Below are 131,448 nucleotides of genomic sequence, written 5' to 3' on the forward strand. Positions count from 1 at the left end.
TAAGAATTATATGCGTGACAAGATGGATTCTATAGCGGCAGTCGGCAAGTCGTAATCTATCGTGACAAGACGAATTTTGTTGTTCGAACAGAAATGACGTAGGGGCTTGAGAGTGGATGGGACCTGACAGAGAACACGTGCTCTCAGGCCCCTTCTGCAGCCAGACATTCGTGGACGATTCTCACACTTTGAATAAGGGGGATGTAGTAGATTGTGGAAGAGATCTGTTGATCGTGGATTGATTGGTCAGTGCCAAGCGGTTGTATTGGTAATTGATGTGTGAGACGATATGCCGTTGATGACGTGTAATAAAAGAGACACTGCTGAATCCCACAAAAGTTAGCCTCAGAGGATTTTATTACTTAGCCATAAGAACACAACACCCCTCATCTCAATGATGGGGTGGGGATTACCGTGGGGTTCCTGGCTCGCGCTCGCCGGTGGGGGGCGCCCGGTGCCTCCCCCCCTGCCTTCCTTGGGTGGACGCGCAGCCTTCCGGTAGCGGGGGGCCCGGGTACCTGGCCGCTGTGGGGCGGCTGGGTCCATGACCCGTCGGGGCTTTCCCGGCCGTCTGGGGGCTCCGGGGCGGCGTTGTTGTGGCCTCGCACACACTCTGGGAATCATTCCATGTTAACCTGCACACTCATACATACACTCACAACACACAAACATACACACATACACAGATGCGTACACAAACACATACACGTATGCGTACACACACACACATACACATACATATGCACACGCACACATACACACACTTTCATATCAACACACATACACTTAGAACGCACACACACATAGACATGCACGCACACATACACACAGGAGAGCCTAGGGCTCTCATCCCCTATTTTACCCCTGTTTCTCCTTGTATGGGTGTGGGTGTGAGAGTGTGTGTGAAAGTTGGTGTGTGGCTTCCACTCCCTCCTCTCAGATGCAGATACGGGTACGACGATATTTAGACAGTGTTCCTGGTGGTCTGCTTATGCATATATATTTTCTTTCGTTGGTATTAACGTATTTAATTCCAGGAGCAGATACTGACACAAGCACATTCCCATGTCATAATAGTACCACTGGTTTCTTTGTGTGTATACTGTTTGTGTGTGTCCCTGGATTTTATCTTTCAGATACAGCAGCTGGTGTGATGATACGGTGTAAAGCAGCAAGATGCAGAAGCTGTCCTCTTATTACTCTTTCTTTTTTGTTCTACTGTTTATGTATTATTTCTCTTTCCCTGTCTCTCTCTCTGACCTCCCTCCTTATTTTATTTTTATTTTTATTATGCATTTATTTATTTTTCTACTTCCTCTGTATCTCACCCCTTTCTCTCCTTTCTCACTTTCTCTATCTTTTTCCCACTAACCCCCCCGTCAGCTCTGGCTTTGTGGCGCAATGACATACAACCGATTAATAAAGAGTATACCTCAAGTAACAAGAGGAGCTTAAATCCGAAGCTCCACTTGGCAAAATAAAAGTGTTGGCACAATAAAGCACCCAGACTAACATCCTGCTTGCAAAACTGCCGGACACGACAGGGGGGGAAAAAAAAAAAAAAAAAAAAAAACCAATTTGAAATGATTCGAGCTCAAAATTGCTTAAATCACCTTTCTTTCCCATTCTGACATTCAGTTTGGAGTTCAGGAGATTGTCTTGACCAGGACCACACCCCTAAATGCATTGAAGCAACTGCCATGTGATTGGTTGATTAGATAATTGCATTAATGAGAAATTGAACAGGTGTTCCTAATAATCCTTTAGGTGAGTGTATATCTAAGCATTTAGACTCTCATGGTTAAAATGATGCTAATTGTACATTTCATTTTGGTGGCACTGACAAATTCATTGGTTGAATTATTTGGTGTTGAAACATGAGTTAATTGTTTTGGATAAATTAGACTTTTGCAGCTAAACCATAGCGTTGTGTTGTATGCATGAACTGTTTTGAGAAATGCTCTTATAGTCTTGAGAATGTTAGATGTGTTTCATGAAATGTGCAATCGAGAACATCCGTATTCATGTCAAAGACACCAATTTCAACATAGTAAGGCTCTACAGAATGTAAAGTTCACTTGTAAGAGAAAGCACTCACGTGCACATGTAACTTCTTCAGATCGCAAAACACGGTACAATAGCAAACCAAAGCGTTACCAAGTGAAAAACAGTAAATTGGCAATACAGAAATAACACGATGCTCACATACATATATCGTTTTGGGTGTAAATGTATTATTATGGGAAAATACATAATCTATTTTACCAATTAAACTAAAGCAACTGAAAATTGTGTCAAATTATGACAATTGTTCAAAACCATTTGCATATATGAAGCAAAACATTTGGGAAATTGTGTGAAGCAATGAGAAATGATGTTCTGCTGTGCAGAAGTGGGGATTACACTTCTTGTTATGCAAATGTTAATTGTCATGTGAGAAATGCTCCAAAACAATCGAGAAAAACTGTAACATAATGTGAAAATAAATATTGTAACAATATATTTGTGGATGTTTTGTTGAGTACATTTACCATATAGAAATACAATTGTATTTCTATATGAGAACTCCCACATACTGCCCTCCATGCCACCCTGCCAACATCTCTTGCCACCCCATGTAAAATTTTCTAGATCCGCCACTGGTCAAAGGTATTTCATAGCATGTGCTTCTCCGCTGTAGGTGAGGTTTTAATATCTGGCAGACAAAGAAAAGGGTGTCTGCTCAGTTGCATTGCTAGTCAATGTCATTCCAGGACTGTGTGCTCTCCCACCAAAATCATGACCTTGATATCATCCAGCAAGATCTGTTAATAAGGTAATAAGATGAAAACATTCTTCAGATAGATTATACTAACAGTCTTTAATAATCTATTAAAAAAAAAAAAATCTGATGGGATTTCTTTCTTTATGGTGAGTGAACCGGTTGGCCACCAATAAAATCAAGTATTTTCCATTACTCCTCTCCTGATGGTGATTGATCAGGAAACAAATTGAGATAGACTGATGGGGATCGGGTTGGGGAAGAAAGAGCGGCCCTCACACGACCGGCCGACCAGGAAAATTACCAACCGTCCTGATGGGCAGTCCACACCTGGAGTGATACAAAGGCTGCCAGATGTCATTTGGTGTTACTGGAGTATACGTTTTCACCCACATAACTGTCTCTTCCTCAGTCTATGCAGGCATGTTTTATGGTGCAAAATTATATCTGAATTTTTTTCATGCAACCTTTGTCCCTGTCTAAATTAACACCAAGAAAGCACATTTAACCAGCACAGGTGCAGCCATCTTGTTTAGGAAGAAATGATTGTCATGAATTGTGAACCATGCAAATGCTGAAATGCACTAGAAAGTGAATCAAGTTCTTTTGGAAGGTAATGGGCAATGTGTTTTCCAAAAGAGAACTGAGTTCTCTTTCTCTTGGCCCACTTTCTGGTACACTGAGCTCAATCAGTGCTCACATAAATAGCATTACCAGTATGGCATTTTACCATCTACGGAACATAGCCAAGCTTTGGAAGATGCTTTCCTTTCAAGATGCAGAAAAACTAGTACATGCCTTTATAACTTCTAGATTGGACTACTGTAATGCCCTCCTTTCAGGTTGTCCATCTGGATCCCTACATAAACTTCAGTTAGTACAAAATGCAGCTGCCAGAGTTCTCACAAAAACGAAAAAATTTGATCACATTAGCCCTATCCTGTCTTCCCTGCACTGGCTACCGGTCAAGTTTAGGATTGACTACAAATTATTGCTATTGACCTACAAAGCTCTGAATGGCCTTGCACCACAATATCTCAATGATCTTCTGGTCCCTTTCAACCCTTCTCGCCTGCTTCGTTCACAAGGAGCAGGATATCTATTAGTTCCTAAAGTAGACAGGGCTGCAGAGCATTCTCTTACAGAGCTCCGCAGCTGTGGAATGGTCTCCCGGCGGATGTGCGGGATTCAGGCACACTCTCGCTTTTCAAGTCTAGATTAAAAACGCACTTGTATAGCTTAGCGTATAGGAAACCTAGTTCTGGTTCCAGCTAGTCGCTCACTCCCAGTCAGACTAACAGTATGAGGAGAAGAGCTGGGTGGGGATCGGTGTCATTGGCTTTGGATAAACTGATGCGTCAGTGCTGTCACTCTAGCTTTACACTAGAGTGCTGATGTTCAGGGAGTTCCCATGCCTGGGTTCCCGCCTGTCTCTCCCTCTTTCTCATGCTGCTATACCCAGATCTGCCGGAGCCTAGACGAATATTGCACTCGATCATTTTGCTTGCACTGCCTATGGTTTCCTCAACTCTGGCTAATACACAATTTTTCTTACTTCCTCCCTCACCCCTTCTGGGGTGTGCTCCTTGGAGCACAATGTCATTGAAGAATTTATGCCTCTGCTGCCTGCAAGACAACTACCTACACCTCTGGCAACTACCCTCCAACCTGCCTGCCCTTGGCTCAACGCGATGCCTCGCCATCCTTCGATGCGGCTGTGCCTCTATTAATCCTGCCATCGTGCATCAAGCACCCCGTGCCTGCACCGGTCGGCTACTGCATTGAGACTTATATTTCAACCCCTGTATTAGCTTAGTCATATCATCTTGTTTGTTTGACTCATCTGCCGGCCCCTGGAGGATGGGCTCCCCCTTTGGGTCTGGTTCCTCCCAAGGTTTCTTCCTCTTAGGGAGTTTTTCCTTGCCACCGTTGCCTTTGGCTTACTCAATGGGGGGTCCTTACGAGGCAGAAATGTAAAGCGCATTGAGACAATGTAAAGTTGTGATAATGCGCTATATAAATAAAATTGAATTGAATTCTTTTAAAATGAGAATACACTCAAATCCATTGCGCACGTCCTTGTATTTTTAACTTTCCTGTAAACCCATTAAAGTTAATCCATGCAGCACATTATATCTACCTCATCCCCCATACAATAAAAATTCTGTTGCTATTGATGCAGGCTGTGCATTGGAGAAAACATTTGCCAAGATCAGATTACAAATATTAAAAATAAGCTTTCTATGAAGTGCTCAATGCAGAGAAATTTGCTGTGACAGGAAATGTTCCAAAATAGCTTTCAAAAGTACTGCAGGGGAACAGGAAGCTATGCATAGTGGAGCAAACTGTGAGAATCCACAGTGTTAATTTCTCACATGCTTGCCAATGTGTTCCAAAGCCACAATTAAAACCAAAAGGCCATGACAGTGCTTCAGAGAGCCTACTGCCGTGTGCAGTTTCCAGTTTCTGTGTTCATGTCCTATTTTGTCCTAGTGCACTTTTTGTACCAGCAGACTCTTCACACTGGATAAAAGCATTTACTGTGTTACTCAGTATAAATGCAGAACATGTGTAAAGCAACAGATCATGTAGAGATGCCAAATAGCATAACCACATCTCTTTGGATTGCAGGAGAATACCACACAGCATGCAAATACACAAATATCACACATGCATAGCAGAGACAGGAGTCAGACCCCCCAACCCTAGAGGTGCCACGTACTGTATAAAAATTAAAAACAATAAAGTGAACTTTCGTACTCAGTAAATTAGCACACTTAAACAAAACTATGGCAAGAAAACAAAGCCTTAATTTCCTCACAACTGCCCATGTCACTTTAGTCCCTAAAACATGTATGTTTATGATTACTTTGTTTTGTACAAGATCATAGAAGCTCAAATGCAAATGTGATGAAAATCATCTGATATGAACTGACGAGTGTGTTAGCATGCTGCCTACTGAAATGAGATTAATATAAACTGCAAAAAAAAAAAAAAGTCCAGCTTAACTCCTCACAGCTGAGTAAGTGTCTGAGAGCCTGTGTCTCGCGTTTGATCTTCCTCTGCAGGTACCTCTGCTTTCTTCCACAGCCGCTTAAACTGCTTCTGGCAGATCTTCTTGAAGGTTGGGCTGTAGAAATAGTAGACAATGGGATCTAATGCGCTGTTGAGGTAAGTCAAGCTGATCATGTAGAAGAAGACTGTTTGCAGGACATCGTAGTCTTCACAGAGTCCAGGGTAGAAGGTGACTTTTATCCAGATGACCACCTGGGTCAGGTTGCTGGGAAAGAAGCATAAGAAAAACACCACTACTACCACAATGATGAAGCGAAGTGTCCTCCTGATCCTTTGGTCCTTGTCCATCTGCCTGTTCTTCAGCTGTGTGATGATCCGGATGGTGCAGAACAGGATTATGGCCAGAGGCAGGTAAAAGGAGAAGACAAAGATAAACTTGTGCCAAGACAAATGATTGGATGTCTTGCAAATCTGGAAGCTCTCGCACTGGGTCAAGTTCCCGCTCTTGGTGATGTGCGTGTCAAACATCAGGTGGGCCGTCTGGGAGATGGTCAGCGCCCAGATCGCACAGGCAGCACCCACGGTCTTTCGGACAGACATCGAATTGAGAGGGTGGTGCGGGTGAACCACCCGCAGGAACCGGTCCACAGCCACTGCTGTCAGGAACAGGATGCTGCCACAGCGGTTCATGGCCAGCATGAACAGTGAGATGCGGCAGAAGACATCCCCGAAGATCCAGTCTCTCCCCATCAGGTAGTAGCTGGCACGGAAAGGCAGGATCACGTTCAGGAGAAAGTCAGCAAGGGCAAGATTGAAGAGGAAGACGGTGCTGCTTTTCCAAGGTTTTAGGCAAAAGCAGAAGATCCAGAGAGCCACACCATTGCCTATCATTCCCAGGATGAACTCAATGCAAATTATTGAAGACAAAGATTCAAACTGACCCCCACCAAACACACAGCAGTTGCTAGATGCGTTCATCTTACTTGATAGAGGAATGTGATTTTTTTTTTGGACAGCGCTACTTGAGAGACAGGAAACAAGACGTAGATGGGGAAGTTCATGGTGTCAACCATACTGTGTAAAAAGCATTCAAATCACATGAAGACATCGTCAAACAAACTAACCACAAACCAATGGTCTTCATAGCATTAATGCACACTCATAACTGCATGGTTTTGAAATACAAGAAGAAACTAGAATGCCTAGAACAAAACCATACAAGCATGATCAAAAAAATCTACATAAAAGGCAGGGTTTGAAATTAAACATGTAAGTATACACACACACCCACAGAAAAGGATGATTTAAAACTGTTCTTGACTGTTGCCTTTGAGTGTTTAAATGTTTAAATAAACACAGAGAAACCAAACAGATGAGACCAAAACTGATTATTTATTAACCTAAAGATTGCCTTAGTGCAGCAGAACTGGAAGAATTCACAATCAAATGAGACCTTTGGCAACCAAGACAAAAGCAGCTGTACAGAACCGGAAAATACCATGAAAAAAGGGGCCAAGTCCACTGTTTCTAAACAGTAAATAAAAGATATAAAATGCCAGTTGTATGTGGGTATATTTGGCCTGGTCATTCGGTCATGTTGCGATTTAGTAAAAGTGCACACTGGATTTTCACTTCTTCACCTCTCCAAGGTCCTCGATGCTGTCATCATCCACCTGCAGAAGGAACCAGATGTGTCAGGGCAGGAAAATACCCTCTTTGGGTCACCCATTAAAAATGTAATGAAATTGCTATTGCCAAAGAAAATTTTTTTTTTTTTAGATTTAGCAGGAGAGCAGTGTTTGGGAAGATTTCAAAGACACTGATATCTTCTGTTATTATCCATTCATTCATTTTGTAACCACTCATTATTGACTCATTATGGAGAGGCCCTGGAGTCTATCTGAGGCGGCATGGGGTATGCGACAGGGATACAGCCTGGATGGACACTCCATGCACAGAGCACAGGTGGGATTTGAATCCCCAGCCAGGTAGTGTAATACACCAGTGCTACCCAATGACCCACCACGCTTGCAGCTACAACAGTGTTTAAGCTGGTGCCTTTGCTCTGCATCGTCGGGGCTCAGAAGGAAATGGCACAGGATGACTGAAATGTACACAGTAGCAGTAAACGACACCAGTGCTTCCTGTGTGAAGACCAAGCTGACTGCACACATGCTAACAGGCAATGGACCTTGTCCTTGACCCATTACCTCAGGCCACTTGTCCTGAATGACATCGATGATCTCGTCTGTAAAGTCTCCCTGAATGATGATTTCATCCTCTGCCGTTACCGAAGCACCGCAGGAAAATTTCTGAGCGAAGAACCTCTGCGCTTCTTTAAGGTCGATGCCTAAAGGCAGGAACACAAGGCATTAAAATTAATTGAGGAAGCGCCCTACAGAGCTCTCCCAGGTTCAATGTGCCGTACGGTGTCTGTGGCAAGAAGGCAAAAAAGCCCCACTTACGTCCTCCCCCTCTAGCTCCTCCAAACTCATTGTGCCCCTTCAGATGGAAGATTCCTTCTCAGCTACCTAGTTTCCTAGGCCATTTAAAATTGCTCCCTTTCACTGCCATTTTGCGGTGCTGTTTGTATTTTCAACAGCAAATCTGACGCAGTATGTAGTGTAGAGATGCACCGATACCAATATTTGGATCAGTATCGGCGCCGATCCAGACATATCTGACGGATCAGGTATCGGCCATGCGTGACCGATCCACGTCCAATACTTACTTATTTAGTTTTTGGCAATCAATTGCACGACAGCTCTTTCCCATTTTACATGTGTTTTTTGCGGCATTCAAATCGAACGCTATCGCTGCCCCTCAGTCTTTTTTGCTACTTAATGGGTGAGTACAGTGACTTCCGCCTGCTGTGACATGCATACCCATCGCAGTACGAGGAGCGCAAGATAAGATGTGACGATCTGGGAGTATTATACGCTTTTAACAGAAACCAGTAGTAAAATAAAGTTTTGAGGTGGGAATAGCGTTTAATGGACAATCCCATTTAACAAAGCACACACAACTGCGAGACAAAACAAAGCAATGGATGATTTGGGAGTCGCTAACTTAATTGGACTGTTTTGCGAACTCACTGCAGTTTGTGATACAAGAGGGGCTGCCATCGCAACAAAAGTGTAACTGTGCTGACGCCAATGGGAGAAAAACTTAAAATTTTAAGCATTCGCCACTTGTGTATACTTGCTTTGAAGATATTCATACTGAACTGCAAATGCCTCAAAAACGCTTAAAACAAACGAAGTGGAACAGTACGTTATGTATGTTTGTAGTAGCCTAATTAAATATTTTTTGTCATACATCTGTATTTACTAGCTTTAAAAAATTAATATATAAAGTATAACAAAGTAAAAAGAGTTCTTGTATCGGAATCTGTATCAGCAGTTGTGTATCGGAATCGGAACTGAAAAAATGTGGATCACCCATCTCTAATGTAGTGCACCCCAAATTGTTGTCTACAGATATAATGTCCCTATATATGTTCTTCCCCATGTGGGAATATATAAGAAAATAAGAAATTAACAAATGGGAGGAGGCCATTTAGCCCATCAAGCTTGTTTGGGGAGAACTTAACTAATAGCTCAAGATTTTCACAACTCTATCTAGCTCTGATTTAAAGGAACCCAGGGTTTTAGCTTGCACTACATGAACAAGAAGACTATTTCATACTTTAACTACACGCTGTGTAAAGAAGTGTTGTTTTCTCAAATTCAGTTTAAAATGTTCTCCCGCCAATTTCCACCTATGGCCATGAGTTCTAGTATTTAAACTAATATTGAAGTAGCCATTTGGCTGAACAGCATCCAGACCTGTAAGAATCTTATATACTTAGATCATGTCCCCCCTTAGTCTCCTTTGCGCGAGGCTGAACAGATTCAGCTCAACTAACCTCTCCTCTAAGACCAAGAATCATTCTTGTAGCCCTACATTGAACCTTTTTCAAGGCAGCAATGTCCTTTTTATGGTATGGTGACCAAACCTGCACACAATAGTCTAGGTGGGGTATTACCAAGGAATTGTATAATTGTAGAATCATCCCCCTTGACTTAAAATTCCACACACCTAGAGATGTAAGCCAACATCCTATTGGCCTTTTTTATTGCTTCCCCACACTGGGGAGAGTGAGACATGGAAGCATCAACATACACACCGAGGTCTTTTTCATAATCAGCTACCTTTATTTCAGTGGAACCCATGAAATATCTGTACTTTTTATTTCTGCTCCCTGCATGGATTACCTTACTTTTATCTACGGTAAATCTACCAGGTACCAGCTCAGTCACTAATTAAATCAAGATCCCATTGTAGCCTCAGTGCTGCTAGTTTAGTATCAGCTACACCACCCACCTTGGTGTCGACTGCAAATTTAACCAGTTTACTATATGTATTGGTGTCAATATCATTAATGTAAATTAGGAACGATAGTGGTCCTAAAACTGAACCCTGCAGTACCCCACTATGAACGCAGGCCCACTGTGACATTGTGCCTCTAATAACTACCCACTGCTTCCTATCTGTTAACTAGTTTTCGAGTGAGTGAACCACTTGACATGATGCCCATAAATCAAATGCTGGGTATATTCTCTGAGCTGGTACTTACGCAAAACCTTGATCCTCTCAGGGTTTATAACACGGACCAAATTGGAGCAAGGCATTGTGGGTAGCAACACAGTGCCACCGTGTTTTGTCATTGTGTGGGATGCTCAATCTACCCACTTAAAAATAACAGGAGCGAAATAGGGGACGTACCAAATGTGTTGAGGCCACACACACGAGTCACGTATTTCTTCTTGGCCCGGGGAATTTTGGCTATTGTTACTTTCTGGGGAACAGTCTTCTTCTTCTGTTTAATCTGACCCCTCCCACCTGGGTAAACAGTGGAAAAACATAAGAAAGAGCTGTCCAGGTCAGACATTGCAAAGCTCAAATTTGATGCTCTGAAAGCTGCCTGGAGTTTACAAAAAAGGAATTCAGTCCACTATCTCCATCCTCCAATCAGTACTGGTGGGAATTAATTATACAAATATACATGTCTAACACACTAACTAAAGAAACAAGAATGATGCAAAGTAAAAGAAGATAACATTGAAGCTCATGCCTCTCTTCTGCTTCTTCTTTTCCTCCTCCTCCCCAGGGGAGGGTGCTTCTCCATCCGCGGCATCCTGCTTCGGTGTACTCCCTGCAAAGCCCACCGATGGCAGTCAGTGCAATGACACAAATCCATGAGCCACATGTGGAGGAGCCTCTGCCAGCCTCACTGGATACTTAGCATCTTAACTTTCACAGAACGTCGATCACAGCCAGCAAAGGGATTATTGTTTTTTTGGTCCCCTTGGACAAAATGAGTGATGCAAATGGGACTGGATACAATGGTGCTACGATACTTCTTTGATATTGACCAAATTGCTTAGATACTATCGAGTATCAAAAAATGGCTTGTCAATCGGTACCATTTTCGGTACGGTACGCATATGTACCAAACTCAGCAAATGTGGAACCTTTGTGATTTTCCCCCGAGCAACATTCGGAAAGGGGTGGATGAAGCCGCACCACTACACATACGCGCCAGTGTTTCCCCTACCATTGTATTAGGGGGGCGCCCCACCCCCCCGCAACGGCACCTCCTGCCCCCCCTTGAAGGTCAAGTTAATTTTATTTAATTTTATGTTCTATATAGTGCCAGATCACAACAGAAGTCATTTAAGGTTACCTTTCCTATAGAACAGGTCTGTACATTGTCCTTTTATTAAACAAACTAAATAGCCTTATTTATCTTATTTACACAACAGCCTGTCATTGTTGTCTCTAGACGGTCCCGCGTTTACAATTCTCCTCTGCTCTCTGTATCGCGCATGGCGGGATTCCGCCCCGACACACAGGTGAGCACACCCCCACCAGCAGACAGAGAGCGTGCCTCGGAAAATATGTCGCGTCAACCACTTGAAAAGCAGACAAAAATATCTGCGTTTTTTATGACTGCGGTCATTAAAAGAAACACATGAACACCATGAATCTTGTCGGTGTCTGTCTGCTGTCTGCCTGCCCCCAAAGCTGTAAACCTAGGGGAAACACTGCGCGCGTACATCCTAATGTAAAGCTGGAAATTGGTAATGTGAATACAGTGCAGCACAGGTATTTTTCCCAAATGCTGCACTATAATAGATATTTATTTTGTTATGTTTTGTATTTCTGGAGACAATATTTATATTACACAGTTCTATTGTGAAGCTGAAAGCTGCTAATGTGAACACAGTACAGGTCAGGTACAGTTAATTTTCTAAATGATGCACCTTAATGAATATTTATTTTTACTTGACTGAATATTTGCTTAAGTAAATTTTAGTTTATTAGTAGGCTGCAGCAGTATTGACAGACTTTATTTTAAAAAGTCAGTCATACTTTGTTCAGTAAAAGTTTAAGAAAAAAGCAGCTATTTGTTTGGTTTCTTTTACCCCTGCTCTAACTGTGATGTCAAAACCAAGGTACGACCCATGACTTTACCCGTTACACACCTAAACAACCACGGTCAAAAGGTCTTCTTGTATGTTTGCAAAAACAGACATTAAGCCCTATTTTAACAATCTAAAATGCTGGGTCTGACATGCACTGAGCAAGTTCTTTTAGAGCGTGGCCAACCCACCTTTGCTTGGCAAAGAAATAATCTGAAAGAGACATGGTGTACAAGGTTGCATTTGTTTCTGTAATTAGTCACGAGTCTGGTTTGTAACACGTTACGCCCAAGAGTGCAGTTTCCCATTCCCTTTAAGGGCCACAGATGCTTGCACATCGGTGAATTGCCATTATACTTTTTTATTTGATTATCAATTTTTTTATATTATTCAGTATTACTTAGGTGGTGCAGTGGATAGCACTGTTGCCTCACACCTCTGGGACCAGGGTTCGAGTCTCCGCCTGGGTTACATGTGTTGGATGTTCTCCTCATGTCATCATGGGGTTTCCTCAGGGTACGCCGGTTTCCCCCCCACAGTCCAAAGACATGCTGAGGCTAATTGGAGTTACTAAATTGCCCATAGATGTGCATGTGAGAGTGATGTGCTAGCCACCCAGTCCTGGGTTGTTCCCTGCCTCATGCCCGTAGCTTCCAGTATAGGCTCCGGACCCCCCGCTACCCAGAAGGATAAGAGGGTTGGAAAATGGACGGATGGATGAGTATTACTAAGATCAGTGACTCAGCTGCTTGACAAATCACAGTCAAAGACAAAGGCTGGCGAAATTGCTTTTTTAGAGGCTGAAACTGAAACCGATACTTAGAGAAACAGGTATAGGTTTGTATTTAAAAGCCATTAAGAGTATAAACATAAAATTCATATTTTCATCTGAGGTCAGTATTAGAACCATACCCTTAGTAAAACATCCAAATAAACTATGTAGAGCTGAAGACCACTAAGGTGTAACCAGGCCTATATATGGAACTTTATCTCAATCATCCTATATACCAAAAGACCAGCACACTACTTTATTCATATGCGCTTTCAATGCATAAGCATGAACATTTTGCCAGAACATTGTCACCAGTTATTGTTAGATCCCATATTCTTCAACACTTTTTAAAAATATGGGTTTTCCCAGTAAAGCTAAAGTACTGAGCCTTATTGCTCAAGCACTTTTAGAGTTATTATTAGAACTAGATTAATTTAGATTAACAGGATGTTTTGAGAAAGTGTAACTGCAATGGATGATTCCACAAGACAGAGTGAAAAGACAGGCAGAGGAGTGAATACAGAGGTGGTGGAAATAGGCATTTGCAGAATTCGTAGTAAAGGCCACCACTTCCAGCCAACTTTAACCTCTTTTTATATATATTCTCCGTCTCACTCACGCATACCCACACACACACACACTCTCACGCATAGGAGTTCCCAAGCTGAACTGACAGATCTCGCTATTGACTGATCAAATATTTTTTCTTCTTTGAGGATCAGTCTCCCCAACAAAGGTTAAACCAGCGTTTCTCAAACTTATTTGTCCTGGGGACCAGTCATGTCAGATGCATATCCGCATAGATAGATACTATTACTATATATAGACAGTATTATTATTATTATCATTATTATTATTATTATTATTATTATTACACCACTACTGTTATTATTACTATTAGTATTATAAGAACAATGACCTAACAGGAGTGCTTTGGCTAAATTTGAGATTATTGCCAAGTAAATATATAGATATATAGTAATTAGGCTGTTATTATTATCGTTGTTATATTATGTACCTATGCCTATATAAGAACCAAGAAACCTAGTTTCCCCCCCCCCCCACTTTTTTGTTTTATGTTTTTTTTTTTTTTTTTAAACTACACTTTTGAACACTGCCAAATGGTGCTGAACTTGCAAATTGACTTTTACCATAAATTAAATTACAGGTATAGTCACCCACAGGGATTATTTGGCACCAAAAATTTTAAATCAACATTTCAATGTGATGGGTGTGTCTGCTTTCTCGCCACTAACTGGTTCGAAACGAGGACAGCACGCTGACACAGCCACTCGGAGCATTTTCTGAGTTTAGCCCGTTTCTGTCCTTTGTTTTCATGGCTGTCAGTTGAGAAAAAGTGGTTTCGCACAGATACGTGGAGTGGAAGGGCAAAATTGCTTTAACTGCCATCTCACTCAGCTGGGGATATTCCTCATAGCATGACAGCCAGAACTCGGACAGGGACAGCCGGCCGAATCTCGACTAACCCAGCATCGCACGAGAGCTCCAAAACTTTATCCTGGACTACAGGTGGCAGATCGCTCATCTCTGGATTGGCGAACAGGTCTCGTACCCATTGCTTTTCCATGAGATGGGATTTTGAAGAGAAGTATGAATCGAAATGATGCAGTGTTTCTGTAAGGTGTTGTGCGATCAATGCGGTAACCTGTAATGGAGGGCAAAACTAGCTTCTACCCAATCGGGAATGGCTCCTGACATTTGGCTAAGTGATGGGACAGAATGTATGACGCCTTTGTAAGTTTTTCCATTGTCTGTTAAAATACTTTTCAGCACTATGGTTTGGGTTTTCTTTTGAAGAAGTCATCTGATTTTTTAGATGTGCATGTTTTGTTTCCAAATGCCAGCGTAATTTCGATGGTTTCATAGCCTCGTTACTTGGCATAGCTTGGCAGATGAGAGATTGGTTTTGGGGGGGAACTATCGCTAGAAATAAAACCGAATTTAATGTATGAAATGTCGTAATTTTGAGTAAATGGGCGATGCTTTTTTGTCTCTGGCTCTGGAGGGGCACGCAGTGACAGCAGCGCTGAGATCAGACCTGATCTGACTGAATTTTGATTGGTGCAGAAGCGAGGCCCCGCAGACCCGCAGGAACCCTCTCCCGGACCGGCACCGGTCCACGGTCCGTAGTTTGAGAAATGCTGGGTTCAGGGTTAATGCAGGAATCCTGGAGCTGAATTTACTACTTTTATACTACCTCCACAATATTTTTTACTACCAAAAATCAGGCAGCGGCCTTTTATTTTTTTGGCGGGGGGGGGGGGGTAAATCTTCATACCCATCATAAATATTAGGCAAATTAATGTTTAACTATTTTTATTAAGTATTGTCATTAAATATTGTTTTTTTTGTAGTGTCAAGTTGAGTTTTGTTTGTCCTTACCTTAACTGTAGCCCTTGGGTTATCCTAACCATAACCCTTAACCCCACCTAATAAAGTCAACTTCACACCTCTTAAAACAAATTACACTTGACAACAGCCATAAACATTAATAAAATTTTATGTGTGTCACTCACACACACTAAGACAGACACACATTCTCATACACACAGACTAAAGTAGTGAATTATTTCATCATGAGGTAACACTGTGGATTAAAAAACTGTCTAAAGAGTCCATGGAATGGTAATGGGTGGTAACCATTGGTATTTATTGGTTGATGCAGCGTGAGATAAAAGTTTGAACATGTCCCAAAATAAAGAGAAAAGTTTAACAATTTTACCTGTATATACAATACCTGTATTGGTTATAAGTAATTTCTTAAAATGTGGCACAATGCCAAACCGAATCATGTATGCAGTCTTATACTTCCCACATGTGAAACTTTTAGCTATATCGGAGTCAGTGAACATGCTTCCGCATAGTTCCCCAACACCCTCATTAAAATTGTACGAATGATGGCTAGCTGCGGTGTTCAGGCACCAGAAAACTTCAGCTCTGAGAGCCGATGTTGGTGACAGTAAGGTCTGCTGTCTGTCTGCTGCAGCCACTGTGGTGCTAGTCGCACTAGTTTGCTGCTGAGGTGTTGTGATGGTAATGTTTGTGCTCGTAGCTGACCTTATGTTTGCATTTGCCCTTGTCCGTGTAGCATCACCAAACAACAAAATAGGGAACTGCTCCCCCCGCACATGAATCCGCTGCTGATGACTGGCGGATTCCCAGTGAGATTTGATCGCAGTAACGCCGTTCCAGGTTATATTTACAGTTTTTTTAAATTTTTTTTTTTGCATATACTGCAGAATGCTTTCCAGTCATTCCCCATGACCGGCTTAAGCCAGTATTTAAATAACAGGTGATCAAGCCAACTTTTAGTAAACTTTCATTTCCCCATTTCACCGCCAAGTGGCTACTAACTAATTTCAGAGGCTCTGCTAATATCAACACGTTAGATCACCCTGGTGCAACTGAGGTAAAAGGGGGAGAAATGGCATCAGCGTCAGTCTGATTAATTCCGACTCAGGTCCTGCTGGCACGTATGTTATATATTTTTTAATTAGATGAAGTTAAAACACGTAGACAAATGGGAAACTCATAATATATTGAGGTGGATGATGAAAAATTTACTACCAAGTCAAATTCTACCTTTTAATACCTTTCAAGGGCCTTAATTTTGTCTGATTTCATTTACTACATTTTACTACCTTTTACTGCCTTTTCCTTCCGCGCAGACACCCTGTGGGTTAAACCATGATATCACCTTTAATGTATTTGATGGAATGTTCTATTAGACAAAGAGTCACAGGCAATTCTGTTAAGATACCAATTATACAGCCCGAACACATAGTAAGTATATAAACCACTAAAATGACTCCCAATCGCCAATTCAACGCATGTTCAGTGCGATTTCTTAATCTAACATTGTTATTAATCTGACATTTTCCAATTTTCATATTCATTCTGATAGTGCTATTTAGAAGCACAGCTAAATTAAAACTGATCAATATAGGTACAATTTCACCAAAGTTGTCATTCATATTTCTTCAGTATGTAAGACTAATCAAAGTTCAATGGGGAAATCTATTAGCCCTCATTACTCCGACTATCCACACCTCATTTCTCTTATATTACACATTAAAGTGAACAGCTTGAGGTATTTTGCTAATTAAAATGGTGATTCTGAATGGAAATGCTTGCCTGGTTCAATACACCAGTCTGCTTCGGCTTCCAGCCCATGACATTACATTTTGTATGTTATTAGACGACAAAGTTTAGAAAAAAGTATCCCCTTAGCCTGCTGATCTTATCTTCATTGTTTCTATCACCTTACAATTATTTTTCCTAAATATAACACAAAAATCACCTAGTTCCAAAGGCAGCCCATCCAATTATGTTCAAAGTGAAGTGGATCTAGGGAGGCGTATTCGTGCACCCAATCAGCGAAAATCATATTTACGGTGAGATAATCAAGTAATTTATTTTGTATTTTATTTTTAGTTTCTCCCAAGTTTTGATTAATGTAGTATTTTGAGGAATTCCTGCAGTGTTATATTTATAAAGAACACCACTTTCTCTCATGCCATAGTCAAGCAATTGCTGCATGGAGGGAATAATCAATTCCTGAGCCATCACTGACACAGTTAAGAAGCTCTCCCTTGAGCAATCTCGTAAATCATAGTTCAAGAAACATATGCAGAAAAACAAATACCTTTCGTGAGATATACCTTAGAGTCTCTGCTAAGAGTGACCATCATCAAGAAATTGGGCCCAGCTGGTTAAAAAGACTGGCTGAGCCCAGAGATAGTCAACCTGTCCACATACAAGCAAAAGTATCCATGCAAGATTCATCTGTGTCCATAGCAAGATATTTTAAATGATGAAAAAAACTATATAGGCTTAAATTTTAAAGACCATGTCCGTGGTAAAATTGCATTTTGAACAAAATGTCAGAATTCACCATGATATTGGCCCCCAGTTGTGCCATCTGTGATATGAAAAGTAACTCTGCAAATTACATTAAATTGGTCAATGCTGGATTTCACAAATCCAAACCATATCCACACAACTGAAGTAGGCCCTTCTTTGGAACTAATTCTTGCTCAGCCATGCTGCACACGTCCTTTATCACAAAAAATACTTTTAACATCTCGAGAAAGAGAAAATTATTCCATTATCACTAGAAAAAATGTTTTTTTTCGAGATCACATGAAAATGGTAATTTGAAAAAATGCTGGTTTATGTTCTTTCTCAATTTCTGTGAGTACATAAAGTTGATGTTTGTTGTTTTTATTTTAAAATCAAGTTGCCAACTGGTTAGAACAGATCAATTAAGTTTTTAGTTCAGGATCTAGTCACAGTTCAGGTCCACTGAGACAGACAGACAAAGGAGTTAGATGTATGCAGGCTGAAACTGCTTTGTTTCACATCGGTCTGTTTTTGTACTTTTGAAGCCCTTGAACATCCAGGTATTGCATCATTGCCGGTTTGTTCTGTTATAATTACAGTGTTGTGTCACAAACCTGTAACTGGGCTTTCATTGGAAGCTCAACCAAGCCACATATATTACTAGCTTATTTTTGCTCCAGCACGGATATTTGTAATGTGCTATTTGCCTTGTACGTCACATTTGACAAAAGCGCCTGCTAAATAAAAGTAAATGTAGAGCGGTATTGCGATTCTTGCTTATAACTTTGAAAAACTGACCATGGATACAGTTGCAACTGGTCACAAAAATTTGTCATTTCACCCACCATTAAAGGAGGCCTGAGGTTAGCCTACAGCGCACCACTACTGACCATCGCAAGCACAACATGGACACTCTTGACAACAGACAGGATGGGAGATATGTCACTTGACGATGACAGTCATGCAGGCTGGACTTACCTACAACCATCTTGGCAAATTCATCTGGAAAGTTCTTCTCCAACCACTGCCTGCACTTGGCTGGTTCGGGCATGTACTCACAGTACTGGAAGAGAAGGGGGAAGCAGGAGCAACTTGTCATACATGCAAATTCCAAAGAAATAGGCTGTCTACCATCTGTCTATCTAAAAACGTTAAGTTACTAGAAATCAACCAACATCTGACGCACGGAAAACACAGTGGACAAATTCTGAACTCCGTCTTCAAGACATTAAACTACGTTCAACAAAACCATCCAATCACAGGCCTCCCACTCAATGCATGGCGTGGCAGCTCAGGAGGGTTTAGCTTATCGCACACATTGTCAACCTCCCAAGTCTTCGCTCTCCAATGCCTGCAGGCCTCACTGAGTGAGCCAAGACCTGCAGGTGTCACTGTGGAGCGCTGAGCCGGAAATCAACCCAGCTACTCACACAGAGCAGCAGCACTCCAGCCAATTTGTGTTCCGCAGGCCTCCTCACCAAAGATGGCGAACGCAACAAAGCAGCAATGGATCCCATGGTGCAGACAAGTCTTTCGATCACTATTTTCCACAACCTTTTAACAACCCAGCGACTGTCCGACAAATGTGCATAGCCTGTGAAAGTTGAGGATCAGGGTTGAGCTGGAAGGAATTTTTACCTTGTAGCGAATGACAGTTTTAACTGGGATGGATGCACCTGCTTGCCCATCAGGCTCTTAAAATGATGCATCATTTTATGTTAGCAGGATTAATTCTTCTCTTTTCCAGAGCTGGAAAACTGAAAGATTCCATGGGTTTTTGCAATTTCAGACACAGGAAGGCCAGACTCCTTGTCTTTTGTCTTCATACATTAGAGAACCTCTGTTCTTTGACTAATTTCTCTTTTTGGTACTTGTGTGTTTGTTGGGGCAATGTACTAAAAAGACCTACGACTAACACAAAAACAAAGTAAATGCACATACCTCTGTTGGCAAGGAACATACTAAAAGAAAAAAGGGAAAAAAGTTATTGCAAATTTTCAAAAAGTCAAGACATTTTGAAAACATCTGTTGAAAAACTGTCCAGGTAAATATCTTCCAACTGTTTCTAATTCCAAGGTGACAGTACTACCCACTGAACTGCGGTTTCGAGGCATGTTATCAGAAACATTCACCATCACTTAGTGCATTTTATCTAGCAAATCACCCTCATTTAAAACAAAATAAGAACCCCCTCTGGTCAAAGCCATCAACAACCCCCACGCCCACATCACAGTCTTTCACAGTCTATTTTACCATTATAATAGTATATTAATGGTGTTACCAGGATTATTTGGTGCCAACAAGTATTTACTGTTAACACTGACTGAGGACATGTTCAAACAAAGGCTTATGCTGTATTATGTTAGATCAATACATTTACTGCACTAAACATGTAACCGTTAACCTTCCCAATAATTAGACACATAATATTGCCATAGTAATAGGACACAAGAAATCAGGCTTCAAAGCCACTGGGGGCGACTTCACAAGCAGCGATTGACAATAATCCCCTTCACTGCTCCCACAACCCCATTAAGGCACCTGAACAAATACCTCCGCAATAGAGCACTTTCAAGGGGTACATGGTGTCCGAGTTGCCAGTTCTGCGTTCTGCCTTGTTCTCTGGTGAGCCCGATTCTGCATTTTCAGTAGTAGCCATGATGTAAAGTCTGAGCAAGATAAATACATTACCACATTTAAGTTCATTAAAAAATATCAATATCCACAATGAGCCCCCCCCTTTTAACAAAATAACTTTTTGTGCTGAGGGTGGAACTGATGTCATAAATCCCCCGGGTTCCTTTGGATTTATTTTTAATCTGATACATGGCCCCATCTAGTGGACGATACGGAGAAAAACAAGACCCTTGCGAAGCTTTCACAAACTATCATTTCGAAGGACTAGAGGGCAAAGCATGAATTAACTATGAATTTGAATAGGGCGTTTTTGAAATATCTATAATGGCATATGGTTTAGCGTGTTTTTCACAACTGGCTAGGCTAAAATGACATTTAAAAATCATACACCGCGCAGTTGAAATCATGGTGAGCAGACAATATAACCTTTAAATAACACTCTAATTGCTTAATTTCCGTGCAGTGTTAAAAATATATGCAACTCGTTTTGCTGCTGTCACATTTGTAAAATTCTCTATAATTGTTTGCATTCTCTTCAATTATTCTGCAAATGCACTCAACATTAAACATATTTTAAACGATTACAAAAAAATCTGCCCTGAGGATCTATTCAGTTAGAAATAATACATTATTTTAAATTAACCCATTTGACTAGTATGCGAAAAGTAAAGACCTTTGTTAATTTTTAAGTGTTCTGATAAGTTTTCCTCCCATATCACGGGCCTACTGATCTATCGAGGGCATAATCCAGTAGGGCCGTCTCCAGACGGAGCCACATTCATTTGAAAAACGTGACATTGGATATGCAGATCTCCTGATACGTCCGGATGGTTAATTAGAAATCCGACTGAATAAATTATGAATATTTTAAAACTAACATTAACTACAAGTATTTAGCTAAAAAATGACCACATTCGTGATAACGCACCTCGTCACCCTTCTAAGTGTAATGGTACAACGACTGGTAGTACAGTAGTCAACGACGACCCTACCTTAACAATGACTGGCAAAAAATAACTAATATAAACTCAGAATTAGTGGTTAGTGCTCCTGTAAACTAAACGCACTTATATTTAACCAGATGACAGTATTAAACTGAGAATAAACTTTCTTGCTTTATTACAACGTCAGGTGTCTTAGCTCGCTAATGTACCAATGGGTGTCCATCCGGCGACTAACATTCTTTCCAATAAACTAATAACAACGAGAATTGATTTTAGAAAAAAATACCTACCCTTTTAAAACAGCCTTTATATTACGTTCTGCTAAATAAAAAAGTAAGCATTATTGTATCAAGGAAGAACTATGGTCTAAGCATCAACGAGCATAACTCGCACCACTCCTCCCCCGGCTAGTGTTGCTCGGGTCCTGTTTTCCTGAAAGAAACGTTTGGGTCGACATCAGTAGGCGTCCATTATAACGCCTGAAGTAAATAAAACACTAATACCCATTTTAACTGTCTTTATTTAAGGTAAAACACGTTGCTTTTTGATTAACATTTTACCATTATTATTTAAAACATATGCTAAAATGCATAGTAAAATTTTAATATATGAATTGATTAATTTACAAAAGGCGCGTACGTAGTTGATGCCCCGACACAGGCAGTTTACTTGGTAATATATTTAAATATTACTTTTGCGATTTCTGTACTGCACTCTTTGTGACCTTTCAATTTTGTTAGTTATTTATTTTTTTAAGTAAAACGGGAATTATAATATATGAGTATTTTGAGAGGTAAGGCTTTATGTTAACAGACAATTCAATTCAGATTATTCTTATATACTGGAGTTGTACAAGTTCTAATTTTGCTTGTTGGTTGGTTGTATACAAGTTACGTGATCGTTCTTTTATCTGCCTACTGTTGTTCTGCTTCCCTAGATATTAACTAGAAAGTATACTATATACTACTAGAAAGTAGAATAATTATTCTAAATTACGTTTAGAATAAATAGCTTGTTAGAGAAGTAGCTGTGTCACATTATAGAAAAAATGCCATAAAATGCATATATTGCATATGGTATTACCACTGTACCACAGATTTACGTAAAACTGTATTACGTTGTATTAATTTTAAGTGGCTTTAATTTTAAGGTTTAGTACCTAGATTTATTCCAAATTTAGTAGGTCTGTAATCTATAGGTATATAATTGTGACGTGTTTAATTCCGTATATAATAGGCTTAGCATCGTGAAAATGGTGCAATGGAAAGAGATAATCGAACAGAATTCAATGGAAGTGAAACCACAACTCGCAGTCTGGCACATGGTAAGATGTTTTACATTTTTCATACGTCTCTTCTTGGGTATCATACAGTTATTAATAAAATGACGTTTTTCGATCATTTCAAGTCTAAAATACAATATCATTTGAATTTGCTGTCAATATCTTAGTAAGATGTCTGTTTTTGATATGATGATGAGCTAAAGCTTAACCTTAGATGATTTTTGGACGCAGTAGCCATTGCAGATATGGTTAAGGTACTCAGCTAAATTGGTAAGCTCCTAGGCTGATGAATGAACAACATTCAGCCATTTCAGGTGTTATGGGTAATACTGTCAAGCGGGTAAATAATGTGTAAATATTGTATGTATCTTTCAGTTCGTCCTATGGACCCCTGGCACAGCACCCCAATAAAAAAGGTAAGGTTCTCATTTTGCTCAGATTTTTATTTTATTTTATTTTATTGTTTTAAAATGCTTTTATCCTTTTTCCTGCTTTAAGTGAATCTTTATCATATGGTTTAAAATAAGTTGATTGCAGAATATGTTTGTGAAATTTGCCTAAAACCAGGTGACTCCGCAAGCCAATGACAGTGTCTCCACACCAGCTCTGCTCGCTGAAGTGAGACAGCCACAGAGGCAAACGGCGAGCCCTGACAGCTCGCTGGCATCTGGGCTCAGCAGACAACGTGGCCAGGTAAGAGGAAACTGATTCAGAACCACTGCCATCCACCCAGCCTCAGTAAATGATTATCCAGTCAGAGTTGCCAGAACAGCATGCCAGTCCGTCACAGAACTGTCCAATCCACATATTCGCTCACTAAGGACATCTCCTCACCTGAAGATACGCACTAACAGTACTGTTTCACTGTGAGGAGGACCGCACACACGCCACCTATAAAAACATATCTTCATCCATCCATACATCCAGCATGTGGCTCAGTGGGCTAGGCCTGTGTGCCTGTAATCACAAAGTCGCCGGTTTAAACCCAGCCTTAGCACGTCTGCGGCTCCTTGAGCAAGGCCCTTAACCCCCAACTCCCTTGGTGCTTCCACAGGTGGCTGCCCTTCGTGGACAGCTTGCTTACAAATAGCAAGTTGAGAGAGGTATAAAGACAATTTCCCCATGGGGATTAATGAAGTGATGATTATTATTATGATTATTAGAGATGCACTGACTGCAACTTTCTCAGTTGATTCCAGTTTCCAGTGTGACCGACCGATGCCGATTCTGATTTTCTTTCTAAGAACAATAATTGACAGCATATACGGACAAGAATAAGCTTTTCTTCAATGCAAAATTTTATTTTCATAATATAAGAAATTCTTAAAGTTTACAATTTCCCCCAAACTACATTAAGTTACAAGATCTTCTCTCACTCAATTCTAAAAATATGGTCCTCTGTGACTGGAAAGAGGTACAGATAACAATTAACTGAAAATGAGTTGCTGTACACCCAACTTTAACTGACATATTTTACTTTACCAAGCAAGAGCAGGTGTAACAGATTTAAATAGCAAAACAAATCTCAGTTGATTATATAATTTTCCAGTATGGTTAAATTCACCAAATAACGTGACATTGGCCTTTTTCTCTTTTTTTACTTGTCTTAAAATAAAAAAATCCATAGGTTACAAACCTCCAAATAAACCTTAAGTGCACTATACTCTTCCAAATAATAATAGGTGCAGGGTAATATTATTAATACCAACATTGCTTGTTATGCACATACAATTCTTACATCGCTTATACAGCTACATTAAGATCATCCTCTTTCATACCTTCATACTGTACGGAAATTATAATGCAGGTTAAAGTTGAGCTAAAATGTTTTTACTCTTTCATAGGAAAATAAAACCTTAGCTATCTTTTGTTTTGTAATCATATGTTTATGATTATTCCTTTTCAAGATTATCTATTATCTAGTGTGATAATCAGTTAAAAGTTTACATCCGATGTTTCACCACATTTTCGTGGTGGTTCCCCCACAGTTTACTTTGGTTTTTAGATGTATTACAAATTGCAAGCTTTGCATCATCTTCACTCAGTGAAGAACTTCCAGTCTAATGAGCGTACACGCAGCTGTGAGGCTAATGTTTGCACCGCTCTGCGTTGACGTGTGGTGCATGCGTAAAACTGGCTGGTTCGGTATCAGAAATACATGAGACTGATCCATCAGTCTACATTGGCTGATTCTAGTCTCTGAGCAATCTATCGGTGTACCCATCCATCCATCCATCCATCCCTCAATTTTCCATAACCATTTGTCTTGTATAGTGTGGTGAGCCCTGGATGGCCATTCCATCACAAGGCATACACACCACAAACACACAATCGCAAACCTAAATAATGTGCCAAGAGCCACACCTCTCATCAAAGTCAAAATAGGAGCCCCCAGATAATCACTCATTTGAGCCTTAATGCTTGCTGATTCAATTTTTAAAATATGCATTAGAAAAAATTAAAAAATATAAAAGCAAAAAAGTAGTTGGAACAGAGTCCTGGTCAGAAAAGAAATGGTAATTCCCATCGAAACAGTTGTGTATTAAAAAAAAGTCCTGGTAAAATTTGTATTACAATTTATTTAAATTAATAGCATGTTTACAATGTTATATTATTGTTAAAAGAAAAAAATTAAAACAATCCATAATATACCGTAAACCAAAATATTTTAAACACTGATATTATTGTGTAACGGATAAAAATGGGTCTAAATCTTTATATCACCAACTGGCAGACTCCACGATTGAACCTGGACACATTGAAACACTGGTTTCAAGATTTAAGGGGGAAACAGACTGGTTCAGTTGCAGTCCAGCCAGATTAGTATTGCAGTAAAAAAATCATTTCATTGTTTTCATTGTTTCACTTTGAATCTGCTGGAGTTTTACAGACTGTCCTTGGGTGTATCAATTAGGGATGGCGAAAACTAAAAAATTTCTTGACCGACCACCGAGCCTCAGTAGCCGGTTGAAACCGGTTAACCGATTAGTTTAAAATATGGTACGCTATTTGAAATAACAGCCATTTCGAGCCGCGCCTGCAATTTCGCAACTCTGTCGCATCTCTCTGCCGCTCTGCCTCCCGCACACACACACACACTGCCACTCACGTCACTTTTTTAAAATCTCCTACAGCGCGAAACATGAGTCCCGCAAACGCGGCGCCGAAGAGCTTGTTGTATGTAATCGTAGGACAAATGGCTCCTTAGTTTCAAATGGTTTGGGTACAAGGTGATCGCTTTGAAAATAAAGGCGTTTGTCTAGGTTAGAAGCTCATTTGAAACATTGCCACGGCTCATTTAAGAAAATGACAGCTCCGAAGAGACGCCGCTTTAGTTGAGGTAGTGCTAACCATAATAAAGAAAGATGATGATCATCATCACCTTATCGGTTACCACTGAAATGTAGATGTAATGTATTTCCAAATCTAAGCCCATCTTATGCGGAATGTTGCCTAATAGACTGCAACATGATAAAACCAATGGATAAAACAGGCACCTTCAGAATGCGTAAAAGACGCACTGGCCAAGGCAGGTCTAACTCACTGTGTGCCTTCTAATAACGGACAGGACAACTCTGTTGTATAATTAATATTATTTTTTTATTTTTCAAAAAGACAAGTGTCAACTTCTGTTAAGGGCAACATCTCCTAAACCATAACAGACAAAAACCTACAGCTATTCTTAAGAATAACATTAAATAAACGAAAAATTATTAGAATCTATGAATGAGAATACTGTAGCCAACAAACAGCTCACAGACAGGTGTTAAGGGTGCTAATTATTAAAACATAACACAACGGTTTGGCCATTAGTCATTCTTGGAAAATAAATTAACGAAAAACAAGTTAAAGTTAAATTTCGCAAACCTTGTGAGCGCGCGAACCCAAACGCTGTGACCTCGCGCCAAATGTTTTTATTGGTTTATTAAGTACAAACAGGCGAGTTATGAAAAATTGAGTGTGAGGGATAATTTGTTCACTTAACACAAAAAGATGAGGAATGAGATGGCTAACTGTAGTAGCGTATAGTCCACTGTCTATAATAGCCTAATTTAGATATCACTTTTTTTTTAACCGACTACCGACAACTTTGACCGGTTAACGTTGATACGGTCAACCACCGGTCAAACGGTCATCGGTTAACATCCCTAGTATCAATTAGGAAATTCAAACACCTTTATATTACTACAAATCAGGTGCATACAAAAAAATAAATAAATAAAATAAAATGGATAGAGAAAAGAAAGAAAAGAAAAAAGGAGAATACCTCCATACAGGGGGGCTAGAATTTCTCTTGCAAAACATATTCTATAATAATTGAAAACAAATTTACAGCATTTTTACCTTTCATCACCTTTAGGGCTTTTGTATATAGAATAAACTCATTATGAAATGCACAAAATGATGGTTTTACTTTCAAGTACTTAGACTTATGTATATAAAATTTACCCAACATAAGGACGTTATTTACCAAAAGATCATCTTTACTGTTACTCATTACAAGTCCAAAGCTAATGTCCTTTAAGGTGAAGTTATCAAGGTTCCGTACCTTTGAATAAAGCCAGTCATGGATGTCCAACCATAATGCCTCTACATACATACAATGAAAAAACAAATGATCTGTAGTTTCAATATCATCACAAAATATACATTTGTTAGTATCAAATCCAAATCTAAGTCTTAAGCACTCATTGGATGGATATATTCCATTTAAAATTTTAAAATGAATTTCTTTAATTTTGGGAGATAAGGGAAATTTTAAATATTTAGTTCTAAGACTATGAATGGTATCCTTTTGGAAATAATAAATTGAATTTCTATAAACTAAGCTAGGATAGGAGATATCGTTAAATATATTCCTAATATTTTTGTTTGATAATTTACCTTCTCTGAATTTACAGCCTTCAATTACCAGTGAAGGTAAACTTAAGGTCATGGAATTATAATAAAGGAGAGTCTCTTTAATCAGATTTATAATGGAATTAGGGATAGCTTTAACAATTGATCCAAATTTAGCCCGATTACAATTAAAATATTTAATACAGAAACTCTCATATGATATAACACCACTCTTGTCCATTAAATGGAACACTGACCAAATGCCTTTCTCCATCCATTCCTTATCATACAATGATTTGTTTTTAAATGTAATGTATCTATTATTCCATAGTGGTGTATTGTGTGGTGTGAAATTATGGTTGTATAAAATTTTCCAATATAACAAGACTTGCTGGTGAAACTGAGATAATTTAATTGGGAGACGTTGGACATTAAAATCACATCTTAATAGAAACTCTATTCCTCCTATTTTTTTAAATAACTCTCTAGGGATATGAAACCAAAAACTGTTTTGATTTAAAAGGGATTTCAGATAATTAATTTTAAGGGTCCCATTTATTGAATCAAAATCAATAGCTTGTAAACCTCCATCTTTATATTGTTTTATCATATGTACTTTTTTCATATAATGGGTCTTCTTTCTCCAGATATAACCAAAGTTCATCTGATTAATTTTTTTGATGGCTCTATTTGAAATGGCAATTGATAAATTGAAATGGCAGGATAAATTAGTCTTGAAATCAATTAGGAAATGAAGCAGCAGAAACACATGGCTATTTATTCCCTGTTAAATTATTCACCCTGCAATGGACTGGCATCCCATTAGATGTCTTGCAGTATATAACTGCACATTTATTCAGCCTGCTGCTCTATTGTTGTAATGTAGCTTAAGAGGGAGCTTTCTGGGAAATTCATCCAACACGTAACACCAGTCACACACCCTTTCCATTCTGTTTTTATAGTGCTTAGTAAATATGAGTAGCTTTAGGAAATTCTTTTGAGAGCAGTGGTGACTGGGATGGTATGCAGTTTGTTTATACACTAGAAACACTTCCAGTATTAGACATTGCAGAACTTTATTTAACTGTTGCTCCAGTTGCTTATTTAATCATCCAATGTATGATTTTTGTAATATTCTTTGATTATAAACAATACCGCCAATATTTGTGTAGTAATTTTTAAAGCGCAATCGCAATAACAAAAATGCTAGGTGTTTCTACAATTTTGGCCAGTAGTATGCAGTATATAACAAAAATCAATATGTATTTAATGTTGTCACTTGTGATGCTTTGAAACAGTTTTGCTGGTGGCTGATGTGTTTGCGTGTTTGTCTGCATGCGGCTGGGCCCCTGTTTCCTAGCAGGTGGTGGACAGCCTGGTCCAGAAGCAGCGGCGTGAGCTGCAGCTGCTCGTCGCCGAACTGAAGGACCGCGACCGCGAGCTGAACGACATGGTTTCGGCCCACCAGAAGCAGCTGCAGGCCTGGGAGGTAGATCGGCAGAGGGTGCTGACCCTCGAGCTGAAGTGCTCCAGCCTGGAAGGTGAGGGGCTGCCATTGTGTGGGTTCTAGTCCCCGTGTTTATGCTGTGGTTTCACTAGTGTCAGTTTGTAGTCCCTCTAGTAATCAGTGGCTTCAGCAGAAAATTGAGGTGGGCATCAGGAGCCAGCTATGTTTTTGGTGGTGCTCGCACCGCACCGTGTCTGTTCTGTGGTTCTACTTAGAAAAAAAGAATAATGCATATTTTGTTTTTATTATTTTGATGTGGGGTGCAACAGGGGTAGCCATGTATTAACTTTGGGGGGCATGGTTATCCCTTAGATCCTCCCCTGTTAGTAATAATGAGCTTACTAAAAATTCAGAGAGCTCAGTTATATGCTCAGTATAAATGTTGTTATAGTAAAATAATAGGTGGCTCAGTGGTTAGCACTGCAGCCTCACATCTCTGTAGTGTGTTATTTTTATCTGGATGTGCCCTGTGATGGACTGGCATCTGGGGTGTCCTCTGCCTTGTGCCCTGTGATGGACTGACGTCCGGAGTGTCCTCTGCCCTGTGCCCTGTGCTTCCTGAGATAACTTCCAGGGGAATTTTGACCCTGTGTGACATGAACAGTTAGTAACAGTATTAGTAACATAAAAAACAAATACTGAAATAATGTGAATTCTATTAAAACTGGTTGTTATTATAGTTAATATTTTCTCTAATTCAGCATTCTCAAAGATGAAGTGTTTGTTCACAGTGAGAGCAGAGTACTTCATGTGTTCGACGTGTTGGTTCATGCTCCATGGCCCAGGCCAGCTGCGGAAATGCAACGTGGTCTTCCAGGCCCTCACCAAGCGGGTGCGCATTGCGGAGGCACGCCAGCAGGATGGCCAACGGGCACTGGAGGGCAGCCGACATGATCTCTGCCAGCTTGGGCAGCAGCAGCAACACTTAGCCAGCCAGTGCGAGGAGCTGCAGGTACGGCGACGTGGCACTTGAAATTGCTTATGTGTACAGTGTAGCGGCGCCTATGCCAGGCTGTCCGGGTAGAGGTAGGGTTAGGGGTGACCCACTGCTCTGTGACTGACAGGAGAAGAACCAGACTCTGAACTCCACAGTGCTCAAGCTCTCCTCCCAAGTGGGTCAGCTTCAGGCTCGAGAAGAGGAGCTGAAGGCCATGCTGAAGCTGAAGGTGAGGCTGGGATACTGTGGACAATAGGTTGCAGTGAACACCTATTTATTGCCATCATTGCTTTTTATGTCCTATGTCATCCTCCTTCTCTGACCTCATTATCTGAAGGCTTCTTCTTACTTTACGTCACTGCAACCCTGTATGAATTTTTATGAAAGATGGATGAAAGCATGCAATTATCTTACGGTCCAATTTATTTTTACAGTTAACTCTTTAAAGGCTCAAATTAGACTTTCGTTTGTGACTGGACCTTTTGTAGTCATATTACCTGTCCTGTAATGTATTCTGCCCTGTTTCTGGGCTGTAATCCCAGCGTTACAGTAGTGCGGGGTGCAAGTCTTCTGCAATGCAATGCTTTACAGCATTCTCCTGTACTTCAACCTATTGGCCACAAGATGTCAGTAATTAGCTCTTTACTACATTAATTTGTCCTGTTGCCCTGGTTTAAGTTTCAATTACTGGAAATTATATAGCACATAAAAGGTTTAGAGTTTGGCAGAATTTAGTCATTTGTTCAGTCTCTTTTGGTAAAAGCTGAATCTGTGTCTTCACTAACAATATACTTACATATGTTATGGTAATTCACAAACACTAGTGTACCTCAGGTTTTTATGTGTGTGTGTGTGTGTGTGTGTGTATATATATGTCATAATTTCACTGTTTAGTTGGACTTGTGACAGTTACTTTCCAGGTATTGCTGTGCCATTGGCAGCCATTAGAAAGGATGTGTCATCGCTGCATGGCTGTTACAGGCTCATCAGTGTCACCTGACCCATGACATCACACACCTGATATATATCTATGGGGCTACCTCATTTCGCCATGATGTTATTTTCATTGGTGTTGTCCATATCACAATTTTCAGTATGGACCTGGACATTGAAAACTGCGTCTTCCCAATGGGAAAGGTGACACTTGGGCTTCAGCCTTGAGGCAGCTTATCTGTTCAAATTGTCAGTATCAGCTTACAGATCAATGAATTATCAATGCATCACCTCAGTCTAGCTTAGTTCTATGATGAGATCTTCTTATTGGTGTCATTTGGCATGAGAATTTCATTTCTTTTAAAATTTTAACTTTTATGCTGTATTTGACTAGGACACAGACATGACCGGGGCGACCAGCCGCATCCTGGAGCTCACAGGCAGCTTCCGCAAGCTGGAGGCCGCTCTGGAGGATTGCCGCTCACGGGAGGCCAAGGCGCTGATGGAGGCAGAGAAACAGAGATGTGGTCACAGGGAGGCCAAAAACGAGTGCCTCCGGCTCCGGGGTAGGCAGAAGCTCTGGCTCCGAGGAGGGAAGTGCCGCGTGGCTGTCACAAGTGAAGGTCCCCCGTATGTCTGCGTTTGCGTGGAAACAGCCACGTCATTCACCAGCCTTCCTCGCAGACTTGACAGGGATGCTAGGAGCAGGGTTTAATTTTTTTATTTTCCCTCTCAGGGCCTGTAATTTTCCCTCCCCCACTGCTTCTGCTCATGCAGATAATTGAAATGCACCCCCCCTCCCCTCCATTTCTGCAAAACAGGTCATGCTTGTGTAACAACCCCGAGAGCTTAAACCCAGAAGCTGGCTGGTGTGCTGACACTTGCACGAGCACAGCAGTCAGTCATTCAGACGTGGAAATTTTAAAAATAAGTCGTTGTCATCCCTGGGGCTGGTAACCTATATACATGGCTTGAATATTTCAAAAAAGATCCACTGCTCTTTATCCCTGTAGGCTGAAAGAGGGTTGAAAATGTGCAATTAGTAACATTAAGAACTTTCTGGCTACGTCTGTGTGAGGCTCTCTGGTGTGCCTGTGAATTTATTTGCCCTTGTACCCAGTGAGTTCCCAGGACTCTGTCATTGTGAAATAAGCACTGACACACGAATGAATGGAACCCACACTCAACCAGAACTTTGTGGTTTGATGCTACTTCTGTGTCAGTTGGGGGCCTGTGTTTACAGAGAACACCTTTTGCTCACGTCGGGTCCCATGTTGCAGAAGAGCTGCGGGAGAAGATCTCAGAGGGAGACACGCAGGGAGAAGAGCTGTCCCATCTCAGACGAGATAGCGAGCTGCTGAGGAGCCAGCTGTGTCTGCTAGGTACGAGACCTGAATACGGAAATGTGGGACTGTCCAAACCTAGTTTATTGGTGGCAGTGGTGGCTTAATGGTTAGGGAAGCACACTTGTAATTGAAAGACCAGCAAGGCACCACTGAGGTACCCTGAATAAGCACTGCTCCCTGGGCGCTGAATTAGCTGCCCCCTGCTATGTCACGGCATCACATATGGGTTAAATGCAGAGGACACATTCTGTTGTTGTGCGCTGTATGCTGTGGTGTGTCAACAATGACCACTAATCATTAAATTCTAAATTAAGCTAATGCTAGTTGCTAAATGTAGACGAGGCCTTGGGGCTGTCTGAACCAAATGGAAGCTAACACTAAACTTACATGTAACTCCGGACTTCCCAAACCCTGTGGTGTGTGGCTCAGTGGGTTAGGACACTGTGCCTGAGATCGAAGATTGTAGGTTCAAATCCTGTGGTCAGCAGACTGATTTTGCTGTTAGGCCCTTGAGTGAGGCTCTTATCCCCTAAATGTTTCAGGGATTGGCTCACTTTTGTTCTAGGTGACTTATATGTCGTTTTGGGGAAAAAGCTTCTAAATAAATAAATAAATAAAATGTAATGCAATGATTCAGGCTAATGCTAGATGCTGACCTTGAGCTGTCCCATGAGTTTCAACTACGAGGAAAGCAAGCTCTCCAAACCAAGCTAATGCTAGTCAGGAAGTGCACTCAGGGCCTGGGGAATGTCCTAATCACACGCAAGCTAAACCTCAGCCTGAATGCAAATGAGAGCCTGAGACTGTCTAACCCAAAGGCAAACTAAAGCTAATGACTGGCTGCACGTAACCGAAACTAGATGCAAGTGATAGCAGGGAGAGGTGGACACTAGAGAAGCCACTGTAGGAGATCAAGTAGTAATGCAGTGTTTGCATTTGTTCACCATATCAAAATAAGAAGAGCAGGTAGAGTAGAGTTAACCTGTAGACATTCTTATATTGGAATGGAAAGTAGCTCTGATCTCGAACCTCATTGAGAGAGCAGAACAATTTGGCCCATATGAGGCACCCAGTAAGATCCAGGACAGTGGCCTGTTGGAAAGATGATCCTTTAGAGTTTGCAAAAGTCATCATTGATGAGATGTGTACTATTTGCCGAAAACTTGTGTACAGTTCAGTCATCCTTCACGTTTGAATTTAGTTGTCATTCAATTTAGCATGCTACAGTTTGGCCAAAAAGCGTCTTGCCTCTAATTTGTTTTTTTTCATCATTTATTTGTTCATTGATGAAATTAAGTGTTTTAATGGATTTCTAAAGTTCTTGCACCATATACAGTTACAGACCTGTTTTTACATCAAGAATGAATTCATTTGTGAGTGATATCACTTACACATAATATGTGTTTGCACACCTCTCGTCCCTGGGGGGTGCACTTAGAAATTGTGTCGCCATTGTTGACAAGGGCGGGTCCGGGACATGGCGGGGGAGGAATGCAAGAGAGCCGGCTCATGCCATGATGGGGGAGACTTCCTCCCCTGGGACCCTATCCTTCTCGGCCCTCCTGCCTCTGCATTCCTCAGTATGGAATGTGGCACCTTCCATGCACACTCACCATATGTGAGAACCCAGTCTCAGCTGCTCTGCTTTATGTACGTGTCTGTCTGCTTTGGCCAGTAGCAGAGCGATTACTTACTCCAGTCAGTAAGGCCTTGTAGCTCCCCATACAGCTCTTATTTATTTCTCCAGCTTTCCTCCTTCGGTTCTCAGGACAGTCTCTATGCCACTTTGGCTGGTTTATGTCAGTTTGCTTGACGTGCTCGTCTTCTGTACTTAGCTTTGTAGCCCAGCACCCTAGACATTCAGAGCCAGCCATGCTCACTGTGCTCAGCTTCCCTCTGCACCCACCCCAACTCTCCCCCCCCCCCCCCATGCAGGGGAAGAGGAGCGTAGAAAGGAAGAGCTTCTGGAGTTAGCAAGGTCCAAGAAGGAGCGTACAGAGTCACAGCTGCGCTGCCTGCGCCAGGTAACCCCACCTCCATCTTTGTCGGTCAATAATGTAAACATCCATCCATCTTCCAATCGCTTATGCAGAATTGGTTCAGGGGTCAAACAAATGAATGAATTTCTTCAAATAAATTAATCAATATTGTTACTTACAACTAGTTTTGACCCAATGGGACTTTTGCTCTATCTACTCCATTAATATACACATTTGTACCCTATTCGATTTGCTTGTTTTACTGAAACCTTCATATTTGATGCTGACTACAGAGTATGAGAACAGACATGGCAGCTGATAGTTTTATAAATATATATATACACACACACACACACACACACAGTGATACCTTGGTTTGCGAGCATAATTTGTTCCGGAAACGTGCTCGTAATCCAAAGCACTAGTATATCAAAGTGAATTTTCCCGTAAGAAATAATGGAAACTCAGATGATTCGTTTCACAACCCAAAAATATTCATATAAAAATGGTTAATACAAAATCTAAAGTAAAAATACATAAAACAAATTAACCTACACTGATACGCCCTTATTCGGGTGGTGCATTTCTACTAAATTTTGACTATACAAGTCAGGCACGCCGACTGAGACCGAGCATGGGAAACAATTGCCCACAATCCCACAGTGAGAGAGAGAGAAGAACCATTGGCTCAGTTGTGACCATGTGACACTAGGCAGACAAAGCGTATACGTAATACTCGTATTGCAAGACCTCGCTCGTTTTTCAAATTTCTTAAAATTTTTGCTCGTCTTGCAAAACACTGTGTGTGTGTGTGTGTGTATACACTCAACTAAAGGATTATTAGGAACACCTGTTCAATTTCTCATTAATGCAATTATCTAATCAACCAATCACATGGCAGTTGCTTCAATGCATTTAGGGGTGTGGTCCTGGTCAAGACAATCTCCTGAACTCCAAACTGAATGTCAGAATGGGAAAGAAAGGTGATTTAAGCAATTTTGAGCGTGGCATGGTTGTTGGTGCCAGATGGGCCGGTCTGAGTATTTCACAATCTGCTCAGTTACTGGGATTTTCACGCACAACCATTTCTAGGGTTTACAAAGAATGGTGTGCAAAGGGAAAAACATCCAGTATGCGGCAGTCCTGTGGGCGAAAATGCCTTGTTGATGCTAGAGGTCAGAGGAGAATGGGCCGACTGATTCAAGCTGATAGAAGAGCAACTTTGACTGAAATAACCACTCGTTACAACTGAGGTATGCAGCAAAGCATTTGTGAAGCCACAACACGCACAACCTTGAGGCGGATGGGCTACAACAGCAGAAGACCCCACCGGGTACCACTCATCTCCACTACAAATAGGAAAAAGAGGCTACAATTTGCACGAGCTCACCAAAATTGGACAGTTGAAGACTGGAAAAATGTTGCCTGGTCTGATGAGTCTCGATTTCTGTTGAGACATTCAAATGGTAGAGTCAGAATTTGGCGTAAACAGAATGAGAACATGGATCCATCATGCCTTGTTACCACTCTGCAGGCTGGTGGTGGTGGTGTAATGGTGTGGGGGATGTTTTCTTGGCACACTTTAGGCCCCTTAGTGCCAATTGGGCATCGTTTAAATGCCACGGCCTACCTGAGCATTGTTTCTGACCATGTCCATCCCTTTATGACCACCATGTACCCATCCTCTGATGGCTACTTCCAGCAGGATAATGCACCATGTCACAAAGCTCGAATCATTTCAAATTCTTGAACATGACAATGAGCTCACTGTACTAAAATGGCTCCCACAGTCACCAGATCTCAACCCAATAGAGCATCTTTGGGATGTGGTGGAACGGGAGCTTCGTGCCCTGGATGTGCATCCCACAAATCTCCATCAACTGCAAGATGCTATCCTATCAATATGGGCCAACATTTCTAAAGAATGCTTTCTGCACCTTGTTGAATCAATGGCACGTAGAATTAAGGCAGTTCTGAAGGCGAAAGGGGGTCAAACACCGTATTAGTATGGTGTTCCTAATAATCCTTTAGGTGAGTATATATTACCAATCAAAAGTCTGGACATGCCAAGCTGCTGCCAACGAGAGTGATAGCATAAGCATAAGGATTTTGACATGGGCCAGATTGTGATGGCTAGACAACTGGTTCAGAGCATCTCCAACATGGCAGGTCTTGTGGGGTGTTCTTGCTATGCCGTGGTCAGTACCTAACAAAAGTGGTCCAAGTAAGGCCAACTAGTGAACTCGTGACAGGGTCATGGAAGCCCAAGTGGGGTGGCAAAGGCGATCAGGTCTGGTCCAGTCCCACAGAAGAGCTACTGTAGCACAGATTGTTGAAAAAGTTAACTCTGGCTATGATAGTAAGGTGTCAGAACATGCAGTGCATCACAACTTGCTGCATATAGGGCTGCATAGCCGCAGACCAGTCGGAGTGCCCTTGCTGACCACTGGCCACTATCAAGGGGCCTACATTGGGCATGTGAGTGTCAGACCTGGACCATGGAGCAATGGAAGAAGGTGGCCAGGTCTGATGAGTCACATTATCTGTTACATCATGTGGACTGGGAGCGTGTGTGTCGTTTACCTGGGGAAGAGATGGCACCAGTATGCACTATGGGAAGAAGGCAAGCTGGCTGAGGCAGTGTGATGCTCTGGGCAATGTTCTGTGGTGAAACCTTGGGTCTTGGCATTTATGTGGATGCTCCTTACACATACCACCTATCTAACCGCTGTTACAGACCAAGTACACCCCTTCATAACAACTGTATTCACTATTGGCAGTGGTCTCTGTACACCCTGCCACACTGCCAAAATTGTTCAGGAATGGTTTGAGGAACATTAAAAAAAGATGTCCTCCAAGTTCCCCAGATCTCAGTCTGATCGAGAATCTGTGGAAACAAGTCAGGTCCATGGAGGCCCCACCTTGTAGCTTACAGGACTTAAAGGATCCTATGGTATCTGGACCTATGGTTCCTCTAGAGGTCTTGTGGAGTCCATGCCTCCACGGGTCAGAGCTGTTTTGGTGGCATGAGGGGGACCTACACCATATTACGCTGCTGGTTTTAATGTCATAGCTGATCGGGTATATACAGGATATCATCTTTTTTTCAGAGCGCTTGTGGCCTCTGCTAAAACACAAAGCTTCTCAGATGTTAAAAAAAAATAATGTCAAATGCATATTGAAAATTATAATTTGGTCCTCATGTTGGGTAAAAATGCATGAAGTTTCAGTATGTAGTACGATAGCAGCACATCTACAAGGTTGAAGGTTTGATTCCTCCTCTCTGTAAGCAGTTTGCATGTTCACCTCATGTTTGAGTTGGGTTTCTAGCTGGGAGCTCCAATTTCCTCACGCAGTGGTGGGGTCACTCTGCCATGCATAAACACGCGGTTAGGTAAACTGGTGCCTCTAAACTCTGTTAATGCGCATTCTCTGATGGTCTACTGTAACCACATACTGGGTAAGTGATTATGAGAATAATAATGATACTGTATGTATTACATGCTTGCTTATTGGATTAGCAATATGGATATGGGGTATATCTGAAAAATAGTGAAATATTAATGAGAAGTAATAACGGAAATGTCCAGATTAAATAAAAAATAAGGTGATACACTTTTCCTCAGTATGTATTATGGTTTAGTCAGTTATAAAGTGTAATAACAGAGTGAAAAGACAATTCATTGAAAGGTGAACTTTGTGTTTTATTTTTTAATCTGCATTTGTAGTAAATTAGATGTTCCAGAATACTGTAGGATGTTCTACACCTAATTTTGATACAAGCTCGGGACAATTTTAGCTCATGAACTCTATACCCCTAAACCAAACCAGACTGCCTCATACCAGATCTGTGTTGTGATCTTCATATGTTTTCATTTTCTCCAATGGTATGCTGCGATTACCTTCAATAGGGCTTTAGGCGGAGCCCATTCCTGTGGGGCAGCAAATCCAGTCTATCAGGATATCTAGGCGCTAGCATATTTTGATGTTTGGCTGCATTCCAATGGACAAATCCAGTCAGGTGATTGCATGCTGACTAAAGGCTTTGCCTTTTGGTTTATGAAGGTAACAGCTAAATTGTTAACGAGGTGACATTCTACTTCTCCTGGCAGCCTATATTTAGGTCAAGACCTGTCTGCTTTTAATGATAGCTTGCATGGAGAAGTCATTATGAGAACAGAATTAAATTATCCTGTGAGTATTTAGCTTAGAGTGGGAACTGCAGATGTAAACATGAGTTTTGGACATTTGGATATTTAGAATGTAAATAACATGTTTATGATGACGTCATAAAAGTCATGTAGCTTGGAGGGAAAATGATGAATATATTGGGTGGAGTGAGACTCAGGGCTGTGGAGTCGGTAGATAAATGCTCCGACTCCGACTCCTCAGTTTCTAAATCTTCCGACTCCGACTCCCCGACTCCGACTCCTCTGTATGTATATACTATGCTAATGTATTTTCTACATCCATTGAAGGAAAGGAAGGCAACGTACATGTCATTTCACCACAGAACTACTGGCTAGGAAGCCAACACTCTACTATAATGCCAGATTAAAGACAAACACAATGAAAACAAGGATTTTGCCACCGACCGATGTGCGTGTACAATCGCGGCAATTGATTGGTGGCCGCGGATTGCGGGTGTCCACATGGACGGGCAGATCCAGCTTGCCGAAAATCTCGACCACCGCCCCCATCCAAAGTAATGTGATGCCTCTGTCTGCTGCAGTGGCTGTCTCCTCTGTCAGCCAGCCGGAAGTTTAGTGCATTGTGTCACTCACCGGCCAGCTGATCAGCAGAACAAGCCTCTGCTGGAGACAGGTAGGGAGATCTGTGTTCTCGGCTCCTTCGGCCCCCTTCACTAGCGCATAGCGAAGGGGAGCCGACGGAGCTGAGAACACACCAGATGATTTTTCAGGCGTTTAACGCGTGATGACTCGTTGAACGGCCGAAAAATCGGCAGTGCATCTGTAAATGTATGGGGGGCTTTAGGCTAGGTTCACAGTTCCCTGTAACAGTGGAACACGACACAATGGAAAGCTGTGCCGCACCTTACCTGTGCATTACATCCCATATAGTGACGCATACAGTCAATGAAAAGCATGCTTCATGGTTACTTGACATGTTCGTTTTGTGGTAACATTATGCACTGCATGCATTGGGCTTTATTCTTACAGCAGAGAAGTAGTTCATTATGACTGTTTGTGAATTGGGACATTTCAACTTACTTTTTTAATTCCCATTTAAATTTAGTAGGAGTCGGAGTCGGTTAACTTTTTGCCGACTCCGACTCCGACTCCAGGTACCCAAAATTGTCTCAGACTCCGACTCCTCGACTCCGACTCCACAGCCCTGGTGAGACTTGACATGCCCATCTGTCTGTGTGCAGATTTGTGAAAATCAACAGAATGACTTACAGCTTCTTCAGCTGAATCTGGACTCCGCTCAGGAGGCTTTGCGACACCAGGAGGATGTGGGCCCGCCGGAGAGGTGATATGCCGCACCCTTGTACTGCTTGAAGAATAATGTCACACCCCAGGTTCCTCATTGAACGGGCCACCATGCCATGTCTCTGCTTTGGGAGGACCCTTCCCGAGGGATTAATAAAGTACTATATCTATCTATCTATATCTATCAATACAAACAGCCCTGTTTTACAGGCCATCCATGGACATCTCTGATGGGAATAGGCATGAGAAATGCTTGACTCCAGGCTTGGCAGTAGCTGACTGCAGTGCAGCAAACATGGAATTGATATGGTGGGCTCAGTAGATCGCATCTTATATTCCCTGGCAGAGCAGCCATAATCCCCCAATCACTTGGGAGATTCAGGGCTTTAAATACAGGAATTAACAGAGCAGGGTGATGAGACATTAGTGTGAGTAGTGTTAACAAGCCGGCCAACTTCATAGTGACCCAAAAGCAAATTTAAATATTAAATATTTCTCGAAGGGTATGTTCTGCCTTCTGACAATGCAGGAATGCTTGTGGTATGAACCAGTGACCTTTAGCATCTGCCCATTCCTATTTTTGATGTAGACACTCTAGTACTGTTGGTATTGTGTATTCTCATTGACTGTGTCACAACTGTCATGCAGAGATAGCTGAGAAATGAAAATGTTTTGTTCTTTAGAAAATTGCCTTATCAAGTAGAGAATTGCGTACATCATATGACACTAAAGCTACAAAATTATCTGTACTGAGACCAGTACAAACCCTTGAAAAACATTCCAAACGTTATGTACATTCTTTCATGGGGGGGGGGGGGGGCTTTTAATGGATGGTTCTGAATTTAACATTTGTCAAAGTATGGCATGCAGAAATCACACTGCTGTAATGGCCATATTTTTGAGAGTTTTTAAGGATGTGAAGGAACTTTTTTTCTGCCACATGGCAAAGATACTAATGTCTCTGCAAAACTTGGAGGGTATAAGAGAGACTCTTTAGAAATTGCTTCCACTCAGACTGATAGTGGCAAGAGACTTGGGAAGGCTGAAGGGCATCTTGTCAGCCGAGGCAGCTTTCCATGTCTCAGCTGTGCCTCTGTTTGGCAAAGAGAGACCCTTCTGCAGAGGCAGGGAAGAATGGGCCACATATAACCTTGCAGAGCACAGACTTTTCTAAACCTGTTTCCTGCCAGGGGTCTGAAAGGTCAGAAGGACGGGCCTTTTCTGCTGGTTATTCGCTCGACGTTGAATGTCCACAGGTGACACCCCCCCAACCCCCCCCAATTTGTGCTGATTAAGAAAGCCTGTAGACCCCCATCTTCCTGAAATGCCGAGGAGAGAAAGGACAGAAAGCCTGACTGTCTGTGCCATGGACAGGAGGGCAGACTCTGGCCACTGAGGCTCTTAGGGAAATCTAAGCTCTGACTTAATGGAGGTGTACAGCAACTATAATACTATTAACTGCCATTTCTTGGGCTTTAAAATGTATGAATAGATATTACAAAATTATATACATGTCTTTAATATAGAATATATAGTATTCTGTTAATTAACTTAAGTTAATTTAATTTACTTAATTTAACTTAAGTTAATTAACTTAAGGTTTTGATTAGCCAAAGTAGGGTAGTGGTCTAGTCAAAAAATACATTGGTGTGTTGTAATGTTGCTGCAAATATTGGACATTAGGAGAGGTATTGAAATGGCTTAGCTAACACACTTTGATGGACATCATAGTTTTACGCCAACTGGAAGATCATTGCTGCCTAAGGCTTTTGCTCAGTACTATATGTAGAAACATTTCCAATGTAGTGTCCCAAAACGGTGAAAGGCATTTGTATCTACATATCCATGTGTATCCATGTGTTTAAACATCATTTTCTTTGACTGCCTAAGGCTTTTGCTCAGTACTATATGTAGAAACATTTCCAATGTAGTGTCCCAAAACGGTGAAAGGCATTTGTATCTAGATATCCATGTGTATACACAAACACTGAAGAGCAACGTCTCAACGAATCACGACAAATAAGCACAGTCACCTGACTCTCCCTCCTGAGACGGCCCAGCGCCCACCAGCCCCCATGCTCCAATACACAGAAGTATTATTTTAATGTGCAAGAGTCATACATCTTCCCTGGATCCTGTTTCCCCATAAGCAGCAGTCTTTCTGCATTCCTATAAAGAATACACTGGTTAAAAAGTGAGTTTTCTCAGAGTGTTTACTTTTCAAAACATTGCTGACTGCATTCCATTAGTGTAGCTCATGCATATCTCACATATTGGCGCCTGGTAATGTTTGCGAATGACCCTGCTGATTGGGTGGTTCTAAATAGTCTGAATGAGGCTGTATTTATGAACCTGCACTCTTTCATACCAGTCAGGCTGACTTAAGCTTTCTGGACCTGAAATGTTTGGACCTGTCCAAGATTGTGCCTCTGAAAACAGAGGAGCAAGGGACCATGGGAAGGCTCTGTCACGTCAATGGCCCCGCCCAACCAGGGAGAGACTCTAGGGCCGACTTTGACACCCACCAAAGAACCAAACCCAGTCCTCCTGATGACGAAAGGAAGCCTTGTCATGTAATTACAATTTCCATTGTCTACAAATGTCTGAAATGCCAAGCGAAAGAATTGTCCAATATCACCTTTAGCATTCAATTAATTAATAGCAACCACATGGTAAACAATGCTTTTTTGAAACTTAGGGTGTGGATTAATTGCATTGTATAAATATATTAGGTAAATATTTGTTATCTGGGTGCTCCAGCTCAGTAGGTACTGAGCTGATTTTGATGATGTGCTCCAGTGCTAATACCTGAAACTGCATTCAGTGTTATCCATTTATGCTGCTTGGTGGAAACGCTTGGTGGGTCAGGAGGCTTTTGAGGTTTCCTGACCTTTGATTTTGTTGGCAGAAAGAGCACAGTTCCCCCACCGGCCGCCTTCAGCAGCTGCTGGCTCAGTCCCAGGAGATGGTGGCCAGTCTGGAACACAAAACGTGGTGCCAGGCTTGCCTGAGTGAAGGCCCTGCATGTGGCCACAGACACAGTCACTGTCAAAGCGGCAGTGGGGTTCCCAGGCAGGTATGTCCCTCTTCCAGCTTAGGCTCAGTCGGGGTCTCCATGCTTTGCTATTAGGCATTACAAGGGATTAACCAGGAGTCCATTAAACACGGACAGAGTCACTGGCCCATTCCGGTCAACTGCACCAAACAGTAAACGCCTGTTTCTCAAGGTCAAGATGTTATATATTGCCTGGTGAATTTCAGTGGTGTTTATGAACGTCTATTCTGGCATCATCACACTGTATGTTTCCAGATGCTTCACATTCATTTTGATATTACATACTTAATATATTTCATTAGAGTTTCTCCCTCTCCATTATACCTGCTTCGTTTTGTATATCTGAGCTGTGCTGTCACACTGAGTATTGTCATGTCAATATCCCCGATCAAACAGGTGTCTTAATCTTTGTAAGCATCTTATTGTGGCTCATCCTTAAAATCCTTACATCAGAGCATTGTCATATCGATTTTCATTTCTCTTAAAGGTATAGATGAGTATTTTGAACGTTATACTTTTTCATGGCAGTCCAAAAATGTCTCACCATATCCAGTACTTAGACTCCATTGTATTTTGATGTTCTAGATCAGAGATCAGAGAACATCATAAAAGCATTTTCTCATACTATAAAGTCTTTGTTTTCATAAGGCATTAACTCAATACCAGTTTTACTTTTGATGTGTTGTTGCTTATCAGCATTTTTAATGTCTGCGGAGATATGAGATGTCAGACCAAAGACTGTGCCTCCTTCAGTTCACAGTGGAGTGACTTAGTGTTATTTGCAGGACAGCGGCCCCCAGGCAAGAAGCAGCCTTCCTGCCCCCCCACATCAGGCAGGTGGCTGTCACCTGGCAGCAGCAAAGGTGCCAGGATTGTGAGGGGTGTGTCCGCACCCCCTCACCTGTGAAGTGTGCAGGCAGTGCTGATTCTGCGGGCAACTGTGAATGAAGACTGGGAGCCACACCACCCCCCAACACAAAGCAGTAATCATCATACCTGCTCACTGGGATAGTAGCAATACAAACACTGAATATAACATGTTTACGCCATATTTAACGCTAATCAGCTACCATTAATATAACAGTATTACATTGAAATAATACCGTGAAGCAGAAGAGACCAGGGTAATGTATTAATTGTACAAATGCCCCGCACCTCGATGACTGTGGAGACAAACCCACCCCAAGCTCTTTGTGGGAGTTTGCTTGTTCACCCCATGTGCAAATGGGTTTTCTCCACATATTCAGTTTCCTCACTCTAGAAATTCTGTGGCTTGCCTCATCCCCTGTGTTTCCTGGGATAAGCTCCAAGCTCACTGCGATCTTGCACTGGATATGCAGTGAATTTTACTGCCCACAAAATGTGTTGTATGGCTGACATGAATAACGCATGATTGTTCAGGACATTTTTAATTCAATAAGTTAAATGAAGTGTATAGAATTTCAGCTGACTTTCCTGCACTGAGCTACACCAGCAGTTCCTTTAGGAAAGGATAGCAGGGCTTTGTTAGGTCTCATTTCAGCTGCACCACAAATCTGCTGGGACACTGACGTGTAAAATTTAAAACGAAATGGATTCTTTTTTTGGGGGGGAGAAGGGTGCTCTTCGTATCTCTATGTAAACCGGATTTTTGAACATATTATATATCAGTTTTTAAATAAATGTGTCACGTTATAATATGACACATTTTTCGCTGTACGTAACCTTTGTGTATAGCCGTTATAATTTTTTTAAATATAATTTTATGGCAACAAAAATGGCATTATTCTATAGTAGCTCCATATGGTAATTGTCTGATTTTATATTATTACCATGCGTGTTTACTGACGAACGCTAATGCCTCTAGATCAGATTCACATAGACATGAGCATTGGAAAAAAATGTTTCTTTATAAGTGTGTTTATATGATGGTTATCGCTACATATATTTGCATTTCAACAAACCCGTACACATTTTTCCAAATAAAATATGTATATGAATTGTTTTCTTGACTTGTCTTTGAGTCCTTTAACAATAACGTGAATTTCAAAGCGTTTGTATGTGCATAACTGGTAATCCATAACCTCTATTGTTTGAAAAAGGCGATGTATAGCTTAATTAAGTCAGAGTTAATGTACATCGAATTGCGGATCCTGGCGTTCACACATGGGACGGTACGATCAGGACTCGGAGCAGCAGCCGAATGAAAACGAGTTTTTTTGTGGGGGGGGAAACAGTCACTTTATTCCTCCCCCACGCTCATCGCTACGTGTATTCAGTCCCCGGAATAGCCCTGACGAAGGAGGAGGCAAAGGCGCTCGCTGTGTTCAGCCGCCTTCCTTCCCCCGTCATGCTGCGTCCACTGCACTCAGTGTAGTTCAGCCAATGCATCGTCTTCGGAGCGGATCCATGTCCTCTGCACGTCGCCGGGAGCCATCCTCGACCGCTTAAGCTCCGCGCACGTCCTATAAGGGGGCACCTAAAGAATTAATAATACATATACACGGTATATTTAAGGCGCGATCGTCGGACGGAACCAGCATTTGGCCAGTTCCCACGCCGGAGGATGAATTCAATACGACAGGTGCCTACCAGGGTGAAAAGCAGGAGGACCGAGACCACCCTGGGGGCGGAGAGGGAGCATTTTGACAAGCAGCAGGTACGCGAATATGTGGCGTATTTTTCAAAAACGCCGATTTTTAAACATTTGTCGAAATTTCGTGCTGTGACCCTGGCCCCGGATCCTTCGCCGGAAAGCAGGTTTATCCGCAGATGAGCGTCTTTTACGGGAGCGGGGTAGCGTGTTAGGGCGCTGCAAACGCCACTTTCATCGCTTTCGGGGGCTATAAAAAAAATCATGTATAATATATTATACCAGATGCACTGGGACGGGGGGTCCAACTACTGGGAAGAAAGTGGGGGACCTTTGTGGTTCACCTTCCCGGCCAATGGCGTCCAAACGCGCTCTATTTTTTTGTTTTAATTAATTAATTATTTGTTTCGCATATAGAGCCGTGTCGCCGGTCGGTGAGAAACTACACCGCGGTAAGTTAGGAAAACGTATTGCATCGTCAGGGTCATCTTCAGGACAAACTGAAGTCCCATGGCCGCACCGATCTGATAAGCCGTTCAGTCTGAATTCGGACTCGTTATTTTATATTCAGAAACGATTACGAAGGAAGAACCTGCATATTTCTTCGTATCGAGATATACCAGCGATCTGTGGTTTGTTTAATGGTTTGGTAGACCTATGTGTGTTGTCGTACTCGTAGTCCCTGATCTTACGTGGATTTAAGTTGGTTATTAAATAAGGTATTATACACCCATGAATCGCTATTTTACAGACACAGCATTTAAAATGGAGATATCTGGGAGAATTATTACAAGATGAGTGTTTTATGCGTACTTAAGAAAGGCATTAATTTCAACTAACATAAAGGTCAGCAGATAATGCCAGGACGGGAGGACAAGAGACAACCGATCAAATGTGTGCAAAAAAGCAAAATAACGTGGTACTTTCTTGTACTGCTGTAAACGGGATCCGGCCAGGCGGAGTGCTGCACCGTGCCGGTCGGGGTTCGCCTGCACCTCCGTCTGCAGGGATTGCGGTGAATCCACCGGCGTGCGGAAGAGCCCCGACTCTTTATCTTAAATTCTGACAGTAAACCATGTGTCAAAGTCCGTGGAGGGAAAACTCAGCAAAGCCATGTAGTTTGGTTAAATGCGGCGCATGGGGAAATGCATTACACTGGCTCCGAGAAGTAACTTTCTGTCAGTGTTTGCGCAAGCAGAACACATGTGCTACCCCACAAGGGTGTTCCCAGAGTACTGCAAGGACAAATCATTACATATTTTATACAAACAGGTTGTAAAATGATTAGAAACACAGGTGTCACATTAAAGCCAAGGGGCAGGGGAACGGTTGCAAATCTGAATAGTGGAGCAATATATGAGTCTTAAGTAAAAAATATTTGGTCTGTGAGCAGGTGGGGAAAGTGTTTCGATCACAACTAAAATCTGAGAATTTCTCACCTGGTGGGTCACATGACTTATACTGTTCGAGAGTATATTGCGACCAATTGCTTTGATTTGAATAACGTTTGGATTTTCTGTGACAGCAGTGATGGGTTTTTGATGTACTTGAATGTGTGTATATGACAAGAACATTAAGCACATATTAATTCTGAATGTAATGCTGATAATTGTATCGAGAAGCAGCACTGGTTCTGTTCAAAAGTTTGTCTGTTTTCTCTTTCTACGGGTTACTAAAATGTGTGTGCATGGGGAATTTTTAACCTGGACTTGAACTGTATTATGAACGCACAATCTGAAGTTTTGAACCGACCAAAGCTGATATCGAATATGCGTTTGAAGGCGTACATACTTGGTCAGCAAATGGAGCCTGTCATTGTAAATTTGCATACTGCAGGGGTGCTTGGCTGTGTGTCTTGCATTGTATGGCATAAATATGGACATGGGTTTGTTTATCCTAAATGGTGGAAATGTGGGGGGGGGATGTTCTGCTAAATTGGACCTCTCCTACTGTCCATCTCTGATCGCTTGCACTCTCTCTGTTCTCTCTGCCTGACGTGTTGGTTCTTACCCTGCTTGAATGCTGCTTTCTAATCCTATTCAGGTGGCATTGTGAAAACCATAAAGATGAACTGAAAGGATACAGAAAATAAAACAGGAAAATCTTGTGGCATGGTGGTTAATGTCACCGTTGTGCAACTGGAAGGCTTTGTCTGTTGACGTCCTTTGGATCCACTGTTGTGTACTGCCGAGTGAAGTGGTTCGTCTGTTGCTTCAGTGACATGTCAGTTTGGGTAAAAGTATCAGCTAAATGACATTATTATAAGGTGGCTGATGTTGATCAAGTTTCTGTGTAAGAACTTAGTGGCTTGTTCAAGCTTTACTGAAAGACTTCAAAGCATCACAGACTGCTTAGTGCCATTTATGACACACTGCTGTGGTACTGGGGGGTTGGGGGCGGTTTAGCCTTTCATAAATTAGAGACCCCCAAATGAAAATGGAGTGTGTCTGTGTATGTTTTTTTTTCCCCTCTGTCAGTATCACCTCCCTCTTTAAACACCATTGTGTTAAGCAGTATATATGCAAACGTTGCTTGAAGAAAGTAGGAGAAGTTGTATTGATCCACTCTAATTTGGTGATCAGTGATCATTGTCGACACACACTTTTGTTGTAACTGTGGGTGAGTTTAAGGCTCCAAAGTGTCTTCAAGCATTCTAGGATCAGTTTGCTAACAACATAATACTCTGTCATCATGGAGTTGCATGGAGTTTACCTGCAGAAGGCTTTTCCAGTCTGACAGGTTCTTGTTTGTTTCCTTCTACATGCATGTGGCTAAGCTTTTGATCCGAAACCCACTCTTAATGACTTTTTCAGTAGCTAAATGGCAAGGGATGCACATGGGTAAATTACTTTATAGGCCATTATCTATTGTGGGGGTCTCCACTTTTAAGCAGGACGCTGGATTGCTATAAATAAAGTAATAAATAATGCTGTGTATAGGGCTGCACGAAATCGCCTTACAATTATACAGCACGTGCACAGTAATCACCTGGGCTTTAGATACCGGGCAAAACATGTGTCCAGGTGCTGGCATTTCAGTACTATACGGACGGTTACTTACGCCCACAATTTGGTAAGCAGGTTAGTAGTGCACCTAAAATATGATGGGAGTATTATGATGCCCAAAAGTTAGTAATCTGTATAAATTCAGCATATCTTTATGGTTAATAAATGTATCTAACATTTATTACAAGTGTAATAAATGTACACCCCGACGCCTTTTAAACTTGTTTACCCACAATATGTCCTCCTTTTAAAATATGTTATGGCTGCTGGACTGTCCCTTTTTTCACCGCCACTTCAGTGCTTATTATTTCCCTGACTTACCAAAACGGTAGCATACGGCGTACTCCGCTATCCAAATTTAATAAACCAAGGATTTGCCAAATTTTTAGGGATTGCTAACTTTTGGTGTCATACATCTCTTTAATATTTTGGCCGTACTACTAATCTTCTTACCAAATTGTGGATGTAAGCAACTGTGCGTATAGTACCGAAAAACCAGCCTTTTATCGAAAGCCCTGGAGATTAATGTGCATGCGCTATATACTAGCGAGTTCTTCAGGATATGATATCGAACAGCCTTAGCTGCATGTACTGTTTTGACCCCATATTCTCAGCTTGTTTTTTTGATTTTGCTTACAAGGTCAGACTGGGAGGTAATGTCTCCCACTTTCCCTGCTGTGTACACACGCACACACTCTCTCCTTGTTTGCTCTGCCTTTGCACGTCCTGAGCCATTCCAGCAACACAGACCAGTGAGAACTACAACAGAGGAAGACAGTCATTAAGCTGTTCATGTCTGTGTACCTCTCCAGTCGTAGACATAGATAAATATGTCAGATAAATGTCAAGTGAAAAAAATGTAGTGCTTTAGTATTGCTGGGTGTCTGTAGCAATGAATAGGGAAATTTACAGTATTTCGCATAGGCTAGTTATACAGGATATTACAGTTATCTGGTTATTCTTGCAGTGTGGCAACTTGCCTCATGATCCAGGCGTAGAAAAGGGTTCTCCCTGGTTGAGATGAGGAAGTGCTTGTGGTTAGATTGATGTTTAGGCTTCATGCTAAGATTGCTAAGATAAGTCAGAGGACATACTTCTGGAGGGAGAAGGAACATGTGGCAATATTTAAGTAACTTCTGTCCAAAAGCTCTTTCTGTTTATGGTGAAGATTTTATCTTCCGAATTTGCCTCATCTGAAATGTGGAGGGGGTTCTTCTTTGCACCATGTTGAGCGTCTTTGTCTTTGGTCTTGGCGCAGTTGGGCCAAGTGCTGCCAAGCAACATGGGTGCCATGGCACCACTGGGGTCTCCATGGAGACATCTACAGGAAAAGGAAGCATTGGGGCCAGGAGGGGGGCGCTAGGGTATTATTACAGGGATGTCGTCATCCCGATGGGAAATGCCGATGCGAAGCACACGAATGAAGTCTTGCAGTTTGAGTAAATGGAGCGTGAATCGTGATGATGTGGCAAAAGTGATGGATGATGCAGCACTTCCTATGTGGGCTGTCCCTAAAACATGCCGCAGATACCCCAAAATGTCTGCCTCTGTCTCCTGACCCTTGGACGCAGGGGGGACTGACTCAGACTGATGTCCACTTTGAGCCCCTATACTGCCTCCCAAAGGTCCCAAAGACTGCAGTGTATTTCAGAAGCACTCCATTGTGACACAAGCAAAAGGCATGACTGTGGACAGATTTTATTTCCATTGTCTAATTAGTTGCACCCTTAAGTGATAAATTCAGGGAAGTTATTTTCCTTATTTGCCCTGTTTTCTGTATGGGTTTTAGCTGTTGCAGCTAGGAGTCTTGCTCAGTGCTCTGTCATAGGTGCATCATTAACCAATCAAGTGCCTCATTATCAGGTGAGTTTTTTTTTCCCCCAATTTTTTATTTGAGTTTTGAGTCTGTAGGAGACACTCCATGTGTAATTACATAAGAAGCTCAGTTGAGTTTAATCCCCCTAAATCCTGCAGCATCCCTTACTGGAAGGGATTGGACATGGATTTTATTTGCTATGCTGTTTAATAAACAATATGTCTTGCAAAGTGAAAGGAGCATGCAGTTGGCATGCGTTCCAGCTGAAGGTTGATTGTGTGTTTTAGATTTTAAAATTGAGGTTTCTTTCTGAAGCCTGAACTGGTGATTCATTCCAGTGCAGACTGCAGTGTTCTGCCTCATCCAGATGATGGATCAGCACCAGGCGACTCTCCATGTCCATCGAGATTGATTGACCCATGGCAACTGATGAGGGTCCTCAAACGCCTGCAGTGTGCGAGTACAGTAACTCTCTGAAAGCAAGGCATTCGGTGTTAAGGGTGAATGAAAGGTACAGTGCATTCATAAGGGCTTTGGCTACAAGAAAGAATGGCAAATTGTTACCTGTACATCCCCAGTCTTCCCTTTTTTAATGTACAGAGTGGATGAATGGAACTTGATATTACAGCTTGAGCGCTGCTGGATTTATAGGCAACTGCATTACAGACTAAGAACTGTCTTATATTTTTTTCATATCTCCTCACTCAATGTTGTTGTTTCAGGTAGTATCAGGGGTAAACAGTTCTGTCAGTAGTGCACATTAATTGGTGCTAGTTCCTGCAGGGGAAATAAGAACCACTCCCATTTAGCCTTTTTCCCTGTGAAGAGCTCAGGCTCTCATGTATTTAAGACAGTATTTGGGCTGAATAAGCAGTGTTGTGTTTAGGGAAAGAGTGTATCTTTGCTCTTCATTTTTCTTGAACCGTGATTCGCTCGTACACTTTGCCTAGGAGGCAGATTTGTCTAGTGCCAAGTCCCTCAGCTCATTCACAACTTACCGTCAGCATCTCCTCAGTCTCTTTGTTGCACTAGATGTTGCCATGGTGATAAGGCCCTCCTTTTCAGTTTGGTAATTTTGTTAATCTCATCTCTTCATCTTTCTGATGTTGAAGTGATGGGTCCTCATCACAGCCTCCTAGTCCTGCTCAGTCTGTAGACTGTAAGTTTGGCCAAAAAATGGTACAATCACTGGTGCACTCATACATATCGGTTTTGGCTGATGTTGGTTAAAATTGTCCAGTGTCAATTTTAGACGACATTGGCAGCCGATGTTTAGACTTTAGTCAATATTCAAAGTTAGCCGCACCAGAGCTAAAGATATAATTACTAAAATCATAGAGATGCGATGGACAATCAGCTATTTTCCGTAGCGGAGGATGAGGGATTCTGTCTGCTCATTCACCATTCAGAACCTCGCTACAGTCTCCCAAGTCAGCACTGCTTTGCTGACGTCTCAATGCCTGCATTGTATGTTGTGGTTGCTACATACAAGCATATGTAACGTCACCAATATCAGCTCAGAGGTTAGCCTGATTTCAGTATAGCTTATCAGTATTGGTAATACTAGACAAAAATATATTGGTTATTGGTACTGACTGAAATTTATAGATGAGTGCACCTATCATCCAGTGAAGGGACCTAAGCTTTACGGCAACCCTCCCTTCTGCCGGGACTGTGTCACGCTGCAGGGGGTGCGTAAGGGTGTGGATCAGCCCTTAAGGTATTTGGCACCTCTTTCCCCATATTTTGAACACATGCTGTTAGTTGGAGAAGTCACTGGCAATTTCATAGTCTGTCCCACAGGTACTTGTTACAAATCGACTTTTTGTAAAACCTGTGAAATTTGGTCTTGTACTGCCACGCCCAGAAGAGGCCTCCAGGGTTTATGGGTTTTATTTCTTAGACAGCGAGGCTTAATTTTTCACACTGAGTTGTTATCTTGCCTTGCTAATGGTGCTTTTGAGACGCCATCACACACGTCCCCAGGTAGGACCTTATTCCCTTATGTTTGCTTAGCTGCAATTTTTTTTTCTTAAAATACTTTTGTCTTTTGCCTGTGTATTTCATATTTTGTACATATATAGGGTCAGATGTGTCGAGCTGATCAAGCTAATATATGGTACACATTATGCAATTGTTAGCAATAGCTTGTCCTGTTCCATTGGTTTAGCGTTAGCATTGCTAGTTTTGGTTAGCATCAACTGTTTTATCAGAGTTGGTCTAAGCAAGTCAACTTAAAAGTGAGAGAGCTCCTGGGTCCTGCTTGACCTTGAAGGTCTGTTGGGCTAAGCTGATAAGGAACAGGCATAAACAGGCACGCGGGGTGCCTAACCACCTAACCACCTCCGTGGCCATCAGGTTAGCATGTCCAGGCACAAGGACACGGCGCAGAAGACCAGGGATGAGAAGGTGGGTGTCTGTGCCAGTTGGGGTTGAGGGGGTGCAGTATCTCTGACCGTGGGGGTGAAGCTGTGGCTGGTCTGTGCCGTGTGCTCCGGTGGATTGGCCTGAGAAAGTGTGTCGTTCTGTCTGACCCACTTACTCTCCACTAACATTAGTCACAAGATAAATCAGCGTGTTACATGTGTGGCTGTCATGTATCCTTAACGTTGGCTTTTCCCTGGTGTGGAGGGGTGGCGTGTGTGTGCGCGTGTGGTGGGCTCTGAGATTTCTGTCTGACAGAGCTGTGAGGAGAAGTAAGTCCGTGCACCTTGCCGTAAGACACTTTTGTGGCTGTGGCCGGCCCATGAGGACCCGGTGGCTTTCGTGGGGGTCCCGGGGGGGGGGGGTCCCGTTAGCAGGCGCCATCTCTATGCCGGCCCCTCCGCTGCATGGCCAGCCTGAATGCATTATTGATGTCTCCCTGCAGTGAGCCCATTCGCAGGCCATCTGCTGGGCTGTGGTGCCAGACCAGGCGTGCTGGATGGGGGGCATCCATCCAGCCCAACCCCTATCTCCCCACAAACCCTCCATTGTCCCTTTTTTGCCGCTTGCTATTCTCACCCAAGTGGTGGGCAGGTTCAGTCGGGCGGGGAGGGGGGGTGCTCGGTTACCGAGACCACCTCTGTGAGGGTCACTGGAGCTCACCAGAGAGCCACAGTGCCGCTCTTGTGCTGACTGGAGGGGGTTGGGGGGGTGTAAATGCTGTTCACCTAAATGAGGCTTTTATGTGATTAGGGCTCGCCGAACGCTTTCACTCAGGCCAGTCGGTCTCTCAGATCTCTCAGCAGCCAAAGGGGCGTGTGGGTGTGTGTGCGTGTGTGTGTTTGTTTGTGCAGCACACAAGGTAAAAACGTAATTTTGTAGCTGTGTGTATGAAAGAAGCATTCTGTGCAGCTGTCTGATGAAACCAGTTTGTGTATTTTTGCATGACAGACCACAAGGGAAGAAAGCCTTTCTCACATAGTGCACCATGGCTCTGCTGTAAGGCCCTATAAATGGGCTCTCTGATATGTGGAGCCAATGGTAACTTGGCATTTTTAGCACTTGTCTATTTATTTGACCCAGCGACTCTGGCTGAGGCCTAGGGGCCCGTCACCGGGGGTAACCCCGCCTCCCCACGTGATGATGGTGAAGGTGGGGTGGGCGTGGCCTCCATGCCAACGCACCTGTTCAGGTCTCACCGGCGCTAAGGTCGCGAGCAGCGTGTTTGCTCAGGGAGGGGTCCATGAACCTGGCCGCATCGTCTCTGGTGTCACGGCTGTGATTCTCAATCTGACATCACTATAATGTACTTTAGCGAGGCCTGGAAATCCGGGCATCCCATGCGGCTCCGGTGTGCACCGCTGCCTGCGACATCACCCCTGTGCCCGGTCGGGCCCGGTCCACCCCCCCGCTGTCCGCACGTGCAGCACACTGCCCAGCCTCCCGTGGGCTGTCCTCGGCAGCTTTTCCGGAAAGCATCTTGCTCTCCTGCTGTCTTGTGATGAGCAGCAGGCCCAGGCAGGGGGGGGGGGGAAGGGGCGGCACTTGCGTTGGTGTGATTTTTTAAAATTTTATTTTATTTTTTTCTCGCTGCCTCAGCCTGGCAGACCCAGGCGAGAGCTGCTGGCTTCCCAAGACAGATTAGAGATGCTCACGGCCGCCGTGGTAAAGTGACGCAGCGGTAGCCATTACGGCCGCAGCGGATTGTGCGGAGCGGGTTCACCGGGCCCCCCGACTGCAGAGTGAGTTCCCCTACAGGTATGGCGTCCTGCTGGGGCAGCTCCTCTGTCCTGGTGTCACGCTGTACCCAGTGTCACAATTATCTGGACTTCGGCAGGAGTCACTCCTATCTGGTTTGATCTGATCTAATTCTTAGAATTCTGTTTGGATTTTGGTTGATGAAGGTTGGATGCCATTTTCTTTCTACCTACCGACTTTGCTCGTTTTCGCTTTTCTTTCTCCTGCCTGATTGCCAGCGGGGGACGACCTTGTTCTCACAATGGTGTTTGTGCAGCATGAGAATGTGCCTATTCGCAGTGGAAGGCCGCACCCTCGGACCCCATCCCGCAACCCCTGCGCCTGTATCTCCGACCTGCTAATCCCACTGTAGCTACAATAGATGTCAAATCTTTGTGTAAAATCCCCCCCCCCACCGCAACCGAAATTCCTGAGAGGCACCAGAGCAAAGGGTGCTAGAAAGGACCAGGCTCTGCTGTCAGGTCATGTACTGCCACTGACGTCTTTACAAGCCGTGACAGTTTTGCTCGTTACTTTCATAAGTCCAGGACGCCGAGGCTGAGCTCCGCTTTAGCCTGACCATCGCTGGGGATGATTCCACCGCTTGCCATTACTAGCGTGAAACTTAACTCTCCTGTTGTCTTTACATCTCCCACTTCAAAAAATTCACCCATAGCACTAGTTCAGATTGACAGGATAAGCAGTGCAATTTATGACGGTCTTGTCAAGCGAACTCCACTGTTGTGATGAGGGCTGGTGCAGGGGGCTGATTGTATGTCTTGCAGGGTGGTTCGTATTATTCAAACCAAGTTCTGCTTTTGTGGCAGAGCCAGACAAATGGCACATTAGGGTGTTTGTGTGCGTCATCGCTGGCAGAGCCGCATTGGGTCACGTGTGTTGCAAACAGCTGCAGGTCTTCCTGCAGCTGTTTGCGTCTGCCGGTGCCCCAGAGCACCGTGACGGCCTCAGTGCTGAGTAAATGTTGACTTTCTACACCCTGTCGGCAGCGCTGCTTCAGATGAGAATGACAGAACGCCAAACAAGGGCCACCGTGTCACGTGTCACTTGCCGATTTCTCCCAGCATGCTCTTGCAAGGTTGGATGAACATGGTCCGGTCAGCCGGTGTCTTTCTGCAAGACGTCCAGAGGCACCAACACCAGGGAGAGAGGAATTCGCCCAGAAATCTGAGATTAATGGCCGTCAGCTGCTCGCTTTCTACAAACAGATGCATACAAAGCTAATGCTTCAGATGGGAAACGATATAAAGTGCAGCTGTCAGCAGTAGACTGAAGGGCCCTGATCCTAAATGCCGCCCTGGAGTAGCAGTTGTACGTATCTAGATCTGGCTGTAGACCAGGGGTGGGGAAGCTGATCCATGGAGGGCTACTGTGGCTTTTTGGGCTGGTCTTTCAATCAGTCAGTAATAAAGCAGTGGTTCTCAACTTCAGTCTTGGGAATCCCAAACCCCCCCACCCTGGCCCTCCATGGATCAGATTACTCGCCCCAGCTGCAGACCTTAAGTTCATCATGAGCATTGTAGTGCGTTACTTGTAGCATATTTTATCAAAAGTACCAGTTTGCAGTGTGAATCTGCTGGGATTTGCACCTTTCCTAGTGTAAGTTTCCTCGTAGTAGGTGGTGTGATGTTTAAGGTCACGGACCTGTAACCGGAGCTTGCACCTCAGGTGTGCCCTTGAGAAAATCGTGTGTGTATGTGTTTTCCTCTGAGAAATGTTATTAAATATGATACATCCATTGGTTTTGCATACCCATGTTTAGTACAAATTTATATGGTGATAAAAAAGGAAACGAATTAGATTTCAGTATTATGATTTTGTATTGATATTATTTTAAATTCCATTGCTACTTGTGTTATACGGGGTGATGTTGAGCCTGCAGCCTGTCCCAGGAAGGGCAGGGGACACCTTGGGTTATTATTAGGACCCCAGAAGTCGATGTTGAATCCTGGGAGCCTAATAGACATCAGGGTTTTCAATGACATGTAGGCCAGTTTGTGGTTCAGCAGGTTAGGGATATGTACTCGTGGGGGGTCGTGGGTTCAAATCCCAAGGCTGACAGAGCAATCACATCATTCTTGAGCAAGGCCATTAACCCCAGCAGGGGAGACATTGTGTTCAGAGCCCAATCTTTCCTCACTTGTCCATAACTATGAACAAAAGTGTCTGCTGTTCATTATTATGGTGATTGAGTGTATCCACCTTGTTTCTGGTCATTGTCCTCCTCTCTTGCATTGAAATTTACAAGCGTCATGACTTTCTCATGTCTTTTCAGTATGTTTTCAATAAAATGGCTCTACTCTGGTCATTTGTCTTTGGAGTGAAAGATCAGGCTTAATTTGTTCAAGAATCCACCTGTTTGTTTAGCTTATGTCTTCACTGACGTCCAAAGACGTAATTCCTCCAGTCCTGCTTCTTCACTGTCCAGCTTTCACATCCAAAAAGACACACAGAAAATTCAAAACCATTCTGATCTTCACTCTTAGCAGTATGTCAGTTCTTTGTCTTTTTGTGTTTAAAAAGTCCCGTATTCCGGGTATGTTTTCTTTCTTTTAGGACATACTAGCCTTTAGTAATTTTGACAAATCACAGCATGTCATGTCAGGTGGCTTTGTGTGCTGTGAGTTGTCAGATGGCACTTAACTGCGTCATTTGAGCTTTCTCTGCTCGCGTGTCGAGATTAAAGCTGAGGCTTGTCGACACACAATGGGCCAGGAAATAAATTCAGAAATTATGGACTTCATAAACACAACATGCACCTTGTAAATCAGGAAGTCGCAATAACCTGGGAGACTGAGGCTGCTGCTCACGCACTTCCGGATTGTCTATGCAGTGCAGAGTTTACAGGGTTTACGGTTTGCAGTGTTAGGGAGCAGCCAGTCTCGCTTAGAATAATTGGTTTTTAACCCTGCGCTGCCCACTACTGCCCAGTGATTAAACAACTATGAAAATGCTGATCTTTGCAGTCCCAGAATGCACTGCTGTTCTTTGTCCATCACTTCATGTTTTGCTGATGTATGGAAATTCAACCCGGCCAGCCTGTGCAAATTGCAAACTTGCCCCTCCCCCTCCCCCCCACCACACTAGTAACATTCCTGAGTGCACCAATCCAACCCCAGTGGCTAAGGTCACCTGACCTCTGCAACGGCCTTCTGGGTAGTGCCTTCTGCTCTGGACTTTTCCTTGAAGTTATGGGAGTATAACTTGAATGCAGTCTCTGGAAATCTAGAAAATCAGCCTAATTAAGTAATTTTTTATTTTTTTTGACAAATTCGGTATTAATCCCATTCTGAATATAGATGAGACTTATGAAAGTGGGAGTATTAAGTTGAGTACGTTTTTTTTTTTTTTTTTTTGTTTTGTTGTTGGTCAATCCCCTGCTAGGGAATCCCAGGGCTCTGTATAATGTGTGAGGTGTAACATACGGTGCCAAAATTCAGATAAGTAACCCCAGAGTCTTCACTGACTCCAACCCCCCCCCCCCCCCCCCATATCTCTCTCCTCCAGCTCAGCAGCATAAGCAAGGCCATCAACTCCAGTGAGACGCCGGTGAAGGAGAAGCATGCCCGCAGTATCCTGTTCACCGTGACGAGGCGCCCCGGGTTGGGACACAAGCTGCATGCTCGTTAACCACGCTGATTAAATCCATTTCCACTTGGTTGTTGATGCTGCTGCCTGCTTGAGCTTTTCGCTCTGTCTGGTCAAAATGTAGCCTACAGAAATGGGTAAAACCACAGCAGAAGGACCAGTAACTAGAACTTACTGCTTTATTGTCACTAACTTCACCCACAAGGCCCAGCCTCCACCGCAGATGCTTTAGTATTTGCTGCTCGTTCCAATCAGACCAGACAGACTCACACAGAACCAGGCTACTTTATTTTTATCCATTTTTAATTTTCCCTGTTTGTCTTCCAATTCGGTCATGAGCCGTCACACCTCACCTCCCCTGAAGTGCACTGGGGGGCGTGTCTACATCTTCCCCCCATGCCAGCACAGTGTCAGCTATCAAAGGTCACCTAGAATCACCTAGAGCTGATTTAAGGAGATGACCTTGCTGAGATACAGGGCCGCAGGCAGAGTATGGGGAAGCCAGTTGAGATTGCTATTAATTGAAAAGACCAGCATTGCACTATGGTCTAAACTGGGACTTTGCATAAGCGCTTTGTTGACAACCTATTATTTTGTCTGCATATAGGGTATGTATGCATCACACATTAAAACATACGGTAAGCAGGATGAGGGTATTTCAACCCCCCAAGTACAAACATCAAACTTTGCCTAAGAAAACACTCCTCTTAAATGGAACTGCAGACTTAACTCCTGGTTTATTGTATCAGAAATTCCGTTATTGTGTGATGTCTCTAAAGACAAAATAAAGCAGTGATTATACTGAATTAAATGGCATGGCTATGAATGAGATATACTTGGCAGCCGCCTTAAGCCAGAAGACTTTGACCAATGGAGGTTATAGAGTTACCTATACTGTGGACATGTCCTACCAAGGGCTTGGGCTGCCGTTTTCCCATAAGGCCATGCCCCAGTAGATGGTGGGATCCCAGCCTGTTACCACTGACTTTTGTCCCTCTCTAAAGGCTTGGGTTGGGGGTTCAGTCATCAGTTGGGGCCACCAATTCTGTCCGGCAGCTCCATGCTCCTTGACCACTGCCCCCCCCTTAGGGATCGTCCTGGGGACGCACAGGGAGAAGGGGGCCTTCACCTTCTGGTCCTACGCCCTGGGCCTCCCGCTGGCTAGCAGCTCCATCCTCAGCTGGAAGTTCTGCCACGTTCTACACAAGGTTCTACGAGATGGGCACCACAACGTGAGTCCTCCTCCCTCCCCCCACTTCTAATTACCCAGTGGAAACCCTCATGTGGATGGCACAAGGACTTTATATTATGGCCGAAATTTCATTTAACATTGGACAAAACTTAATGACACAAATGTCACTGCTTGTTCCAGTCAAACCAGACAGACTCCCAGTCGTCTCACATTGACTTGTACTCCCACAGGCCTTTAAAAAACAAACGAGTTTCATTGTAACTTGTTACATTGACAATAAAGGCTTTCTGTTCTATTTTATTCTTCTCACATGAAAGATTTCATGCCATAAAATGAGCTGCAATCCACCTAGTAGCTTCTTGTGTAACATCAAACTACAATCCCTCCCTGCAGCGTTTCATTAGCGTTTTCTCAACCCATAGTGATCATACTTATGACAGTGGATGTTCCACTGCGAACTTGCATGGCCTTGTTTCGCACCAACCGCTATGTCACAAGGGAACATCTGCTTAGTGTAAAAGTGCAAGAAGCAACGTTTCACATACTTGTACTTTTATTGCTATTGTTTTATAGAGCCTGCAGGACTGTATGAGGCATCACAGCAACATCAAGGAGATGGGAACCCTCTGGGTGAGTGTTGGGTGTGGGAATGCTGCTGAGGTCTGCCATTGGGTGTGGGGATGCTGCTGTGGTCTGCCATTGGGTGTGGGGATGCTGCTGTGGTCTGCCATTGGGTGTGGGGATGCTGCTGAGGTCTGCCATTGGGTGTGGGGATGCTGCTGAGGTCTGCCACTGTGGGAGTACATGGATGATTACCTCACCAAAATCAAAAGTCGCACTAAAATCTTTGACTTATAAATTGGGGAAACAGAAATATTTAGTTTGTCGGTTTTTCTGTGCTCATAAATTATATTAATTTCACCCATTAAATTGAGTCTTTATAGGGATGCAGCTTTAAATATTATGTAATTTCCAAAAGTTCTACTTAACATTAGTCTTACAAAATGCAAGCTGTCCCTGCCCAGTGTCCTGTTTTAATGGAGTAGCACAGAAGGACAATGGCAATTGTATAGTCAGTCCTACATCCTGCACGTCACTCCTCACCTTTTGTTCTGTCTTTTCACATTTTCCTTCAAAACTCTTGATTGTTGTGTGTGCCGAATGCTTTTGTTTTGTCCTGTATAAAGTTTGAGGCAAGGAATCTTGGGAGATGGTGTTCTGGTGGTCGTGTGCAGCTGGACATGAATCACTCTACTGGGATTCGGTCAGGGACATAATATAGTTAGCATGTATACAAGGTGAGTCTGTCTGACGTGACTTTTCCATTTCCACATGCAGGGTAACCTCCACGATCGATATGGGCAGCTGGTCGCTCTGTACGCGAAGCTTCTCTGCAACAAGATGGACTTCCATTTGAAGGTAGGGCGTCAGCCTCAGGCTTTGGCCTGATCTGTCACACTAACCACCGTAGTTCCCTAATCCATTATCTGCCATGTGATTTTTTATTTTTTATCTTTTTAATCATACATGGCCATCTATAGCACAGACCACTTCATTTGAAACAGTCCTTTAATGCAGCATTTCTCCACCCGGATATCAGCTAGTATCTAGGTATAGATTGTAGTTCTTGCTGTTCCTGCTGCAGTGCTCACTGTTTTAGGGAATGCAAGATTCACATGTAAATCAACCTACAGCCCATACAGAACGGGCTCAAAGTCAACTTTAACTGGAGAGCCTAATATGCAAGGTTAATTCCCAGGTATATCGCTCCCTGGGGTCAGTAACTGTTTCAAAATGTTGGGCATTGCTGATTATTTTTGGCAGTATGAACACATCATCGTGAACAAAGGGAGGCAATGTGTGTTCAAGGTGTGTAAACTCCCCCCCCCCCCCCAGCATACAGAAATCCAACCCAACCTGGAGGTCTCCGATGAGGTTCTAGAGCGCACCGCTGGGACCGACATCAACAACGTGTGAGTGTGCCTGCCCCCCTCCCTCAACACAGGTCTCATCCTTGTCTACCTGTGCATTTACATTCATATTAACAAACACATCACACAGATGTACAGTACTGTGCAAAAGTCTTAGCCAGTCGTAGAAAATGATGTTTAAAAGCTCTTCATGATGGTGTAAAGTCACTGCTAAAATCACCCCATTCTTTCCAGCAACCATACAATACACCTATGTATATTTTTGGCTCGACCACTAGCACACTTTGTTTGGCTAATCTACTTCTCGTTGTCTTTAGAAACTGATTAAATTAATTGAGCTTGTGATTTGATTCAAATCCATGGAATGGCTGAGGTGTCCCTGAGGAGAGGTTTGGGAACTGAAGCGGTGTTCATCTAGCCAGCCCACGAGATACCAGTAACTTTCTGAAGAAAAGAAGACATTACTGTTTAGTCTTTATTGTTACTCTTAATATGCATATATGCTTATGTTCTATTCTGGACAAATATATATTTACTACCCAAATAAATAGCTTTAAACAATTCCTTTTAATGCCTAAGACGTTTGCACAGTACTGTATTGGACTGCATGATCCTGAAAAAAATGTGAATGGTGATTCTTTTGCTTAGAGATCACAATTCTCTAATATTTTTCTTAAATTTAAAAGTTTATTGCACTCATTAAACTGCAAAAGGAAACATAACAAAACATGACTGCCAAACATATGACTGATCCAACACCAGCATATCAACTACTGACAACAGAAAGGAAACACTCAGTTGGCCAATCAGTTAAGGTAATCAAAACAGCCGTACCAAAAGGGCCAGTGGGGGACTTTTAAGGGTACTTTGGTACTTCGGGGTGGGACTTTCTTTGTCGATTGGTTATGCAAATAGCCTAATGTCCGTATGGAGAATTGCAAGAAAGAAATAGTCTGATCGTAATCAAGCTAACTGGCGAAGTAAGAATTGCACAGGCAGAACATGTGATGTGGATATTAATATCGCACATCAGCCATCCCTATAATATCCTCCTAAGACCCCACCCATTCATTTATGTCCATTGCAGTGGACATTTTGTTTTTGCATCTATCTTTTCACTGATGTAAAGAAACGTATTTATTTCTGTTGTAGACTAAAGAGGACATACTGTGAAATTAAAAATAAATTTAAAAAGATGTCTTATTTTTTCCAAAGACATAGAAAATCACAATTAACCTTAAACTGAAGGACACATTTTTCCTTGGGTCTAAGGAGGATATACAGTAATTTTTTAAAATTCTGCCTTCCGGTGTGATGTCATTTTTACGGTGGTGGAAAACCAAAAACCAAAAATTAAGGTACCTGGTGTGGTAGAAAAATGCCCTTTTTAAGGAGAAGGCAGAATTATGGGATGCTTGAGACTTTCTGGGGAAAAGTAGGAGCACCTGTTTTGATCCAGCTGATATAATATAATGCAGAAGAACTGTTGTAATTTAGAAATGAGATCACATGCAGGTGTGAATTTATTAAAATTGCTCACTTTTAAAACATTTGTTATATTTTCTGCTCATTTGCACAGCCAGCTAATTTTCCTGGAGTGATTGCTGTTAAGTACCTGGGTCGTGTTCTCCTGGGGATCCTCTGACTGTTAGGTGTCCTGCTCTCTTTGAACCTGCCGCTCAGTCAGAGTTTGGTTTTGTTCGGGGGACAGGGGATGTTTTATTAATGAGGCGGCTGGGCTGCTCTCCACACTGTGAGGGGTTGGGGGGGACGCTGGACTGGACAGAGGGCTTTAGTGTCTGCATTTTGCTGGTCTCATTCTCCTCAGATTCTCTTTCCTTTCTCTAGAGGGGCTCCTCTATGAATTCAACGTGTCAGCTTTTTGTCCCAAACAAAAGAAACGTCAGTGTAGCCAGCGCCATCTCCCAGGGAGTGAAGGGGAATTGTGGGAACTCAGATCCAGCCCTCATTTCTCACGGGGAACATTATCGGTGTGCACAATGTGGCCAGGTATCCCTGGAGCAGGTACCTAAGCGGGTATCCATTTCCTGCTGCAGATTCCAGCTCACCGTGGAGGTGTTTGATTACCTGGACTACGAGCTGAAGCTGGCTGAGACTGGTGAGTCACCCTAAAGGAGAGGAAACCCATTCCACCCATCTGACCAACCCCAAAAGCTGGTCCTGGGCTGGGCCGGTGACAGGGTGGAGCATTTTTTAGACGTGAGATACCAGTTGCTGGGATCTAAATATGGGCACAAACGGATCATCTGTCTGATTCATATTAAAGATATGGCCACCTAGTTTTTAACGTTACTACCAGCAGTCAATATAAGAGAGAGGCTGAACATTGCTCTCAGAATAGGAAGGGAATTGGAATTACCCAGTTTCCCAGAATCCTCCTGGGGTAGAGCACATTTATGCTTCATGCATAGAAACTGTACACACCCCCTGGGAAAGTTTGCTGATCAGAGCAGAGTAATTTGCATAGGTTTCTATCTGACAGGGCCCACTTGTCTGCCATAATTACTTAGTTTTGTCACCCCGCCAGAAATAGACATTGAGTCACTGGTGGTTTAGCACTGACGCAATAAGGGAAGTTAGGTCATAGTGCAGGCGGTGCCCTCATACAGCAGCTGGTGAGAGTTAAAGGCTGACTAGCTGTTAACCTTACGCTCTCTGTTGCTTCTCTACCCACAGTGATGCGGCAGCTGAACACATCCATCGCCATCTCCACCACCACCTCAGGACAGTGTCGCCTGGCCCCCCTCATCCAAGTCATTCAGGACTGCAGTCACCTCTACCACTTCACTGTCAAACTGCTCTTCAAACTGCATGCCTGTGAGTGGTCCAGCTTGAGTCCCCGCCCACTTCCCAGTTGTGTTCCGCCCCCAAGATCTGAAGGCCACACTGGCATATTCTGATCCTTCAGAACTTTTGAGACTTTGTGCATATGATTAATCAGAATGGCACATATATTTTTTTCCAGAATCTTTTAATGTGTTAATGGCCCACCTCTTGATTCCAATTAACGGTTTACTGCCTTCAGAAGTTTATTTGCAACGTTCTTTGTTTTTATATTTATAGTGGCACCTCAGTTCTCAAACTCATTACAACTCGAATTTCTTAAAAGTCGAACCAACCAGTTAAAAAAAAAAATTACCTAGAACTCGATCTGAATCTCAGAAGTCAACCCGTGAACGACGACCTAAGAACTTGTACGCACGGGGAAATGAGTCACGTGGCACGTCTCTCAGCGGAAACAAAGGGTAACGCGTCAGTCTCAGCCTCGCATTCGCTGTGATAGCATCGTGCATGTTTACACTAGTTGAATACATATATTTAGACAGTAAAAATACATTTAGACAATGATAGACAGTAACAGTAATAATTATTATTATATAATAAAATACATTTAAAAATAAAGATTTATTAATTATTTTAATATTAATAATAAACCATTAATACATTTAATTATAATAATATTGTCGTGCCTAGCGGACGGAACAGAGACAAAGGCACAGACGTCAGGGTATCGGGGAATACGGGGTTTAATTACAGGTAAGGCAGGCAAAACGCGCTGTAATTCCACATGTGGTTAACGAGGGGATGTGGCACAAGGAAGGAGCGGACGATCGGGGCAGGACACATTGTTTTCTTAACTTTACACAGTGTTGGGATACATTTATTTTCTTTCTTTAAAAATTACTTTTTTGAAAAATGTGCTTAATGTGTTTAGTACAGTATATGCCCGGTTCATTTTGTGTTTAAATGCTAAAAAAACATATTTTGGTGTAATTTTTTTGGGGCCGGGAACCAATTAATTGGTTTTCCATTATTTCTTATGGGGAAAATTCGATCAGAACTTTTTAGGATTCGATCTGGAGTTCTGAACGGATTAAGTTCGAGTTATGAGGTAACACTGTATTTGCTGACCTGTTGTTACTATTCTTTGATTCTTGTTTTTGTACTTAGTTTGCATTTTCAAATGCAGATATGTCAGCGATGTTTTCAGGATGTGTGTGCCTTCGTTTAGCTCTTTCGGCTGTGCCAGTCATCAGCAAGTTAACGTGTGAATCTCCCTTGGGCCTCAGGTCTCCCCGCAGACACACTCCAGGGCCACCGCGACCGATTCCACGACCAGTTCCACAGGTAATTCTACAGCAAAGATCAGCAAAGTCACTGCAAGTGAGGCCTGTTGCGTAACACAGCCCAGAGGTTACTGGCCAGGTGCAGCTTCTGTGCAGTGAGTGAGTGAGTCCCGTTAGAAAATGAATTGGTTCATCAAGCATTTATGTGCCTATACACCCACCTGTGCTTTTCAGTGGGCTGGTGTCCCTTCCGGGGAGTCCCACTGTCCTGTGATCAGACACGCTCAGCAAATCACTGTACTAAGTGGGTACAGAAGATGCATAGGACTCTGCTGTGTCTCTCATTTTAATGATACGTATTTGGGCTTGCATATCTGCCTTTCACCTTTGACCCTGTGTGGAGTTGAAGGACAGTTTGTCTGCCTTCCAGCCTGAAGAACTTCTTCAACAAAGCCAGGGACATGATGTACTTCAAGAGGCTGATCCAGATCCCCAGGCTTCCTGATGTGAGATACGACAGCCCTGGGGCGTCTGGGACGAACCCCCGCAACTTGCACCCATTCACTCTTTCTTTTAATCCCAAAATTCGTCGTGTTTCAGTCACCCCCCAACTTCCTGCGGGCGTCGGCGCTGGCCGAGCACGTGAAGCCCGTGGTGGTGATCCCGGACGAGGAGCCGGTGGAGGAGGATGACGGCGAACCACTGGTGGAGGTCAGCGACAGCAGCCAGCCTGTCCTGCAGAGCCAGCCGCAGGTTCGCGCTCCGCTCGGGTGCTGCGGCGACACGTCCAGCCTGCCTGTTTACTGCTCTGACTGGCCAATGGCAGGTCTGCAGGTCACGGCACTATGGAAACCGCACTCATTTCACTACATAGACTTTAAACACAGCAGACATATTTGCACTTTAACTTTAACACAGGCTTCTTTACTCTGTAGTTTGATTTGTTAAGACGTCCTTTTTGTTTTGGATTTAATGGCACCTAGAAGGTATTTCTGGTAATATGCTGTTTTAAAACTTAAAAATGCTTAAAAGATATATCTGATCTGAAGATAAGAGTACATCTGTTTTATTGAGCAATTTTGTTATTGGCTGGGTCAATGCTGAGCTGTGTGTGTCTTCATTAGTGGTCTATTGTTTCCACTGATGTCTTTTTATTTAATTTATTTTTGATAGTTGGACATATTTGATCGAACGTTTGGACCCCCCAATGGCGGTTTTGATGAGAGGTAAAGATCACCGTTTGCACATTAACAGATGGATGTGTTATTGTTTATCTGAGACAGAACCTTTCTTTTAACTTGCAAATAACTAGGGCTGCCACTAATGACAATTTTGCTATGGATTAATGGATGGATCTCTCGTCCATTTTACCATTAATCTAAATTATTAATTTTACTCTAGAAATTTGATAATTGACGCCGGCTTTTTGGCATTATATGGACATTATTTTCGCCCACAATTCAATTAGCAAATCAGTAGTATGCTTAAAAAATTAATGAGGTGCATATGATGACGCCCCAAAGGTTAGTAATCTGTATAAATTCGGTGTATCTTTATACTTATTAAACTGTTAGCGGGGGACCCTGTGCTACTGTCTTGGTAAAACATGGAAGCAATAAATACTGAAGTCAAGAAAGGAACAGCTTAGCGACCACAGCATCTTTTTTAAAAGGGGGGAGATTGTGGATAAACAAGGTAAAAAGACATCGGCGGTGTGGCGGTACTTTTTGCTGATTTTTTTTTTGTTTGTTTTTTAACTTGCTTAACAGTTCTCATTTTTATTTCAGTTCACAAATTATTTTCTTATTTAGTGTCCGTTTTCATTTCCGTTTTAGTTTACAATAATCTGATCTGAACATCCCAACAGGCCCAATGCGCACAAGCATACACTGCCACCGTCAATCCGTGGAGAATAAGCCCAGAATTAAGCCTAAACATTTTCTCTAACACTTATTCAGTGGAGATTCTAATGTAGCAGGCAGACAACTTCATGGCTTTAATAATGAGTGTATTTAGCAGCTACAAGGACAAAAACATTAAAAAGCTCTCCATACTAATGGTAATTTAATAAACATGAATAGACAACACTTAGGTGGTTTTGCTTATTGTGGTGATCCAGAATAGCATCTGTACGTTTTCTCTTCAGGCGCTCCTGCACAGCACTGGTGCCCGTGTGGTATGCCATCCAGCTTTGTGTAAAACCACCTTTTTGGTTTGCGATAATTTGAACTGCTCCCACAATTTCATAGTGATATCAAGGGAAAACATTCGTTATAATGAATTGTAGCGTTTTAGAAATCATAATAAGAACATAAGAACATAAGAACTATACAAACGAGAGGAGGCCATTCGGCCCATCGAGCTCGCTTGGGGAGAACTTAACTAATAGCTCAGAGTTGTTAAAATCTTATCTAGCTCTGATTTAAAGGAACCCAAGGATTCAGCTTGCACTACGTTATCAGGAAGACTATTCCATACTCTGACTACACGCTGTGTAAAGAAGTGCTTCCTTAAATCCAGTTTGAAATGTTCCCGCTAATTTCCACCTATGGCCACGAGTTCTTGTATTTGAACTAATGCTGAAGTAACTATTCGGTTGAACAGCATCCAAACCTGTTAGAATCTTATAGACCTGGATCATGTCCCCCCTCAGTCTCCTTTGCTTGAGGCTGAATAGATTTAGCTCAAATAACCTTTCCTCGTATGACATTCCTCTAAGACCAGGAATCATTCTTGTGGTCCTACGCTGCACCTTTTCTAAGGCTGCTATGTCCTTTTTAAGATATGGTGACCAAACCTGTACACAATATTCTAGGTGAGGTCTCACCAAGGAATTGTATAATCTTAGCATTACTTCCCTTGACTTAAACTCCACACACCTGGAGATATACCCCAACATCCTATTGGCCTTTTTTATTGCTTCCCCGCACTGGCGAGAATGAGACATGGAAGCATCAACATACACACCAAGGTCTTTCTCATAATCAGCTACCTTTATTTCAGTAGGTCCCATAAAATACCTGTACTTTATATTTCTGCTCCCTAAAACCAGTTAATGGTAACTTCATTAAAATAAAGTCAATTTAAAATATTGATGTTGACACATTTTCAGCGTCGACGACATTGACTACATTAACTAATCGTGGCAGCCCTACAAATAACTAGTAGCATGTGGTTTAGTTTTCTCCTCAACCATAGTCAACAAACCAGGCTGTGAATTCTGGGTAACTTTGCCAAACTTTAAGTTTCCCAGAAAATGAGTGAACAAATAACAAAAGATGAACATTGTTGGGGACACCTTTTAATCTATAAAAGCATACAATGAATGGCATATTAATTTTAGTGATGTGAATAATGTTTAAGACAAAACCACTAAGGTCAGTGCTGATAAAAGGTTGTCGTTGTCATTGTAAGCTCTTTGGGAGCGGGGTGGTGGTGCAACACAGTGGGTCTCATTCACCAACCATTCTTAATTTTTTTTTTAAGTCACTTATACAGTTTTCACAAAGATTCTGGCATTCATTAGTGTATTTAGTAGCTGTTTTTAAATGATTAAATTACTAAAACTAGTAATAGCATCCTATGCATCCTTTTGTGTGTTTATATCCAAACTCATTTGCTCTTGCCTTCCTGGAGCAGTATCTCCACTGCTGGAGTTTTTCTTAAATTTGGAGCCCAATATTTCACCCTTTTTAAATTTTCTGCTTGGACATTTTTGATTTCCCTCAACTTTTCTCTTAATTTCTTTGTGTGATTTCAGTGTGTACACACAGCCAGGGACACTAAGTTTTCCTCGATTTTTATAATTTTGAGTTTAAATAATCTTTAACATTACCATAATACACAGTGGCATCGGAATGACTTTGACCTTTGACATTGGGGGGGGGGGGGCGACCAGGTTTTCCATGTCGGTTGGGGGAGGTTGTGATATATGTGGTGACATCACAATGGGCACACATGCCACACTTAGGATGCAAGTCTCATTTAAAATGAGACTAGCCCTGTTTAGGGTGAAGTGTCACAACTGAACATAACAAAATATTTATTGATCCATATGATAAAATGAACTCCAAACTTTTATGTTGGCGTCAGTAACATGCTGATTCATAATGAAAGCTAAGAAACGCGCTTAATTGCACAAGGTGCTGTTATGAACAGTGGACATAAAACCCAAAAACTCCAATATGGAGGAAAAAGAAAATTCTCATTTACTAGTGCTAGTAAATCAATCGATAAGATCCAGACCCAAACATTAGGGGGTACTACCCCCTTCTTCCTGCACCCACACACACAGCCCTGCAGTCTCATGCCCTTTTATGGGGATTGGCCAGGCATTTTTACTTGTGCTAATTAGGAACAACTGGCACAAGCTTTAAATTCACAAGGACAATGGTGTTCATCATTGTAGGAGCACATTTGCGAACAGTTCTGCAGTTTAAGAACACATTGTGGATCTGGCATAGATTTTTCTTAGGACAAATGTAAGAAAAATATTAGGATGATATTGGTGAATGAGGCCCATTGAGGGTGGGGCTGGGGGAGTCTGCCCACCTTCAGTTTTGTGAACCTGCCAACAGAGACGTGCAGATAGACAACCTGAAGCGGGAGATCGAGCTGCTGCGGGTGGAGCTGGAGAGGATCAAAGCTGAGGTGAGGATGAGCAGGGGAATGGGTCCCCCCCACGCACAGGGAGCCTCTGTATGTGTGTGTGCAATAGGCTCCGCCCCCTGCCATGTTTCATAAGATTCAAGAGGTTTATTTGTCACATACACAGTTGTACACATACAACATGTAGTGAAATGTGACCCTGGTCACTCCGGGCAGCTGTGCTTAAAAAGACAATAATAACATGTAAAAAGAGAGTAAGATATGAAATATAAAGATAAGGTCATAATTGGGGAATAAAATGGGGATGGGGCTGCTGGGATGTGTGATGGCCAGACCGTACTTTGCTGGTGTGGAATGTGACAGAGGGTGTTGGAATGGAGAGGGTGGGGCGGACCGTCACAGGGGAGGGGGATGCAGACCAGTGTGTCTGGGCTACCTTAGCACCTGCCTGGCTGTGACCTTGGCTAACACGCTGTGTATCCCGCCCGCCCCCCCCCCCCCCACCAGGCCCAGCGCTTCATCACACAGCTTAAGTCCCAGATCAACAGCCTGGAGGCAGAGCTGGAGGAACAGCGAGCTCAGAAGCAGCGCGCCCTGGTGGAGAACGAGCAGCTGCGCATGGAGCTGGAGGCCCTGCGCAGGCAGAGCACCGAGAATGAGGGCCTGCAGACCACCTTCATGGAGGCCGAGAGTGAGGGCCCCACCCCGCGCAGCACGGACACCTTTACTGATGCTGTTGCTGGGTCATGGCCCCGAGCACAGATCCTTACAGACAGTGACTGGACTGTAGACTGACACTAACGCAAACATTGGCTTTAACTGATTCTAACACTAATACAGACACTAACACTAAATCCAGCACCTACACTAACATTAACTCTGATTCTGACAATGGTCCAGACTCCAACAATAACTCTGCATATGAACACTGACACCAGCACCTGAGTTGGGTAATTCAGGTTCAGAGAGTAAAAGTCTAGACCAAGATTTTGTTTCGACCAACCAGATAAGCATAAAGAGTCACAGCCACTGAGTATTCAACTGGTTGGTTGAAACTAAATCCCGGTCTGGATTTTTACTCTCTGGACCTGAATTACCCAACTCTGACCAGCATCTACAAGCAGGACTGACGTAGAGAGCAGCGCACATATTAATGCTGACGGCATCTTGGCCATAGGAGGTTTGAAGTCTGACCCTCAAGCCGTTTTGTCTGGCCTGTGAAATCGCATGGTCCATCAGGGCCAGCATCATAGGGGTACTGGGTATGGTGGGAGTAACGTAAAGCCACGCGTCTCCCCGTCTCCTGCTAGAGCGGGCTCAGGCCACAGAGATGCGCTACGCCAAGCTGAAGGAGAAGCACGCCGAGCTGGTCAGCAGCCACGCCGAGCTGCTCAGGAAGGTGTGAGCCCCAGCTGACCTCTGACCTCTCACAGCGCCCTATCCCCTGCTTCCATCCTCTGTCTGACCGTTCTGCTCCCCCTCGCTTCCCCTGTCTGGACCCTCTGAGTGTCACAAGTGCACCTGCTCATTTCCATTCAAATGTTTACCCATGTTTCTTAAACTGTACTCGCACTTTCACTCTCTCTCTGTATGTCTCTCTGTTTCTGTATATGTGTGTCTGTTTGTATTTCTGTGTGTGTGTGTGTGTCTGCCTGCCTGCCTGCCCGCATGCACCTTCAAACATAGCCTTTTGAGCATTCGGCAAGGGGCTGACTATGGAAGCACATGGGTGAGTGGCTCTCAAGCGCCCGGCCATCTTTGTTTTTGGGCTGCAGAGCGCAGACACGGTGAAGATGCTGTCGGCCACGCAGCAGACGCAGGAGGAGGTCGCCCGCACCAAGCAGCAGCTGGCCTTCGAGATCGAGCGCATCAGGCAGGACTCCGACATGAAGGTGAGCCCGCCGGTCCCGCCCACGCACCCCGCCCACCCCCTCTTCCTACTCGCTGGGGTTCAAGCCCCGTCATTTAACGCGGCCATGTGTCTGTCTTTGTGCAGCTAGAGGAACAGAAATTCGAGATGGACCGGCTGAGGCGGGAGCTGGAGGAGAAGAGGAATGAGGTCTCCCGCATCCAGGGGGCGCTGGAGGGCAACTTGGCGGTAAGACTACACCTACAGCTTCTATGGGGAAATGGGTGCCTGTTAGTGGAACCAGAAACAAAATTGGGCCAAAGAGCATTATGTGTATAGTTTTTAATCATCGCAAGTCAATCGCTTTCCACACAGAATAAATAACAATGTAGCATCACTGATCAGCAGCGGTAAAATTTCCCAATGCCCCCCTGTCATGTTTTAGCACTAGTTGTTTAGCGAATTGTTCATATGTCGGTTTTTTTCTGTAGCTTTTTTGTTTTGCCCAAAAAAAAAATTCAAGCAGCCTTTTTCAGCTTAGCCAGTACCCTCCGGGTTATTAGCGTTCTGCGGTACACGCGCATGCTGACGCACACAGACGCACGCACACACACAGATGTGTAAAGGGAGAGCTGTATTCAGTTTACAATGCCTGGTATCTGTCATTAGGAGCCCTGAAGCTCAAACCAGCAGACCTCAATAATAGGAGATGATTGAAAACTTGTTTTTTTCTTTTAATTTAAAGCAGATGAAGCTGCAAAACAGGAATTGTTCTGCATGTGTTTTGGGTCGATATTCCCGTTAAAAATTGTTCAAGCAAATGTGCTGAAATTCCAGGTTCAAAAAATAAAGCAACCCGGCAGTGGGCAAATAACACAGAGGCTTACGGTTCGGCCCTCATTGATTTAATCAGCTGTCAGATTTCTATCAGATTTTTAAAAAATACATGCAGGCACGTGAAACTTGCAGCTGAGCCTGACAGTCACACGTAAATCAGACCTGTGGCTCCTCCTGTCCTACATGTGCTCACTTAATCGTCGGGCTGTATTTCCAGCGATCAGGCCTGCGTTACTTGAGTTAGTGGGCAGCTGTAATTCAGTGATTCCTTGGGGATGGTGGGGACCCTGCCAGTGTTTTGCTCCCCAGCTTGTTCCACAGCAACACTGTCTGGCCCAGTTTCTGTGTGTTTGGGTGGCAGCTCTTCCCTGATGGACTCAGCATACAAATCGCATGCAAACCGCTGAGCCATATCCCTCAGGCAAATCCGTGTCAAAGACATTCATAGGAACTGAAAGCACTCCTGCCCCCCCCCCCCCCCACAGCTTTGGCCCATCACCCTCGGGACAAGTGACACACCCTGAGGCAGAAAGTGCGAGCGATCCCGAGCGATCGGGACCTGTAACTGATCAGGGCATCGGCCACTGGGGGTGTGAGGCCAGGGCTGTCTCAGGGTGTGCTGGAGCTCTAATCGAGGTTCTGCTGAGTACCCCCCCCCCAAACCCCCCAGTGGAGCAGAAAACAATTTTTGGCAGTTAATTTATATGAGAAACATTTCAGTGTGTAACCTCAGCAGCACAGAGTATCTGGCTGCTAACTAGCTAGCTCACATCTTCACAAGAAAAGTATTAAAATATTAAAACTGCAGTAAATTATTGCCAACGTCACAGAATGCAACCAGAGGTATGTCTTTTTTTTTTCCCCCTCACTCACTTTTTCATGAACCCTAATAAAAGGGGCACCCTGGGCCCTGTGTCGCCTATAGGGCAGGTCGGCTCTGCATGTGGCTGATCACGGCTTTGGCCGCTCTGCCCTGCGTGTGTCTTATCACGGCTTTGGCCGCTCGGCCCTGCGTGTGTCTTATCACGGCTTTGGCCGCTCGGCCCTGCGTGTGGCTGATCACGGCTTTGGCCGCTCGGCCCTGCGTGTGGCTGATCATGGCTTTGGCCGCTCTGCCCTGCGTGTGGCTGATCACGGCTTTGGCCGCTCGGCCCTGCGTGTGGCTGATCACGGCTTTGGCCGCTCTGCCCTGCGTGTGTCTTATCACGGCTTTGGCCGCTCGGCCCTGCGTGTGGCTGATCACGGCTTTGGCCGCTCGGCCCTGCGTGTGGCTGATCACGGCTTTGGCCGCTCGGCCCTGCGTGTGGCTGATCACGGCTTTGGCCGCTCGGCCCTGCGTGTGGCTGATCACGGCTTTGGCCGCTCGGCCCTGCGTGTGGCTGATCACGGCTTTGGCCGCTCGGCCCTGCGTGTGGCTGATTTTTTACTGGGTCATAAAGAGAACCAGACCAAAGGACCCCCTGCCAGGCCACAACTACATATCCTGTCCTAAGTGGCCAATGTGAAAACAAGAACTAGTACTCTTCTTGACAAATACAACTCATTGCATGAATGAAGTTGATCAGTACGTTTGCAGGCACAGCTTACATAAGTTACGGTTATAGCTCAGCTATGCTATTTAATCGGACTACAGTACTGTCCTTGTCCCAGCATATATGCACGGGTAGGGAATTGATTTATTGATTGAGGTATGTCTGACTCTGCTACAATAGGTGGCGATATGGCTCCTTTCAGCTTGTTGGTATTGGGCTTTTTCCTGGTGACCTATTATGTCACATATATGAAATTCATTAAATAGTAATAGATGCGTGGACAAATGGAACTGACACAAGCTTTAATTGTGATTTGGTTGGAAGAACAGATATAACAAGATAAGGATAGCATAACAAGAAATAAGGTATTTTGTATAATATACTATGACAGCCTGATATTGCAACATTTTCAGATATTGCAATGTGATTTTGTTGTGTTAAATATTGGGGTATTTATGAAACAAAAAAGGAGTTCAACAAATTTCTGAATCCTGTCTAGGAGTGATTTTAAACAACAATTAAGGATGAAAATGATTATGATTGTCTCGGAGAGCGCGTGCAGCGCTTATGCAAAAGCATCTTCAAAAACTTCAAACTAATTTTTAAACATATACTAGATAATTTTGAAAATGAACAATCAACAAAATGGCAAAACTAGTTAGGTTTGTTTTTCCCCTATGACAGAGTAAATAAACTCCCTGCGCTGTAATATTCATACTAAATTGAAGGTAAGAAAAAGCCTGATCTTAATAAGGTGATGCAAGAATTGTATGTGCATAACATGCGACGTTGGTATTAATATCGCACGTCGTCCAGTCCTACTACATCCAATCGCATTATCTGGGTGTCTTTGAGAAATTTGCTTTAGTACGATTTCAGTCAGATTAACATGTTTACATGCACTTTAAAAGTGTGGTTTTAGTCAGACTAACACAGTAATTTGATTTTCTTAGTGTGCATGTAAATAGTGACTGTGATATTAGCTGCTAGAGGTGTTTCTCTCCCACCACCTCTGCTTGTCCCATCCCTTACTCAGTCACACAATTCCATCTTTGTTTTCCACCTTTCACGCTGAACTTTTTAACCCTCTTCATTTCCGTGGACCTCAGCGAGTTGAAGGAAAGTCATCGATTGTTCAAGAATCGCATTGCTTGCGTCACGACTGATGCTGCCCCGTCATGAACTGTGTGGCTGCGTGTGCCGCAGGCGGGCCAGAAGCTGAACGGCGCCGTGGCGGCGCTGCAGGCGGAGAAGGAGGCGCTTCTGCGCTCAGTGAGCGAGCGGGAGGCCGAGCTGTCCTCGCTGCGGCAGGATGCGCAGCTGCAGCAATCATCCCTGCAGCAGGAGCGGGAGCGCAGCACCCGGGAGCTGGGCGAGCTGCAGGGCAAGCTGCAGGAGAAGGTGGGTGGGGGGGGAGGTCGCCATCCATCTGGCTGCACCGGGGAGGCGCTGACCCCCCTGACCCTGCGCCCATTTCCCCTCAGGCTAGCAGGGAGGAGCAGCTGCAGCAGAAGTTGTTGGAGGAGCAGTTTTCCCTGCTGCAAGGCACTGTGACGGAGGCAGAGGCCATCATCCAGGACGCTGCAGCCAAACTAGACGACCCTCTGCATGTGCGCTGCACCAGCTCCCCAGGTACCCCCCCCAGTACTGACCTGATTTTTAAACATCATTCACTCCATTGTTTGCACAGCAGGATTATAGTGCCGTAGCAGTGGTTTGATTTGGACAAACCGAAGGGAGGCTTTGCTCTCTGACTGCCTGCTTCTGTGCCCCCCCCCAGATTACCTCATTACCCGTGTTGAAGCCACTCTGGGCTCCATTGACAAGGTGAAGCAGGGCCATGGCGACTACATGAGGAACATGGGAGGTACAGCGTCCCTGCTCCTCCCCACTCGATCCACCTCAAATGTGTGCGGCGCCCCGCCCCTTACCCGCCCCGCCCCGCCCCACATGTGGTGTGGAGAGATATACGGCTCCCTGCTGTGAGTGCCCTCTGTATAACGCCGCCTTCCTGTCTGGCCCCCAGATGCCAGTGGCCTGCTGAGGGCTCTCACCCAGTTCTCCCATCTGACCGCCGACACCATCGTTAATGGGAGTGCCACGGCACACATGGCGCCCACAGATCACGCCGACCGTGAGTGTTACTCTGTCTCCTCCCTCAACACGTCGTCCGTTAAGCTAGTTCCTTCCATCATGCTAGTTAAGCTAATATCGCCAGCACCGATCACAAGGCTGGCAGAGCAACCCCCCACTGCTCACCTCCCCCCACTGTGGATAAATGGCTGCCCTGTGCCCTGATTCTATGCTGCGTGCCTGTCTGCCTGCCTGCCTGTCTGCCTGCCTGCCTGTCTGCCTGCCTGCCTGTCTGCCTGCCTGCCTGCGCTTGCTATCTTCACAGTTCAGTAATTCTATTTGTTCATATTTCACTTGGCTTTTTACTTCAGTGTCACTCAGCTTTCTAGCTTTAACAGTCATGTAAACATAAGCTTCTGGCCTTGTCATTCAGATCAGTGACACATACTACCCCAGTTCATTCATATCCCATTCCCCAGTGACAAAAAGTAGACTAGGCTAAACGAACAGAACACAAATACAAACATAACATTACTGTACTATTAATGAGGCTTTGTAACCTTTGTAATTTTGAGGGTTTGTTAGTATTTAGCAGTTCAGTTTAGTAACACGTCACGTAGCATAATCAGGTTTGTTGGCATTTAGCTTTACGCCACTCGCTGTAACAGCGTCACGTTATGCAGTCACTTAAGAAGCATGTATTTCCCAGCTGGAGATTGACAGGAAGTGGGGAGGTTCTTTTGTCGTACGCAAGACAGCAATCAGCCACTGAGCAAGCAGTTGATTTAATTCTGTGGCACAGCTGTGCTTTACACAAGGGATTGAGAGTGCCTGCAGTTATGAATTTTCACTTAGAATCGAACCATTATCCTGTTAATTCAGCTGATTAAATGAACGAGGGCCTATCCATAAGCCTCTGTGTTATTTCCCCACCGCTGGGTTTAGTAATTTTCTATACCTGGGATTTCAGCACGTTGCTCGCATGATTTTTAATGGGAACCCCACTGGCCACTAGCAGGAATGCGAGGAGGGTCACGCCTCACCTTTGGCTCTGCCCCCTTTCCCAGGGCTCACGGAGAGCTGCCGGAATTGCGCCACCCAGAGTCTGAGCTTCCTTCGCGAGCTGAAGTCCAGGGCTTCCCTGCAGAGAGCCGATCCGGTGGCCGTGCGCCTGGTCGTGCAGCGCATCCTGCAGCTAAGCCGGGTGAGCTGTCAGTTCTGCCCAGGGGGGGCTGGACGTGTGCATTTTCTCTCACAGCTGTGTCTGTTCGGTGTCACGACTTAAATACATGCTATTGCGGGTTTGGGGGTTAGTGTTGCATTTGAATGAACTAAACATTCATGAAATTAGCAGGACGGTGTGTGACTCTGAGTTTGGGGTTTGTACTCTTGTCCAGAAGTTTGTGGATTCACATCCCATAGTCCTGATCTTCACTTGTACTTTATAAATAATAAAAAAGTAAAATGAAATGGAATTTAGATGCAGGTGTACTATGCTTGCCAGCATTGTCTGCAGTACATGACTCAATATGGGAAATCTCGTAATGCATAGTGAGGAAAAATGACAGACTTAATGGAAAACCATCCAACACAGGAGTTACAGCCCAAGGGCAGAGATATTCGTGAGGAGGAGCTCGGGGACATGGTGGACAAGGAGATGGCAGCCACGTCAGCGGCCATTGAGGAAGCTGTGCGGAGGATTGACGTGAGTCAGCTTCCTGTCACTAAGCACCCACAATGCCGTAGGAGCAATATCTGGGCCGATAGTCTTACTTCTGTAATGTGGTGGGAGGATTTAATTGCTGGATATGTACTAAATTTATTTTAGTGGTGAATAATTTATTACACTCTGTTCAATCATTTTTCATGTTGTGCCTGATAGTGGTCCTGGTATTGTGGTACATTGCTGATAAATGCATTACAGGTCATTCCAAAACCCAAAGTTCTGTTTTTCTCAACAGGAAATGATGAATCAAGCTAGGAAGGACACCTCTGGAGTCAAACTGGAAGTCAATGAAAGGTCAGTGAGTCAGCCCTAAAAAAGAAAGGAATAATCTTAACCATAAACCACTTTGATGTTGTTTCAGTAGGGTAAGACACTTTTTTATAAAGCACCGGTTGTCATAGTGCGGTTTAAGCACTGCTGATCCTGCATTTTGGGGAAGGGAAAGTAAAAATAATTGACCTTGTGGTAAAATGTCTTATTGATAAATTTATCTATTTTTCTTCAGGATTCTGAATAGCTGCACAGATCTAATGAAGGTAAGATGGAGCCTCTGGACCAATTTGACACACGGTGCTGAAGAACCAGAGAGTGCCTCACTCTGCCGTGTCTCTGCTGCCCCCTGCAGGCCATCCGCATGCTTGTCATAGCTTCGACAGACCTCCAGAAAGAGATTGTGGAAAGTGGAAGGGTGAGTTGGGAGACCCCGCTGGGCTCACTGCGTTCTCATTATGCTGTATCAGTGCACTTGGCATCCCTGAGATGGCTGGCAAATGGCTCTGTTGTGGTGGCGGTGGACCCGTCTCGAAAGCCGCAGGAACTAACCAGTAACAAATCCTCCCCCCTGCGCAGGGCGCCGCCTCTGTGAAGGAGTTCTATGCCCGGAACTCGCGCTGGACCGAGGGCCTAATCTCCGCCTCCAAGGCCGTGGGCTGGGGAGCCACGCAGATGGTGTAAGTACAGACAGATGGATGAAGGCGCTCGGCAGATGGATGGATGCCCGTAAACGTACAAGGCGAAAATTGGCTTGGGGGGTGGTCCGAGAGGGGACAGCCCAGATCCACTGAACTCTCAGGATTGCCCTGTCATTCTGGGCTGGTTTTATGGGCGTGTCCCCAGCTTTGGAGAGTCCTTTGGCCAAACTATCCCAGTATTGACAGAGCAATATTCTTAATTATTCTATTGTATATCAACGTATTCTGTATATATTACACATTCAAATATAGAAAAGGTTTAGAGTGCTTCAATACGACCCCATTGTTACAAAACATGGGAATAACGTTTTAATGGTAAATGTTCTCAAATGTGTCAAAGGATGCTAGGTTTTCCGAACTCTTAAAACAGCGCCGCCTTGTTCATGCTATGTCACACCACAACACTAGAGGGCGCAGAATGTTTTTGCCACAGCAGAGCCACATTCAGAGCGCATGTAGCCATATTGTGGCTGGGATTGATGTGAAATGATAGCAAACTAGCTGGATTAGAGAGCATCTGGAAGTTTAGAGTGTGACTACCCCCCCCCCCCCAACCTTCCCACAGTGAGTCAGCTGACAAGGTAGTACTGCACATGGGAAAGTATGAAGAGCTGATCGTCTGCTCGCATGAGATTGCTGCTAGCACCGCCCAGCTAGTGGCTGCCTCCAAGGTGAGATTGTGTGTGTGTGTGTGTGTGTGTGTGTGTGTGTGTGTGTGTGTGTGTGTGTGTGTGTGTGTGTGTGTGTGTGTGTGTGTGTCTGTGTGTGTGACACACAGCTCTACTCCCTCACACCTCCAAGATTCCACCCCCGCTCTGTGTGCGCAAAACTGGGTTGGATCGATACCAAAATTTTGGCTTCTATATCAGCTTTGATACCCTGGGTATCAATACCAAATCGATACTGTAAAAATTTCCCATTAAAATATATTTTATTGGTCTGACATCAACAGGACTGTTCATGAATTAAACCAATAGTAATAGCTTGTTATATAGTTTTTACAATATCAGTGAAATAAGCATAGAATAATTGAACTCCCTTCAGTGCATAGATTCTGATGATAATTTGGCTTCAGCATGTGCTGATTACAGCATGTTGCCGGACACCAAACCACCTCAGGGATGAGAACCTGAGTGCAGCCATGTGGCAGGTGATACCTCCGAACCACATTAGTCCGAATGGACCAGTGTGAGTTTTTTCCCCAGTGGCTGGAGTTCCAATCCTGCCACCAACCCCCAAGTTATTCCCTGTAAGTTGGACGACCTCCTTATAGGGCTGGATGTAGATTAACGTCATACCCAGGACAAAGCAATTGCAGGTTAAGGGCCTTGCTCAAGGGCCCAACAGAGTAGAACCACTCTGGGCATTCACGGGATTCGAACCAGCAACCTTCCAATCGCTGGGACAGATCATTAGCCTCGGTGCCGCCAATCCACCCTCAAAATTACAAAGGTTACAAAGCCTCATTAAATAGTACAGTAATGTTAGGTTTGTATTTGTGTTCTGTTCATTTAGCCTAGTCTACTTTTTGTCACTGGGGAATGGGATATGAATGAACTGGGATGTAGGCTAAACATGACTGTGAACAGAAACAGGAAACATAATAACCGCTAAATGACATCACTGTCGTGTCTTATGTCTGTTATCATGCACAGCTGATGGTCTTTAACCTCCATTTATAAATCAGGGTGAGCGAGCGGCTGCTGCTTGCTAGGTTGCACATGCTGCCCCCTTATAACTGCATTCGCACGCCAGACACTCCATCTGTATAGCTTCTCTACACAAGAGTTGCATAAAATAAGTGACTTTGTCTCTCCCCAAAGCACGATTTCGGTATAACCATCCTGCAACTTTTTTTTAATGTATGCAGTATGCTTGTGTGATATGACAGAATTATCAATATCATCAGTAATGTGGGTATCTGACAGTGAATTATTGCCTTTGTTGAGGAAGTAGGCAGAGTGACCACACACTTCAAACCTGACAGAATTAAATTGACAAAATTAAATTGAACACTTGTCACCTTGCTCATGCTATGGCACACCACAACACTAGAGGGCGCAGAATGTTTTTGACACAGCACAGCCACATACAGAGCGCAAGTAAGCGTAATGTGGCAAGTGCACGAGTCATTTTAATAAAGATGATGACAGCTCTTTTAAAATGGAAGTTGCACTCTTTATTAATAGCCGCTATTGGTCTTCTACTAGCAGCGGCACAGATGGAGAAGCCAACAATCTATACAACACTCACGGTGACATGCTAATGAAACATGCATTCCATGGCAAACATTACACGGTTATGACATTTACTGTTAACAGAAATACACACATTCACTATTTACAGATATGAGCCGGGCAGAGCAAAGCATGCTGGTAACTGCATAATCAGTCCTTTTGATCAACACCTTGGCGTCAAATTGTCAGCCAATCAGGGGGTGGAATCGGAGCTAAGTGCGTTGAAACTGTGATCGTGCTGATTATGAAAACTATCGTTTATCCTGATATTTTTCAATTGAAATATAACATGCTACTTTTTAAACATGGTCTAGCCCTAGCAATACAGATGTACAGCACATTTTCATCAAATATCGGAATTTGTAAAATTATAGAATTATGTCTCAGATTTTTGTCACGACAATACTGATACTGGTATATGGAGCAGCGTTATTGTGAAATTTGCATGTTCTATGCTTGTGCTATGCAGGGCCAACTGGACCTTTGCAGGGGTTCTAGGCAAAGCTTTACTCAAGAGGCTTCTCACCAAGAAAATTGGCGATTTATTTCAGTTTTTATATATATATATATATATATATATATATATATATATATATATATATATATATATATATATATATATATATAAAAAAAACTGAAATAATCACCAATTTTCTTGGTGAGAAGCCTGTGTGTGTGTAATATAAAAAAATTATCTTACTTTGTTGGGGCCCCCTTGTGCCAATCAGACCCTGGCCAGGTCTGATTGGCCCACTTTGCATAGGTTTCCTTCAGGTTCCCAACTTTCCTCCCACAGCCAAAGGAACTTGTGGTCAGACGAACTGGCATCCCTGAAATGCCCTCAGTGGTGGCGGTCCATGCCCCACGATAGACTGACATCCCGTCCTGCTTGTCACTTTCTTTCGGTCCCATGCTTCGTTCCCCTTGACTTCCTCCATTCTAAATAAAGCTGAGAAATCTCCCATCTGTTTTAATACTCACCCGGTTCAGTTCAAACTTGCCAGATAGTATTTTCCAAGGTAACCTTTCATTTCGTGGTACATTTACATTATCATGAGTGGCTGTCACGTTGATGGTCTTAGTAACATGTTGGTTGTCAATGTTAAGGTTGTGATGTTTAGCCAGTGATGAGCAGAACCCTGGGGCAGCCTTCATATGTCTATCGCCGGGGTACAGGTGAAGGCTGACTGCAACAGCAGGAAACTGACGACACTTCAGCAAGCCTCTCGCTATGTCAATGAGATGGCAGCCAAAGTGGTGGCCTCCACCAAGACGGGACAGGAGCAGATCGAGGAGAGGGGTGAGTGCCCCGAGTCATGCTGCCCAATAAGGGTGCAGAGCAGGCAGATTCTGGCCAATGAGGAACCAGTTGGAGACCAGCCTGCAAAAAACATCTGTCTTACCAGTAGAATGCAGTAACTTTCATTTTCCTCCTCTCTCAGATAATATGGACTTCTCAGGCATGTCTTTGATTAAGCTGAGGAAAGAGGAGATGGAGTCACAGGTCAGCCATCAAACTGTTTAACAAGTCCCTGTTTTGGAAGCCCCCCCACTAGTTTTAAATGTCCTCTGTCCACGTATTTAAGTAAAATCAGGAAACCGTGTGGGGTTGGCAGAAAAGTCATTATTCTTTGAAATCTAATTTTGTATGTGAATTATTTTAAGGCGGTGGGGTCCAAACCGAGTATTCTGGTAACCTGAGAGAGGAAGCCACTTTAGTGTAGTCTGGAGAAAGTCTCAGTTCTGGTGTTTGGCGAGTCCTGTACGTAACATGTCACCCTCGCGTGGCAGGTGAAGGTCCTGGAGCTGGAGACGCAGCTGGAGAGCGAGCGCATGCGCCTGGGCGAGCTGCGGAAGAAGCACTACGAGCTGGCTGGAGAGCCGCTGCCTGAGGGCAACGGTTTCACCAGCGCCGCCTCCCCATCTTCACCCAAACCCAGCAAACCTGCCATCATGAAGAAACCCCCACTGGCCCAGAAGCCCAACGTCCCACCCAAGAACCAGGTGAGGGACTTTGAGCAAACACCCAAACGATATTAGCATCTGAGCTACAGCATAGTAGGCATCAGTCGTATGATGACCCCGGTTTGAATTATTTTCTCTCACTTCTCTCTCGACCATGCTATGATGCTTCCTGTAATAAGCCATATCTGTTTCATATGTGTGGCTCTGTGGGTTTGGACCTTGTGCTCATGATTTTGATGGTGATGGGTTCAAATCCCAGCATAATGGTTTGGGCCCTTGAGTAAGGCCTTTAACCCCAATTGCTTCAGGGACTGTCTGGCCCTGCTCTCTCAATTGTACAACGCTTTAGATAACATTACATTTATTTATTTAATATTGCCCTGCGATGGGTTGGCGCCCCATCCTGGGATGTTCCCTGCGTTGCACCCATAGCCTCCAGGATAGGCTCCAGACCCTGAATAGGACAAGCAGTTACAGAATATGGATGGATGTTAAAGTAATGCATTAATTATATTAAAAAAAAAAACACACACACAGTATGTGGAAGCATACAAATGTTATAAATCAGCATTTTGCCCTATTTAACCATTTTCTGAAATTTCCCCTCCAGTTTAGGTGAATGGTGGCTGCAGACGAACAGTCATGATGATGAACTGATACGGTGCAGACAGGCTGCTGACGTCAGTCGTGTCACTTTAAAGCCCAACCAACCATAACAAAACAGTTTTTTGTGCTCCTGTATACGTTGACCACGCTTCACTGTACCCCACCCCTATTGATTTTTTTCCCCCCAATTTTTTGCCAAGTTCGTATTTTATTTTGCCATGACGTTATTTGCTTTTCTCACTAAGCGATGTTGTGTTTTTCTTCCGCTATTTTTCAAGAGTGAAAGCAGCATGTAAGAAGACAAAGTTCATGACACGTGTGCCTTTCCCTGCCTGACAAGCACTGATGGCCATTACTGTTCTGGCTCCCAGTTATTAACCTGCTGCTGGGAAGCCCAGAGACAGCACTGTACTTGTTCCTCGGCTTGTGTTGTAACCGAGCACAGAATGCACTTCGTTACACAATATCGCGAGTCGTATATCATGGCCGTGACACGGATGCTAAAGCATAGAGACTAACTGATGTAAATGCACGGGTTTATTACGCGCTAAGGGCTGCTCTGCACCTGTAGGTTGGTTGTAGTGGTTGTAGTGCAGGCATCAGTAATGCACACGAAGCACACCTTAAAATGCTGCTCCATTCACCCTTGTGCATCCTGATGATTATTTTAGTGACACAACAGATTAAATCCGCAGCTTGCAATGTAGAAATAGACACCATTACTGAAAACTCTCCTAACCACCACCACCCCCCCCCCCCCCATATGATTAGATGCAATCAGACATTTTTTTTTATTGAACATGTAAACAAGTGACCGGGTTAGCCCTTCCTTTGACTTTATTTCGGGATTTACTCTTTGGCTGGCATTATACATTATTGGCTCAGCATAAGAATCTGCCCGTGGGAACTGGCTCATTTTGAAAGACGAACCACATTTCTCTCATTTTAATTTTGTTTCTCTCTTTAGATGGGATGTATTAACTGTAGTGCAATCAGTAGGCCTAACGGTCAGCCATCTGATCCACTCAAACCCAGGGCCACGTCTTCACTCTTGTCCACTGGTGTATTTTAATACTATTTATATATGATAAAGCGTACAAGATTAGGAACAGCGTACTGTATGTAGGACTGCAACTAAACTGTACTCAATGAAAATGTCCTTTCTTGTAGCGCAGAGGAGATTTTTTATGTAGTATTGTAGGAGAAAACTCTAAGTAATGGTTCAGCTTTTTAAATGGGCACACAAGCTGTATATATTTTTTGGGACAGTCATAACTAATGACACTTGGGTGCTTTGTTTAAAAAAAATAGATGGGGGTGTCTGTGAAACACTTTCTTTCCCTGTTTCTGTATTGAACCCGTCTTTATACTCTCAGATCTATTAATATATTTTAGTATCGATTATTGTGGTTATTAATGTGTGTAAATGGCAAATGGATAATAAATGTTTATCAACAGAAGCATCCGTCTCATTATTGAAGTCTGAAAGTAACATTTGCATACTTCTGTTACTTTATACTGTCTGCAAGTTTAATTATTTGCACTGAAATCTATTATTGACTATTGCTTTAAACATGAAAAATAATGCTGTTTTCATTGGTGTGCACACCAGCTGTCATATCTCAGAATATTTGTTTTTCTTTTCTTCATGATATATATCCCCAGACACTGCAAACACCATTGGAAAAAAACATGTACCTACAAGTGTGTACTTAATAAAATACAAATTTGACAAAGCCCCTCAAAAGTGTAAAGTAACTAAAGTCTCAACCAACCCCTGTATAAAACCGCAATAGACCTATCACTAATCTTCATTAATAGGGAAAACGTTTTAAGTAACAAGGCACAGACTTCCATAAATGTTTTTCATAAATATTAAAGTAACCACACACCGAAGCTACATTTGAAGCTACACAGGCACCCACACACACAATCGCTCCGTCATCCAAACATTCTTAACCAAGATACACCATGAACAAAATCCTGACAGAAACTCCAATAAATTACAATTCATTAATGAGTAAAGTTGGTTGAGGCTTTATACAAACATTATCTGTTTACTTCCCCTGATTTTCACCCTGATCAGAAAATACATGGACAGATTATTGCAAATGAACTCTTATAGCAGGACAGTGTAACATCCTTTATTAGTTATTCTATAGAGAAGCTATTTGTGGTGATAAGCAGGAACTGGGTGACGCATTCCGCTTATGGATGTTAATTTTTCTTAATAGCAGCTTCTATTTTCTTGCTGAATTATGGCTAGTGAAAATATAAGTGTAACCATGATAAATGTTAACATCCTCGTAGTATGACTAGTAGGCCTATTATGCAAACAATTAAAAATTGCTACAATGTTCATTATGAAGTGGAGCATTTGTGTGAATTACAATTAAGATTTCACTAATGAAAGATGTACAATATGGAGAAACATATTGGGACACAGCTTTTAATCATTGAATTCAGGTGTTTCATTCAGACCCATTGCCACAGGTGTATAAAATCAAGCACCTAGACATGGACTCAGGTGTACAAACATTTGTGAAAGAATGGGTTGTTCAGAAGAGCTCATTGAGTTCAAGTGTAGCACTGTCATAGTATGCTAGGGAAACAGCTGCCTGACTGCATTGTGCCAACTGCAAGGTTTGGTGGTATGCTGATGTTCTCCATGGGTTAGGCTATAGGCCCCTTCCAGTGGAGAGAACTCTTAATGCTTTGGCATACCAAGAAATTTTGGACAATTCTATGCTTCCCACTTTGTGGGAAGAGTTTGGGGAAGGGCCTTTTCTGTGCCAGCATGACTGTGCCCCAGTCCACAAAGCCAGGTCCATAAAGATATGGTTGAGTGAGTCTGATGTGGGATGTACTAGGACGGAGATTACGAGCCTGACTGCATAAAAACTCTGAATGAATGGGCAAAAATTCCCACACACACACTCCAAAATCTTGTGGAAAGCCCTCCCAGAAGGGTGGCAGCTGTTACAGCTGGAAAGGGGAGACCAACTCCATACTGATGCCTAAGGATTTATAATGGGATGTCATAAAAGTTCCTTTAGGTGTAATGGCCAGGTGTCCCAATAATTTTGTCATCTATATAGTGTGTGTGTGTAATATATATACACTCACCTAAAGGATTATTAGGAACACCATACTAATACGGTGTTTGACCCCCTTTTGCCTTCAGAACTGCCTTAATTCTATGTGGCATTGATTCAACAAGGTGCTGAAAGCATTCTTTAGAAATGTTGGCCCATATTGATAGGATAGCATCTTGCAGTTGATGGAGATTTGTGGAATGCACATCCAGGGCACGAAGCTGCCGTTCCACCACATCCCAAAGATGCTCTATTGGGTTGAGATCTGGTGACTGTGGGGGGCATTTTAGTACAGTGAACTCATTGTCATGTTCAAGAAACCAATTTGAAATGATTCGAGCTTTGTGACATGGTGCATTATCCTGCTGGAAGTAGCCATCAGAGGATGGGTACATGGTGGTCATAAAGGGATGGACATGGTCAGAAACAATGCTCAGGTAGGCCGTGGCATTTAAACGATGCCCAATTGGCACTAAGGGGCCTAAAGTGTGCCAAGAAAACATCCCCCACACCATTACACCACCACCACCAGCCTGCACAGTGGTAACAAGGCATGATGGATCCATGTTCTCATTCTGTTTACGCCAAATTCTGACTCTACCATTTGAATGTCTCAACAGAAATCGAGACTCATCAGACCAGGCAACATTTTTCCAGTCTTCAACTGTCCAATTTTGGTGAGCTCGTGCAAATTGTAGCCTCTTTTTCCTATTTGTAGTGGAGATGAGTGGTACCCGGTGGGGTCTTCTGCTGTTGTAGCCCATCCGCCTCAAGGTTGTGCGTGTTGTGGCTTCACAAATGCTTTGCTGCATACCTCAGTGGTAACGAGTGGTTATTTCAGTCAAAGTTGCTCTTCTATCAGCTTGAATCAGTCGGCCCATTGTCCTCTGACCTCTAGCATCAACAAGGCATTTTCGCCCACAGGACTGCCGCATACTGGATGTTTTTCCCTTTGCACACCATTCTTTGTAAACCCTAGAAATGGTTATGCGTGAAAATCCCAGTAACTGAGCAGATTGTGAAATACTCAGACCGGCCCGTCTGGCACCAACAACCATGCCACGCTCAAAATTGCTTAAATCACCTTTCTTTCCCATTCTGACATTCAGTTTGGAGTTCAGGAGATTGTCTTGACCAGGACCACACCCCTAAATGCATTGAAGCAACTGCCATGTGATTGGTTGATTAGATAATTGCATTAATGAGAAATTGAACAGGTGTGCCTAATAATCCTTTAGGTAAGTGTATATATATATATACACACACACACACACACACCCACCCTAGTACTGACAGTTCAATTCTTACGTATATCAAAATATACAGAAATGAACTGGGCATAGTACAACATGATACCAAAACAAACCAAATTAACTAAGTTATGATCGGAAACGACAGAAATTACAGCAGGACTTGGTGACCTGGGTAGTCCCGCCCTGACGCCGCAAGAGCGCTCAATGCCGGGTCGCAGCAGCCACATCCAGCCGCACGGCTGTGACATGCGCACTGACTTTGCTGCAGCCCAGCCTGGTCTTGCACAGCAAAATTTGCGGACTGCTATGGAGCCGCCTGAGTTTTAGTTACATGCTATCAACGGAGAGCTTTGAGCAAAGAAAATGGACGAGTGCTGGTGGCCGCCTAATTAGCGATCCGTGGGAGTTTGTTAATAACGCGGAAAGCAGTCCTGTGAAATAAACGAGGAGGGCCTGCGGGAGGAACTCGGCTGGAAGGAAATAGAGGAGAACAGGAACGGCATTGTCGAGGGTGGGAGGCAGTCATGGAAGATTTTGGGTCGGCGATGGAGAAGAATGCGACCGAGCTGACTGTCATGGACGTGTACGACATAGCCGCAGTGGTGGGACAGGAGTTTGAGAGGATCATAGACCAGTACGGCTGCGAAGCGCTCTCCAGGCTAATGCCCAAGGTTGTGCGAGTGCTGGAGATCCTGGAGGTGCTGGTCAGCCGCAACAGCATCAGCCCGGAGACGGAGGAGCTGCGTCTGGAACTGGATCGCCTGCGGCTGGAACGGATGGACCGGCTGGAGAAGGAAAAGAAGCACCAGAAGGTCCCGTATTTCCCCGAACCAAAGTATCTGCACATATGAGAATAGTGTCCCGGCATTTCCAGCACACTCCCCTCGGACTCTTGCTTTTCATTTTCCGATAGGCGTTAGTATATTCCTTGGATCGCACGGAAACATTGGCTCACGTCGATACCGGTGCGGTCATTGTTTATTTTTAGAATCTATATATACAATTAAATTTAATCTTTGCGAATATTATCTTTTCTCATACCAACAAGTGATCCACAAAGCAATGCCAATGACAGTAAAGCAACAGGAAACTATTTTTGAGTATCCGCTCAACACTGGTATATACACAGACCACAAGTTTTTGAAAACTTTTGGGCAATTTACGAGTAATGACAGCGGTCTCTTCAGCTGCATATTAACTTGTTTAAAATTTATTGTTTAAATGCGGCGAGGTGTTTCAGTTATAGCGATTATGGATTTTTAAAACAATATGGCTCCTCATATGAAACTCAGCATTAAGATAACGAATTCATTATTCTAAGCCAATATTGTTATTAATATTATTTTTATATATCATATAATACTCTATATCGAACGTGATTTTATTTTTGGAGCTGCCTCGTCATAGCTTCTTCATGCGATGTATTTGGCATCTTTCTGGCTGGCTTTCCAGCCGCTCACATGATCGTAATAAAATATGACTGAAAAACAATCTGGAGTTTGAGAAAGAAAATCAGGAATGCGACCAGATCGTAGCGAGCCCTTTTTAACTTCTCAGGGAGACTCAGTGAAGGTCTAATTATGGCGGAAAAATTAAATTTTTTATTTGCTTTCAGGTAGGCCTATCTCAAGAGATTCTTTGAAAAAGTTCCCATTTAAATTGTTCCGAGGTCATAGTTCCTATTGAGTACTATTCCAGAAAAAAATAACAGCGAGGCGAAAAGTTGTCAGATTGAATATTGCGTTTGACAGAATAATTGTGCTTGATAACAAACGCTGATCACATCAGTGACCGCATTATGCCGGGGAGAACGATCGTTTGAGGGACTGCTCCGTTGCTTTGCAGTGTAACTGTGCACGCCTGTGTGTCAAAATAATCCAGTTTAATTACTGGTGTTATATTACCGATTTCTGGCTCGTGCGGATCCCTTGTGTTGTATCACTTGCATGAACCTGCAGCTTGTGTGCCCTGAACCACCAAGAAGCTTGGGACCGCCGCTCCCCATTTAACTCACAGGAGCTGGAGCTGGTGGAGGATGTGTGGAGGGGGGAAGCTCAGGACCTGCTGTCCCAGATTGCCCAGCTGCAGGCCGAGAACAAGACCCTGCTCAACAACCTCTCCTACAAGGACTGCCCATTGTCTGAGGAGGACCTGCAGAGGCAAGAAGGTATGGCTGAGGAACTGTCTGCACCTGCTGCGGTGCCATTGTTGAGGGAACCTGCATGGACTTTGGGTCTAGGGCAGCGTTATTTAAATCATGGTCCTCGTGGTCCGAGCACTGCTGGTTTTCCAGCCTTCCTTTACCTGTCAGTCAGGTGTGAAGCCTCTGACCAATCAGAATCAGGTAACTAACTACCTGGGAGAACTGAAAACAAGGCCTGGATTTGGAATCGAGGTCCAGGTTTTAAGAACCCTGGTCTAGGGGTTTCAAGCTTTAGTTCCCATGAGAAGCAAAGCTGTTAAAGTCCTGAGTGGCGAATTTAACCTGAATTAAAAAAAATTAAAAAAAAAAGGTACAGCTGACACGTGTAAATGTGACAGGTTATAAAACAAGTATCCATCTTCAGGTTCCTTGTTGGGTGACATCTGGGTCGTTTATGGCTGTTAGAGGTGTTACAGGCACTGGCGTAAATTGAGATTTTGAATGTTAGCCATAAAGGTACTTTGAAGTTCTGAAAGACTATCTCTGACTTCAGGTATGCACTTCCACCCAGTGTTACTCATTTTTGATGATGACTTTCCTTTATTTGCCAAGCCTGACGTTACCAACAAGATACGTCATGGCCACTAGCCAGCTTTTTTAGTCTGCTAAATAGCCTTCCAGGCATCCTACATTCATAGTTTATGCTTCATATCAGACCATGCTTATATGCTGCACCTTGACCATTCCACCTGTTACCAAGGCGTTTTCATTTTGTCATCCTTTTCCTCTTAGTGTCATGTGAATAAGCTAAGGATGAAGGGTCATTAGAGGTGACTAGCATTTACGAAGGGACATGAGGAGGTTGAAAGCACTGTTTGTTCGAGGGCCTGGACTGGCGACTTGCTGAGTAGTGAGCTTATTTCCTTTCGATGTTCAGGAAGCCGTATCGATCGATGACAGTCCTTTGTTGTCCTCTAAACGATGAGTGGGGGGGTGGGTTACGTCATTTTCACCAAACACGCCAGACGAACAGGACATTGAGAGGACCTCTTGTCATACTCCCTTGATTGCACAGACAGCACTCGTACTCAAGAGATGATGTGTATATTCAAGAGAAAAAGCATTTCTCTTAGTGAATAATGCAAGAGTAATTAATGAACATGCCGCCATCAGAGTATCAATGACCCAAGGGAGCTTTTTTGGGGAACCTCAGCCACCATGTAACACTTAACCTGCTCAAAGCACCAACAAGACCATTATTATGTTGTCAGTTAATATCCAGGGATTGTTACAGTTAAAAGCCATGGCCAGTATGATCATAAAGACCCCATGATGATGAGTTATACTTTAACTCCCGTCGTCTGGTATCTTTAGGTGTCTTGTGACCAGAGTGGTGCTAGTATAAAGTTTACCATCCAAGTGTATATTTGCATATGTTTCCAAATCTCCCTCAACATGACATGTAAACAGAGGAGAATCATGCCATGTGTGTGTGTGTGTGGGGGGGGGGGGAGTGTTGGCTGCACATATCAGTTGAGTCATGTTGAATCAAATGCTGTCCTTGCTTGTCAACTCCTGACAACTCCTGATGGATCTCAGGGGTTTGCATAGATCACATTTGAGTACCAAATTGTCCCCAAAGTGTAGTAAAACCTGAAATTTCCCTATTTTTGGGGACATCTTTTCTGTAAAAATCTGCGAATGCAATCAAAAAAGTAAAAATGGCAAAAGTCTTGTATTTGGGTTGGTTATTTATGGTTAAGGTTAGGGATGAGTAGGGGTTAAGGGTGTTGTGATTGGGATTAGGGTTTTTCCCACAGAAATGAATGGAAGGTCCCCATTTAGATAGGTATGCCTACATGTGTGTGTGTGTGTGTGTCTCTGTGTTAGTGTGTCTGTGTTTGTGTGTGTGAGTGTGCGTTGGTTATGTGGCCCTCAGACAGAGTGATGTTTGGCAGTGGAGAGAACTTTGAGGTCGAAATGAATCCATGTGTCTCTCGTGCTTGGGCAGCCTATATTTATCCTCACAGTCAAACGCATGTCGTGGAAACTTTAAATTGGGTCGTCTCTATATTTGTCATCCTGCAGTGGTGTCTTGCTTTCCCAGTTACGTTTGGAAAGTGCAGCAGGATAAATGCTGTCATACCTGCTCTAGCATGCATTTGGCAAAACTCTGCATAAAAGCCAGTCATGCAGGTTCTGTCTTTTAGGTGCCATCAGTAACCAAAAATATGTGTACATGTGATTTATAATAAACTTGAACAGGGAAATGTATTTTGTTTGTTTTAAATCTACACAGAAGGGTGTTTGAAATCCACTCCTAAATATTTTGCATTATATTTTCAACTTTTATATTTTGCAGTGGCCATTTTGTCATATGTGGGATCTTCTTGTATCTTTCTTATTTAATAAAATAAGCCCAGATGAGCGACGGAGAATGGATGAATGAATAGTTGGAATTTCTTAAGGGCAGCAGGGCGGCTCAGAGGACAGCAGGGGGGCTCAGAGGACAGCACAGTAGCCTTGCACCTGCAGAGCTGAGGGTTTGAACAGCAGCATCCCTAAGGTTGCCCCCCCCCCCCCCAAATGGACCTCTTCCTATACCGGACTACACAGAATCCTTAGTAAAGGTTGTTCTAGTGTTGCTCGTTAATCATATATCACCGAAAGTAATGTAGTGACATAACTAACAAAATTAAAATTATATGGTTTGCACCATTAAATTACAATATCATATGCACAGTGCATATTTACATTTAGCGAGTTTCATGTGGCTAAAATGAAACTATAGTGAGAAAATACAATTCAAAGTAAAAACATCTAAAAACTACATCAACACTTATTAAACTTTACTGTTAAGTCAACATGAGAAGCTACATTAATGGGTTAGGTTTTCATAACAGCGCAAATGATGAAATGCAATTGTAAAAACACTCATAAATTAAATACTGTAAAAATAAACAGGAACAAATACATAAGTATTTCAGCACTTACCAAATAATTCAGAAGTTTCCTTTCCTGGCCTTCAAAGCTGCACACTTGCGAATCACTTCATCGAAATCAATACCTTTTGCCAACTCACAAGATCGGAAATCCTTGATCGCCCTGCGTGATACTTCCATAATATGGAGAACAGAGCTGAGATTGCTACATAATCAATACAATAAAGTCTATAAAATCACATCTTAGCATTCCAATTAATTCCAAAATAATTACAGTAAAATCCCGTTATAGTGGACTCGCTTATAATGGAATATTGTCCATAACGGACGAGGTCCGCTGGTCCAGGCCGTGCGACTTTAAGAACATGCAGAAAAAGCTTCGGATATAGCGGAATTTCGCTTATAATGGACAAACAATTTAGTCCCCAGGGCCGCTTTTAGCTGTAGTTCTGTTCGGCCATAACGGACATGCAGTTCCGATATCCAGCGCAGATACGTAGTCGGGATTATTAATAGTCACGCATCTGGTCAGGTAAAGTTGGATTACTATATTTGCAATATAATAATCTATACCACAAGCGTGTCTGCTGAGGTGTGGCATGAGTAAATAGTGTCCTGTAGTTGTGTTCTGGGCATACAGCAACTCTGGATGTAACGGACTGTTTTGCCAGGTCCCTTGAAGTCCGTTATAACGGTATTTTACTGTAAAATAAAAGCGTACGCATATTACAAAGGTGAAACATGAAATGCAATGACTGTTATTGGGGAAAAAAAATTCGTTAAAATAATATGAACAGGAACATATCTTTATATTTTTAGTTACTGTCTACTTTGAAAGTTTACTACTAAAATAGCAAAGAGAACATTTCACACAGATGTTATTTAAAGTATTTTACGGAGATCAAATAATATTATATAGTAATAATGACAGATGAAATCAACCCAGAAGGCTCTCTGTTGGCTATGGGGATTGAACCAACAACCTTTGCATTATAAGGCGACAGCATAAACCACGTACCACCATGCCACTGTACGAAGCATTTGTAACATTTACGTAACTTATGCATTTAGTATGTCTGCAATTCATTGCCAAGCCAACTCCCTGGCTGTGTTTATGGCCATAGTATTGCCTTTTTTTAACGATAACATCTTTGTATTTTTCATACAGCTCCATCAGCAGTGTTTGTTCTGCGGCGGAAAGAAACACCGCTCTCGGTTTACAGGCTTTCCAACTCATTTGGTCGATCTATCGTTCATCCATTTATTTGGGCTTCTTAAATATCGCGGGTGTGCGCACTAAGTGAGACTATGCTAGTCTGTCTTGAATGAACCTTGATTAATCAAATCTGAACTGCGTTCGTGGAACGACGTGAGGTTAAGTTTAGAGATGGAGGTAGGTTGAGTCTGACTTTTTCGGGAAAGTCTGCCTTTTTTTTTTAGCTACTTTCATGGAATACCGCCCAGAAAACTTAACAAAGTCAGCGAAACACCAGCAACAACGTAAACAATAGATCATGAAGACAACACCACGTGAATGGAAGCATCATTGTAATTGGTTAATAATGACAGCTCTGACTGGGCGCTTCAGAAGATTCCAGAAGTGAATTAGCATGGAGTTTTAGACTTGTAGGAATGGAGGGGGGATGATGATGGCGGAAATTTGCTGATTCAGTTAATGGTTCATCACCGGTGTCATCTGGTGTGGTTTGCACCCCTCTAGTCTTGCCACTGGGATTGAATGTCACCCTGCTCTGTGTGAGGGGTTTACATCTTCTCCCTGTGTGCAAATTTCCTCCAGGGTCTCTGGCTTCCTCCCACAGCCCAAAGACATGCAGTTTGGCTAATTGGCATCTTGCGCTCTGCGATGGACTGGCATCCCTTACTGGGTCCTGTGTCCTGTGCTGTCTGGAATGGGCTCCAGGCCTCACATGATCCTGATGAAGATAAACAGTTAGAAGATGGATATATGACTTCTTTTTTAAACAATAACAATTTACATAGAACATGGCCTTCGTAGTACGAAACATGAGCCTCTTATTTGGAGTCTTAATGACTGCATGCATCACCAAGGTCGTTACAGCAGGGCGTTGAGATAAGATGAGACATCCAGTCCATGTGTCAATAATGCATGTGTGTGGCAGTGCTGTAATTGGGTGAAATGCGACCAGATCCCGGTTTCTCGGCACAGGCATGTCAGAGAGGGAACGGCAGGTGATGAAGAAGCTCAAGGAGGTGGTGGACAAGCAGAGGGACGAGATCCGAGCGAAGGACCGGGAGCTGACGCTAAAGAACGAGGATGTCGAGGCTGTAAGACCAGCATCTCTAGCCCTCCTCATAAATGACACTGAAAACAGAGTGGGAGGGGGGAGATGGCAACACCAACGAAGCAAGTCATTTACCTGGGGGGGTTCGCAAAACTTTTGGGAGAGGTGGGATGTCGGCGTTGTTTCTCAGTGTCGAATGCAACCTCTGTGTGCTAATACAGTTAGCTAATGACCTGACACAGCAGAGTTAAGGGTGCTAATTGATGCAGCGCAATCAACTAGGAATGTCTGAAAGATCAGCGTGTTAGTCATGATTGACTAGTTGGTGACCACTGCTATATAATTAATAATAAGCATCTATTATGTTATTAATATCATATATACAAATATAAGGTCCTTTTAATAGGAATATTCAAGGGCTTTAACAAAATCTTATAGTATAATATAAGAGTATAATGTTCCCACCTGACAGCCAGACCATGATTCCCCTGGTCCAGCTCCTGCTCACGCAGGCGTGTATGTTTGTGAACACGCGTGTGCTCTTCCCTCCCTGTTCCTCCAGCTCCAGCAGCAGCAGAACCGGCTGATGAAGATCAATCACGACCTGCGGCACAGAATCACACTGGTGGAGGCGCAGGGCAAGGCGCTCATCGAGCAGAAGGTGGAGCTGGAGGCCGCGGCCCAGGCGCGGCAGCAGGAACTGGCAGGTCTGCGGCAGGAGGTGGCCAAGCTACGGGAACGCCTGCAGGGGGCGCTGAGCCAGAATGGCGAGGAGCCCTCCTCACCACCCCAGGTAACCGCAACAACAGGGGCTTACAGGCTTGCAGGTTTACGTGTAAGAGCAAGTTAGCATTGAGCAAACAGGACCAGAGTCTTCTGAAGACTTTAAGGCCAAGAAAGTAGCTGATTTCCTAGGACATGTGTTTGAAGTGTGTCCCCTGGTGGCCCAAAGATGAATAAAGATGAAAAAGAATGCTGTATGTGAACTATGGTAACTCTCAGTCCTCTCCTAGCTAGATGGAGCCAGTACCTGCAGTGTTGGCTGCATGTGTCTGTAGAGTCATGTTGAATCAAAAGCTGTCCTTGCTTGTCAACTCCTGATGGATCTCAGCTAAGAAATGTGCAGGATTTTGCTGATTTTGTTTTTTGTATTGAGTTGCATGGTAAAACTAGTAGAAGTTAATGCAAAATACTGTGTATTATTGTTGAAGGTGTTTTAGTTGAACAGGAAATTAGGGAAATCTTTGGAAATGAAGCACTCCCCAAATTCATAAATGTCAATAATCTCTTCTTCCCAATATGGGAACCGGATGCCTGTCCAACAGAGAATGGGACTTCAAAAAACATTATTTTCAAACTTATTCCTGTTTTAATTTCATCTGGACTCCAGTTTTCCTTATGAGTGAGAGACATGCTTATTCTCTTACAATTTCAACAAACTGAGACATATAATAATTTTTGAAATGGCAGAACAGGAGGGTTAGACAGGTTTATATAGTGTCCGTCTAAAAAGACTGCTTAAGCTTTCAGTCCAAACCGCATCAGAGGCTGATTTGAACGAGGCCCCGCTGTGTTGTTACCTCAGATCTCAGAAGGGGCAGTTTCAGACCTTCAGGATTCCGTTTGGGCTGAGTGCCGCACCAGTTCAGAATTCCTCTTGAAGGGCCCTGAAGCAGTGGATCACCTTTCCCTTCCCGCTCGCTTTGAGAACAGGAAGCCAAAGGAAGGGAGGGAAAATGTTGAGGATGAGGAAGAAGCTGTGTTGCTATGGGTAACCGCTAGTGGCATCTCTCCTGGGTGGCACTTGCAGTGATCCTAACCCCCATGTAAGATGTAATGTTTTATCTTACCAGGACGACAACTTTCCCTTTGTCTCCACCTACACTAGTGTGTATATTTGTGTGCATGTGTTTGACACCCCCATCTAACATCAGAATGGAGTGTGTATGTGTGGTCTAAACCCACTAACTCCCAAGGTGTTTGGCTTACAGTTCCATGAAGAGTGGTTTGAACACTAGCCCATAGTGTCTGGGATAAGTTATGGCCACATTGTGGCACAAACTCACTTCCTGTGTTATCTTAGTGGGATGATCATTGAATGGACACCATTCATCCAGTGCAATTTTCAAGCCTGTTGAGGCTGTTGTGTTTCTGAATTTAACTAGGCCTTCAACTGCTTGGTGCAGTATTGAACGCCTATGCTTAAATTAAATTCAGGCAAGCGTTAAAAATTCTGGTTGCATATGACTGGAAGATAGCTGGTGCCCCCTTGAGGAAGCATGTATAACATCAGTTGTAATCATTTTGTGCTATGTTATAGTAAAATGAGATTTTTCATTTTCACTATTGATGTCACCACTGTACAGAGGTAACTCAGAGATCAGCATGCTTGCTACCGTGTGACCATCAACATCTGAATGTCTGCCACTGAAATGACATTATGATTATCACTAATGTCCACCAGGAGGCATTTTGTGAGGAGGAAATGCCAGAGGAGAAGAATGCCTTGGACTTGAAAGACCCCAACCGACCCCGCTTCACTCTCCAGGAGCTGAGGGATGTCCTGCATGAGAGGAATGAGCTCAAAGCCAAAGTGTTCATGCTGCAGGAGGAGCTGAGCTACTACAAAAGGTGAGGCCATTATTGTCTTTAACCCATTTACACAGCTGGATATTTTTATTCAGGGAATTCAGGTTAAAATATTTCCAGAGTGTCCCTCTGGAGACTTGCAACCTGCAGGCTGTTCTGCAGATCCTGTCCTGCTTACTGGTAAACCCCCTTTTAACACCCTTTCAATCTCTGTCAGTGAGGAGGCAGAGGAAGAGACAGCCCCCCCAGCCACAACGCCCTCCCCAGTAATGCGGCCGCGTCCCAACGTTCAGCCTGAGTCTGGGATCAAGCGTCTGTGAGTACTGAAGAGAGCCATGACTGTTACAAATGATCGGTTACAGAGACACACACAACACCCTTTGGACCAGCCAGATAAGTCACTGTCCCTGACATGTTTGTCACGTGTGTTGTTATGACACTCACTGAAACTGGAATGCTGATGGGCCTGAGATGCTGCTCTAAGGGGATATGCTGAAGGGAGACTCACTGAAGCACTGCCAGACATTAAATACAGACCTGCTTCGCTGAGAGCATAGAATAGGCAGTGGTTTGGCAGCGGTGTAACGACACAATCTACTCACGATTCTGTTCGATAGACAATTCAGGGCTCGTGCTTCCATAAGACAAACTAAGATCTCACAGTTCTTATTTATTCCTCTTTTAGGCATTTACATTTACCAAAAAAACGCCGTTTTCAAACCCTTTTTTTTTTCTTGCAGTTTTTTCATTATTCTGCAGACTCCAATGCGAATAGCAAAAATCTAATCTAGAGGAAAAACTGAGATTATGCCTGTTGTGCCCTCGTGTGTTGACATTAATATATGATTTTGTGCCACGGGGCATTGTTACACCCCTGCAATGTGTATCGTCATATTTTTAAATAGCAAAATATCACGCCACAGTGTATTGTTACACCCCTAAATTTCAGTGACTGTTCTACAGTCAGGAGCCCCTCCCTGTTTCTCTCTTAAAGCTCTGATTGGTTAATTAGTAGACAAAGTGTTCATTTTGTCTGTGGCACAGACAGTGAAGTGCCAGCAAAGGTCAGACTGACTTCTAAAAACCTGTTTACCATTTGCTGAAACCAGACAATCGCTAGCATTGTAAATCGCTGTTTACAATGTTTCTCAGCACTGAAGTGACATCATATTCCAGTCTCTCCTTGACCAGCCTTGACCTAAGGCTGTAGATACACCTTCCTGATAGGATTCCACCTTCTTGGTAAGACTAGCTAAAGTCAAGGTTGGTAGTCAGATGATTCAATTGCCTGTTTTTGACAGCAGTAAAATTTCCATTTTTTGTTAACCAACTGCTAGCATTCAAGCGAAGACCAGACATCCACATCTAAATATATTTAAAATTACAAAACTTTTAAATTTTAATTTTAAATTACAAAAAGTTTACTTACTTTTTCTCATGACAGTATGTTCCTGAAATAGTCTTTATTATCATATTCATACAGATTCAGATTTTGCTTGAAAAGGTGGCAGGTAGTATTGTGCTGTTGTTTTGTTTGTATTTTTTGAACATTATATATTTATTTGTGACAAATTGGGATGCAAATTCCTGGAATTTTCAGAGGAGTAAACATTCTATGGGAATTCATGGGAATATTTGGAAATTATTGAGGAATTTATATTTTCCTGTGTACATACAGTTGTCAAACATAAAAACTACCGGTAAGTAGGATAATAAAAAGAGAGAGAATTTGAAGTAATTTAAATTTAACTTAACACTTTATTAAACACAAGCACATTTCCCTTTTCTTGAACACAAACACATGCCTGGATGGATTAGTTGGGGGGTCGTTGATTGCTTTTCTGAAAATTATATATCCACTTTTATAGTTTAATTTAATATTTAAAACAATAAAAATATTCCCATGGCTTGGCCATCACACCGTCTGGTGTAGACTCTAACACGCACATTTAAGAGGTAAAAAGTAACCACAAAACCACTGTGCAGACCAAAAGTAGCCAGAAAACCACAGTGCAGACCAAAAGTAGCCAGAAAACCACAGTGCAGACCAAAAGTAGCCAGAAAACCACAGTGCAGACCAAAAGTAGCCAGAAAACCACAGTGCAGACCAAAAGTAGCCAGAAAACCACAGTGCATTACAAAGTCCCATCCGGGTATCTTCTACCCCTTTGCAATCCTAATGACAAAAACTACCCAACCAGACTTATGTGAAACGAAAAGGATGGTATGTATTGGTGATACTATGACTGATACCCCACTGTCCATGTTCATGAAAGCCTATTTCTGTACATATCCATTCATTGTCGGTGTGATAAAAGTTAGTGTTTTTAACCCTTTATGCATTAATATATCCAGGATATTTTAATGCTGCCGTAAATTCATTCATTTCATATGAGGAATAACAGACAAAGGGGCTCTCAGGAAAATGTAGGAAGGCGTGAATGATGGGGGTTTCTGTAACATGTTTATTTTTACATGAAATGAAGATTGTTGTTTAAAAAGGTGAGTGATTAAATAAAGTGGCTCCCAAAGCTTTGCTAGGCCTGACCATACAGGAGGAAGGTTAGTTTCTTATGCGCCGTGTCTGTTTGATGTGCCAAGCCCTGCTCTGGCCTACTCTGTGTGTTTGTGTAGGTTTTTAGCTCATGGCTTATCTCAGGCCTTGTGATTTCTGTAGGTTTTAGGTTCAATGACCAGCCCACTTCAGTTGTACCTCCTCCTGCACATTAATGCCACCATGTTCCTGTGATTCCCACCGCATCTGTCATCTCACTCTCGCTCACCTCTCCCTGTCTGTGCTTCTCTGGACAGGATATTTACAGCCATAATGCCGATGGTGGCGGCTGGATTGATTCCAGATGACCCCACTTTACAGCCAATCAGAAGACTCATTTCCTTTGTATGACAATCGTTTTTTTTCTGTGTTGTTGCCTTTTTTAAATGGAGCATTTTTACATTTTTAACTCACCCCACTCTGCATGTTATTGGCAATTAGAGGCACATGTCACAGATGGGGTATTCTGATTGGCTAATTGCTGGGTGTCTGTCTGTTAGCAGTAGAACAGCCTTGGGAACGAAAGCCACTCAGAATGACCCCATCATTCAGCTCCTGCCATTTCCTGGTGCTTGGTAGCAGATCCTATGTTTCCTGCTTCCCTACGTGTTCTTCAAGCGCTGATAACCATAACAAGAGCTCAGTCTCAGTGAAAGACGTATTAATGGCAATACTGCTGTTTGCTGCAAAAAGTAGTTAACTGTGATGTAATACCTGATTGGTGGTAGATTTCATGTACAGCATGGAAGAAGCCAGGCTTTACTGGATACCAGTGGTTGTTACTGACATACTGACACATTTGATAGCCTCCCCACTGACCTGGCCTGTTGTACTGGGACAGACAGACACCTGAATTAACACCCACTATTGGTGTTATGGTAAGCCAGCCCCCCCCCCCCCACTGAGGGCCAGAACACCATGGGGTTCTCAGCTGTTCCTACAATTATCCTAAATGTCCCCCAGCTATTTAATGTGGGTGTGCTGGTTTTGGAAAAACAGAGTGGGTGGGGAGCCACACAAAAAGGGCTGAGCAGCCTGGTTTTACAGAAGGCTTTTTAATTGGTGCTTGAAAGGATTTGCAATGGATTAATTAGGGTCCAAGCAAGTAATTACAGCAGTTATGTCCTGAGGATGACTGATGGGTGCTCAGAGATGGAGGGCACTGTGAGCTCACTTTCGGGGTGAGGTGGGACCCCCCTCTGGGTCACTCTGGTGTGTGTTCAGGTGCCCCTGTGCAGTCACTTTCCAGAAAAGTCTTCAAGGTTCCCTAGTAGAATGATAACCTACAGACACTGCAGTCCACTAGGACATACAAAGAAGATCCTCAAGACAAGGGTGTTGGTTTTGTCTGAAAATATGTTTGTCCCTGTGCACAGCTGAGCGGAAGCTCGCCATGGCAGCAGCAGGCAGGCTAGGTGACGCTCTTAACATAATGTAATGTCACTAATCTGTTGACAAGAGGCTTCTGCACAGAACTTGCCCTCACTGTTGCTGTTTTCATAGTCTTTAGTAAATAACTGCTTTTCTACTTATTGCTTTGAAATAGGGAAATCCTTTGCACTTCATTTTTTAATGGTTTCTAGTCACACGGGTTAACAACAGTAATGCCTAAATCAGCTGCTTAGAATTACATGCCCTTTCTTGCTTTTTTGGGTTTATCATTTGGCTACAAAATAGTTAACCTGCCTACCCCCCTCTGCCCCTTCTTCTGTCCCCCAGGTTTAGCCTTTTCTCCCGGGACAAGAGACGGACCTCACAGAGGAACGTACGCTTTGAGGAGAGCTTATGGGAAGGCAGAGGCGACGTGTACACAGAGCAGGCCCAGGAGGCTTTGCAACACCTGTAGCTACAGAGCTCCATGGGTCTTGGCTTGACGGCCACATCCTGGGCCTGCAAGACTTAGCACTTGACTTTCGTACACCTACAACATGAAGGGGAGCTTTCCCTGTCTGCAAATAGCCAGGTTGACCACAAGGGGGCATGGAGGATACTAACTGCTTTAGAAGTACCATTAGCATTAAATAACTCCCATCGTCGAGTCCGTTTGCCTAGTATGCTAGGTGGGGTTGTGCTTTATTTGGGCATTATGTACGTTCATCAGTGACTTGTGCAGCATCTCCTCCTATTAGTACAAATACAATACAGCAATGAAATGGGACCTGACCCGTGGTTATCGTGTTGGCCTGTAGGAAAGCTGTGCATTAGAATGCAGCAGGGGTGCATTGTGGGAACACAAGACGAGAGAGGGGAAGTTTAAAGGAGCAGATGATCGCCAGGGGAAAAGTGGGACGGTGAGGGATTGTGGAAGTTAAGGGCGAGGAGCAGGAGAGCCTCCTAAATGTGGGTCATTAGAAGGAGAGCAGGATGGAGAACGAGGCCAGCTTATTCAGCAGACCTGAAATGGACAGACGGTTTGTGTGGTATTTCAGCTGGATAAACAGCATGGCACCCTCTGCACGCTACTGGTGGGCCGCTGCGTGATGAGCTTTAATGGATCCGGTTACAGTGAGAGAGCAATGGACCGACACATGGCTTGACATGCATGCCATTGGGGTCTGCCCTGTTCAGACCCATTTACTGCACTTGGCGTGAGGCATTTTACGCCAATTTCACTGACCCTACCCACCCAGGTTTACATGTGGTGAGCCCTGGATTCCTGATTCTTCAGTGTAGGTTTATTTTGAATATGCAGGAACCACCGTGTACAGGGTGGGCTAAAAGTAGGTTTTTATTTCACAACGTCATTTTTAAAAGTAGGTATACTGCTTTAATTTTACAGTACTGATTGAGTCATATTTAGTCTCCTATGTGTTTGAAATGTCTTCCGTCAATGTTGATACATTCCTGAAGCCTGTCCCTGTCACTGTGACACACTTTAGCACACAAATCCCAGTTAGCATCAATGTCCACAAATGCTTGCGAGATGAACTCCTTCAATTCATCCACTGTGTGGGGCTTCCTCTCAAAAACCTTCTCCTTTACTACACCCAAAAAAAAGTCCATGTGTGTCCGGTTGGGTGAACATGGTGGCCATTCAGTGCCGCCATGTCGCCCGATCCACCGCTGTGTAAAGGTGTTGTCAAAACTGTATACCTACCTTTAAAAACAATTTTGCAAAATAAAAATGTTACTTTATAACCTTTATAACCTTTACTATGTAAAATAAAAGCTGTATACATACCTTTTGGCCTGCCCTGTATAAGGCAGGGTACTACCAAGTCCATCTATCACACAATCCAGAGCCCTGGAGCTGGGGGGTGGTGTCAAAACATTGGTTTGTTTTGAATCTTGAAAGAGGAATAGTCCTTTTATCATTGTTTGAAAAACAATCACTGTAGTCAATACAGTCCAAAGGCATTTGTTGATGACACTACGGAAGTGTTTATAAAAACCCATTTATATTTTCTTCTATACATTTTTTAAATAAATTTTAATGTTTGCTCTCCATTGCTTTCTCACTTTGCTTTTAGAGTTACTTCAAATGAGTATTTTTGTTGTTTAAGCTCTTCTTTCGTTTGTCTTTGGGATATAATGAGATCACCCGCGATTGTCGGCCGTGTTGCTGCCAGCTTGTCGGGGGGGACTTGTGTCTGTGAATCTCACACAGGGTTCCTTTGTAACCCAAACAAGTAAACTAAATAATCACTGTTTGACTTATAAGCTTATGAAAACATGGACATTTAAAAGTGAGACAGGGATAATTGAACACTGTGAAAACATCTCAAAAAAACCCTTTTGAAAGGGATTTAAAGATGTTTTAAACTGTCAAGGTACACCATTTAAGAGTGAAGCAGTTTGCTTAAACTGATCAACTGGCAGATCCACATTTAAAGGGAATGTTTAATACTTGTACATCAGTCCAGCAGAACAGTAATCATGCGAGAACAGCATTGCTACCTTTAGGCTTTCCTGAACCCCAGCCCAGCTGTGTTTTTGTTCAGTGGCTCAGTGTATCCGTAGTTACATATTTTGAAAACATCTGTAGGCTCCACTTCAACTTACTTTGTACAAAATAAATCTGAAGGCTATTTAAATTTGCTTTTCAGGTTACTAAAGTGCCATCAGTTCTCTGTATAGAAATTTATTGACTGGCATTGATTTGTATTCAATTTATGTGCCTTGAAAATATTGTTTGCAAAAAAAAAATAACAGTATTGCTTCCAGCTGTGATTTTGCAATAAATATACCATGTTTTAATGTCTGTAGGTTTGTACTCATTGTTTATGTAGCATCATGTCAGCTGTGCAATGATATATGTGATTCATTACATCATGGCACTGAGGTCAGTTCACTACTCTTTGTTTTCTTTTTTTAATAAACTACAAATTTTTGTTGCGCCTCCTCATACCAGCTACAGGGTATCTAGAAACTGTCCTCTGTAAGGAGATGCCCACTGGCCCAGCAGCAGAATCTATTTGGGCAGCTGAAGGCTCAGTATGTTTTAGGCCTTTCCTGAAAAGTTACTTACTTTTTTAATCAAATCAAATTAAATGTGTCTCTAATTTATATATGTCACGTCCCGCTCCGTCCGCTCCTGATGTGTGCCACGCCTACCTCGTTACCTCGTGTTCAGCCCTGAGTGTGATCACCTGTGTCCTGTTATGTCTAGCCCGTCTTTTGTATTTAGTCCTCGTCTGAGTCAGTCTTCCCCAGACTTGTCATTGTAGTGTCAGTGCATTAGCCGTAGATGTCCATCCCTCCCTTAAATAAACCCCGTTACCTGAACTCCTGGCTGTAACTCGCCTGATTTCTGGTTCGTCGGAGCCCGATGCTGACAATATAGTCCATAATTGTATTACAATATTTCAACTGGTTACTTTAGGGTTGTCCTGGTTACTTTGCTTACAGTTGTCTAACCTCAGGTGGTTCTCAATTCCAAGAACGCAAAGATCATATTTGTGGTCCTGGCAAGACTGGTCTTGCTAACTAACCTTCCAAGAACGAACTCATCCCTGAGGTGGTTTGTCATGTGGTTGGTGTGGCAACTCACTGTAATCAGTGCATGCTCCTTACTCACTGTGATCAGTGCATGTTCTTTACTTACTGTAATCAGTGCATGCTCCTTACTCACTGTGATCAATGCATACTTCTTACCTCTCCTCCTCTGTTAAATTGCAGGGGAATGGGTGCATTATTATACTGCACAATAATGCATTGCTATATAGTTGCTGTTGAACCAACCTGATCAGACATGCTGTCTATTACCTGGGAGTCTCTGACTTTAGTTAACCACATGTGCTGAGTCCATCCCTGGGCTAGTTCAGTGGTTATTAAACTGTCAACATTCCCCGAGCTCAGCAAAATTTATCATGCCCCCCCCCCCCATGTAAATTTTATTGTAGGTCCTTCCTGCTGGACCTTGGCTTTGTGTTGCTAATGTAATTGTGACCTTGGTGTTATAGTTGAGTACCCCTGAAATAGAGTATATCCTGTTTGGTAAGTGGGCCAGGAAAGAAAGGAGCTGGGAGACTTGTTTTGTGGGGGTCTCCCTAATCTAACTGAATCGAAAAAGTTTGAATGCCAAGAGTGATTCAACTCTGTTGGGCCCTTAACCTGCAATTGCTTCATCCTGGGTACGATGTTAATCTACATCCAGCCCTATAAGGAGGTCCTCCAACTTACAGGGAATAACTTGGGGGTTAGTGGAAGGATTGGCACTCCAGCCACTGGGAAAAAGCCTCATGCTGGTCCATTCAAACTAGTGTGGTGCTGAGGTATCACCAGCCACATGGCAGTACTCAGGTTCTCATCCCTGAGGTGATTTGTCATGTGGTGGGTGTGGCAATGTACTGTAATCAGTGCATGATCCTTCCCTACCCTGTGATTAGATGGAGCCAGTACAAGGTTGGGACACCCAGCATTGGTCAATGTTAAATCTAGACAACATTCAAGCTAGCAAATGACATTGTGTTGAACCCTTGGCAAGTGGTAACCATGGAAATATAGAATGCTGTGTGACCATGGAAGATGATGGGCTACTGACCAGGTCTTTCCATTTCTGTACATCCCAGGGCCTTAATTAGTCCCATTATAAATTTCCTTTTTCCTTCTGCCCAAGGAGATCCCAGCTCTCCCAGGCAGAGCGTGAAATTCCCTTGCCTTTGTTTTATTGACAATGATCTGATATATACTGTATGGCTTTGATGAAAAGGAGTTAAAGTAGTTAATTGCCTTTGTTAATTTACTGTGTAATATCCCTCAAATAGACCATACCGGGTTTAAATACCCAATTAGCAAAATACCTGATATTTTTAGATGTACATTTCCAAAAAGAAAACTTTAGAAATGTCCAAGCTAAGCTATTAAAACATAGATTTCTTAAAGTTCACAAAAAGATCCCAATCAAATAATAATAACAATTAAATTAATTTGATGAAAAATTATTTGAATTAACTAACATTATTAGAAGTTTGCGTCTAATTAGTCTAGCTCCATATCTACAAGAGAATAATCTCCATTCATCGGCCATTCACTTTGCAGAGCCGAGGTAATGAATGTACATGTATATCACCACCCCTAACTAACACGTCCCGTGGCGCGTTTTGCGAAAGCGTCCTTGCTGATTACTTAGCTGGAATCATGCAACTGAATGTAAGTTACTAACAGAAACTTCTGGGAAACGCAGCCCCGGCTGTTTAACTACAAGACCCTTCTCGTTTAACTCGTTTTTTCTCAATGGCGTGCTGATACACGACTGTATCGCTAGGTGTCGCTTTAGGCTGTTATGATCCAGCTTCCACCATTTACATATAGCTATACTGCACTTAGAGTTTATTCACGTATTGACGCATATACGTGTTCGATGTACCCCAAGTTCTCCAGGTAGTCGCGACCCTGATGATGGATACGGGATCAGATGATTATTAGTCTACTATTTTAAATCGCTAATAGACACTACTCTACTTAGTAAACTTTATTAGTATACCAAGTCACCTCACAAGGCAATTTCAATAATTTGCTTAGATCCCACATCTAAAACTTGTGACTTATGACCGATCAAAACACCAGTCGGCAGGTATAGATGATACGCACCATAATTAAAGGAGAATGTAAAACATCTGTATTCTTGATTCAGTTTTTGATGGAGTTACAGCTCTATACGTGAGTATTAAAGTCTGGCTAATAACGCTGTGTGAGGTTGGGGGAGGTATAGGACAGTTACCCGATGGACTTAGAAGTGCTGAAACACCACAAGAAAGCAACTAAAGCCTTTAGAACCATCGAGACACCACAGTATCAATGAAAGAAAACGCAATAAAGAATTTTTGTCTGAGTAAATGGAACTGCAAAAAGCACATATTTGAAGATCTCTAGCTGCCAAATTTGCGAAGGAGTTGGCAGTGTAATATGGAAAATAATTGGATTTTGTGGTTCAGATCTTGCATCGCTGTATTAAATGACATTGAATTTACTCCAATACATTGTGAAAATAAGTTAAAGAGAGGGGTGCATTTAGAGAGGAGAATGTCATATCATTGTTAATAGTTTGCAGGTAAAAACCTGTAGGTTTAAAATCTGACACTTTCCCAGTAGATGAATAATAGCAGGATTTGAAAGAGAGCTGTCTAATTTCCCTCGGTCTCCTACTTCAATGCTGAATTGAAAGGCTGATGACTATTTTAACATTTATTCAGTTGACTTTTCTTTTCCTAAAATGGTGAATTTGATGTGAACCTTGCAGTGGGTTAAACAAAGTTGAGAATTTTGTGCCTTGGTGTTCTTCCTTTCTCACCTAAACTAGCTTATATTTCAGCTTTCTTTATGTGGCTATTAAGGTCTGATTAATTTTGGCTTTTCATGTGGTTGAATTTAAATATTTTAATGTGAAACAAAAATGGACAGGAGTGGAGGTTAAAGAGCACTAGTTTAATGAGTTAACTCTGAAGGGGTAGGCAACCCTGATCCTGGAGTGCCGGTATCCGACAGGCATTTGGATTTATCCTACCTAATGAGTTCCTATCTGCCTGAGATCAGGTGTGGGTCATCAGACACCAGGTAGGTTGGAAATCTTGCTGGATGCCGGCATTCCAGGATCAGAGTAGCCTACCCCTGGGTTAGAGATTTGATAGTGTGAGGTACCTCTCCTGTTCAAGGTCAGAAAATGAAATAATGCACAAGATAGGGGTAAAATTAAAGGTCAGATTAATGTTGGGTTGTTGTCAGGGTGGTTGAATTAGCAGATCCTGGCCAGCATATCTCCTTCACTTTTGTGCTACAATAGGCATATAAGAACTGAAAGCATTTGCCTGCATGGTAATGGAGCAGTCTGAGAAGGAGGGGAGACCAGCTTGGACACTGGTAGTACACCTAACCTGAGAGGACGTGCACAGAGGGTGGGGTGACCATTCCCTATGAACTTTGTAAGTTCAGTGAAACCCTAACACAAGTCTCAAACTCTCAATATCATTAAGCCGGTCAGTTTTCTCCTGTTCATAGTCCAATTATAAACAACTTTGATGCTGGTCGACACTGTCAGAAAAAATTACAAATTTGTACCTTTAAGAGTACAATTACACGTTACTGGGGCTGTACCCCCAAGGGTCTGCCAAATGTACCCTAGCTGTAGGTAAATGTTTCTTTTATGGTACAGAAATGGACTCTGAGGAACATTTTTGTACCATTGGGGGTACATGAGTGTTGTTTGTACCTTGAGGAACAAAACTGTTCCACAGGACAGTGACCCTTTTTCTTTACTCTGTGTGCTCATAGGAAAAGTAACAATGTTGCTGCCAGACACTCCAGGTAAAGTTATTGTTGGAAAGGCAACAGTACATGTACCTATTCACATTCCTATACCTACCACTGAGGACCATAAGGTCAAGTTCTCAGTATTTTTTCTGGAACTCCAATAATCATGATCCATTACAGGACACACCTAGGAGGGGATAACAGTTTTGACCTCAATATTTTAAAAATCCTGGCTACAGCCCTGCCTATTCAGGTGTAAGCTAATTTTTTTAAATTGGTGATCAGTGTTGACACAACAGAGCACACAACAAAATGTGTCCTCTGCATTTAACCCATATGTGACATCGTGACATAGCAGGGGGCAGCTAATTCAGCACCCAGGGAGCAGTACCTTGCTTAAGGTACCTCAGTAGTATGTTGCAGATCAGGGATTTGAACCAGAAATCTTTCAATTACAAGTGCGCTTCCCTAACCATTAAACCACCACTGATCTAGATCAAAGTAGCTTTAACTGCAGAAAACTAAAATTACAATGGTGCCATAAACTGTTATCTTGGGTGAAAAAGATTAACCTCATGTAAGGGCAGAGTGCTGATACTTCAGGTTATAATGTGGAGATAGATCACCGGGTCTCGTGCTCCCTTGTGCAAGCAGGAGACTTGGTGCGGAAGGAAAGGGATTTACAGAAGGGAGAATCTGCACAGGCAGCTATGGACACGGGGTATTCTTCAGATGCTGAACCCAGATGACTTGCCCTTTGACCTGTGTAGGCAGTATGGTTCAGCACTCACTTACCGGAAACAATGTTGCTGACGTTCACTTTTAAGAGGCATGGTGGTTTAAGACAAGGACACTGCCTGCTATGGGCAGAATGTATCTGGGGCTTAGCTCAGGAATTGTCACGCATCATAACAGCATGTAAGGGGGGGCTGTGCACCTGAGCACCTTCCCCTTTTGCCCAAATGACTGAAAGTGCCCCCCTTTGTTGAGGTTTTGACAACTAGCGATCAGGCAAAATTTACCCTAACCCACACTCCCCCCTCGTTGAGCATCTGCCCCTAAATGTCTGTGCAGATATGCAAGGCACTGTTCTGGATTTAAGCCTGGTAAACCCACCCATGGTGCCACCTATGGTTCAACAGGGGCAGTACAACTTCAAATATATTTCTAATTATTCGTCAGCACCCATTTAATAAGACTTAGAGGCACTACTGCTTTGGTTAAACAGAGCCTGGAGAACTTACAAGTGTCAATGGAGACTTGCAATTAAGGTATTAATTACTTACTAATTATTCATAATTAGTTCTGGGTCTGACCTGTGTCTAGTGTAGCCATGACCAAGGCCGGTCAATTCTATTGGTGCCTGGGGTACCAGCTTCTGAGGGGGTGGAGTAAGGAGGACTGCTGCGGGGTTGGCCGATAGGTGTCAGGTGGTTGAGCTGGGGCTGAGTGACCATGAATCAATTGGAGCAGACAAGGATGGGACAGGAGTAATGGGAGCAGGGAGCACAGGCTCACAAGAGACCTGCAAAGGGCCTGTGGGCTCAGGCGAGATTGCCCACAATGGGACTGGGCGTCGCTGACAGAGTCCATGTCCCCAGTGACCTCTCTGGGAACAGGAGAACCAAGACCGGGGCTGGAACCTGCAGCCTGGCAACTGTGGGCATTGAACTGGAGCAAGGGTGACTGGGGTTTAAACGAAAGCGATTCCCACTAGATTCCACTTCAGATCCTTTAGTGGGGCATCCTCTGGGTCTGGCTTGGTTGAGTATGCTGCTGAGGCAGCCAGTGAGATGGGCAGTGCAGCCGTGGCAGCACTGATGAAGTGGCTGGGGAACTGGGCTCCAGAGATGGGAACCAGGCACTGCAGACCCAGGATCTGGCAAAACAGGTTCCAGAGGCCCAGGGTCTGGTGAAACGGGACGCAGCTGGCGGGAAGTGGCAGTGGCCAGGGATTCAGGCACTCCTGGCAGAGCAAACAATGGATCAATCACTAATGGAACAGCCGGAGAAACAGAGGACGGCGTAGTGGACTCTCAGGGGCCTGGGGCGGGTGGCATGACCTCCTCAGGGCCTTAGACAGGTGAAGTGGCCCCTTCTCGGTTGGCAAGGACCTCAGACCACTTGGGGGGGTGTACTGACCCTTAGGGCTTTCCCTTTTTCTTTCTCTTCCGGGCCTTGGTGTGGGAGCTGGTTGTGACACTCTCTGGAGATGAGGGATGCACGCTGGCTGAAGCTTCTTCAAGGCCTGTAATTCTGGACTTGGGAGAGACCCTTTGGGGCACAGAATTCTGGAGTCGGGGGAAGGTTCTTCTGGGCCTGAATTATGGCACTTGAACGAGGCCCAATAAATAATTTCAGAACAAATTCTGTTTTCCCTGCTGTATTGAAATTGCATTAAACCGTGAACCTAAAACCAAGGTTTGTGCAGAACCAAGAAGGTAGGGTAAATACATTAAGTACATTGCCAATACAGGTGAAGCAGTGACCACAATTATCTGAGCTTGGCACAGGTGCTCAAGCTCTGCGCCACTCAGCTATGTGGAGTACTGCTGAGGATCTTTAACTTGAGCCTCAGTTCAATGAAAGTCCCTGTGCTGTGGAAAACCTCGTGCTTGGTTCCTGTGCTGAAGAAGGCACGCTCCAATGCCCCATCAGACTACAGGCCATTTGCACTCACTTCACACAGCATGAAGGTCTTTGAGAGGCTGGTTCTGAATTCCCTTCAGTTTGCATACCAGGCCAAGATTGGCGTGGAGGATGCCATTATCTACCTCCTGCACCACGCCTTCACCCACCTCAACAAGCCGGGAACATCCCTGGGGATTATGTTCTTCGACTTCTCCAGTGCCTTCAACACGATTCAGCCAGCCCTGTTAGGGAGTATGCACTCTGCTATGCAGGTTCATTCTCCCTTAGTCTCTTGGATCATGGACTATCTGATCGACAGGCCACAGTATGTGAGGTTACAGGGCTGTGTGTCTGACATAGTGCTGTGTAGTACAGGAGCCCCCCAAGGAACAATCCTATCATCACTCCTCTTCACTCTGTACACATCCAACTTCAGGTACAACACTGAGGGCCGTCATCTACAGAAGTTCACAGATGATTCAGCAATAGTTGGATTTATCAGGCAAGGGGAGGACATGGAATACAGAATGGCCGTGGACAGGTTTGTTGACTGGCTGCAGCTTAACATCAACAAGACAAAGGAACTGGTGGTCTCCTGTCTCTCCTCTATCAATCAAGGGGGTGGACGTGGAGAGTGTTCAGGACTACAGGTACCTTGATGTTCACATGGACAATAGGCTAGACTGGTCCAAACACTACCTGGGAACCTACAAGAAAGGTCAGAGGAGGATGCACTTCCTACGGAGACTCAGATCCTTTGAAGTCTGCAACACTATGTTGCGGATGTTCTATGAGACTGTGGTGGTCAGTGGCATTTTCTATGCTGCGGTGTACTGGGGTGGCAGCATTAAGGTAGCGGATGCTAAAAGATTAAATAAGTTGATCAGGAAGGCGGGCTCTGTGGGTGGTGGGGAACTGGACAGCTTAGAATGTGTGGCTGAGAGAAGAACATTGTCCAGACTTCAGGCCATCATGGACAATTCTGATCACGCACTACACAGTGTGGTGACTGAGCTGAAAAGCACCTTCAGACACAGACTTACCAGCGTAAAGTGCTCCACTGAACGCCATAGAAAATCCTTCCTCTCCACTGCAATCAGACTCCTCCATCCGGCAATCATCTTCACAATAAGGTGCACAATAACTTACTGATGCACTACTTGGTTTTGAACATATGCAGTACATTTACCTATGATTCTGTGCAATATTTTTATTTTTATGATATGTGACTCTGTGATACCAATATACAGTGGTACCTCGGTTCTCGAACTTAATCCGTTCCGGACTCCAGATCGAATCCTAAAAAGTTCGAGTTCTGATCGAATTTTTGCCATAAGAAATAATGGAAAACCAATTAATTGGTTCCCGGCCCCCCAAAATTACACCTAAATATGTTTTTGTTTTTTTTTGTTTTTTAGCATTTAAACACAAAATGAACAGGATAAAACAAGAAATGCATTTTTTTCTTAATGGCTTCCAAAACGATAAAGATCTTATCCCAACATTACCCCTGTCCTGACCCGATCGTCCGCTCCTTCCGTGTGCCACGCCCCCTCGTTAAACTCGTGTGGGATCCCCATGTGATCAGCTGTTTCTGGTTGTTGTCATTAGTCCTCGTTTCAATTTGTTTCCCCAGTCCGGTCATTGGGTGCCTTCGACTTCCTTACAGCGCTGGCTTAAAGCAACGCATTCTGATCCTGACGCAATGCATTACGGTTAGATGTATTGCGACCTCTCACCCGGCTGCACAAACTAGAACCGCCTCTGTGACGACACACCTTTGCCCTTATTGGGTGAAGAGTTCAGTTACACGCAAGACGTTTGTATCCCAGGCGGTTCCGATGCGTAATCTGCTATTTCTCCTGAATATCACTTAAAGCAGTGAGAAATGGTTTTCAGTTAATTTACCTGGTAAAATAAAGTTTAAATAAATAACAAAAATGCTCTAATAGTACACGTAAGTTAGTGGTTTATTTATTGTTGGTTATGTTGCGCTGCTTTATTTGGTTAATCGTCCAGTCTGTGAAGAAGGCATTCAAGTAAGAATTGCATTGTAGTATGACTCATTTCCTGGCGCGTACAATTTATATTAGGTCAGCGTTCACGGTTTGACTTCTGATATTCAGATCGAGTTCTAGGTCAAACTGGTTTGTTCGACTTTCAAGAAATTCGAGTTCTAGTGAGTTCGAGAACCGAGGTACCACTGTAATTAAAATGTGCAATATTGTTATTATCTATGATTCGGTGCAAAATACCTTGACTTTTTTTAAAAGTTGATTTTACCAACAAGTACAATATAACCACTAATGATATTGGTGCAGTATACTTTTACTTTACTATGCAATATACTCCTATACATTTTTACTTTTCCTGTAACTTTTGGACAAACTTTAGACTCCTGTACAGAGATTTTCTATTTTATTTTATTTTATTTTATTAGAATGTTTAACAGTGCTCCAATTTGTTTTACACTTCATTCCTATTGTCATACTTATACTATATTGTTCATGTCTTCATGTCTATGTGTGATTGTGCAGTCGCAATGTGAGCAATTTCCTCTTTGATTAATAAAGTCTTCTGATTTGGGTCTTGGTAATATTGGCACCCAGGGCCAACGACGAGGGGGGGTGAACCAGGTAAGCTATTCCTGGGTGCTGGGTCAAGAGAGGGCCAAAGGGGCCCTCTGACATTTAAATAATCTGCTGGAATAATGAACCACTTAACCAATCATTATGAACCACGTAAGGCCAGTACTGTTGGATTGAATACTGTGCCTCCCGTAAGGGAGGTAAATGTGCCCCCTGGTGCTAATGTATCAGTTTAAAAATGTCTTAAAAGTGCTGTGGCCTGTGTTTAGGGCAGAGTGCAGGGGATAAAGCTCGGCGTTCTGTTGTGGACAAATTGCTGACAGAATGTGACATCTTATGTTTGCAAGAGACATTTTTAGCTAAACAAGGCTTAAAAAAATTTAACTGTTTTGGTCGAAACTTCCTTGGAGTGGGGGAGTCGAAGATTGATCTTAGTGAGACGATAGTTAGAGGTAGAATTCCAGGAGGGGTATCTGTGCTCTGGGATCGATGGTGTGATAAAGCCGATTAGGCTCGATGTAGATTGATGTATTGGTATACAATATACTCATGAATATAATCATTTTGTTATTCTAAATGTATATATGCCATATGAGTCTCGTGAAAATGAGGATGAATATCTCAATAAGTTGGCTTTTATTAATGGTTTTATACAAGACAATAGCACCTATGTGGTGCGGAACATGAATGCTGATATTACACGTACAGTGGTACCTCAGTTCTCAAACTCATAACTCAAATTTCTTAAAAGTCGAACCAATCAGCTTGAAATTTTTTTACCTAGAACTCTATCTGAATCTCAGAAGTCAAACCGTGAACGCCGACCTAAGATAACTTGTACGCGCGGGGAAATGAGTCACGCGGCACGTATCTCTGCGGAAACAAAAGGTAACGCTTCAGTCTCAGCCTCGCGTTCGCTGTGATAGCATCGTGCATGTTTACACTAGCTGAATACATACACTCACCTAAAGGATTATTAGGAACACCTGTTCAATTTCTCATTAATGCAATTATCTAATCAACCAATCACATGGCAGTTGCTTCAATGCATTTAGGGGTGTGGTCCTGGTCAAGACAATCTCCTGAACTCCAAACTGAATGTCAGAATGGGAAAGAAAGGTGATTTAAGCAATTTTGAGCGTGGCATGGTTGTTGGTGCCAGACGGGCCGGTCTGAGTATTTCACAATCTGCTCAGTTACTGGGATTTTCATGCACAACCATTTCTAGGGTTTACAAAGAATGGTGTGCAAAGGGAAAAACATCCAGTATGCGGCAGTCCTGTGGGTGAAAATGCCTTGTTGATGCTAGAGGTCAGAGGAGAATGGGCCGACTGATTCAAGCTGATAGAAGAGCAACTTTGACTGAAATAACCACTCGTTACAACCGAGGTATGCAGCAAAGCATTTGTGAAGCCACAACATGCACAACCTTGAGGCGGATGGGCTACAACAGCAGAAGACCCCACCGGGTACCACTCATCTCCACTACAAATAGGAAAAAGAGGCTACAATTTGCACGAGCTCACCAAAATTGGACAGTTGAAGACTGGAAAAATGTTGCCTGGTCTGATGAGTCTCGATTTCTGTTGAGACATTCAAATGGTAGAGTCAGAATTTGGCGTAAACAGAATGAGAACATGGATCCATCATGCCTTGTTACCACTCTGCAGGCTGGTGGTGGTGGTGTAATGGTGTGGGGGATGTTTTCTTGGCACACTTTAGGCCCCTTAGTGCCAATTGGGCATCGTTTAAATGCCACGGCCTACCTGAGCATTGTTTCTGACTATGTCCATCCCTTTATGACCACCATGTACCCATCCTCTGATGGCTACTTCCAGCAGGATAATGCACCATGTCACAAAGCTTGAATCATTTCAAATTGGTTTCTTGAACATGACAATGAGTTCACTGTACTACAATGGCCCCCACGGTCACCAGATCTCAACCCAATAGAGCATCTTTGGGATGTGGTGGAACGGGAGCTTCGTGCCCTGGATGTGCATCCCACAAATCTCCATCAACTGCAAGATGCTATCCTATCAATATGGGCCAACATTTCTAAAGAATGCTTTCAGCACCTTGTTGAATCAATGCCACGTAGAATTAAGGCAGTTCTGAAGGCGAAAGGGGGTCAAACACCGTATTAGGATGGTGTTCCTATTAATCCTTTAGGTGAGTGTATATTTAGACAGTAAAAATACATTTAGACAATGAACGACAGTAACAGTAATTGTTATTATATAATAGAATACATTTAAAAATAAAGATTTCTTATTAATTATTTTAATAAATAATAAACCATTAGTACATTTAATTATAATAATATTGTCGTGCCGAGCTGGGACAGAATGGAGACAAAGGCGCAGACGTCAGGGTATTGGGGAATACGGGGTTTAATTGCAGGTAAGGCGGGCAAAATGCAATACAATGACCGGACTGGGGAAACAAACTGAAACGCAGACTTAATACAGAGGACTAATGACAACAACCAGAAACAGCTGATGACACGGGGATTCCACACAGGGTTAACGAGGGGGCGTGGCTCACGGAAGGAGTGGACGATCGGGACAGGACACATTGTTTTTTTTAACTTTACACATTGTTTGGATACATTTATTTTCTTACTTTACAAATTACTGTTTTGATAAATGTGCTTAGATGTGTTTAGTACAGTATATGCTCTTCTTATTTTATACGGTTCATTTTGTGTTTAAATGCTAAAAAAAAACATATTTAGGTGCATTTTTTTGGGGCCGGGAACCAATTCATTGGTTTTCCATTATTTCTTATGAGGAAAATTCGATCACAACTCGAATTTTTTAGGATTCGATCCGGAGTTCTGAACGGATTAAATTCGAGTTCTGAGGTACCACTGTAGTAGCTCTCTATTTGCTAGTCATTTGATCCCCTTTTGTGGAGATAATAATTTTATTCTCTCAAGTAAGGTGTTGCTGCCTGCAGACAGTTATACAAACATAAGTGAAGCCTGGATACTTCATCACGGCTTGACCATTGTTTTAGTGCGGCAGATGGGCATGCAGCTTTAGGGAATGTGTATATTGGGTATGGACTAGCACTAACAGACCATATACCTTTCGGTTTTACAATAAATGTTGAAAAATTGCCGTCAACAGCTGGTAATAACAATGCTTCCAGTGGTGTTGCCCCTGCAAAATTAGATTGGTCAATTCTCACTAAACAGGACTTCTCAGCTTATTATAGTAACACAGATAAATATTTAAGTAATATTTATCTGCCTAGAGAAGCTCTTTTGTGTAAGGATGTCAACTGTCAGGTTGAGGAACACAAGAGAGACCTCTGTCTGTTGTATGTATGAGGATGTAGTGGCTGCTCTGTTTGATGGAGGTAAAAGTTTTCACAAACAATATAAGGGTAATAGGATGTATAACATTAGACCTGGTTGGAAGGAGTATGTTGCTCTATATCATACTGAAGCTCGTGAAGCTTATAATCTCTGGGCCTTGGCTGGAAGACAACAACAACAACAAATTTATTTTTGTATAGCGCATTATCACAACATTACATTGTCCCAAAGCGCTTTACAGCATCCCCACCCAAAGCCCCAAGTGAGTAAGCCATAGGCGACAGTGGCAAGGAAAAACTCCCTAGAAGGAAGAAACCTTGGGAGGGACCAGACTCAAAGGGGGAGCCCATCCTCCAGGGGCCGGCAAAAGACCAAGGCAAGGTCCAGAGTTTGACCATAAAAAAGTTGCCAATGCTAGATTTAAGTACGCTGTTCGGTTTATATCTAAAAATTAGCAAACCATGAGGGCTGATTTCATGGCCAACAAAATGACACGTAATAATATTACTGGCTTTTGGAAAAAGGTAAGGGTCATGAATAATTATAAACCTTCTCTTCCTTGCACTATTGATGGCATCTCGGGAGAAGATAATATTGCAGCATTATGGAGACAGCACTATTGTTCCCTTCTTAATCGTATAAAAAGTAAACCATATTATGAGGACTCTGTTATGAGTGATGAATCAATAATTATAAGTACATATGAAGTGTATGATGCCATGTAGAAACTTCCTAACAAAGCATGCATGTGGCATGGACTTAATTAATACTGAGCATTTGAAATATGCCAGTTTGACGCTTGCCCCTCTACTAGCTCTCAGCTTCACTGGTTTGATGATCCATGGAATATTACCAGATTCAATGATATCTATCTTGCTTGTCCCAGTTATTAAGGACAAAGTAGGAAAAGTTAGTTGCCTGGATAATTATAGGCCCACAGCATTAGCCAGCACCTTATCTAAGGTTACGGAAAGCATTTTGCTTGATAGAGTGACTACATTAATTCCCTTGATAATCAGTTCTTACTATCCATCCATCCATCCATCCATCCATTTACTTCCGCTTATCCGAGGTCGGGTCGCGGGGGCAGCAGTCTCAGCAGGGAAACCCAGACTTCCCTCTCCCCGGCCACTTCCTCCAGCTCCTCTGGGGGGATCCCGAGGCATTCCCAGGCCAGCCGAGAGACATAGTCCCTCCAGCGTGTCCTGGGTCTTCCCCGGGGCCTCCTCCCAGTGGGACATGCCCGGAACACCTCACCAGGGAGGCGTCCAGGAGGCATCCTAAGCAGATGCCCGAGCCACCTCATCTGGCTCCTCTCAATGCAGAGGAGCAGCGGCTCTACTCTGAGTCTCTTCCGAATGACTGAGCTCCTCAACCTATCTCTAAGGGAGAGCCCAGCCACCCTGTGGAGAAAACTCATTTCGGCCGCTTGCACTCGCGATCTCATTCTTTCGGTCACTACCCACAGCTCATGACCATAGGTGAGGGTAGGAACGTAGATTGACCGGTAAATCGAGAGCTTTGCCTTTTGGCTCAGCTCCTTCTTCACCACGACAGACCGATGCAGCGCCCGCATCACTGCTGACGCCGCACCGATCCGCCTGTCGATCTCCCGCTCCATCCTTCCCTCACTCGTGAACAAGACCCCGAGATGCTTAAACTCCTCCACTTGGGGAAGGACCTCCTCCCCGACCTGGAGAGAGCACTCCACCCTTTTCCGGCTGAGGACCATGGTCTCGGATTTGGAGGTGCTGATTTTCATCCCAGCCGCTTCACACTCGGCTGCGAACTGTTCCAATGAGAGCCGAAGGTCACGGTCTGATGAGGCCAACAGAACCACATCATCTGCAAAAAGCAGAGACCTAATCCTGAGGTCACCAAACCAGACACCCTCAACGCTCTGGCTGCGCCTAGAAATTCTTTCCATAAAGGTTATGAACAGAATCGGTGATAAAGGGCAGCCCTGGCGGAGTCCAACCCTCACCGGGAACGAGTCCGACTTACTGCCAGCAATGCGGACCAAGCTCTGACACTGGTTGTACAGGGACCGAACAGCCCTTATAAGGCAGTCCGGCACCCCGTACTCCCAGAGCACTCCCCACAGGACTCCCCGAGGGACGTGGTCGAATGCCTTCTCCAAGTCCACAAAGCACATGTAGACTGGTTGGGCAAACTCCCACGCACCCTCCAGGACCCTGCTGAGAGTATAGAGCTGGTCCACTGTTCCACGGCCAGGACGAAAACCACACTGCTCCTCCTGAATCCGAGGTTCGACTATCCGACAGACCCTCCTCTCCAGCACCCCCGAATAGACCTTACCAGGGAGGCTGAGGAGTGTGATCCCCCTATAGTTGGAACACTCCCTTCTTAAAGATGGGGACCACCACCCCGGTCTGCCAATCCAGAGGCACTGCCCCCGATGTCCACGCAATGCCGCAGATGCGTGTCAACCAAGACAGCCCCGCAACATCCAGAGCCTTGAGGAACTCCGGGCGGATCTCATCCACCCCCGGGGCCCGGCCACCAAGGAGCTTTTTAACCACCTCAGCAACCTCTGCCCCAGAGATAGAGTCCACCCCCAAGTCCCCAGACTCTGCTTCCTCATTGGAAGGCGTGTCGGTGGGATTGAGGAGGTCTTTGAAGTATTCCTTCCACCGATCCACAACGTCCTGAGCTGAGGTCAGCAGCGCACCATCCCCACCATAAACAGTGTTGATGCTGCACCGCTTTCCCGCCCTGAGACGCCGGATGGTGGACCAGAATCTCCTCGAAGCCATCCGGAAGTCATTCTCCATGGCCTCGCCAAACTCCTCCCATACCCGAGTTTTTGCCTCAGCGACCGCCGAAGCCGCGTTCTGCTTAGCCTGCCGGTACTCATCAGCTACTTCCGGAGTCCCATAGGCCAAAAAAGCCCGATAGGACTCCTTCTTCAGCTTGACGGCATCCCTCACCACCGGTGTCCACCAGCGGGTTCGGGGATTGCCGCCGCGACAAGCACCGTCCACCTTACGGCCACAGCTCCGGTCAGCCGCCTCCACAATGGAAGCGCGGAACATGGCCCATTCGGACTCTATGTCCCCCGCCTCCCCCAGAACATGGGAGAAGTTCTGCCGGAGGTAGGAGTTGAAACTCCCTCTGACAGGGGATTCCGCCAGACGTTCCCAACAGACCCTCACTATACGCTTGGGCCTGCCAGGCCTGGCCAGCTTCCTCCCCCACCAGCGGAGCCAACCCACCACCAGGTAGTGATCAGTTAATAGCTCCGCCCCTCTCTTCACCCGAGTGTCCAAGACATGCGGCCGCAAGTCCGATGACACGACTACAAAATCGATCATCGAACTGCGGCCTAGGGTGTCCTGGTGCCAAGTGCACATATGAACACCCTTATGCCTGAACATGGTGTTCATTATGGACAATCCGTGATGAACACAGAAGTCCAACAACAGAACACCACTCGGGTTCAAATCGGGGGGGCCGTTCCTCCCAATCACGCCACTCCAGGTCTCACTGTCATTGCCCACGTGGGCATTGAAGTCCCCCAGCAGAACAAGAGAGTCCCCGGGGGGAGCGCTCTCCAACACCCCTTCCAAGGACTCCAAAAAGGGTGGGTATTCTGAGCTGCCGTTTGGCGCATAAGCGCAAACAACAGTCAGGACCCGTCCCCCCACTCGAAGGCGAAGGGAGGCTACCCTCTCGTCTACTGCGGTAAACCCCAATGTACAGGCGCCCAGCCAGGGAGCAATAAGTATGCCCACCCCAGCTCGGCGCCTCTCTCCGTGAGCAACTCCAGAGTGGAAGAGGGTCCAACCCCCTTCGAGGAGACCAAGTCGTGCGTCGAGGTGAGCCCAACTATATCTAGTCGGAACCTCACAGCCTAGCGCACCAGCTCAGGCTCCTTCCCCACCAGAGAGGTGACATTCCATGTCCCTAGAGCTAGCTTCTGCAGCCGAGGATCGGACCGCCAAGGTCCCCGCCTTTGGCCACTGCCCAGCTCACAACGCACCCGACTCCTATGGCCCCTCCTACAGGTGGTGAGCCCATTGAAGGGGGGACCCACGTGCCTTGTTCGGGCTGTGCCCGACCAGGCCCCATGGGTGTAGGCCTGGCCACCAGGCGCTCGCCATCGAGCCCCACCCCCAGGCCTGGCTCCAGGAGGGGGCCCCGGTGACCCGCGTCCGGGCAAGGGAAATCGTGAATCCATGTTTGTAATCATCATAAGGGTCTGACGAGCCGCACTTTGTCTGGTTCCTCACCCAGGACCTGTTTGCCTTGGGTGACCCTACCAAGGGCATAAAGCCCTGGGCAACTTAGCTCCTGGGATCATTGGAACATGCAAACCCCTCCAACACGATAAGGTGTCGGCTCCGTATTTGTACTGAATATGGTGTGCAATATGATATAAAATACAATGCCGGCAGGAGTGCTATTTTAATATGTAGAACCAAACAGGACAAATTTCTTGGGTTTAAATTCTCTATAATAGTCTTGAGGTCTGTAAAAAGATTAAATATCTTGGTCACTTCATTACAGATGACATGAGTGATAATGATGACATATACAGACAATGTTGTAAGTAAGTGCACACCACTCTATACTGCCCAATTGTGGTCATCTTACAAAAAAAATCTACCATGCTGAAGTTACAAGTTGCATATAATGATGCGATGAGAATCCTCCTTAAGAGTCCCAGAGGAGGGAGTACCAGTCAGATGTTTGTCACTGCAGGAGTCAGGACTTTTAAAACACTACTGAAAAGTTTGATGGTCAAGTTTATACAACGTTTGGATCAATCTACTGACAGTATCATTTTAGCACTATCAAATCCCAGTGTGAGTGGTTCCCGTTATGTATCCAGACTGAGGGTGTATTGGCTAAAATGTTTGTACGTCATTTGATTTTCTTCATATTCATATATCCTTTTTTGTGTGTCTATCTATGACCCTGAGTGTCACGCCCAGCTCCGTACGATCCTCGTGTGTGCCAGGCCCCCTCTTTACCTCGTGTCAATTCCTGATTGTCACCACCTGTGCCTTGTTCAGTTCGCTCTTTCATGTGTATTTAGTCCGCGTCTGAGTACGTCTCGTCAGATCCGTCATTGTAGTGTCCGTGGATGTCCCTACCTGTCTGTCCTTTGACCATTAAAACCCCATTTGTCCGTCTTCACAGCTCCATTCGCCTTTCGACTCACCTGCCCCGCGATCGTGACACTGAGTCTGTTAATAAAAGTAATCGAATTGTCTAAAAATTAACATTTTGTGAAAATTTTATATGATTTTAGAAGCTCTTTTGCCATGTACAAAAAAACATGCATTGTGTGTGCTGTCTGGAAATGTGTGTGTGGGGGTGTGAGGGACATGGGGGTGGTGGCCGCCTTGGAGACCTTGTCCCAGGGTACGGGCCAGACACACAGTGGGCCTGTCGACACTACTTCGAATTAAAAGAATTCAAAGGCAAAATCATTTACGCACCAGCTATGCTCAGCAGCTGCAAAAGTCTTGTCGGGATGAGAGGATTCAGGTCCCCAACCGCATGATTGAGGAACATTTCAACAGCAAAATATGCTCTCTTGTGTCCAGGGATCGGTAGCAATTATACCTGAAAAAAAAAACACATTTTAGTGAATAATTTAGTTGGCGGGTGTAAGGAGGCTTTGAGAAAAATGCGTAACCAAACTTTTCAAATGATGATTTTGTTTGTTAAGTTTATTCCTTGAAAGAAAGACAACTCAAGAATGTGAAATAGCCAAAACACACTCTTAGCTTGCTGGGTATGTAATACAATAGCATGCAGACATTTATTTATATTATAACGTGGTTTTTGTGTCCTTTTATCAATGGCCAAACATTTTCAGTTAAACATAATCGATGTATAAAACTCATATTGTTACGACAGGCGGGCGGGCGAGCGGTGAAGCAGGCGAGAGAAGCCAGATGACCGGGTAAACAGGGTTTAATTGGACCAAGAAGGCAGACACTCACAAACACGGTAACAATACAATGACGGATCTGGGGAAGATGGACTGAGACTCGGACTAAATACAAGAGACTAGGCAAATGGAACAGGCAACAGGTGAGAACAATCAGGGATGAACACGAGGTAACGAGGTGGGTGTGGCACACATCAGGAGCGGACGGAGCGGGGCGTGACAGAACACCCCCCAACGGCGCGCACACCGGGCGCACCCGAGAGGAGGCGACGGACGAGACAAGGGGCCCAAAACCTGGAAAACAAAAGCAAAAACATCAACGAGACACCGGGAACAGGACAGAGACACAAAACAGAAACAGGGACAAGAAGAAGGACAAGACACGACAAAGAACAGGAAACACGGACAGGCAGACAGAGAAAGGAGACACAGAGGGAACAGCCACAGGTGACACGAAGGGGCCAGGAGTGAACAGAGGAGGAACAGAGGGACGAGGTGGGTGTGGCACAATTATAGGCCGTTATAGGCCAATCAGTCTAACTTGTATAACTGGTAAAGTTATGGAGGCTATAATCAAAGAGAAAATGGTAGATTACCTGGACTCAAATAACATTTTGAGGGATAGCCAGCATGGATTTAGGAGAGGTAGATCCTGTTTAACAAATCTGTTGGAGTTTTTTGAGGAAGCTACTCAGGAAGTTGATGATAAGAAGGCCTATGATGTCATCTATTTAGATTTCCAAAAGGCTTTTGATGTTGTTCCCCACAAGAGGCTCTCACTTAAACTCAAAGCGACAGGTATTTTAGGAACTGTAGCGACTTGGATTGATAACTGGTTAACGGATAGGAAGCAGCGAGTAGTTATAAGAGGCTCGATGTCACAGTGGGCCTGCGTTCATAGTGGGGTACCGCAGGGTTCAATTTTAGGACCACTTTTGTTCCTAATTTACATAAATGATATAGACACCAATATATACAGTAAACTGGTGAAATTTGCAGATGACACCAAGGTGGGTGGTGTAGCAGATACTGAACTAGCGGCTCAGCAGCTACAGCGGGATCTTAATTTAATTAGTGACTGGGCTGACACCTGGCAGATGAAATTTAACATAGACAAATGTAAGGTACTCCATGTAGGGAGCAGAAATATAAAGTACAGGTATTTTATGGGACCTACTGAAATAAAGGTAGCTGATTATGAGAAAGACCTTGGTGTGTATGTTGATGCTTCCATGTCTCATTCTCGCCAGTGTGGGGAAGCAATAAAAAAGGCCAATAGGATGTTGGGGTACATCTCCAGGTGTGTGGAGTTTAAGTCAAGGGAGGTAATGCTAAGATTATACAATTCCTTGGTGAGACCTCACCTAGAATATTGTGTACAGGTTTGGTCACCATATCTTAAAAAGGACATAGCGGCCTTAGAAAAGGTGCAGCGTAGGGCCACAAGAATGATTCCTGGTCTTAGAGGAATGTCATACGAGGAAAGGTTATTTGAGCTAAATCTGTTCAGCCTCAAGCAAAGGAGACTGAGGGGGGACATGATCCAGGTCTATAAGATTCTAACAGGTTTGGATGCTGTTCAACCGAATAGTTACTTCAGCATTAGTTCAAATACAAGAACTCGTGGCCATAGGTGGAAATTAGCGGGAGAACATTTCAAACTGGATTTAAGGAAGCACTTCTTTACACAGCGTGTAGTCAGAGTATGGAATAGTCTTCCTGATAACGTAGTGCAAGCTGAATCCTTGGGTTCCTTTAAATCAGGGCTAGATAAGATTTTAACAACTCTGAGCTATTAGTTAAGTTCTCCCCAAGCGAGCTCGATGGGCCGAATGGCCTCCTCTCGTTTGTATAGTTCTTATGTTCTTATGTTCTTATGTTCTTATAGGAGGGAACAGAGGAGACACAGAGGGCGGAGGAGCAGAGAGGGGAGATCAGACAGGAACGGACGGAGGACAAAGGGGAGCCCGGGGGAACCCAGGCGGGCGAGGGAAGGCAGCCGCAGGGGCCACAGGCGGACGGGAGGCCGGAGCCGGAGGGGACCACACAGGGAGCAAGGAGACAGACGGAGGGACCGACAAAGGAAACGAGGAGGGAGCAGGAGGGAACAACGGCGCAGGCAGGCAGAAGGGGGAAGCCGCGGCAGGAGAAGGCACAGCCAGAGCCAGGGAAGGCACCGTCCGACGCCCAGCCGGAGCAGGGGGGCCCGGAGGCGGCCGACGAGGCACCGACGGAGGGACCGCAGGTGGGCGACGAGGCACCGGAGGGGGACCCGGAGGCGAGAGCCGAACTGGCGCCGCAGGACCCGCAGGCAGCCACCGAGCCACAGCCAGGGGCCGAACGCGCGACCCAGGGGGCAGGGCGGGTGGGACCCTGGCCCGACGCTTGTGTCCCCGTCCTTTGCGGGACACTGAAAGGCGGGGTCCCGGGGGGCGTCGGCCTTGTAGAGGCAAGGGCGAGGGAGTCATTAGGGCTGGGGAAACTAGAGGCAGGGCCTCTGGTGAGGCAGCAGGCGCAGCCACAGGCGGTGCAGCTGGAGCCGCGGGCACGGCCGCAGGCGGTGCAGCCAGAGCCGCGGGCGCGGCCGCAGGCGGTGCAGCCAGAGCCGCGAGCTGGACGGGAGAGCCAGGCTGGACGGGAAGGACGGCCTCAGGCAGGGCCGCGGGCTGGACGGGAGAGGCGGCCTCAGGCAGGGCCGCGGGCGTGTGGCCAGCAGGAGGCGCCTCGGCGGGCACCGTCCTCACATGGCCAGCAAGGGGCGCCTCGGGCAGAACGGCTTCCTCCGCTGCAGGCGGAGGCGAAGCCAGGCCCTCGGGTGGAGCTGCAGCGGGCACCCTCAGTTCCTGGCCAGCAGGGGGCGCCACGGCGGGCGCCGCCATCACGCGGCCAGCAGGGGGCGCCGCGGCGGGCACCGCCATCACGCGGCCAGCAGGGGGCGCATCCGCGGCCACCTCGGGCAGTGCCGCAGGCAGAGCGGTGGCAGCTGCAGGGACTGCAGGCAGAACAGACGAGTCAGACAGGACAGGCGGGTTAGGCAGAACAGGCGGTTCAGGCAGGACAGGCGGTGCCGCTGGCAAAGCGGCGGCAGCCGCAGCAGGCGTTACCGGCAAGTCCGGAGTAGGCAGGTCCGAGATAGGCACCAGAATCGGCGCCGGGCGTGCAGGCGCTGCCCCTTTAAGGGCCTTGGGGATCCAAGGAATTGCATCCCAGACGGCCCTAATCCCCGCATATTCCAGGTGGCCACCGTGGAATATGGAGGCTGCTGATTGCTGTGGCTGCGCGGTTGCGGTGATCCCCGCTGACGTTGGTCTCAAGAGAGGCTTCTCCGGATATTCAGCGGGGAGAGAGGCTGCAAGGAGAGAGCAAGCCCCCAGGGAAATGGTCGGGGTCTCCTCCAGTCCTTTCCCCTTGCGCCTCTTCTTTTTTCTCCGGCTTTGGCTGGGTTGTTGCAATGGGGAAGCTCCGGAGAGAGCGAGCGGTTGGAGCCGCCTTTCTGTCACCCCTTCCACCAGCTGCCGGAGATTTTTGCACACGTCGCTGATGACGTGCGCGCCAGCGAGCGCGGTCATCTCCTGAAGGAGGGTCCTGCTCTTGCTGGCTAGGTCCCGTAGTTTAGGGTCCTCACGGACCTCTGGCAGGTTCAGCCAGTACAATACCTCGCTGAGCAGTCCGAGGTGTTGTTCCTCGATCCGCGGAGGTGAGTTGTAGAGATCCGTCATTCTGTCACGACAGGCGGGCGGGCGAGCGGTGAAGCAGGCGAGAGAAGCCAGATGACCGGGTAAACAGGGTTTAATTGGACCAAGAAGGCAGACACTCACAAACACGGTAACAATACAATGACGGATCTGGGGAAGACGGACTGAGACTCGGACTAAATACAAGAGACTAGGCAAACGGAACAGGCAACAGGTGAGAACAATCAGGGATGAACACGAGGTAACGAGGTGGGTGTGGCACACATCGGGAGCGGATGGAGCGAAGGTGTGACACATATCAGCTCAGGATTTATGTAAAGAAGTCATTTTTTCCCAAATATTCCACATATTATTTTAAAAATTCCTGAAAAGGTTTGTTTCCCTAGTTTTTTATGAACAGTAAAACAGAGTTACTGTTTGATGTGACCTTTAAAATACATTTTCAGTTCACAGTTTAATTTAAATGTTTAAATTGTTATACCGTTTTTATGAAAAAAGCTATATATGAATTTCTGAAAGTATTTGAGAAATATTCAAAAAGTAGGCCTATTCAGAATAAGTTACACATTTTGAGTGTTCAATCGGAATACAAATCTGAATACATTAAGGACTGTATATTCAGTATTCAGCAATTAAATACTATTTTATAATAGTCTGCCCAGCACGGTGTGCAATGTCACACCCCTAATGGATAGCCATGCAGATAGACGAGGACTTGTAGTGGCAGGCGCGGATCCAGAGGGGGGGGCGCACCCGCCACACACCCCCCCCCTATTTTCCATGAACAACAATTTTTGTTGCCTATAGATTCGCGCCTACGGCACTCGCTCTAGTGGCTGCGCCCCCCCTTTCCAAAAATCCTAGATCCACCCCTGAGTGGCACTAAAGAGAAGCATTAAATGTGTGCCAGCCACAAACACATTTCGTGTGATTGGTGTGCAGTGTCCATGACAGTAGCTGACAACATGAATTTACACAAGAATTTACATGAATTAGGCGACACATGTGCAGTGACATTTAATAAAGCAAGAAGTCTGTTAACTTTATAACTACATCCATCCCTCCCATCCATCCATTACATTCCACTTGTCCAGGGTTCGGGTTGTGGGGGTAGCAGCTTCAGGAGAGATACCCAGACCTCCCTCTCCCCAGCTACCTCTACCAGCTCTTCGGGGGTGATGCTGAGGCGTTCCCAGGCTAGCCGAGAAATATAATTACTCCAGCATGTCCTGGGTTTGCCCCTGTAGGACATGCACGGAAAACCTCTCCGGGTAGCCACCCAGGAGGCATCTGCACCAGATGTCCAAACCACCTCAACTGGTTCCTTTCCATGTGGAGAAGCAGCGGTTCTACTCTCTAAAGGAAGTTTTCCAAGTGGACAGACTCTCCCAGATATCCAAACTTCTCACCTTATTTCTAAGGGAGAGCCCAGATACACTGCGGAGAAACCTCATTTCGGCCGCCTGTATTTGCGATCTCATTCTTTCAGTCATTACCCATAGCTCATGACCATAGGTGACGGTAGGGACGAAGATGGACCAATAGATGGAGAGCTTTGCTTTCTGGCTCAGTTAACTGGTTAAGTGCCTGCAAAACTGCAGACGCCTCTCCGATTCGTCTGTCCAGCTCCTGATCCCGCCCACCCTCACTCGTGAACGAGACCCCAAGATACTTAAACTCCTCCACTTGAGGCAGTACCTCCTCCCTGACCTGAAGAGGGCAATCCACCCGTATCCGGCTGAGAACCATGGTCTCGGACTTGGAGGTGCTAATCCTCATCCCCGCCGCTTCGCACTCAGCTGCAAACCGCCCCAGAGCACACTGGAGATCCCCAGCAGATGATGCCAACAGGACGACATCGTACGCAAAAAGCAGTGAGGCAATCCTAAGGCCACCACACTGGACACCCTCAACACCCTGGCTGCGCCTAGAAATCCTGTCCATAAATATTATAAACAGGACCGATGAGAAAGGGCAGCCCTGGCGGAGCCCAACCCGCACTGGGAACACGTCCGACTTATTACCGGCAATGCGGACCAAGCTTCTGCTCCGTTCATACAGGGACCGAATCGCCCACAATAGTGGACCTCGAACCCCATACTCCTGAAGCACCCCCCACAGAGCACCTCGGGGAACCTGGTTGTAAGCCTTTTCCAAATCCACAAAACACATGTAGACTGGATAGGCAAACTTCCAGGCCCCCTCCAGTACAGCTGTAAAGCTTCTCCAGTGTTCCACGGCTAGGACGAAAACTGCACTGTTCCTCCTGAATCCGAGATTCGACTATCGATCTCACCCTCCTCTCCAGGACCCCGGAATAGACTTTCCCAGGAAGGCTGAGAAGTGTGATCCCCCTATAGTTGGAACACACCCTCCGGTCCCCTTTCTTAAATAAGGGGACCACCACCCCGGTCTGCCAATCCAGCGGCACTGTCCCTGACCTCCACGCGCTGTTGAGAAGGTGTGTCAGTCATGACAGCCCCACAACATCCAGAGCCTTTAGGTACTCCGGGTGGATCTTGTCCACCCCCGGGACCCGGCCATTACATAGCTCTTTAACTACCCTGGCTACCTCAGCCCCAGTGATGGGCAAGTCCACCCTGGCCCCCTTGGGCTCTGTGTCCTCAGATGTCTCAAAGGCAGTGCGCACAGATGTATCTGAGGCAGGGTTGAGGAGGTCTTCAAAGTATTCCTTTCACCTCCAGGTGATGTCCCCAGGTGAGGTCAACAGCACTATAAATAGTAGGAACCAGGAGCTGCTTCCCCCTCCTGATATTCCGGATGGTTTGCCAGAACCTTTTTGAGGCCGACCGAAAGTCACTTTCCATGGCCTCACCAAACTCCTAAAACGCCCGGGTTTTTGCTTCTGCAACTGCCCGAGCCCTGTTCTGTCTGGCCTGCTGGTACCCGTCAGCTGCCTCCAGAGACCCCCGGGCTAATAATTCCTGGTAGGCCTCCTTCTTCAGCTTGACAGCCCCCCTCACCTCTGGTGTCCACCATTAGCTACGGGGGTTACCGCCTCGACTGGCACCGACCACCCTGCAGCCACAGCTCCGTACAGCCGCTTCCACAATGGAGGTCCGGAACAGTGTCCATTCAGACTCAATGTGCCCAACCTCCCCCAGTATGCAGTTGGAATTCTGCCGGAGGTGCGAGTTAAAGCTCCGGCGAACAGAAGCCTCTGCCAGACGTTCCCAGCAGACCCTCACTATACGCTTGGGCCTACCAGGTCTGACCGGCTTCCTCCCCCGCCACCTGACACCCTTATGCTCGAACATGGTGTTCGTTATGGACAAACCATGCATTGCACAGAAGTCCAACAACAGAACACTGCTTGGGTTCAGATCAGGGAGTCCGTTCCTCCCAATCACCCCCCTCCAGGCCACACTGTCATTGCCCACGTGAGTGTTGAAGTCCCCCAGCAGAACTATGGAATCCAGAGTCCAAGAAGGCCGGGTTCTCTGAACTGTCATTCGCCGCATAAGCGCAGATGACAGTCAGAGACCTATCCCTGACCCGAAGGCGCAGGGAGACAGCCCTCTCGTTCACCAGGGTAAACTCCGTTGTTAATGCACCAAGCTGTGGGGCCACCAGTAGCCCCATCCCCGCCTGGGGCTGCTCACCCGCCGCAACTCCAGAATAAAAGTGCGTCCAAGCCCTCTCCAGGAGATTGGTTCCAGAACCCACGCTATGTGTTGAGGTGAGCCCGACTATATTTAGTCGGTATCTCTCAACCTCATGCACAAGCTCAGGCTCCTTCCCCACCAGAGAGGTGACATTCCATGTCCCGAAAGCCAGTTTTGTCAGCTGGGGATCAGACCGTCAGGGCTTCCCTTGGCTGCCACCCGATCCACAATGCACCGAACCCCTGACGTTCCCTTTGCGGGTGGTGGGCCCACCTGGGGACAGTCCCACATGCCTCTTTCGGGCTGGGCCTGGCCGGGAACTTTATAACTATTATCCAGTAATCAGGTAGGCCTAATTGTTTTGTAGTAATCGATATTACATAATACCGTTATTAAAGTAAAGTTACTAACTCAGTGTAGATCAGAACTGGAGGAAAAGATTGTATCAATGACTTATAGCAGCTAATTCAGTCCCAAACCCAGCTACCAGTGCAGAAGGGTGGCGAGGGGCATTCCCGGGTGGGGGAATTAACTGAGTGCCCTTTTTGATAGCAGATGATCTCG

At 44.2% G+C, this 131,448-nt stretch overlaps 5 protein-coding genes and 1 long non-coding RNA gene across 18 annotated transcripts in view; 4 read left to right on the forward strand and 2 right to left on the reverse strand.

The window, feature by feature from the left end:
- Positions 1–256, forward strand: part of LOC111860047 (uncharacterized) — a 15,205-nt gene extending 14,949 nt beyond the window's left edge. For both annotated transcript variants that reach the window (XR_011989303.1, XR_011989304.1), the window contains one exon: positions 1–256. This exon is cut by the window's left edge. This is a non-coding gene — a long non-coding RNA (uncharacterized lncRNA).
- A 2,709-nt stretch (positions 257–2,965) lies between these two features.
- On the reverse strand, positions 2,966–7,030 carry LOC111860049 (hydroxycarboxylic acid receptor 2-like). The gene has a single exon (XM_023843343.2). It carries the CDS (start codon positions 6,752–6,754, stop codon positions 5,774–5,776), a length of 981 nt encoding a protein of 326 aa, XP_023699111.2. The 5' UTR covers positions 6,755–7,030; the 3' UTR covers positions 2,966–5,773.
- A 119-nt stretch (positions 7,031–7,149) lies between these two features.
- Positions 7,150–21,908, reverse strand: denr (density-regulated protein). Its single transcript, XM_023843345.2, has 8 exons — positions 21,750–21,908; positions 20,432–20,547; positions 19,820–19,839; positions 18,857–18,941; positions 10,893–10,973; positions 10,544–10,660; positions 7,987–8,126; positions 7,150–7,449 (listed from the first exon to the last, which is right to left on the reverse strand). The coding sequence occupies exons 2-8, from the start codon at positions 20,535–20,537 to the stop codon at positions 7,405–7,407; spliced, it is 594 nt and encodes a 197-aa protein (XP_023699113.1). The 5' UTR covers positions 20,538–20,547; positions 21,750–21,908; the 3' UTR covers positions 7,150–7,404.
- Positions 21,909–22,100: 192 nt separating this feature from the next.
- ccdc62 (coiled-coil domain containing 62) lies at positions 22,101–44,774 on the forward strand. Of its 8 annotated transcripts, none has more exons than XM_072709050.1 (14): positions 22,101–22,131; positions 22,696–22,783; positions 23,117–23,157; positions 23,309–23,434; positions 28,941–29,121; positions 29,819–30,039; positions 30,152–30,253; positions 31,352–31,523; positions 32,238–32,339; positions 34,239–34,327; positions 39,675–39,775; positions 42,107–42,308; positions 42,644–42,811; positions 43,581–44,774. In XM_072709050.1, the coding sequence occupies exons 2-14, from the start codon at positions 22,720–22,722 to the stop codon at positions 43,695–43,697; spliced, it is 1,686 nt and encodes a 561-aa protein (XP_072565151.1). In that variant the 5' UTR covers positions 22,101–22,131; positions 22,696–22,719; the 3' UTR covers positions 43,698–44,774. The 8 variants fall into 8 exon arrangements, with proteins under 8 accessions (XP_072565151.1, XP_072565153.1, XP_023699055.2 ...); XM_072709052.1 differs by having other exon boundaries at positions 22,123–22,252; positions 43,576–44,774; XM_023843287.2 differs by having other exon boundaries at positions 22,123–22,252.
- A 249-nt stretch (positions 44,775–45,023) lies between these two features.
- On the forward strand, positions 45,024–85,025 carry LOC111860053 (huntingtin-interacting protein 1-related protein). The gene is made up of 32 exons (XM_072709049.1): positions 45,024–45,428; positions 57,870–57,933; positions 59,040–59,182; positions 59,716–59,772; positions 60,481–60,561; positions 61,039–61,115; positions 63,131–63,192; positions 63,771–63,911; positions 65,165–65,222; positions 65,592–65,667; positions 65,762–65,914; positions 66,335–66,387; positions 69,739–69,811; positions 70,277–70,460; positions 71,080–71,168; positions 71,545–71,661; positions 71,766–71,867; positions 75,194–75,388; positions 75,472–75,619; positions 75,768–75,854; positions 76,014–76,121; positions 77,128–77,264; positions 77,655–77,765; positions 78,022–78,080; positions 78,292–78,322; positions 78,412–78,474; positions 78,636–78,736; positions 79,323–79,428; positions 82,171–82,294; positions 82,437–82,498; positions 82,786–82,998; positions 83,570–85,025. Exons 1-32 carry the CDS (start codon positions 45,336–45,338, stop codon positions 83,576–83,578), a joined length of 3,177 nt encoding a protein of 1,058 aa, XP_072565150.1. The 5' UTR covers positions 45,024–45,335; the 3' UTR covers positions 83,579–85,025.
- A 3,075-nt stretch (positions 85,026–88,100) lies between these two features.
- rilpl1 (Rab interacting lysosomal protein-like 1) lies at positions 88,101–104,606 on the forward strand. 5 transcript variants are annotated; one of them, XM_023843339.2, is made up of 9 exons: positions 88,102–88,725; positions 89,930–90,080; positions 95,187–95,305; positions 95,825–96,055; positions 96,848–97,033; positions 97,727–97,893; positions 98,069–98,167; positions 100,663–100,750; positions 102,125–102,262. In XM_023843339.2, exons 1-9 carry the CDS (start codon positions 88,438–88,440, stop codon positions 102,128–102,130), a joined length of 1,335 nt encoding a protein of 444 aa, XP_023699107.1. In that variant the 5' UTR covers positions 88,102–88,437; the 3' UTR covers positions 102,131–102,262. The 5 variants fall into 5 exon arrangements, with proteins under 5 accessions (XP_023699108.1, XP_023699107.1, XP_023699106.1 ...); XM_023843340.2 differs by lacking the exon at positions 102,125–102,262 and having other exon boundaries at positions 88,101–88,725; positions 100,663–100,756; XM_023843338.2 differs by lacking the exon at positions 100,663–100,750 and having other exon boundaries at positions 88,103–88,725; positions 102,125–104,606.
- The last annotated feature ends 26,842 nt before the right edge of the window (positions 104,607–131,448 follow it).

The sequence above is a fragment of the Paramormyrops kingsleyae genome, chromosome 2 (genome assembly GCF_048594095.1).
Source record: "Paramormyrops kingsleyae isolate MSU_618 chromosome 2, PKINGS_0.4, whole genome shotgun sequence".
In the NCBI taxonomy this organism is placed as follows: Eukaryota; Metazoa; Chordata; class Actinopteri; order Osteoglossiformes; family Mormyridae; genus Paramormyrops; species Paramormyrops kingsleyae.

Excerpts from the sequence above, each read along its gene's own strand:
- LOC111860053 (XM_072709049.1), top strand. The coding sequence starts at position 45,336 with ATGAATTCAATACGACAGGTGCCTACCAGGGTGAAAAGCAGGAGGACC. Across the intron at positions 57,934-59,039 it reads GAAGGAGAAGCATGCCCGCA|GGATCGTCCTGGGGACGCAC; the intron begins GTATCCTGTTCA and ends CCCCCCCCTTAG. Across the intron at positions 71,169-71,544 it reads ACGCCGAGCTGCTCAGGAAG|AGCGCAGACACGGTGAAGAT; the intron begins GTGTGAGCCCCA and ends TTTGGGCTGCAG.
- denr (XM_023843345.2), bottom strand. The coding sequence starts at position 20,537 with ATGGCTACTACTGAAAATGCAGAATCGGGCTCACCAGAGAACAAGGCA. Across the intron at positions 19,840-20,431 it reads GAAAGTGCTCTATTGCGGAG|TATGTTCCTTGCCAACAGAG; the intron begins GTATTTGTTCAG and ends TTTTTCTTTTAG. Across the intron at positions 10,661-10,892 it reads AAAGAAGAAGCAGAAGAGAG|GTGGGAGGGGTCAGATTAAA; the intron begins GCATGAGCTTCA and ends CTGTTTACCCAG.
- LOC111860049 (XM_023843343.2), bottom strand. The coding sequence starts at position 6,754 with ATGAACGCATCTAGCAACTGCTGTGTGTTTGGTGGGGGTCAGTTTGAA.
- rilpl1 (XM_023843338.2), top strand. The coding sequence starts at position 88,438 with ATGGAAGATTTTGGGTCGGCGATGGAGAAGAATGCGACCGAGCTGACT. Across the intron at positions 97,034-97,726 it reads AAGAAGCTGTGTTGCTATGG|GAGGCATTTTGTGAGGAGGA; the intron begins GTAACCGCTAGT and ends AATGTCCACCAG. Across the intron at positions 97,894-98,068 it reads GAGCTGAGCTACTACAAAAG|TGAGGAGGCAGAGGAAGAGA; the intron begins GTGAGGCCATTA and ends AATCTCTGTCAG.
- ccdc62 (XM_072709050.1), top strand. The coding sequence starts at position 22,720 with ATGGAAAGAGATAATCGAACAGAATTCAATGGAAGTGAAACCACAACT. Across the intron at positions 30,040-30,151 it reads GCCAGTGCGAGGAGCTGCAG|GAGAAGAACCAGACTCTGAA; the intron begins GTACGGCGACGT and ends TGTGACTGACAG. Across the intron at positions 34,328-39,674 it reads AGCTGCGCTGCCTGCGCCAG|ATTTGTGAAAATCAACAGAA; the intron begins GTAACCCCACCT and ends GTCTGTGTGCAG.